Source organism: Anabrus simplex, chromosome 1 (genome assembly GCF_040414725.1).
Source record: "Anabrus simplex isolate iqAnaSimp1 chromosome 1, ASM4041472v1, whole genome shotgun sequence".
Lineage (NCBI taxonomy): Eukaryota > Metazoa > Arthropoda > Insecta > Orthoptera > Tettigoniidae > Anabrus > Anabrus simplex.
In genome coordinates this window covers 1,216,603,180-1,216,747,358 of record NC_090265.1, presented here as the reverse complement: position 1 = coordinate 1,216,747,358, position 144,179 = coordinate 1,216,603,180, and the positions used below count along the sequence as shown (strand labels likewise).

The following is a 144,179-nucleotide window of genomic DNA, read 5'->3' as shown; positions in this document are numbered from 1 at the left end:
TACATTTTTGTTAAAAAAAGGTTTCGTCTCAAATTCACTCAGCATATGATTTAAATCATATTGTGGGGTTTAGTTCTCTCTGTATAACTTAACGCCTAATACGTGAGAAACACAGCAGACTTACAAATCATGGTGATGTTGATTATGTTGATGACGCATACAGATACTTTAAATATGATTCAACAGAAAACATAAGAATATAGTTATCTCAGTTGTATGCATAAAGCCTGATTATTCTTCTCCTGGTTGTATCTTGTTTGTATGAGGCCGAAGCATCGTGAACTTTCTCCACATTTTTAGGTAGAAGCGGCAAGTTTCTTCGTTTCTCGGACGTAATGTTTTGTTTCATTCTGCATACATCACTACTCAGCAAACCACCCGCAATTTTTCTAGGAACTGCCAGTATTTCCTTCTTTACCATCTTCTTCATTTTGTACGGCTATGAGACCTGGACCGTGAATGCTAAAGACAAAAAGCGCATTGATGCCTTTGAGATGTGGTGTTGGCGGAGAATGCTACGTGTATCCTGGACAGAAAAAAGAACTAATGTTTCCATTCTGGACGAACTCTGCATCAAGAAACGCCTATCTTCCCGTGTGAGTGAACGATACCTCCAGTTCCTTGGCCACATTTTAAGACGAGATGGAGAGAATTTGGAAAAGGTAATTTTACAAGGCAAAATTGAAGGCAGTAGACCACGAGGAAGAACAGCAAGCAGATGGATAGATCAGGCGAAGAAGATCACTGGGCTACCACTTCAGGTCATATTAACGAAATGTGAAAACCGCTCGGGATGGAGACATCTTGTCAAGGTTGCAACAAGGAAATGATGGAGTTATGAGGTCACGACGCTCAGTAATGAGCAAAAGGACTAATGATGATGACCATCTTCGAAGTAACTTCGCAGATTTTGTCGCACGCTTTCCTCTTTACACTGTTAGAAATAAATGATCTGTAGATCGTGGCTCTAGGATCATGCTTATGAGTTATGGGACTTAGATAACACAACGTTAATCTCACAGCTAAGAACAAGTTTTATTTGTTCACCTCTACTTTTCACATAGTGCACCAAATAATTATAAGGCAGGCTTAAAAATTCTCACTGAAATCTTTTCCATCATATTTGACTGATAACAGGATCCAACCAGTGAAAGCGTCTTGCATGAGGATTCGGGCCTAAATTATTTCCTGATTTCAATCATGAAAAACTCACTACAGTCTGTTGTGGAAATCACACATCATCCTTCAGTGTCTTTCGTATTGTACACACTCGTTTCGTTGAGGCAAGATGAATGCAATATCTATTAACTATTAATAAAAGTAAAGAGGAACTAAGAATATATTCCAGAAAAAATAAACGCTAGGAAAATACTTTGATTGAACACGGATATGAAAGGAAACAGTGAAGAAGAAATTCGCTGGACCTATTGATATGAAACAATTATTTTTAAATTGGCCTCCTCCAGCATCTCCTGGACATAATCAATCGAATTAATGTTTTTTTTTTTTTGCTAGGGGCTTTACGTCGCACCGACACAGATAGGTCTTATGGCGACGATGGGATAGGAAAGGCCTAGGAGTTGGAAGGAAGCGGCCGTGGCCTTAATTAAGGTACAGCCCCAGCATTTGCCTGGTGTGAAAATGGGAAACCACGGAAAACCATCTTCAGGGCTGCCGATAGTGGGATTCGAACCTACTATCTCCCGGATGCAAGCTCACAGCTGCGCGCCTCTACGCGCACGGCCAACTCGCCCGGTCGAATTAATGTTTAGTGACTATTCAGAGGAATCCATGCAGACGATGTAATAGAGTTTGAGATACTTCTTAATCACGAGTGCACAATGCGTCCTAACAGTGATGTAGCGGCATCTGCTGTCGCCTGGTACGTAAACAATATTTTGTCTCATATGAGAATTAATAACGTACGATGGTCTAACATTATCCCAGACCAATATACCTCTGCTCTTCAGAGTACGCCTGTCCCTTGCACAGAGGTGAATTTATAATGTATTCCCATTAGGCATGTACCCACACGTGACAGAGGTGGGGGAGCGTTACATTTTGGCTAACACAGTTTTTCGTTAATACCTGAAATCATCTTTAATTTAGAAATCAAGAAGTTATATGCCTTTGTACCGCTGTTTATGTTTAGAACAGCACAACAACGGTGTGGTCTTACTGCCAAAACACATAAGTTATATTTAATACCTGTCATTCTCAACCCTCTTCAATACGATAGTTTTGTTTCTCGAAATATTGCTACTATCAAAGGGTACGTCCGATTCACCTTCCCTGCTAACGATAATATTCAAAGAGGAGTGGATTTTCTGATATATACTAATTGAGCAATTTTCTCGGAAAGTTCGAAACCTTGGCTCTGACAAAAACATTGATCGTGTATATGTCCTAACCCCTGCATTGTTTGACTGGCAACTGAGGGCTACCACACTAACGCCAAAGTGCATGGCAAGTTAGTTTGTCAGTTGGTTTTGGTTTGGGTACTTCATTTTAAACGCTTAGGCATTTGCGTACTGTGTATTTACAAATATTTCTTTATAATGTGATCTAATGGTGAATTTTCTTTCCAATAATAAAGTAAGTAGGGCCTATGCAATATGTGCGACAAAAAGCACTAAAACTTAAGTGGGGTGGCATTTTTAAAACTAACAAACTCTAAATGTACAACTATAATTACTATCGACGAGTTCGCTGCCGCCAGAGTGAGACGAAAACTTCTATGATTGGTGAGTTTATTTTAATATCTCACATTCATCAGGTTCTCGACACACCGGGTTTGCGCAACCATAAATATTACTTGTAAGGTGTACCATATTCTGTAGTTATTTTCAGCTCTTGAATGTTGTTCGTTTTTGGTGGGTGTATGCTTTAATTGTGCCTTGAGACGCATAAATGTTCATCTGCCATTGCTCCTTCACATACCTGTTCTCTCGCCACACTTTCATGTCTTTTATCGGTGCATAATTCCATTCTGCTATCAGAACTACTTCTGTAGTGCAATTTGTTGATTGTAAGATATGCTTCCATGAACAGAGATGAACTACTGTATGTACTATCGCTTACGTACAGTCTGATCTGAAGTGGTAATTTAAAATATTTAACAGAGGTTACGTGCCAGATCTTCGGTCGAGCTATGTCGACACCTCCGTGCTGAGATCTGCACGTGACGACTGGAGTCCTCAAACGATGTGCCTCTGTGATATTTCCCAATCTCTTGATACATTACTTTGAATACAGCATCTACTTGTGCAATACTTGGTTTTTAACAAAGTCACTGGTTCTTTACGGTCAAATTCTACCATCACTCCATACGATATGTTATCAAGTAGCTAACACCCACTGACATACTGACCGTACCTCTCAATCTGAATTAATTTCTCCTGCTCTTGAATTCAAAGTATGTGACGTGATTTGAATATATGCATGGGCACGTCTTCGAGAATGTCGGGTCTTCAGTAACATTTCACCTGTTTCACATAACTGTTGTTGTTCTGATCAGCAGTTGGCGTCCCACAGCTGGGAAAAGGCCCCTTCGAAATGCTTCCACTAAACTGTGTGTCGGTCTGTCATTGGCCATTATGATCCCGTGTGGATCTTCAGCTCGTCACGCCGTATTCTTCTCTGCCTTCTTATTCATCTCAGTTTGTCTAGATGTATTCATTCCGTGACTATCTTGCTCCACCTGTCATCTGGGTTTCACATGATATGACCTGCCCATTTCCATTTCAGGGAATTCGCTTGAATCAAGGCGTCTTTCACACCAATTCTGCTACATAAGTCTGTACTACATATTCGATCTGTCCAACTTAATTTTCAGCACATATCTTCCATCGCTCTCTGTGCCAACCTAATTTGATTTTCTTGATTTTGCGCTATTAATGCATGAGTTTAAAATTTTCATTCTCAGACGAAGAAGTAAGCCACCTTACAGATAGTTTCCGAAACTCCAGTACTTTTTCCACCTGTTTTATCTTCATGTTCTTTTTTCCTAAATGCTGACTGTTATGGAATGATAGCATCTGTACAAAGTATGCAAACTGGTTGCTTGTATTCCAGCGTTCCACCATTTAATGTTAGATGTGGTTGTTCAGGGTTATTTGTTATGAGCTTGTTATGAGCTTTAATTTAAATAAATTGATGTACAAGTCAGCGAATCATTTATTTCCCTCAGTTCTCCCAACATTTTCTCCAATTACTTAGAACTTTTTGCGAAATAATACAATGCCATCTGCTAATATTAAATGGCTTAATTCTTCCTTGATATGATTAGTCATGTTTAATCTCTGTCCAGGTTTCTGAATAAGTGTTTCAAAGTCGATATAAATATTTTGGCTAGATTGGATCGCCTTGTTTAACCCCTGTTCAAATTTTGATTTTTTCTTCTAATTTGTCCATTTTAATTGAGCTGTACTATTCTTGTGAATACTTATTTTATATGCATTGATGCTACTTTGTAAACCAAAGATGCATTCTAAAGAAGTAAGTGTAGGATGCTCACATGAAATTTGCTGATCTGTGCACCAAGAAGAAAAAAGAAAGGCATCAATCAGTGCCATGATAAAGAAAACATCGGTACTTGTAGTAGCCCTACTCGTCAACTGATAATGTGCTTGACACCTCTGTGACGTAATATACTTTCCTAGAACAAATCTGAATCAGCATGTTTCGTGAAGTATTTTTAAATGAACTAAACACTAACTCATACCGGCCCCGTGGTGTAGGGATAGCGTTGTCTGCATCTTATCCTGAGGCCCCGGGTTCGATTCCCGGCCAGGTCAGGGATTTTTACCTAGACCTGAGGGCTGGTTCGAGGTCCACTCAGCCTACATGATTAGAATTGAGAAGCTATCTGACGATGAGATACAGGCTCCGGTCTAGAAAGCCAAAAATAACGGTCGAGAGGATTAGTCGTGCTGACCACACGACACCTCGTAATCTGCAGGCCTTCGAGCTGAGCAGCGGTCGCTTTGTAGGCCAAGGCACTTCAAGGGCTGTAGTGCCATGGGGTTAAACACAAACTCATAGGTATGGTACTGAACGTGTTTAATCTTTGTATTTCCTAACTCAGTTGTTTTCTTGCGGTTGTGAAAATTTCTTCCCATTGTTCAGATGCAGCAGAAGACCATGTGATCCAAAGATGAAATTCGCTTTAAGGCTTCAAATAGCGTTTTGTGGTACTATGAGTCGAATGATTTTGTATAATCGATGAAAGTTACACAGAGTGTAATGTTGTACTCATTTTATTTTTGTAGTATTTGGTTCGTGGCATGTAGTGACTCCTTGACTTAATGGTAAGCGTTGAGGCTTTATGTTCAGAGGGACCCGGGTTCGATTCCCAACCGGGTCGGAAATTTTAATCACAATTGATTTATTCGTGCTTGCTTGTTGTTTTAAGGGGCCTAACATCGAAGGTCATCGGCCCTGATTTATTCGTCTTGCCTGGGGTGTGGGTGTTTGTAGTTATCCCAACACCTTCCTCTTCATATTCAGACAACACTAGCAGCCAACACAGAAAAAAGCAATAGTCAATACATCCCTCCACAAAGGGTTGTCATCAAGAAGGGCATCCGACCATGAAATAAAGCCAAATCTACAAGTGTGACACAGTTCACACCCGTGACCCTACAGACAGGGGGAAAAATAATAGAAAAAGAAGAAGATGGTATGTAGTGATCAGTTATTGTGAATCCCTTCCAGAATCTATCTTTTGGACTGTTGGTTTCTGAATTTTTCTAATAGAGTTTGTAATCCTGCGAGATCAGACTGATGGGACGGTAGTTATTGATATCCGATTTTCTTCCTCCTTTGTGGACAAGTCAAGTAACTGTAGTATATAAGGGATACAGTATTTTCTCAGAGATTTGTGCCATAATGCAAATCATTTGCTGAAGAGTACAGTACGACACACAGTATTGAGAATCATGGAAATTACAAGCAACAATATATATGTAGCACAGTTTTGAATGGGTACTAAAGAGATTTGGAAACGACAATATTACATACACACTAGATATGCTGAAATGTGCTGAATACTTGCAAAACTAAAAGTTGAAACATGACAGCTTAGGCTTTCACGGCCATTGTCTCTATGAATATTGAGTAAATTTTCCAGACTTGTTAAATCAGAGTCCTAATGGGCTCATCGGTGACTACATCCGGCATTTTTAAGGGTCTACTCCCTCAGAAGACCTCTTAGTCCATATTAATCCAAACTGAAATGTAAGATTGAAAGAAATAGAACTTTAAAGCGTGACCAAGTAACTAATATTGAATGAGAAGAAAGGGACTGTTTTATATTTGCCATGTAGTAGCAATGATTTGCTTGTAGAAATTATCTCTTTTACTTAGTCCGTCCCTTGACTACAGGACAATGAGTACTCTTTATACTTCGAGAAGAGTTTTACTTATTATTATTAGTCTTCTACTACAAATTTTTCCACATATGTTGGATTGCGGGTGCGAACTTTGCCGCACATGTGAATTTGGCCCTGTTTTACGGCCGGATGCCCTTCCTGACGCCAACCCTATATGGAGGGATGCGATCACTATTGCGTGTTTCTGTGGTTGTTCGTAGTGCAGTGCTTTGTCTGAATATTTATAGGTAAGTGTTGAGACAAACACAAACGCCCAGTCTTAGGGCCAGGAGAAGTAAGACGTGATTAAAATTCCCGACCTGGCCGAAAATAGAACCCGGGATCCTCTGAACCTAATCTCTCAACACTAACCATTCGGCTAATGAGTCGGTTTCGAGAACAGTTTTACTTAGCTGTCTGAATGCATTCTAAAGAAGTATAGGATGCTGACATGAAATTTGCCGATCTGTGCACCAAGAAGATAAGAGAAATGCATCAATCAGTGTCAAGACAAACAACACAACAGTACTTGTAGTAGCCCCACCCATCAAATGATAATGTGATTAACTCTTCTGTGACGCAATATACTTTCCTAGATCACATCTGGATTAGCATGCTTCGTGAAGTACTTTTAAGTGACTCAAAAGCAAACTCATACATAGGGCACTGAACGTGTTTAATCGTCGGCAGCCCTGAAGATGGTTTTCCGTGGTTTCCCATTTTCACACCCAGGCAAATGCTGGGGCTGTACCTTAATTGAGGCCACGTTCGCTTTTTTCCCATTTTCCCAATCCTAGGCCTTTCGTGTCCCATCGTCGGTGTTACGTAAAACCAATATCCTCCGTGGCTAAGGTGGCAGCGCGCCGGCCTCTCGCCGCTGGATTCCGTGGTTCAAATCCCGGTCACTCCATATGAGATTTGTGCTGGACAAAGCGGAGGCGGGACACATTTTTCTCCGAGTAATCCGGTTTTCCCTGTCATCTTTCATTCTAGCAACAATCTTCAATATCATTTCATTTCATCTGGCAGTCATTATTCATTGCCCAAGAGGAGTGCGACATGCTTCGGCTGCCGGCACGATTCCTATCCTCGCCGCTAGAGAGGGGCTTCATTCACTTCATTCTTGACCCGGTCAGATGACTGGAAACAGGCTGTGGACTTTCATTTTCATTGAACATGGCCGTCGAGTTCAGACTTGCAATTTTTGTCTTTATTATGGATGGTTTCGCTTTATTATTCTATTGTCACTAAGTTGTTACCAATTTATATTGATTCAACTAAATTTCCTCACCTTAATGATAAACATTGAGTGCATCAAGCATCTCCTAGTCTACTCTTCTTTCTTCGCATGACAACAGCTTTAATCCTCCACAATCCTATGTATGATTTAGAAACCAAATTTCAGTGTTGATCCCAGCCTTAATCAACAATCAGTCAGAGGTAAGATTAAAATACTATCAGTAGCATACTTATGCTCTTCGAATATCAGCAGCGCTGACTTGAACTACAAGACGAAATAATATTTTTGAATGTGGTTTCTGAGCAGTAGGATGATTTAACGATTCAAATTACAGACGAATAGGATTGCGCGTGAGGCTGGTCTTACATAAACCCGAATATGCAAAGCATGTCTTTGTATCAATGAATTGAAGCTCTTAGTATCAAACATATGCTCTTTTTTTTCGTTGTAGAGTAAATGGAAAGTCCCAGGGCGAAAACTATGACCTTTTACTCGTCTTTTTTCCGAGAATGACTGATGAGTTGGAAAATATATGTTTTCTTACACTATCGGGGCAGAAAGCGACCTGATTTACAGGAGATATGATCAAACATATGCTTCTGACATCTTAGGTATTTATTTCACGACTTGGGGTATGCTTCTTAATGGCACTTGCCTGTTACTAATACTCGCGCCAATGCACGGGCCAAGTGATAGGCCACAAACAGAGTAAGCAGATGGGGATGAATATTGTATCTAGCTGCTAAACGAAATAACAACCAAAATCACATAATTAGTGTAGTTCAACAGCGTCCTACCGGAACAAGTACACAGCTACTTCAACCTTCACCCGCCCAAAAGGAACAAATAATGTACACACTCAGAAACTGAATAATCCACATTTCAGATCCATATAATTAAATACAACTCTGCTGTAGACTGGGTTTGCAAAGAAACAGATCACGAGAGCCTTCCAAACCTAAATGAAACGACTGAAGAACCGCAGTTCGCAGGGGAGCAATCGACTATTTAACAACACAATAACAAAAATAAAGCACCTTCCCCTCCTCGAAAATCAAATGATCATAAATATCTCTCTCGGCCATGGCCATCTATCAATGGCTGTTAATTCCAGATGACTGCCACCCATAAAAAATAGCCTGAGCGGTTGCTAGGAAACGTTGCCTGGTCACCCATCCATACCTTACAGAACAGCCTGCGCGGTTGCTAGGTAACGTTGCCTGGTCACCCATCCATACCTTACAGCACAGCCTGCGCGGTTGCTAGGTAACGTAGCCTGGCCACCCATCCATACCTTACAGCACAGCCTGCGCGGTTGCTAGGTAACGTTGCCTGGTCACCCATCCATACCTTACAGCACAGCCTGTGCGGTTGCTAGGTAACGTTGCCTGGCCACCCATCCATACCTTACAGCACAGCCTGCGCGGTTGCTACGTAACGTTGCCTGGCCACCTATCCATACCTTACAGCATAGCCTGCGCGGTTTCTAGGGCTACACTTCCGTTACACATTTTGCGTCGCTAACTTCCGTAATGCAAGTTTCCAGATGACCCTCAGCCATAAAACAAATTTGTCAAAAGGGTTAATATACCATATCCAAGCATAAACGAAAAAATTAGCGCCAGAAGAGGAGAATAGAAAAGTAAGGAGTGAAGAAGTTTTCCGTTGCTTTCCTCGCTGGGTCAGAAGGTGTTAACACATATCAGTCTGCTAAGCCCAAACTCGCCTGGTGGCCATGATCGTTAAGGCTTCATGTTTACCTTGTCTGATACCGTGGTTAGCTGGTTCGAGTCCCGTTGGTCAAAAAGGTTCCACCATCAGAATATTGGCTGGCAGAAAAGTTATATTTCTAATCACTAGATTGCATGACAAATTCCTGGATTCAATTCCAAACTTCTCCGCAGTGTCCGTATGGAATGAGGTTATACGACGCTGTTGATGATGACGATTCGTCCGTCAGATGGAGACATTAAGCCTAGGGCAGATCTTTTTAGGCTATGTGCCGAAACCGGATTTCAACCTTTTCCTTCCTACTATCAGATATCACGGCATTGTCCAGCTTCATGGCTAAATGTGTAGCGTGCTGGCCTTTGGTCACAGGGGTACCGGGTTCGATTTCTGGCAGGTTCGGAATTTTAAACATAATTGGTTAATTCCCCTGGCATGGGGACTGGGTGTATGTGCCGTCTTCATCTTCAATTCATCCTCATCAAGACGCGCAGGTCACCTACGGGAGTCAAAACAAAAGACCTGCACCAGGCCTCTCCGGAGCCACACGCCAAAAAAATCACGTCATTAATATCTCAATAACTCCTCTGATAAGGTTGACGTTGGGAAGGGCATCTAATCGTAAAAATTCGTTACGGCTTCATCTCACTTCATATCGACAAGGGTTGGACACAAAATCCGCCAAGCCTCTCAAATGTACCTTCTAGCCGACTCTATGAGCAACACTCTCACACCATTCCTCACAGGGACTGGCTACAAAAGGAATTATGTTACGAAATTTTTTCGTACCTGAATAATAATAGGAAGAAGAATAGTACGGCCACAGACCGTGTACAAACATTTTAATTTGACGCCATCTGGCTGCTTGCTCTTCAAGTTTGAAGTTCCGTTTTACTCCAGGCCTCCTGGATGGCGCAGTAAACTTAATCTCTTTTGGGCGTCTATGGTTGAGTTTTACATGCCGACATCGTATGACATGGAGTAAGAATGGATTTTTCCGCCCTTCAAAAATCCGACTTTTACCGCGTTTGAACCATCTACTGTATCTTGGGATCCGGAGGCCGACCCCCTACCACCTCAGAGTCATTTTCATATTGTTAAAGCGAAGGAATAGACTGATATAGATGAATGAAAACAACAAATTTATTCCTGTCCAGACCACTAGACATAGTGTACTGCAAACACTGTATTTTACCAGTAATGTACGTGGACAGATTTGCACAATATTCTATTATAAATACTTACTAATACTTCATAAGTCAGATGTCGATACACTTCAATGTTACTACCTAAAGATTAAAGGAATTAAAATTAACGGACAAGAAATCCACTGTATAAGATTTGCCGGTGACATTACATTAATTATACAGATTCGGATATGGAACTAAGTAAAACTGCGGGTTTTGACACCAGCACTATAGAAATCAAAATTGAAACTGAACACTTCGAAAACAAAATTTTTAGTGTCAAGAAATCAAATGAGGAGATACCAACAAATATTAAGGTGGGTGATGAAACCGTACAAGATGTCAGGCAATTTTGCACTTGGGAAGCATTATCACCCAGGACAATAGGTGCACCACAAAAATCAGGAGGAGGACTACCTTAGCTAAACAAGCCTACAGTAACAAGAAACAACTCCTGACAAGCAGAAACATAAACATTAAAATCAAGAAAGAATTTGTCTAAATGTTGTGTAGAGTGTTTTGTTGTATGGCGAAGAAACATTGGTCTTAACGGAACAGGATATGAAACACCTGGAAACAATGGAAACGTGGATATGGAGGATAATGCTGAAAATGAGCTGGACAGAGAACAGTCAAACGAAAGGGTCCCTGAGGAAGTAGATGAAATAAGGTAGTTTATCGCGACTACAGAAAAGAGGAAAACCAAATTCTTTGGCCATACATTACGTCATAATAAATTCCTCACGACCCTTTTGGAAGGAAAAGTTCTGGGGAAGAAGGGAAGAGGAAGAACGAGGAATAAATATGGATTCCGTGACGGATAGGCTGAATTTCAAGAAATATGCTGACTTGAAATGCTCAGCAGAGGAGAGACAAATGTGGTTGCAGCGACAAGACCTTGGCTTTAGGATACCAATAAATAATAATCACTACAAAGCCCTACACGCACGCTTTATGACTCGTTTGCCTGATGCTTATGAATGAATCACGCTAGTTTTAATCTTGGAGTACAAATGCTTGCAATGAAACTGTTGAAGGTATATAAAAATGGCCTTGTCCCACTCTCTTTGAATGCCATGCCATGTACGTTAAAGCCGCGTGTGTCTTGCGATGCGCAGTATTTGATCTCGGGGAGTCAAACGTAGAGACTGTCCGCGCTGCTTCAGGAAGTGACCTGTAGACGTGAACTTTCCAGCAGCTATCAATAGAATGCAATAACTTTTTGATGTTACACAACATACAGTTGTAAGCGACAAAGTATATCATAGTAAAGTCATTTCATCTCTTAAGTACAAATAACATTTTTTTTTTTTTTTACTCTATGTCAATGCCGAAAGCTATGATCTACAAATTATAGCATTGTTGTATTGAAGCTATTAAATTTGAAAGAGCAAGTGGCTGTCCAGTTTGGGTCACGTAGCTTATCACCTTGCATTCGGGAGATGGTGGGTTTGAGCCACACTGTCGACAGTCCTGAAGATGTTTAACCGACCACGGTAGGCTCCTTCCCACTCCTAGCCCTTTCCTTTCCCATCGTTGCCATAAGACCTATCTCTGTCTGTGCGACGTAAAGCAGACAGCATAAAAAATGTTATTGAATATGTAGTAACATTTAGTGCCTATAGTCTATAGTTGTGTATACTGTCTATAGTCTACTGTCTATAGTTGTGCGGTATCCGGGAGATAGTGGGCTCGAACCCCATTGTCGGTAGCCCTGAAGATGGTTTTCCGTGGTTTCCCATTTTCACACCAGGCAAATGCTGGGGCTGTACCTTAATTAAAGCCACGGCCACTTCCTTCCCACTCCTTTCGCTTTCCTATCCCATCGTCGCCATAAGATTTATCTGTGTCGGTGCGACGTAAAGCAACTAGCAAAAAAAAAGTTGTGCGGTTATCAGCCTGAGATCAGCCTCCACACAGGATATAGTTGGGGACAAAACATGACGGCCTCAGTTCTTGGAAGCGAGCTGGAAGCCAGTAGTCAATCATACCTTGCACCCTGCTGAGTTAACGAGTTCTAAGTGATCCTTGTTTGTTTTGGAGAGGCTGCCAAACCACTTTCTTCCTCACTCTCTGTAGTACTTACCCTTTATTCGTGTAGAGTGCAGGAGCCGATTTGGCAACTCTGGCTGCAGTAGAGGTAGAAAATCCTATAAGTCGCTAATAGACACCGAGCTGCCGCTGGGAGTAGTGGTGTAAGGCGAGGTCGTCATGATTTGTCCCCAACTATACATAATATGCTTAGTGTCTTTTCTTTTATACTGTAAATAATGTTGAGCTATTGCTATACTTTTTTAGAACGTGAGTGATTTCCTTAACAGTATCAAATAAGATTTTCTGCCCTTATTTCTATATTTATAATGACTTTGTGTCAGTTCTCTTGACAGGATTATTTTCTTAGCCAATTGGCGTATGAATTTTCTAGCCCTTACGTCTGTTATTATGTTTTTGTGACAGCTATTCTTCGCTGAAGCCTTCTTGGCTGAATGATCAGCGTAATGTCCTTCGGTTCAGAGGACTCTGGGTTTCTATTTCAGGCTGGGTCGAAATTTTAACTGCGTACGATTAATTCCTGTGGCTCGGTGCCTGGGTGTTTGTGATAGTTTTAATGAGATTCTCTTCATATACATACAACACAGCACACTACGAATCACCACACAAACATAAGCCGGGCTGAGTATCTCAGGCGATATAGCACTGGACTTCTGAGCCTAACTTGGCCGGTTCGATCCTGGCTCAGTCCGGTGGTATTTGAAGGTGCTGAAATACGTCAGCCTTGCGTCCGTAGATTTATTGGCACGTAAATGAAATCTTGCGGGACAACATTCCGGCACCTCGGGGTCTCCGAAAACCATAATAATGTTATAACATTATTATTATTATTATTATTATTATTATTATTATTATTATTATTATTATTATTACAAAGACACAATAGTGAATGCATTTCTCTCCACACGAGGTTGGCGTCAGGGAGGACGTCTGGCAGTAAAACAGGGCAAAATCCATGTCAAGTACAGACCCCAAAAGACTGGGATATGGCCAGCAAGAAGAATAAAAATAAAAATGACAGTCTATAAAATTGTGATGGATGACGGCATGAAGGGCAAAACAAAGTGTTTACTAAAGTAGAAGAATGAACATAAAATCGTTCGTTCATAAAATTGTAATTTGAGAAAAGAATATTGACAAGTCTGTACAGCCTGATAGAGTTAAAGGGGAGTTGGAAGATTGGATTTTTTATATTTTTTTGATGTTTGCTTTACGTCACACCGACACGGATAGGTCTTATGGCGACGATGGGACAGGAAAGGCCTAGGAATGGGAAGGAAGCGGCCGTGGCCTTAATTAAGGTACAACCCCAGCATTTGCCTGGTGTGAAAATGGGAAACTGCGGTAAACCATCTTCAGGGCTGCCGATAGTGGGGTTCAAACCCACTATCTCCCGGATGCAAGCTGATAGCTACGTGACCGAAACAGCACAGCTACTTGCTCTGTCGAATTTAATAGCTTGAATACAACATAGGCTAATGCTGTAATTTGTTGATCATAGCTTTCGGCATTGACATAGAGAATTGACATTGGAGAATTAGTGCGGAGAAAAGGAAAGCAAACGTGGTAATAATAATAATAATAATAATAATAATAATAATAATAATAATAATAATAATAATAATAATAATAATAATATTGACATTTTCATTTGATGCCATATGGGCTGCCTCGCATCAATGTTGATGTTCAATTTTACTCCACCAGTTGACTCCGCCAACTGAATCTCTCTGGGCAATCTATGGCTGAGATTTAATTAAGTTTTGCGAAATAGTGGATTCGAACCCCACTGTCGCTAGCCCTGAAGATGATTTTCCGTGGTTTCCCATTTCCACACCAGGGAAATGCTGAAGCTGTATCTTAAGTAAGGCCACGGCCTCTTCCTTCCCACTATTAGCCCTTTCCTATCCCATCGTCACCATGAGACTTATCTGTGTCGGTGCGACGTAAAGCAACTTGTAATAATAGTAATTATAATAACTGATACGGGTTTTCCGTGATTTACAGAGACAAAAGATACTCCTGGGGTGAATGGGTGGACGAGGAAATAACTAGAGCATAAGTTAACACGTCCGCCTCTGTGGTGTAGTGGTTAGCGTGATTAGCTGCCACCCCGGGAGGCCCGGGTTCGATTCCCGGCTCTGCCACGAAATTTGAAATGTGGTATGAGGGCTGGAACGGGGTCCACTCAGCCTCGGGAGGTCAACTGAGTAGAGGTGGGTTCGATTCCCACCTCAGCCATCCTGGAAGTGGTTTTCCGTGGTTTCCCACTTCTCTTCCAGGCGAATGCCGGGATGGTACCTAACTTCAGGCCACGGCCGCTTCCTTCCCTCTTCCTTGCCTATCCCTTCCAATCTTCCCCATCCCTCCACAAGGCCCCTGTTCAGCATAGCAGGTGAGGCCGCCTGGGCGGGGTACTGGTCATTCTCCCCAGTTGTATCCCTGACCAAGAGTCTGAAGCTCCGGGACACTGCCCTTGAGGCGGTAGAGGTGGGATCTCTCGCTGTGTCCGAGAGAAAAGCCGACCCTGGAGGGTAAACAGATGATGATGATGATGATAAGTTAACACAATAAATTTTGAAATAATGTCTTTAATTTTTTTTTCTGAATTTAAAATTCGATAAATTGAAGAGCTGAATAAACCTTATAATGAGCTTGTCAGCTCCAACAGCGTGGTGGACTTAGAAGTCCGAATATCTGGTACAAAACTTGAGAGAATGACAAATGATAAGTTACACAGAAAAGAGCTGAATTGCTTTTGGCAAGTACCAAATTTACAAGAGCACGACTTGCTCCTATATTTCACACTTCAGGGGAGTTTGCGCTCCAATTGTATCATAGTCCAGCCTCGCAGAGGCATCAATATTATTATGGCGCCCTGACAATCTAACGGTTGTCCTTAATAAAAGTATTTACACATCGTTGGCTTGATGTGGCTCATTTATCGCTCAACACTGTTCCAGAAACAATTACCGAATAAGCAGGGGCAATGAGTGCCCATACTACATGACCTTAATGTAAAAATAAAAGAAAATGTTGAACATGACTGGCCATAATAAAAAATGCCACCAACATTAGAAATTTACATGAACTAAAAGAGATTGAAACCTTCCTCTCAAGCTATCCGCAGGAGCTATTACATTTTATGAAAATTCTGCCATTAACTTACTTTGCTGGGCCTTCAGAACGCCGCCCGAGGCCTCTGCCTCCGTTACGACACGCCGCACACAATTAACTGAAGCAAATGAAGAAGATAATACGGCCCTAAAGCGCCCAGCTTTTATAGTGTTTTTGGGAGGAACTTTCCATAACCCTTTACTGATAGACTGGATTCCTGTACACATCCTCGATTTTAATTGGCTACCGAAAATATTTACAAAATTATGATAGGTTGATAACTATTGAAGAAGGAACCAGCAGAAGTGTTGACAACTTTGATACATGAACAAAACAATCTTCAAAACCTCAGGTTTCGCAAGTGTAAAAATAAAGTTTCCTTTAAGGGTTAATTATCGTTGATCCCCACAGACGGAGCACTTAAACCGATAATAGAGATATCTAACGCACAACAACAACAATAATAATAATAATAATAATAATAATAATAATAATAATAATAATAATAATAATGTTTGTACAGTAAACACCAAATGGGTCACCATATATATTTTACGGACCGAAATCACACGACATGGAGTCTCAAATGAACGTTTCCACGCACTTCAAAATTCTGACTACTTCTGCAGGCTAAGGTTAAGTTATAAGGAGATTCCCACCTTCCAATACTTGTCAATTTCTATTTAATGGTTTTATTAATTACATGATATAATCTAGCTTAATCTCTAGGACATGTTTCGTTCCGATTATGGAACATCTTCAGCTAAAAGTTTTGACAAAATGGCAAGACAATTAAAACACATGTGATAATTATGATGATAAAATAAAATGTTCATTCATGCTGGGTTAAAATTTCCAACAAGTCAGTGTCCAAGTGACGAAGTAAAATCGGCGTAAGGGCTATTCTTTATTTTGTCAAAACTTTTAGCTGATTTCATCATAATCCCGATGTGAGATTTGTGCTGGACAAAGCGGAGGCAGGACAGATTTTTTCTCCGGATACTCTGGTTTTCCCTGTCAGCTTTCATTCCAGCGACACTCTCCGCTCTCATTTAATTTCATCTGTCAGACATTAATCATTGCCCCAGAGGGGTGCGACATGCTTCGGCAGCCGGCACAATTCCAATCCTCGCCCCAAGATGGGGGCTTCATTCATTCCATCCCTGACCTGGTCATTGACTGGAAGACAGGTTGTAGGTTTTAATTTTTATTCGAATGTCCTATTACATTTGATGGCTAATGAGTCTGAATCCAGTAAACTGTAAGATCTGTAACACTGTCCCGTATAATGTTACTTGATTTACGTCCCACTAACTACTTTTTTACGGTTTTCGGAGACGCACACTGTTCCGTGGTCGGCGCCTTGTATTCCTTTCAAGTTATTCCATTATTCTTTTATAGACTATCCGTCAGTTAGTATCCAGTTCATGCAAAAGATTCGACCGAAAAGACGAAATGATTTGCCAAATAAAACCTGTCGCATCTACCATTATCATCATCATCATCATCATCATTATGATTCCATAATTCAGCTATCACTGTTCCTGAAGACCAACCGATTCCTTACGAAGTTGCCTCCATTTCCTCCTAATTAGTAATTAGTGCCTGTCTTTTCCAAATTCCCGTAACGCTCAACCGGTTTAAGTTTCTGTCCAGTTCATTCGACCACCACAGCTTTGGACTGGCAAGGGGATGAGATTTTTGGTTTATAATATGCCATTCATTACAGCTCTGAGCATTGTCTTTCCAGACAGCCTTGTCATATGACCAGCCCACATGTATGAAGAGAGAGAATTGTTAGCACAATATTGTAGAAGGAGACGAGAATCTAATTGTGAAGGTAGAATGGAATGCAATGGTGGGCCAAGGAAGAGATTTCTAACATGAATGAGTTCAAGGAAAGAAACAAAAAATACTCTTTGTCTAGAGATGTAATTCATACCGTTCTATTCTAGGAGATATCGGACTGGGTCGAAGGAGGTATACAGGAATTCGACCAGCTGAATTCTGCACTGATCATAATTTAGTACTTGCAAATAGTTTGTTCAAACAACACAAACGACGACTGCATACGTGGACAAGATCTGGAGACACAGGAAGGTATCAAATAAGCTTCAAGAGATTCAAAAAACCAGGTGGTGGATTGCAAGACGTCGCTAGGAGCAGACGTGGACAGGTGAACTCCGACCACAACTTGGTAATCATGAAATGTCATCTGAAGTTGAAGAAATTGGAGAAAGGACGGCAAGAAGATGGGACCTAGATAATCTGAAAGAAAAGAGTGTGAGGGATTGTTTTAAGGTACATGTTGCACAAGGACTAAATGAAAAGGCTGAAGGAAACATAATAGATGAAGAGTAGACAGTCGTGAAGAAGGAGATCAGCAGAGCTGCTGAAGGAAAGTTAGGAAGAAAGGTAAGATCAAGTAAGAACCAGTGGATAACACGGGAGATATTAGACCTGACTGATGAGCGTCGAAAATACAAGAATGCAAAAAAAAAAATGAGGAGGGCAGAAAAAATTACAGGCTATTAAAGAATGAAATAGAAAATGCAGGTCAGGTAAGGATGACTGGCTGAAACAGAAGTGTAAGTATGTTGAAGGTTGTATAGCAGTGCAAAGGTATGTGCTGCATACAGGAAAATCAAGGATGCCTTTGGAGAAAGGAAAACGAGGTGTATGAATACGAGAAGCTCAGATTGAAAAACAACTTCTAAGGAAAGACGACGAGACAGAAAGATGGCAGTAACATATTAAACAATTATGGTATCTAGGAAAAGAAGTAGATGATAAGGTTCTTGAACAAGAAGAGGCTGTTGATGCTGATGAAATGGGAGATCCAGTTTTGAGGTCAAAATCCTATAGAGCTTTGAGAAACCCGAACTAGGAATAAGACACCTGGAGATGGTGACGTACTCTAGGAATTACTGACTGCATTAGGAGAATCTGGCATGACGAGGTGATTCTATTTACTGTGTAAGCTGTACAATACAGGAGAAGCGCCTTCTGATTTTAGACAGAATGTTGTTATACCTATTCCCTAGAAAGCAGGTGCTGACAAGCATCATTAGATCTCACCTTTCCAAATTTTAACACGTGTTATTTACAGAAGGATGAAAATACAATTTGAAGCTGAGTTGGAATATTAGTTTGGTTTCAGAAGAAATGTAGAAACACATGAAGCAATCCTGACTTCACGTGTGATCTTCGAGGATCAAATTAGGAAGGACAAACCTTCGCACATGGCGTTCGTAGATCTAGAAAAGGCATTTGATAATGTTGACTGGACCATGGTATTTGAGATTATGAAGGTGGTCGGGATGGGATAACGAGAAAGAAGTAACTATAATCTGTACAAAAATCAGTCTGCAGTCATGAGAATCAAGGGCTATAAAAAAAATTAAAAGCAGCAATCCAGAAAGGAGTGAGACAAAACTGCTGTTTGTCCCCTCTCCTTCAAATGTTTATATAGAGCAGGCGGTAAAGGAAATCAACGGGGAATTTGGAAAGGGAATCACAATCGAACGAGAGGAAATCAAAACCCTTCGCTAGTGGTTTAACGTCGCTCTAACCATCGAAGATGTTTCAGCGACGCAAAGGCGGGAACGGGATGGGATAGGGAAGGGATGGGCCTTGGCCTTAATTAAGGTACAGCTCCAGCATTCGCGTACGGAAATGGGAAACCATGGAAAATCCTCTTCAGGGCTGCCGATGGTGGGATTTTAACTCTGAGATTTGAAGATGATATTGTTATTTCATCTGAGTCTGCAGAAAATCTGAATAAATTGCTTAATGGCACTAACACTGTCTTGAAAAAGAAGTGCAAGATGAAAATAAATAAATTCAAAACAAAAATAATGCGGTGCAGTCGAACGAACTCAGGTGATGCAGGGAAAAATTAGATAAGGAAATTATGTCTTAAAGGAAGTAGATGGATAACTAACGATGTTAGAAGTAAAGAGGACATGCAATGCAGACTAGCACAATCAGGCAAGGACTTTCTTAACAAAATAAATTTGCTCACTTCGAACATTGATATATTAATTAGAAAGTTGGTTTTGAATACTTTCGTCTGGAGCGTGGTATTGTATGGAAGGGGAGCATGGACAATAACTAACTCAGAAGGAAAGAGAATATAAGCTTTTGAAATGTGGTGTTACAGAATAATGCTGAAGGTGAGATGAGTAGATCTAATCACGAATTGGAGATATCAGTCTGTGGGCTGATGACTCAAACAGCAACTACCCGCACGTGAATTCTTGAAACTCACTCGGTGATTTATTGAAGTGGAACCTAGTGATATATACATTGCTGCTTGAACCACCTACCAAATTGCATTTTTTTCCTTTTATGTAAACAGACCCAAGTTCTAGTATTTTTCTTCTTAATATTTTCCCACACCTGTGGGGTCACGGGTGCGAACTGCGTCGCACGTGTGGATTTGGCCCTTTTTACGGCCGGGTGCCCTTCTTGACGAAAACACTATATGGAGGGATGTAATCACTATCGCGTGTTTCTGTGGTGGTTGATAGTGTAGTATGTTGTCTGAATATGAAGAGGAGAGTGTTGGGACGGACACACATACCCAGTCCCCGAGCCAGAAGAATTAATCAGAAGCGATTAAAATCTCCGACCCGGCCGGGAATCGAACCTGGGACCCTCGTTTATGTGAAAAACATATTGTTGCGATATGCAGGTTTGTGTTGCTAAGGTGTCCGATAGGGTATCAGGAGGTAGATACATGGTGAAATTGGTGGTGTGCAGTATAATGAACAATGATCAAGAGGGAAATAAAGAAATAGTTCTCAGTTATCACCAGGAAATGAATAATTATTGTTATTGAAAATCCACATCCTGTTTCCAGTAATTCGGCCGGGTCAGGGATGGAATGAATGAAGCCCCCATTACATAAGGAAAGATATCTCCTAATAGGCTGTGAAGGTCCTTGACGGAGTGGAACGTAAAATCTGAAACTACCCGTACTATGTCGGATGTTAACCCCATACCCGGCCGCCTTCAGTCCTAAGAATGAACGTCGTATTAATTTTTGCTGTAGACTGAGTGAAATTTAAGGCCATTTTCCGCAACAGAAGTAGACATCTCGTTTCTAAATATCATACTTCCAAACAGGAAATCGAACCAATATTCTTCCGTGAGACGCCTTTAAAATCTCGACAAGGTAGTCCTTTTATTAGTTCGATGCTTGTACGGCATGTATTTTAAAATATATCATAATTGCTTGGGATTTGACCGTGTCGAGGAAACAATGAGTAGAAATTCTTCAGTTTCGCGGAAACTTTGCTCCCCGTCTTTAGAAAGAAAAGCCGTCTGTCCACCAACGGTGAAATATTTTCAATTTTCGGCCGGGTAGTTAGATGCAGAGTGGGTCTCGGCCCATAAGTGGCAAAGGCTGGTCCGTGGTCCAACAGCTCTGCACTCTGACTGGCCAACCGAGCAGAGGATGGGTGCCCACGGCTCTACCGTGGCTCTACCGTGGCTCTACTCCTCTGCATTCGGGAGACCTCACGGCTGTCGACAACCGTCGGCTGTCCTGAGAATGGTTTACCGTGGTTTTCCATTCTCCTGCACTAAGGCGAATGCCGGGACAGTTCCTAGTATAGGCCACGGCCGCCAACCCCCTCATATTCTCCGAGTATCTCCTTCAAATCTTCCGGCCTGAGAGACGGTGTCACTGTCTAAGGGGCCCGCCTCCCCCTTCAGGGGAGGAATGAAAATATTTTAGTAGTAGTGGTAGTAGCAGTAGTAGTTCCGGCCATCATTGTCAATCGGCATTTGGTACAACGCAAGCACCAGCGTCGTTCGCTGTCTGGGCATTGCCAAAATCTAAGGCAAAGTAATGGCAAACTTGTGCACCTCGGATAGAATCAAGTGGTCCAGGGACCTGTATATTGAACCCATCACAGGCTATCACCAGTACGTCTAGGCGACTGCGGTGCGGTGCAGCTAGTGCAGTGAACGAGTGAAATGATCTCGACTGTTCACAGATATGATGGCTGGAACTTGAAAATACTTGATCATTGGTGGACCGACGTGTTTCCTTGCTAAAGAGGAGGAGCAAAATCTACGCGAAACGTAATTAATTTCTACTCATTTCTTTGACATGGTAATATCCTTAAAGCTTATCATCTCTGTTATAATAATTAATGGATGAAAAGTGCAACCAGAGAACGAAGTGAAAAAGAAGACTGGAGCAAAGTGGACAGAAGAACGAAAAAGGATCCACGGAGAAAGGATGAGAGCTGTTTGGTAACTCAGAAAACAGAATCGTTAGAGCTTTGCGTGATCCATTGGGTCCATACGCACATAATAATAATAATAATAATAATAATAATAATAATAATAATAATAATAATAATAATAATAATAATAATAATAATAATGATGATAATAATAATTCCAGAAGAAAACAGGATCAATCTTGTAAGAGAGGATTATCGTGATGTTCGATTGAATTTATAAAAAGGAAAGCCATCAAACCTCTGCGTCTTTTGCTGAGACGAATTCAGCATGCATTAATGGAACATTCAACAATGTGTTCATAGCTAGGAAGGCCTCTCATTACGCAAGGATCAAATTCCATTTGGATTCCAAAGTTTCTGTTTCAAAGAATAACTCAACAATCTTGAATTTATATTTCTAGATGTGTTCTTCGGTTCGCTTTCTTATGAGACTTTCATTTACTTGCCATACGATGAGTTTAATCCAAATATAATTTGATGCTGCCAGCTAAGCACTTTTCTGGAGTCTGTCAGGCAGGCAATAGAATTGTCTTCAGTCCCCTAGGGAACAATGGATAATGAACTAGGAGAATAAGAAGACGAAGAAGATGGAAAAGTGAGGGAAAAGCCGTCTACGTCATTCCTGAATATATCAGTCACTACCTCACGTCATATCGGCGTCTATGTGATTCGTTATAAAGATAACTAGTGATGGGTGACAATTATTACACTTTGGATTTTCCGCAGAAACAATTTGCTGTGTGGTGATTGCCTGTCCAGAGTTAAACTACGAGCAAATATCAGATAGGTCAGGTTCTCGGAAACCATATGGCTCTGACCGTGGAGAAGTCTTGAAGGTGCGTCTGATAAGAAATCTTATCAGTAATTAATGGGAAAGATTTCCTGACCCTGAGCCTGGACCAGATCTATAACAGAGAAAATAACTTTAAGGTAAAAGCATTCATTCTTAACTTATAAACAGTAAGTATAATGCATGTTAACATGTTCATAATGGATTTAAATATTAAGTTTTCTCCTCCTTGCCGTAAGTGGAATTGTTCCATATTTCGTATTGTTGTGCAGATATTCGAAAGATGACCTTTTAAGAGCGCTGACATTGGGAACATCTTTAAACTACTGCGTATTTCCATGACGAATAGTTCGACGACTGGTGCTAGTTGATATGTTCCTTCACTACGTGGCACCACCGTTGCTAATTGGGGAACAACTGACCGCGAAAATGTGGTCTACATTGAGATAAAAAGTGATTCAATTAGGAAATTCGCGTTTAAATAAACTACATAAGACAGTGTATTAATTCATGTGGTGTTTCAGGATTGTGTTTTCTATTTGCTGACCCATTTTTGTGAAAATTTACGATTATTATTATTATTATTATTATTATTATTATTATTATTATTATTATTATTATTATTATTATTATTATTATTGTTACGGAGTTTTCCGTGGTAGTTAGAGGTGAAAGAAGGTGCGGGGGGTGAACAGGTCTCAGGCTACGAAATTAAAGTGAATTTAAAATTTAACAAGGTTATATTTTCTTAACAAAAAAACAAGAAATAACAATGATGGCAGGTACAGAGTAGCAAAACCACTAATCGAGAATGTACAATTACAGGATTTGGGCTCCGAGAGCCAGACACACAATTCTTGAGCAATCAGCCCAACTTTATGATATACAGAATTCAACAAAGGGGCAGAAGACCCCAATCAAGCCCAGGAGCACTTGCTCCCAATTACATCATAAAGCCTCCTCGAGGCGCGCAGAAACAAACTTCAAAAGAGCGATCTGCTCTCAAAGGTTAAGCCTATCAAAGGCCACACCAAACTCCACCTTCAAGTTGTCCTCTAAGGACATAAACACAGGGGTAAAGATACCCAACCTACTGAGGCCTATTAAGTGAGAAAATTTAATTACATGGCCTCTAAAATACCAATTTGAGAGGAGGCGAACTTGCGCTCCTAATACACTTTGTTTAAAACCTACTTGGCACTAGGCCGTTAACGCAAGGGCTAATCCCATACTAAAGAGGTGACTTTAGAAGGAAACAATTTACATTACGTTAAGGAAGAAACGGTTGTGAAAATAAGTTCACCTCAATGCAATATGAGAGGGAGATCGAGAGGGTTAAGCACTCTCTATCCCAATATGAAGCTTAAAAGATAGAATAAATACAAAGATTCTTTACATTTTAGGGAAAGTTACATGGTGGAAAAGCTTCGGACCCGCCCCGAGAGTTAAACTGCTGAGCTAGCAAGAAAAGAAGTTATTAATCGGCCATTACCTTGTTGTTGAACTGCTGCCCGAAGGAAGAGGCGCTTCCCGCCCCCTGCTATGTACTTTACACACTGAAAGATGTTACTGAAGTGGCGCAGAGACCCTAAAATCAGCAGTTTATATACTCTCGCAGAAAGTTCGAGGCGTTTCAGGAAGGAAAACACCCGCCCACAATCATTTTATTGGTGGATAAAGAAAACCCCTACACAAGATGAAGAAGAAACACATTATTGGTGGAAAATTAATTAAAGAAATTCGGGATTGGCTAAATTCAAAACAAGGGGAAAGAAAGGGTAAATATTGCCAACTTAAACAATGACTGAAAGAAATTTAGCAAAGAACAAACTTTTGAAATTAAATTTTCTCCAAAAAAAAAAAAAAAAAAAACCAGTTCTTTCACTTCGCACTAGGGTGCACCGTTGTAGTTCTTCAGTAGTGTCCTCTAGAAGAGAATGTTCACACTTCTTACTACAAGCAAAACAAAAATACGTCGAAAACAACACAGTTCAGAAACTTCAAAATTTCCAAGTAGTGACATCTTCAGGATAACTTGAAAATTAACACATAAGACAAAGTTCAGACTTATTCCAGTAGGGGAGTTTCAACTGGCGCAAGGTTGAATTAGCGGCGTGGAGGTGTACCGCCCGGTACAATTATTATTATTATTATTATTATTATTATTATTATTATTATTATTATTATTATTATTATTATTATTATTATTATTATTATTCTCGTATCAGAAACAAACATGTTGTACACAGTTATAATTACTATATTACATTTGCCCAAAACTTGGCCACTTCCAATGCATTTTTTGATGCTTGATATAGTTCATCTTCTGTGCAGGAGGCTGGACATAGTCGACACTGGAGCATATGTTGGACGGTCTGGTCTTATCCGCAGTCACATTGGATTTTTTCTTGATCTATGTAGCCCCATCTTGCCAAATTACCCTTGGATCTGCCAACTCCAGATCTCAGTCTATTCAGGGACTTCCAGGTCATCCATTCTTCGTCGTAGCCAGGAGGCAGAGTTTCAGAAAATCTTATCCAGCCAGGATGAATTTAGGATGTAGCCCTCCATAATTGCAACCTGGCTTTTTCAGTAGTGGTTCTGAGTTCCTTTGAGGTTCTGAGAAAACTCTTCCTTGACTTTAAACGTTGCAGATGCGGTTCATGCCCATATAGAGGATGGGTCCTTTCCTGTTCCACTGTCTTTCTTTCCTTGTTCGCAGCTATTTCTCTTCGAACAGAAGGAGGTGCTATTCCTGCAAGGTGGTAGAGCCATTCAGCTGGAGTGGATTTCAAACAACCTGTTATAATTCTGCAAGTTTCATTGAGAGCTATATCCACCTGTTTGGCATGTGTTGAATTAGACCAAACAGGACACGCATACTCTGCCGCAGAATAGCATAGTGCCATTGCAGAAGTTCGGATGGTTTCAGGTTGGCTACCCCACTGTGATCCGACCAGTTTCCGTAAAGGATTGTTCCTGGTGGAGACTTTCGATTTGCAGTTCATGCAGTGTTTGTTAAAAACTGAGGTTCAGTCTACTTGTTTCGGAAGAAATAGGTGGAAAGTGCATAGGAAGTATTTTACAATTAGTAATGACTTTACGCAATTACTTCCGAAATTGGTTCGTCAGTAATTTTATAAATATTTCAAACGTTTATGTGTCTAGTTAAACTAAGCAATCGGTCAGTAATTCATTTCCAAACTAACTGCATATGAAACTCAGTTCTAATGATTAGTTAGGATCTAAAAGGAAGATGCTAACCGCCACATGATTGTTACGAAGTCATACACATGTAATTTCTACATAACTACTTCATTCATGTGCTAATATTCTCAGATTTATCGTGAATCTCACCGGTACTTCTACCCAGCAGTCAGTTAACAGAGATATTTTTCGAGTATGTTTTGCGGTCGTATAAACATGAGGTTCTTTATTAAGAAATATAACCGTCATCTTACGTAATAGACATTTTTGAACATAGTACTTAGTATGTTCACTATTTAAAGGCAGTTATTGTCGTGGAATAACTTTAAACCACTTGGAGAATGGAGTTGTATATTTCAGTAGTAAAGAGAAATGTGGTTTATCATTCGAATATCGTAACTCACTTGCAGCCCTGGACGTAACAAGTTGTAGGCATATTCACATAGTTATTTGAAACTGCACATGATATGCCGAAGTATACGTCCTACTTCTCTTTTGGAAGATTATAATTTTCTTAATACTTTTCATTTTCCAAGTCACAGAAAGATAACATCAGATGATTCACGTACGGCATTTACTATTACCGAAAGGGATCAGAGCAGGCACATTGCCGCTTTAAACAGACAAAACGTGCGCCACCATTACTTCGAAGCAACAGCAGCGCTACAGATGGCGGAGAAAATTCACAGCGTGCCTATTAACACGTGATTCAGTGAGAGCCGTCGCAGTGGTTATGATATTTCTCACAATGAATTCCACACCTCTTACACTTCTCTCAGTTTTAGGTTAGGGTCTAATAGTTTACCTACTAAGGAGACGTGAATCATATTATTTTTCTCCATTTACCAGAACCACCTACATGGCTGATCTGTCGAAGACAGTTGCGATAGCTAGTTTGCAATACGGGCTTATAGAAGAATATTCGAATATCTTGGGTTTACCAGGTTTCAAATAATAAAGTTCTGCTACGACCTAATTTAAGGCATGAAGTTTAAATAACAATAAGTTGCCAGAAAATATCTCATCTTGGACACTTACTGGGAGAGGAAAAATGTCAGTTGCTGCAAATCATACTCCAGGATCGAGTAGATGGGCAAGTACTTGGAAAGAGGAGAACCTTATGGATGTAAACATCAGCAAGTGGACAGGAGTTCAATCAGATGAAAAGATTGGCTTGATAAGCTACATAGAAGAAGAATGTGAGTGATAATGATAAATAACTATAGTTTTGACCATAATGGTTTCTAATGGTCCGTATTGACTTAAACCACTATTCTTAATATTATGGATCCAGCTTGTCAATACAATACAAGGCCTAATATAGTTGCTACCGGGCGAGTTGGTAGTGCGCTTAGAGGCTATGATCTTCCATCCGGGAGATAGTGGGTTCGAATCCCACTGTCGGCAGCGATGAAGATGGTTTTCCGTGGTTTCCCCTTTTCACACCAGGTAAATGCTGGGGATGTACCTTAATTAAGGCCACGGCCGCTTTCTTCCAACTCCTAGGCCTTTCCTATCCCATCGTCGCCATAAGACCTATCTGTGTCGGTGCGACGTAATTCCACTAGCAAACAAATAGTATAGTTGCTAATGCATCAGATACATAAAGATGTATAAGTACATACAGACAGAAGTACATCAGTATATAATTGTATTGCAAATTGTTTGTGACCAGTTTTATGTTAGGGGACAATTTATTAAAGGTCCAATACATTTAAGTGGTTTTAACCTGTAAGCTCAAGAAGAGAATATTAATAGATTTCCGAATCATGTAATATATGTTTATGTATCGGATGTACTGACAAATATAACAGGCAATGTATTGTATTGACGAGCTGGATCCTTAAATAATTAATAACAGGGATAATTTATGGCGTGTCAATTAATTTTGTTTTTGCATCGTAGACGTGTTTTACTATTGTAAATCAACCAGGGTCAGAACGGTAAATAACCAATGTCAGTCGTTCGGTATAGTATCAGAATTTCAAGGCCGGCCTATTGATTAACACAGTGACTTCAGGGTTCACTTCAGATACAGTGGCGAACAAACCTCGCCACCGGATGTGTTAACAACCGTAATGCCGCTATATTCAATCTGTGCTGGATAATGACAACGTCTACACAATGGCTGCAATTTCCTGTCTCTAGATTTGTTTGTTTAGTGCGAACGAATTCAACAGTTAATGCACTTTGTTTTCATGTGTATTTCATACCAAATGTGCTCGAATATAATAGGCACCTCGAAGGAAAGAAAATTTCAAGCACCGGGCGAGTTGACCGTGCGGTTAGGGGCGCGCAGCTGTGAGCTTGCATCCGGGAGATAGTGATTGCGAATCCCACTGTCGGCAGCCCTGAAGATGGTTTTCCGTGGTTTCCCATTTTCACACCAGGCAAATGCTGGGGCTATACCTTAATTCATGCCACGGCCGCTTCCTTTCCATTCTTATTCCATCGTCGCCATAAGACCTATTTGTGTCGGTGCGACGTAAAGCAAATAGCGAAAATGTCATGTATGGCGGGAGAGCGAAACAACTGAGCTTGCATTACCAAATCAAGTCAGCTGATACGATACGCTGATCCATCACTCGAAAATATTTTAATTTGTGTCTTGTTTCAATTTGAAAAAATGTAATCTCACTCCAAGCTATCTAAATGTGCTGGAATGCAGAACTATACAATCAAGGCAAGTTGATTTCGCTAGGGTATTCAGTCAGTACACCAGTGGATAAATGACCTACAGTCACTCAACAATGATTTATATTTAAAATCCACTCACCACATCAGCAGGCAGGTAGGTTAAATACCCCATCGCTTTTCCATAATTACGATCATCAAAGAACAGCGCAGATCGAAACAGCCGCTAACACAGTTAACACTCAAACGATCACTTTACAGCACAAACAAACAAACCCCATGGCACTACAACCCTTGAAGGGTCTTGGCCTACCAAGCGACCGCTGCTCAGCCCGAAAGCCTGCAGATTACGAGGTGCCGTGTGGTCAGCACGACGAATCCTCTCGGCCGTTATTCTTGGCTTTCTAGACCGGGGCCGGTATATCACCGTCAGATAGCTCCTCAATTCTAATCATGTAAGCTGAGTGGACCTCGAACCAACCCTCAGGTCCAGGTAAAAATCCCTGACCTGGCCGGGAATCGAACCCGGAGCTTCCAGGTAAGAGGCGGGTGCGCTACCCCTACAGCACGGGGCCGGCACCACTTTACGGTACCTTGTAACTTATTTGATCAGTTCTTTATAGTTCTTCGTAGAACATGCGATATCTATTGGGTAATTCTGTCTTTGTACAGAACAGACCATTTAATAAAGTTATATTTGCCATTTTAGAGGTAAGCATTAGAACAATGTTGAAACCTACAACTCGGAAAGTAGAAATGTTAGAACACTGTGGCAAGAATCGGTAAACGTTTCAAACCTTCCTTACAATGCATGGGAGATATTAATCTTTAAAAGGATATGTTGTACTGACAGACCACTGCCACACGAAGATCACTCACGCGTATGGATCTACAAGCAACCAACGTTGCATAATTATAACAATAATATATATTAACGAATAATTGTGTCCGCCTCTGTGGTGTAGTGGTTAGCGTGATTAGGCTGCCACCCCCGGAGGTCCGAGTTCGATTCCCGGCTCTGCCACGAAATTTGAAAAGTGGTACGAGGGCTGGAACGGGGTCCACTCAGCCTCGGGAGATCAACTGAGTAGAGGTGGGTTCGATTCCCAGGTCAGCCATTCTGGAAGTTGTTTTCCGTGGTTTCCCACTTCTCCTCCAGGCGAATGCCGGGATGGTACCTAACTTAAGGCCACGGCCGCTTCCTTCCCTCTTCCTTGCCTGTCCCATACAATCTTCCCATCCCTCCACAAGGCCCCTGTTCAGCATAGCAGGTGAGGCCGCCTGGGCGAGGTACTGGTCATACTCCCCAGTTGTATCCCCGACCCAGAGTCTGAAGCTCCAGGACACTGCCCTTGAGACGGTAGAGGTGGGATCCCTTGCTGAGTCCGAGGGAAAAACCGACCCTGGAGGGAAAACAGATTAAGAAGAAGAAGAACAACGAATAATTGTAAGAAGTATTACAAACAACAGGCATACACATCAGCAACAACCAGTGTACTTAAAACAAGAAGGATGAAATGAAAGCTCACGACAAAGAACTATTTTTTTAAAAGTTGTTTAGGTTTTATGTCGACGATGTGATAGAAAAAGGCCTAGGAATGAGAAGGAAGCGGCCGTGAACTTAATTAAGATATAGCCCCAGTATTTACCTGGCCTGAAAATGGGAAACCACAGAGGCCTGCTGACAGTGGGGTTCGAACCCACTATCTCTAGAATGCTAGCTTATAGCTACGTGACCAAAACCGCACAACCAGTCGCTCGGTCGGCAAAGAACTATTGGACTTTCCTTCTACGCAGACAAATAGTTACATAGATACTTATTTCAATACTAACATCGTAACTACAAAGTCATCGTATGATACGAGAACGCACAGGTAATTCTGTTCCTTAACAACCAAGTGAACGACCGTTTTATTACCTCCCATCAAATCGGTCACGATCTTTCTAACGGATATCAGATGATAATAGCGAATGCCTTAGGCGAGCTAAAACACTGGATCTCGTGATATCTAAAGATGATCAACATTGAACTTGGTAGCCATTTGGATGGACAGCCTACGCACTGTTGACTAGAGGAGGAGCGGAAAGAAACTGACTGTTAATTCAAGCTGAATGTGTATGATCAGTAGCTACCTGGCCTAGCTACCAGTCACCAGCGCAGCGTCCAGATTTGGATGATACATTAGATCTGCTCTTATCGTACTTATAATTTTTTCACTCTACATTACGGTATTTATTCTCGGTCACGTAAACGAAGCAATATGGAGGATGAAGTTGTCAATCTGACTACATGGCACTCAAATATTTGTACACCATTCGTCTAGGATACAATCTTTGTGGTAAACCAAGGTCCTTAATGAACTCTGTGTTTTCCTTCTTCTATTACAAGCTTTCGGATTTGCTCGCCCATGTTCAGCAACTGTTGTGAAATAACATTACCGCCATGCACATTAGCGGTGATTTGTTCACATTACGGCGATAACAAGTAAGAAATAAAATACTTACCATACAAACTTGCTCAATGAACGTGGCGTTTCAAGAAATGAAGCAGTAACCAACAAGAAATACAGCTTGGAATATCAGTTGACACCAGTCTATGCGTGCGAAGCTTCTCGACAGCGAATAATCGCCAGAAAGCTACGCTTATAATTAAAGTGACTATTATGTCCGTCTTTCCAATTCGGTGGTCCGATGATCCCTTTTGCGTAAAAGTCTTAAGAATGCACTCCATTTTGCAATGTTTTATACGAGCTCGAGGATGATCACCATCAGAAGTGATATGTGAGCGTTCATTGAAGATATTTTTCAAACAGTATTCATTTTATCGCTTTTACGTAAAGGTACTTTCTGATTGTAGGAAAGCAGGTAAAAAGCTTTAAAATGTCCAGTTCTATTTCGTTACACATACTTTTGTAAGCAACCATTTTCGATACTTTGTTCTCCGAAGAAAATACATATTTACTTCCATTTCGATCCTGATTTAAGATTAAAAGTAGGGCATAGAGAACTGGATGTTGAAGGAATTGATCGGAAAAGGATACATAATGAAAACTGTGTCATCGAAATTGAATTTACTCACATACGGCGTAGATTATTTTCATGAAGTGTTCAAGTTTTCGCAATGACCATGCGATCATTTATTGTGTATACGGTAAAGACTTGACTTAATTCCTCTCATTCCCACTGGAACATAGGGAATCTGTGAAACGTCTCCATCGACTTTCCAATGCTTCCATCCGATTTCGTTTCACTTCAGTTTCTTTAATAAGTGGATTTAAGATGTGCGAGTTATTATCCCACAGCACCCGAGCGTGGTGGTGGGGCTGCCACCTGAGCCTCCAAGCCTGCCTCCCTTAGCCTTTGAAGATCCCTCTTCACCACAAGGCAGTAATTTCTCCCATTTCTTCAACCCCGAGGGAAAAGGGTTGCCTCGTCTGCCAGATTTGCCGTTCCAAAGGTCTCCTTCGCCGCATCTGCCATTGAGGACTTCACCAGAGCCCCGTTAGCCGTCACTTTTCAGGGTTCCTGAAGGGCCTTCACAGTTACCGTAGCAGTCCTGGGGCACACACAGTCCCCGCTGTATATCACCCCTGCAGACAATCCCCTACTTCAAGCCGTTGCTAACCTCCCACGACGTGGACGAGGGGTTGGACTCATGGGAGGCATACGGTAAAGACGGAAAGCATAAACACGTTTATTGTGCGTCATCTCCTGGATATATACCTTTTTATAGATATAGCTAAGATGTAAAAAGCACTTCATTCTTTCTTGATCTGCGATATTGTTCGGAAGTATCAGAACTTTTGAGGGTGAAGGTAAAGCGATTTCTGCCGAATACTTCTACATTTCATTTTTCTATACGCGCCTCTTTTGAGTAATCTTTCAATTACACAGCCTCGTATTTAAAACACATAATCGTACACCAAAATTCGTCAAAATATTTCCAGCCTGTTACGAGTTACGGTGAAACAAACCCACAGACTAACATCAGTCCATTTACAAAACTTAGCCGATGGATATTTTTGAGTACCCAAGGACTTTGCAGACCGGCGGGTTTGTTAACACCGTTGACTATTTTTTAAGTACCCACTATAGGTTTCGTGATGTTGAACCTAATAACATTATTTATTTATCGAAGTAACTTTCCGATTGTAGAAAATCAGGTCCATACCCCAGGATCTCAATAGTGTTTCTTCTTCCGTATGTTTTTCGCATTTTACTAATTGAAACTTGACTCCACTCAGTCTTTATTAGCTCGCCATATAACTGGTTTGAATTAGATCGGGAGAAAACCGAACCAGTGAAAATGCTATGTTCGGTGTGAAATTAAGATGTGGTCCGAAATAGCCTCGTTTAATGTAATTGGAGTAAATAAGAACAGGTGAAGTAGACAATATAATATCATTAGAGACAAGATCTTACATAGGGAGCGATAAGAAGTGAGTTATCTCTACTGTACATGCCATTGGATACTTAGAATTTTTTAGCAATGTCTTATTTTAATCGACAAATTATTTAGCTGTATTTATTTAGTTCATTTAGGTTTGTGTTGTATAACTTCAGTTCCACACTTACTACCAATCATCACGTACAGTTTAAATAAGGACTCGTTTAATTTTTGAGTTCAGAACTTTAGATGTTCTATTAATTCTTTATGGCAGCAGTGGTTTAGCGAGGTTCCATGACGTATTAGAGCACTTCCTTCTCTTAGTCTCGGTATATCATGGCTGGTAAGCGATATACAGCTCTCCGTCTTCTTCAAGAATTAAAAGTAACAAGTAATATTGCGGTCTCATTCATTGCCAGTTATCATCAATATTAATATACAGTACTATATTGAACCATTCTGTTCATTGGAACAATTGTATTAATTTGAGTATTGGATATTGGAATCACACAAGACCACCCACGAAGCCGATGTCGTACAGTATATGTCATAAAGGGGTCCAGAAGAAGCGTTCTTATGTGAAGTGAGCGCGAGCGTCATTATGAGAAATCTCCAGAACTCATTAAAAGGAGTTATGTCCCAAGCCAAGCCTCTTGATGAAGATTGGGGACGCTTTCCAGTTCCCGGCTAAACTTATTATAGGAGGGAAGAATGAAATAAATTAATATCTTTGGTTATGGAAGAGTTGCATTGGATTTGAGACAAGAATTGCAACCTGTATTATTTCTGCTTTATTTTGATAGGCATTAGGGCTGCATTCATTAATGCATTCGCTAATTTGAGCTCATGATATAATTAATGCGGGAAATTTTCCCGGGCGCGCTAAGATTGCACGCAGTCAAGCGGCGTGATGACGCTACCCGGAATTATAAATTAAGGCCGCCAGGGCATATCAGAGTCATTCTTGGACCGAAAGGCTGCGTGAACGAATTGTCATACTGCGTGTTGGTACTGAGAACAACGCTTTGTCTTCGAGCTACGCCGACTACCCGTACTGCTATTTCTGCAAGGAAGTAAGTACTCAACTTGAATATTCAGATGAATTTAAGATTTTACCTGTGAGAATCTGCTATGGGGAGATGAGGTACTGCTTATAAGAGACTAATGAACTATTAGCTTCATATTTCTGTGAGGTCAAGGTATTACGGACGAACTGCTAGAATTAATATTGGTTCAGGTTAGGGATTCTGAAACTATATGTTGTCCGTGTGATAGGGTGATAGAACAGTGACTGAGAGTAGTGAAGAAACTATTGTGTACCAGGTTAAAACTCTGAACGAGACTTGGTCAGTGTGACGTGTGAGACACGCTAGTAGTGGAGACAGGCATCGAGTTTGGACAGTCTGTAATATATGAATTTATTTTCAGTTACCCCAGCATCAAGTCAGAACGAGTGTTTGACAGCATCATTGCAAAGAAGCCACAACCAGGAGCTGAAGCCAACACAACAACGGGCATCGATCCAGGAACGTTGGGAGCACCTGATCAGCACAACATCGAAGGGGACACCTTCCGACTACAGAGGGAGCTGTACGAAGACGCCACACAAGCAAGAATGTCTCCAAGTGGTCAACAGTATCTGATGCCAGCTCTGCAGTCTATCAGAATGTGGTAGATCCAGTGGTCCACAGGGATGGCCGCTCCGCTATGTCCCCGATAAATTAAGGTCAGAGCTTTCCAATTCTGTTTCAAGCATGTCATTTAAATTTAGATAGGAATATGGGGGCCGTCAGTCAACAGATTTGTGGTAGTAGGAAAAGTTCCCTTGTAATTTAGAGCTAGGCCTCAAACTCGAACCCCGTACTTTAAGGTAGATGTTATTTGTAGAGTCCTTGTTAGCGAAGTTATAGTTCATTTTGATTGCGTTATTTTAACGTACGCGTTTTTGTAAGGGTCTGATCGAACTCATTTAGGGATGGAGGTTAGTCTACAGATAGGTACTTTGATTAGATCGCATTTAGGCATTTGTTTCTGCAGACGTAGAAGTGTATAGTTATGACCAAGTCGTGACCAAGCAGTGACCAGTAATTCACCCAGATTCACTGATAGAGCGAGCGAGTCCAAATATTTAAGAGATTTGAGCCCATGAGAGGCAGAAGTAAAATTTGCAGTTGGCATGAGAGAGCCCAACTATTGAAAGTTTATTGAATATATTTTGGAAATGCCTAGTATGGCCATGTGACGATCGCTTAATGATTAGTGTTTTGTAGCACCAGGATTTAGCCCATGAGAGGCATAAGTAAGATGAGCGAGATTGCTGGAGGTATTGAGAAGAGGGCAGATAGCCCAGGTATATTTAAATGAGGGCTTTAGCAGCTGACTACGTGAAGTGTTCTTTTGAAAGGCAAGACTTTAGCCTGTCACCCCGTTTGAGCTCATAAATTAGGGGGCTGCCGCAAGTGGAGTGGTGAGGGTGGAGGTCATTGAGCTTGACGTCACAGGCTTGTGTGTGTTGGTCGTCTGCAGTATGTCAAGTATGCCGGGAGGGGAAGAAACGACCTTCATGTTTTGAAAGCAGAGAGAGAGATTTGTTTTATGTCCTATTTGTTTTACGTAATATTTTAACACTGGCCCGTTTTATCCTGACACCCATGTATGTGTTGATTGGGTCCTTTTATATTGTTTGCATAGGTATCTTGGACGCCTTACTCGTCATGGGACTAGGGTTCGTGACCGAGTCAGGTCATTGTAAATTTTGTGGTGATTTTTGTTTGCACCGGGGTTCGACGGCGCGAGGCATTGTAAATTTTTATGGGAATCATTGTTTTTGTGTAATTAAGCAGATATCCATCTTTCTAAACTTCGTTACTTACACTATTGTAACATGCTTGTTGCAGCTCACGTGTTTTCGTGAAGGCAGTGAACTGATAGTCATCGGCTCAGCGTCATTTTACCATCTCATATTGAAAAGCTCTTTCATTTGTAGATAATTCAATTTTATGTAATAAATCCCTATTTGTTTAACTTTGAATGCAGCGGTGTTTTCTGTTAGATATTTTATTTTTATTTTTAATTTAGTCGAATTCTTACCTGAGTAGGCACATGTCCTAGTGTTTTATCTTTATGTTGCCCCGTTATACCCATGTTATCCCTGAGAAGAGCGCTCTCCCGGCTGATTGAAGAGGACTATGTTCAGGTAAGACTATGTGCACCAGCTCACGTCTGTGAGAGTTCGTTCACTACTGTACTCTGGGTTCGAGACCGGCCTTCGCCTGGACGGAAATTTAAAGTGCGGTAGGGCACAATATATTCTCTATGTATTTTGAATGTCATTATTGCTTCTAGCCAATTGGCCGAAAAATATTTAGCAAGGAGTTCCAGTTTCCTCCTCATTTTTTGGACTGTTCAGAACGCCTAATTTTGAACATGTAGGTACGATACCTGACTAGTTGACCACTGATGTTCCTTGCAATGTCACCGATTTCTTCTCATGAGAAAACTTTCCATACCTCCAAGCTAGTTTCACAACCCATATTGAACTATCTTACAGCTGATACAACAGCGTTCCTTGACACACATTTTAGGGCATTTTGACCACAAAATTCTGTGAAGACTCTTATTAGCATTCCTAATCCCACCACTAACACACATTGCAAGCAGTTCCTTTGCTGCCAAACTTTGGTATATAGGCATTATTTTTACTACCATTACAGGCTGTAGCTTGGTTTTCATGTCTTGGTGGCTTGATTGCCCTTCTTTCTTCGCAGTTCCCCTATTGTAGAAGCACTATGAGCAAATCCTTTTTTTTTTTGCTATGGGCTTTACGTCGCACCGACCCAGATAGGTCTTATGGCGACGATGGGATTGGAAAGGCCTAGGAGTTGGAAGGAAGCGGCGGTGGCCTTAATTAAGGTACAGCCCCAGCATTTGCCTGGTGTGAAAATGGGAAACCACGGAAAACCATCTTCAGGGCTGCCGATAGTGGGATTCGAACCTACTATCTTCCGGATGCAAGCTCACAGCCGCGCGCCTCTACGCTCACGGCCAACTCGCCCGGTGAGCAAATCCTTACGGGGCACTTCACATGATAAGGACTGTCATCAGTGCTCATGCAGATTTCGTTTCCTGCGCATTTAGAATGTTACTTGTAAGGACATTCTTGTAGTATGATGTCAGTTTACTTATGATAAGAGCGATCTAACTGCAAGAGTGTCCTTTTATTGCCTTCCACTCAGCTACTTTATTCCTTAGGACTGTCTCTAAACGTTTTGTCACATGATTGAGATATTCTTTTTTCACAATTTCAACATGATAAGTATTCAGTGTTTTTAAATTTAAAAACAGTCTTAGAATCACCAACAGACAACATCAAAATGTACCTGAAGTTGCAGAATTCAACATACCTCTTCCAGACTGTCTCAGCTGCTATCGTTTCCATTGCATTGAGGATCCAGCGAAGTTTCTTTGACAGCCCTTTATATGGTCTTTATACCATTTATTATATTCTATACTTCCTCTCTTCATTTTTCTCTCTATCATAATGCACTTGATGCAAATTTTTTATTAAAACTCTTAATCAAGCACCAGACCTGTCAAAACATCAACAATTAACCCTATACCATAAAAAGATGTGTCATCTTGCTTAGCCCACACGTATCATATGACACAGATATATCTAGCACTTCCTTGTCTTTCACTCTGCTACACACATCCACATATACCTGACGTACTTCCCTGTGAGAAATCGAAAAACTACATTTTAGACGGCATCCATCCTGCACCAGCAAACTTAGGTGGTACAGATAGCTAGACTTACTCAGAACTCATGCCTAGTGTCTGTGAAACTGTCCAAATCCAAGAAAAGAATCTACCATTTTCTTGTTCATACAAAAGCAGGTTGCTTGGATGAATTAGATTGTATTCTTGGACCACTGTAAGTCTTGTTCAGCAATTAATCACATTCATTACACTTACAATTAAAACAAATTACCTTTATTGCCGTAACTTGTCCTTCAGAGCTTGATTTACCACATTCACTGAATTGTACAATCCTAACAAGTTAACTAAGAATGTGATCAATAACGTACTCACTGGAATCTGGAAATGATGGCCTGTTTGTTGTGATGCTAGGGGAGGCACTAAATCACTTCAGCTATTCCTAACTTGCAGAGGGGTTTCAACACCACCAGAAGGACTTGCTTTGGGCCGATTTCCTTGTAAGGGGGTTTCAAGCTGTTGAGAACGATCTAGTTAAGGAACTGGATCATCTGAGGCTTAAAATCATTTTGTCCTTCACCTACCTCAGATCCCAGAGTGAGGTTAGGATCTCTCTTCCATCTCTTATCCAGTGGCGGCGCGTTCTATATGTTCAGTGGTTCAGTGAACCCCCTAGAAATATATAACTCTTAGTAAAATGGTTAATCAAGTGGATATTTATTTAATTGCGTCTGTAAATTTGCGCTCGGAGCGATAATTTTGACATCAACACCCGGTTGCTCTCAGGAACCAGGGGAAAGGTTCAATTTCTGGACTGCTGGTGCGGGGTGGTAGGACGTAAGGAGGGTGAGCACGGCGCGGGACGTGTGAGGCAAGGGGGGTAAGCCGAGAACAAAGCTAAACTATCGCTGGTGACAGGACCAGCTCTTGGAAGCGCTCGACGCGATCTACATCGCACAAGCCCGGAGTTAGCCGACGTACTGTCTCAAAGCGCGCGGTTAAAATTTGCTGTATATGGTACGTTTTGAAACGATTTTGCGTTTTAGATGTAATTAACAGCAATGAATCAAAATATTTTGTTAACTAGGATTTGTATAACATAAATAGGCATACGTAGCCTATGTGTGTGTAATTATCGTTAGTTTTTAATTTCGAAAGTAGGGACTATATTGACAACATCGTTGTGGAGGAAAATGTACAAAAAGGCAACAGAGGGAAAAGAAGATGAGAAAATAGGTACTACTCGAGGAACATTGCGGCAAAGGAGGTATGTGACGTGATTATAAATCACAGCAAAGAGAGGTTCAACTTCTCCAACCACTTACTGGCTTCCAGCTTCTTTGATCACCAATTCTCCCCATCCTTCCAAAATAATTGTCCAGAGGAGAATCTTACGTATATTATACAATCCTATCCTTTTCTTGACAAACATAAACTGAAAACCGAACTGCAAGTGATTTACTCAAGAAGTGATTTTAAAGAAATGAACAATGCAACTGTTAATTATTACTGTCCCCAGGACTACTTCTGAAGCAGAAAGCTGTTTTTCCACTTTAAAGCGGATTAAGACATTCCTAAGGAGTACAATGGATGAAGAAAGACTGTCTGCTCTCGCTATGTTGTCCATCGAGAAGAAGATGACCCATAAATTAGTCGATTTTAATGAGAAGGTAACGGACTTATTTGCCGCCAGGAAGGAAAGGAGGATGGCTTTCCTGTACACGCAGACGACAGCTGTTATACCAACGCCAGCAACGTCTTCAACATTAGACGAAACTGGATCAACTTAAGTTAATTACACTTTATATTCTCTGTCTTTCATTACTCGTAGTTCTGGTAACTTCTTCGAGCTGCAGCCGTGTGCATTCGAAGGAAAGTCACCTTTCTAGTCAAACAATGTCACTACTTTACATCTGTATAAATATCAAGTAACATTAAATTTGGACAGGTTATTTCTCAAAGTAGTGAACCCCCAGATGTTTAATCCACGCGCCGCCACTGCTCTTATCCCAAACTTTACTCAATATTATGGCTAGTTTAGTCCGCCGTTTCCTTGACTGTTGAGTCATATTATTGTTGTTCTATAGCACTGCAATATAAACAGCTTCACATCTACTTTCGAAGAACAAACAGAGCAAGTCACTGATAAACTGTGTGGAGGCACCAAGCAAGGAACATACATGAAGCACATAGCACAATGACCTATACTATAAGACCAGTTACTGTTAAGAGGGAATGGATGTCCAGTTGTACTTCCTCTTACATCAATAATCACCATCACCACCAATGCAAGTCCACGTTTAGACAAACTTTGTTCTTAAAAGCCTACAGAATTAAATACGTTGCTTTCCTTTCCTTTCCTTTACATAGAAAAATTATTCACAGGTTACTTAAATATTATTCATTTCAATACTTTTATAATGATTAGCTACAAACCTACAATTTAAAAAAATATATTTTGTTATTGATCTAATATAGTGGAATTTCGGTATCGTGTACAAAATAAAGAATTTAGGATGGGGATGGGGTGCCAGGTAGTTTTCTGTCTTGCCAGGAAGAGGATGTGAGTGATAGGGGACTGAGGAAGCATGCTTGTAAGACACAGTGATAATCTAAGTAATTTTCTTTTTGTTTTAATGAATGAATAGTATAATGATCATGAAGTTATCCCCATGTTGTTCATGAGAAATTTTCGTAACTAATATCCACCAAGAAAGAGGAATAAGATAGAAACAAAAAATAGTCCACAATATTACCTTAAATATAATTTATTCATAGGTTGGTAGGCCTACATGGTTTCTTGTATGGTTTATTTTGGCAAGAATGAAGAACAAATTTTACGTAATATGTTTATCTATTTTGAGGAGTGCACAAGAACAATAAAATGGAGAATTCTCAATTCATTTACATGCAATATACATTGTCACACTCAAAGACAAAAATACAAAATTAACTACCATGGATTTGGATTCGAATAATGGACTACTCCCAACAGCTTCTGGTTCTTACTGTAATTACTTACGTATTTGACTGGATAACATTCAGGTCTGTACTTATTCATCAGTATTGAAGGTACTCCAATAGAATAATTATAATTGTACACAGTACTTGAGGCTTTTATTAACAGTGAATAGTGTCAATGGAACACTGACTTTAAGGTTCAATATACAGATAAAACAGTTGAAAATTCCTTACATTATAAGCTAGATACACAGTTCTTATGACTTATGTATTTTTTCTAAATAGCATTGTGAATGATAGCAGGACCAATTACAAGATTTGTGAGAAACATACATACGAATCTTAGTGAGTTTCTGAGGTATTATTAGAGTAAAAGCCTCGATCGGAGTTAGTCATCGAGTATGTAACCCTTTAACACATCGAATGAACCAGAATGGTTGGCACTATCTTCAATACTGATGACTTCTTCGTCTTGAGTAAGTAGCGGCGTTCCCGGACTCGTTTCTCTCTAGTACTTGCTAAAGTAGTCAATTAAAACATGAATGGGATGAAAGCTCGAATTTGTAAGAAACGTTACGATGGAGTACGGTATCTAATTTACACACTCCTGACCACAAAGTGTCTCTGTCACTGAAAACTCGGAGAGTCTTGAAATATTCAGGAAACAATCTTCGCTGGAATTTCAAAGCAGAAAGCCGATTTGTTGTTTCCATAAAGTAGATTCCAGTGAACTTGAACTCGTACCTGAAATCATAACAATGTCATTTTTTATTTATTTAATACACCTGTAACAGAGTTGGATTCCGATTTTAACAGCAAATTACATAGAATATTACTTTATCAAAAATTAGAAAGTACGACAAAATTGACAACACATTTAAAAATGATTCTATTTAATGACAGTTAATGACTACTAATTTTCTAACTGTAGATGAGAAGTATGCAAATATTTTTGTGCAGGGAAGGACGTATAGAAATACTGACAGATAAGGTGTGTGACTAATTGTGTATAATAAAGTACCGGAACCAAATTTTACACGCAGTTGATTTTAATCTGGATTACGCCCAAAGTGACTACTTAATATACTATATTTTCCTTTTTTACAAAATGACTTTTTGTAGAGAGATTTCGGTGTATATTCACTGAAGTTAGGTAGTAGACAATTATGAAGTCTGGTAGAGTCATTGAGAAATCCATGTCACGGTTCTTGAATAGCATATTAAATGCAGGGCACATTCTTACAAATGGTGACTTTCTTTGTTTTCAGGCCGGATTGTCTGCACGGGAGTGAAAGCTAGGTGAACTTGGAATATCCAATTCATAAAAAGCTAGAACAGACAAGGTAACGAGAATGGCCACTGGTATGAACAGATGGGAACAATGACAGATGGTACTCGGAATGAGGAGAATAAGCTAACGAGGAGAATAATGGACTCGGCCGTAGGAAGTAAGAGGAGTAGAGGGGGACCAAGGGGACGATGTTTAGACTCAGTTTTTAATGATTTAATGGTAAGAGGTGCGAAGAAGTGTGGATCTAAATGAGGCTCCAGAGCTAGTTACAAATAGGGGATTTTGGTCTTTCTCAGTTAATTTACAGAAGCTTTCGGACTGACTGTTAAATGGTCCTACAGTCTATAGATGCCCCTTCAAACATTATTTCTTCACCTTATTACTATTATTGTTTTTCTTAATCATCGGCGTTGGACCCGTCTAGCAGCAGAGCAGAGTTACGTAGTATGGCTCAGCTGTCTCTATTTCAATCGGTAGCGGGCCATGTTCGAGAGCAGATTTATTCTTTTCATGTTGTGAAGGTCACCTGCTGGTCATTGTTTAGGCCGTCCCTTGGGTCTCTTACGGTCTTACCGGCGACTTCCACCTTGCAATAGTATTCATTTATCTCACAACACATGACAAAATAATGGTTGATACTCTGAAATCTTTGTTCTTCCCACCTACATCTTCAACTTCCACAGTGTGTAGTACGAAATGATAATACATAAGGATTATTAACATCTAATTTTTTACATACCATAGTAAAACATATAAGAATAACTGAAGTTCTTGTTTTTAACTGAATTTCAATGAAAATTTTAGCTTCTGAATTTATCACACATCGAACAATGCACACTAATATGAAACATACCCTTGCAAATTTACTTCTGAAAATGTTATATGATATCGATGGACACGTTTGATACATAGATGAAGTAGAACATTGTTTCTTACGTAACTTTATGTTCATAATGCCCGTTAAAACTCAGCCTTTTGGAGATTACCGCGTTGAAAACCACATAACAGAAGCTTCACTCCTGACACCGTACCTTATTTGATTACTGATTGCATGAAAGAGCTATATCAAATGAATGGAGAGTTTCCATATTAGCCCCTGTGTACAAAGGAAAGGGTGGTAAACTTAAAGCCGATGATGACAGTGATGACTATACCTCGGATTTGTAGGTGCTAATAGGTTAGAATGCAAAGTAATTTGGTTGTAGTAAGTGTCATGCAACCCGTTCTACCATGATGTAGGAAGAGTAGCATAAATTCAAGGAGTTCTATAGGCTGTACCCCTAATTTCTATGCAAATCTCATAGCATAACCGCTGTACAGTGTAGGGTATACTTGTTACTGGCTTAAGTAAGTTTGCAATCTAACCTATCACTACCTAATAATCCGAACTCTAGTGATGACAGAGCAGTCAGCTTATGTGTTGCGTATAAGCAATCTTGAAAGCATTAATTATGATTTCGTTGGATTAGTTTGTGAAATTACTGACTGGTTTGACAGGAGACAGTTCGGGTTGAGGAAAATTGATTCCACTGAGGCTCAACTTGTAGGATTCTGGGAAGATATAGCAGACATTTTCGATTCAGGAGGTCAAATGGACTGCATCGCTAATTGTCTATTGACCTATCAATGCGTTTGATAGAGTAAATCACGGCGGACTAATGACAAAGATGAGGGCTAGACAAAAAAGTGACTGATTGAGTGGCTACATTTCTAGAAAATAAAAACTCAGAAAATTAGAGTAGATGAAGCATTATCTGATCGTGGAAAGATTAATAGGAGAGTGTAAGAGTAAGTACGTAAGACGAGCGAGTTCGAATACCACTGTCACTTGTCTTGACATGTTTTGTTTTGTTTTTAGCTTTCCCATTTTTACTTCCAGACAAATGCCGGGACAGTCCTATGCATGTACTACCGCCGATTACTTCCTTCTCCCACTGTTCATTCAACACTCACTCATCATCATTAGCTCCTCAACTGAGTTTGGAGTCAGCCGTCAGTCGGCATTCAGCCGTAAAATAATGCCAAATAATTTCAGCTCACCTCATTCCCGATCTCGTATTAGAAAACGGGACCAGAGGGTAGACATACACATAAGATTAAATACTTCGTCAAATCGATTTCAAGACTAGTATGTAAACTTCACTCATAGAAGTTTACCTGTAAGCCTCGCATTTAAGGCTTAAATAAGACAATATATATTTTAATAAAATGTGTTCTCGGGATGTCTTAATGTTTCTTCATCATTACTGGTACCTTACTCAATATCAGCTCTTGGTTTGCTTTCCTTCGAATTGTTTTTATTTTCAGAAAGAGAAAATAGTTCATCGTTATTTCTCTCCCCCTCTTTAGGTAGAGGCGAGGAATACATTCATGTATTTTGTCTGTCATTAGAGGTGACACAAATGGGTAAGCCTCAGGTTAGAGATTAGAGAGGATTGTTGCCCAGTTGTACCTCCTCTTAAAACAATATTTACCACCACTACCACCACCAGAAATCTTAATTTTCAAAATTGAGCTATAGAAAGGATAACGGGGTGCATTTATTACAAATTATCCAAGATATTCGCTGTTTTAATGCAACGTGTGGCGTATAAATTCACTAACAGGATGAAGGTCAGAAGGTCTGCTCACAGTAGGAGCAAGGGAAGAATAGGCATTAACTAGGTAAGGCAATTAAATATTATGTCGAACTAATAAACTACTTTACATCTCTCTCGAGACACAGTATTTCACAGTGTTAGCAGTTTCTGAAAACATACCTTGGGATAAATTTCCTGAACAGGGAAGGAGTCCTTGTAGATGTACTCCTCACCAGCTTTCAATGGGCATTCGGATTTGCTACCGTCGGAAGCCTTGAAAATTTTGTTACATACTGAAGTGCCGTCGACTCCGATGAAGGGGAAAGGAATTCCAAACAGCTTGGCATGAACACTGTTGTCCAGTTTTTCGATGTTCTCAGCTGCAACAGAGAGATATTATTCCTCACAGAGCAAAATATTAATACAGCATATTATTACAAGTGTTCCCTGGGTATAACCCTACACAACGCCGCATACAGTATGTACCCATAAAATGGCCACTCCTCAGTTCACTCAGGGTACGTTCGTCTGCCTCGGAGATGTAATGTCCGACGTAAACTAGGAAATACAACATACATACATGCGTCTTCATTATAGACTGTTAAGCCTTTCAGCGTTCAGTCTGCAAACCTCGGCCGCCACAATCCTCTACCTGTAACTAGTTCTGTGGCCTCGTTTAGTTCTATTTCTTTAAATATTTGGAAACTGAGTCTAAAAAACGTCGTCTTGGTCTCCCTATACCTCTCTTACCCTCAACAAGAGAGTCCATTATTTTCCTAGGTAACCTATCCTCCTCCATTCGCCTCACATGACCCCACCACCGGTTTTTGCGTTCTGCTTCGCCCATCGAGTTAGTCTTTATTTCCTCATTCCGAGTACCCTCCTGAGATTGTTTCCATCTCTTTATACCAGCGATCATTCTTCCTTCTTTCATGTCCGTTACTCCTAACTTATGAATAAGATATCCTGAGTCCACCCAGCTTTCACTCCCGTAAAGTGAAGTTGGTCTGAGAACAGACCGATGTAAAGAGTTTAGTCTGGGAGCTGACTTTCTTCTTACAGAATACTGTTGCGAGCTCACTGCATTATTTTTTCGGCACCTTGAATCAACCTCATTTACTATTCTACCATACTGGGAGAATGCACATCCTAAATACTTAAAATTATCTACCTGTTACAGCTTTGTACTCCCAATCTGACATTAAATTCTCTTGGATTTCTTACCTACCGACATCATTTTAATCTTAGAAAGGCTAACTTTCATACCACACTCATTGCATCTATTTTTAAGTTCCAAGATATTAGATTGCAGATCCCTGTAAGCTCATTGAACCAAGAACTAATTCTACCGTCAATTATCACTGCAACCCAATTGTCAACATCAATGCCTTTGACTGATTTTAATAATCTACCCTTAATTCCATAGTCCCCCAGTATGGAGAACATATTTTCCCTCGGTACTCTGTCATGTGCCTTCTCCAGTTGTAAGAAACATAAACATAACTGTCTATTCCTCTCATAGCATTTTTAAATTACCTGCTGCATACTGAAAATCTGATCCTGAAAGCCCGTCTGTGGTCTGAAATCACACTGGTTTTCATCCAACTTCCTCTCAACCACAGATCGCACCCTGCCTTCCAAGATGCCTGTGAACACTTTGCCTGGTATACTGATTAATGAGATACCTCGATAGTTGTTGCAATCCTTCCTGTTCCCTTCTTTACAGATAGGTGCAATCTGACGGTATTTTACTAACACTCCGTGCTAATCTTATTACTCTATGAAGCAATTTTATCCCTGTCTTCCTACTATACTTCACCATTTCAAGTCTAATTTCATCTTTTTCTGCTGCTTTATGACAATGGAATATATTTACCATTCTTTGCACTTCATCGAGTGTAATTTCAACATCATTGTCCTCCTCCCCATGAGCTTGGTTGTTTGCGACATCACAAGGAAGATACTCTTTTACGTTGAGAAGTTTTCCAAAATATTCCTTCCACCTCTCCAGTGATCCCTGGGGTCTATTATGAGTTCACCTGATTTACTCAAAACACTATTCATTTCCTTTTTACAGCCATTTCTATGCTTCTTTATTACTACCCAGAAAGGTTTCCATCCTGCTTGACCTAGCATTTACAAGTTATTACTAAAATATTCCCACGACTTCTTCTTGGATTCAACAGCTACTAGTTTTGCTATGTTTCTTTCCTCTACATACAATTCTCTGTTTGCATTATTCCTTGTTTGGAGCCATTTCTGATACGACTTCTTTTTACGCTTACAAGCTGCTATCACTTTGTCATTCCATCAAGAGGTTCACTTTTCCCATCCTTACACACAGTTGTTCCTAGACATTCCCTTGCTGTTTCTACTACAGCATTCCTGTATGCCACCCACTCCTTCTATGTCCTGAACCTTCTTAATGTCTACTTTTTGTAATTTTTCACTAATCATATCCATGTACGTCTGTCTAATTTCCCTGTTCTGGAGACTTTCTACCCTTATCCGTCTTTCTCTATCTTTCTCTATCCTAGGCCTGGGTATACTTAGTTCACTACATATCATATAGTGGTCTGTATCATAAAAACACCGGGAATATACTCACATTCCTGACAGATGTCCTTAATTCAAAGTCGGTTAGGATATAATCTATTATGGATCTGGTGCCATTACTCTCCCATGTGTAGCGGCGAATAGCATTATTCTTGAAGAATATATTTGTAACTGCTAATCCCATGCTAGTACAAAAGTCCAGCAAACGCTTTCCTATCTTATTAACTTCCATATCTTCCCCACATTTACCAGTCACCCTTTCGTATCCTTCAATTCGATTTCCAACTCTCGCATTGAAATCGCCCATTAGCAATATTCTATCCTTGCTGTTGACCCTGACTACAACGTTACTCAATGCTTCATAAATCTTGTCAACATCCTCATTTGCACCCTCATAGCATAAATACGCTGAGACCATTCTCGTCCTAATTCCTCCAACCACCAAATCTACCCACATCATTCGCTCATTTACGTGCCTAACAGAAACTATGTTGCGTGCAATAGTATTCCTGTTGAACAGTCCTACCCCAAACTCTACCCTTTCCTTTCTAACACCCACCAAGTACACTTTATAACCTCCTAGCTCTTCCTCGTTATCTCCCCTTATCCGAATATTATTAACTCCTAACACATCCAGAAGCATCCTCTTTGTTGACTAAGCCAGTTATACTTTTTATTCCATAGGCCCCATTAATATTGATAGCTCCGCATCGAATTCCATTTCGTTCGTCAAGTTGTTTCCAAGGAGACCCTCGCCTGTCCAAAGGGAGTAGGACTCCGTTACTCTCATAGGTCTGAGGTTTGCTTAAAACGATAATGAGCTCGGTAAATTCATGAAGCAGGGTGCTACCCTACTTACAAATAGTCAAAGTGAGGATCTCTCCTCTAACGGGTTAGGGACCACGTTGTATTGTATAGTCCTAGTCGCCTGAGCACGAGGAGGGCCATGACTCAGAATATGTCCGAGCTGCCCACTCCCGTTCCATAGCAACTGGTATCCCAGCTCTCATGACCACTTACTATGCCACTCAGCCGTTGCCCATGGTTCACGAACTAGGGCGTGACTACAGTAACCCACACCATGAACCACAGGAAAATTAAGCTTTGCCTGAAATATCCTTTCTATTCCTCAGCCTTGATTACCTCAGCCATCTTAGTCACCCGATGTGTTTATTTTCGACCTTAGATTTTCTGAGATCATTAAGAGATAGTTGCGCGTTATTAATTGGCTCTAGAGTAATTTTAACTCCTCTACACTAATTCACTGAGAGTCATAATACTCCTTATAAATCATTAACCCATTAACGTTTACTGAAACACTTCCTTAATCTGAAATCCTATTCGTTTGTCGAAACTTTGCGTCTTACGCGACATCCATGGATTCCACTGCCTGTCGTAGAAATAACTGAAAGTGGACCCTCGAGGGACTCTAAACTTAGCAGTTTGCGTTGGTGACCTTAGGGCCCTAGATGAGTCTATCATTGCCTCTACTTTCCTGGCTCCTAAATTTTATCTTTTCTATCACACCACTTTTGGTCAATTCTCCTCCGTCCCCGACGATATTAGGTTTGCGAGGTCTAGGAAGTCTTTCATTTTCACGCTCGCCATAGCCATTCCCTTTATTTTCAAAATACTTTGCTCTACTTTTTCCTCAGGTCATTCATAATATTTCTGCATTTAGGGCTGTTGCATAGGAGCATATTCCCTATCAATTGTTCACCTAGTCTTCTCTTAAGGGAGCACGGAATGCCCTATGCTTACAATGTTAAAACAAGCTTCACATAAAGAATAATTTCTCAAAATGTACTCCAGCTACATGTTTGAAATTATCACAATTTGTACCTGCATATCTCATCTCGATACTGAAAAAAATATTGAAGATACATTAATTAATTTATGATATTTGAATTTAGATTTGGAAATAAAGAAATTGGGCAGTCTTTGCCCAATGTTTCTTCAAATAAAATCCCTAATGTCTGACCTACAACAATTATGTTATTTCAGTATGTGCACAACAACATTTTGAAAGGATCCCTAAAAGTTTGAGCCCTATGCATTTCTTACCACATGAGACAATGTCTCTTACATATTTAAAAAGCAAATTTAAGAAAATGACCTTGAAAGTCACAAATTTCATTCAAGCCGGCTCAATAGCTTGGATCATCTGCGTCCTCTACCATTTGATCCCCTAACCTTCTCTCAGCAGCTCTCTTGGATTGATTCCCCTTCTGATGTAGGTTTTTAATAGATGTTTCAACATATCTCAAAGTGAAGTCATAGCTTGGCGTCCCCAATGTGAGAGCATATCATATTTGGTGACGTTCCCCTGGCAAAATGATACAACACCATCATGCACACAAAAAATTAAGAGCCCTTATTACCACAAACACAATTTCTGGCAAGCAACCCCGGATAATGGTATTTACACATTCATTTGGATTCCCCGTACGACCCTGGAGATACTTTTTCGGAAGTTTAATTTCCGACAGATCCGTAAAAATATGTTTTATCCATTATAGCATGGCAGAATGTGGGGATGATTTTAAGGTTCTCTTGTCTATATTCCTGTGTTAAAATTACACCAGCTGTCTTGGCAGATATATCACAAATACTGCTTCCATCAGTCTGGAAGTTAAATTACTCATCCAGTGGGAGCAGGGAGCCCATGCATAAAATTAAGAAAAAAAATAAAACTACTTGCCATTTTTACACCACTGGAAGAAAGAAATGAACGCAGGTACAAAATTCAAAATAAAATGGAATTTGTCATCATTTTTGAGTTGCGTGACCTTTTAACGATTTTAAATAACTTGGAAATTTATCGAACATTCCCCTTGCAAAATTATTCAAATTCCTAATTTCTCTTCCTATAAATGATTACTTGTCCCTCCTCTTGAATTCCAATGTTATTATGATCTTTAATACCTTTCAAAACCCTACATAAGCTTATTCGTCTACTAATACCATTACACACCATCTCTCCAATTTATTACAGCTCGGAACATACCGCTTAATCGGGAAGCTCGTCTCCTTCCTCCCTAGTCTTCCCAGCCCAAATTTCGCTACATTTTCGTAACACTACTCTTTTGCTGGAAATCATACAGAACCAATCGTGCTGCTTTCCTGTGGAACTCCTCCAGTTCTCATATCAAGTATTCCTGGTGTGGGTCCCATACTCTGGAACCACAATATAATTAAGGTCTTACGGGACACTTACATCAGCACCAATACAGAATGGTTTTAGATTTGCATTTCCCCTGAAAAAGAGTTAACAATTAATTCTTCATATTACCAGAATAAATAACCGTTAATTTGGTTCTAGAGCACTTCAGTTTTCTGTGACTAAATTGTCATGTAATTTTCTTCCCGAAATGAGAGACCTACAAACTAATGTCTAAATAGATCCTACATAACTATGGCGAGTAAGGCATAATCTATGTGCAACATCTCATATTTGATACGTCTCCATATTAGGTCCCTTGCATAGCTTCGCAGTTGTAGAACTCGGTACTAATTACGTCTTCATACGATCGCTTCTTGTTTCCTTACTTACCCTTCTCTTGCTAAGTCCTGTGTTCTTTATTTCATTATTCTCCGTACTATTCATCTTGTATTTGTGTTGAATGGACTCTTTTCTGCTCTTCAAAAATACGGTTACCTCTAGCAAGTTTGAATTTACAATCTTAGAACCCCGGCCCTGACACTCTCCTACAGATCCATAGAAAGTTACATTTAGGATATGCCTTAATTCTGTCAAAAATGATTCATTTACTAATCTTAATTGTAATACCTAGACTTTTACCATTATTATAGGATGTAAGCACACATACACATTAAGCTTTATTCCAAGATCTCGATGTAACTTACGTGCAGTAAATTTGACTTCCAGGTTCACATCCGTCTTTTTCTTGAGGTTGCAGAGTTTACTATTTTCTGCACAGCTGCTGACGAAGATTTTGTCCGCTTGGCTATGCTTTGTTTTCTCTGAAACATACAATAACGGAGACATTAAACTAGGTGTTCAGTTTCGTTAATAAAGATGTTGGGTAATACTTTCCACCGTGTTAAATATACACATACACACTCACATCCAAGTAATATGTCATTCCATTTAGATTTTCTTATATACTTCCATAATTTTAGTATTAATCAGTATCAGTATTAGATGAATTCCTTGTAATAGTAATTATTTGTCTAATGAAATATCTATAATGCACTCATAAACTGTTGAATGGAATTATGTTTTACTGTGTGGACAAATTGTTCTCCTACAGAATGAATCAACCATTTTTATGTTTAAATTTCTACCTGAGTGTTACTCCTGACAAAACCTCCAGAGCGTGGGGGCGGTAGAATCCACGCCTGTCGTGCGAGATAACTGAGAGGGAGATCACAGGTGCGTTTAACTTAGGGAGTTGGTTGGTGACCAACGGGTCCCTAGCTGAGTACGACATTGCTCCCACTTAATTGTGCCTGAAGTCTCATTTTTACCTTTCTTATCTGACCTCCCTTTGTCAACTCTTGTTCTCTCCTGACCCCGACGATATTACGTTAGAGAGCCTTCCATTACTTTTTGCACTTCGCAGTTCCTCCCTTTCTTTTGCCGATACTTTCATTCTTCGAGGGCTCTGACTTCCCTTCCATTTCTTCCCCTGACTGAAATGTTGCGATGTTTGACCCAAAAATAGAATTTTCATATTTAACCTTAAATATCTCCCAATTATTCCTCTTCGAAATCCCGTTATCAGTTTTTCCCTAACGCTTTTCTTAAAGCTCCAAATGCCGGATTTGAAGGGCAGTCACACGGCGTATAGAGACTAAACAATCGCCCTTTTCTCTCACTTCTTAGACAATATTGGCTTCAAAGTTCTTAAGGACTACCATTTCAATAATCCCCGTGGAGTATATTTACCTGGTAGTCGACCTAGGCTATACATAAGAGGAGACAGAAATCTGTGGGAGTAAGTTACAGTCCAGAGCAGTTGTAAAGCAATTATGTTTCTTAAAACTTTGAATTGTATTTTTGTACCTTAAAATATCATCAGCTCATTGTCACGTATAAAAGGTTCCTCGCGGCACAGTTCTTATCAGATTCACTTGAAATTTTCTCATAAAGTTTCAGTATGTACAGGAATTCAAAATAGTTCTGCGTTTTGTTTGTTTGTTCTAAAACAGCACCAAACTATATTTTTGCCTATTGTATGAATAATGAAAAGTTTAAAGACTCATATCTCCAACAGTTTATACCTGACTGCAAAAGCCAGAGTTACAGTATTATTACGTATATGAGTATTTTGGACACGACTGTCAAATTATAGCTCCAAAATATTGAAAAAATAATATAAAAAATAAATACTATATATTAATGACTTTGCAACAAATTAATCAAATTCAAATTTTGTGTGACGGTCAAAGTGGTAACTTATGGAAGTCCCAAATTTCAGTCAAGACTCCCTTTAGGATAGAACGACTGCCCTATTGTACTTCCCCTTAAAAAATAATCATCACTAATACGGCAACTGCTTTCATTAACTGCATGGCTTCCAAAGTAGCAGCAAAACAGAGGCTTGCACGAATGCATTCTTCTATCGGTGGTCGTGTTTTCACTGCGGAATAACAAACATAGATTTTCAAGAGCAGCATACTGTAAGCCCGCCTCTGTGGTGTAGTGAATTTTTTTTTTTTTTTTTTTTGCTAGTTGCTTTACGTCGCACCGACACAGATAGGTCTTATGGCGACGATGGGACAGGGAAGGGCAGGGAGTGGGAAGGAAGCGGCCGTGGCCTTAATTAAGGTACAGCCCCAGCATTTGCCTGGTGTGAAAATGGGAAACCACGGAAAACCATTTTCAGGGCTGCTGACAGTGGGGTTCGAACCTACTGTCTCCCGAATACTGGATACTGGCCGCACTTAAGCGACTGCAGCTATCGAGCTCGGTGGTGTAGTGATTAGTGTGATTAGCTGCCACCCCCCGGAGGCCCAGGTTCGATTCCCGGCTCTGCCACGAAATTAGGAAAGTAGTACAAGGGCTGGAACGGGGTCCACTCAGCCTCGGGAGGTCATCTGAGTGGAGGTTGGTTCGATTCCCCCCTCATCCATCCTGGAAGTGGTTTTCCGTGGTTTTCTACTTCTCCTCCAGGCAAATGCCGGTATGGTACCTAACTCAAGGCCACGGTCGCTTTCTTCCCTCTTTCTTGCCTATCCTTTCAATCTTCCTATCCCCCACCAAGGCCCCTGTTCAGAATAGCATGTGATGCCGCATGGGCGAGGTACTGGTCATTCTCCCCAGTTGTACTCCCTACCCAATGTCTCACGCTCCAGGACACTGCCCCTGAGGCGGTAGAGGTGGGATCCCTCACTGAGCCCGAGGGAAAAACCGACCCTGGAGGGAAAACAGATTAAGAAGAAAAAGAAAGAACATGGGAAAGCACGGAAAAAAATCTTCAGGTCTGTCGACAGTGGGATTCGAGCCAAACATCTCCCGAATTCAAGCTCACAGTTACGTGACCCTAACCGCACGGCCAACTCACTAGCTAATCACGCTAACCACTACACCACGGATTTCGCATGTTCACATCAGGAAATGCTGAGGCTACACCTTAATTAAGGCCGCGGCCACTATCTTCACCATCGCGTTTTAAATTCGTGTAAGCATTCGACCACATGTTCTTAACGTATCTCGATGTTTCGTAATTCCAAGGCCCTAAAATGTGATTTAAGACGCCGTGAGCTATTTCAAGGGATATTATGGTCCCAGATCTCATTACAACCTTATTTTGAACATGAACATTGTGAGCTTCAATATTTTCCAAAAGAAACTATGCTGCCTGTGTGTCAATTTCAACATTCAATTTTACCCTACCACATGGCAGAGAAACGAATCTCTGTTGGGCGATCCATGGCTGTGCTTTAAGGAAAATACTGAGTAACTTAGGAGTTGCATTGTCAGATAAGTAATAATAATAATGTTATTGTTTTTACGTCAAACTGAATATTTTTTATGGTTTTTGGAGACGCCGGGGTGCCGGAATTTTGTCCCGCAGGAGTTCTTTTACGTGTCAGTAAATCTACTAACACGAGGCTGACGTATTTGAGCACCTTCAAATATCACCGGACTGAGCCAGGATCAAAACTGCGAAGTTGGGGTCAGAGGACCAGCGCCTCAACCTTCTGAGCCACTCAATGCGGCCTGATGCAAATTAAAACAGAGCAATGGCAATGAGTCGATCTTGAATTCGTAAAACTTATCGGCATTATCATTTACATTATGTCAACTCCTTACGTCAGTATATTTGATAAGTGTGCGGCTCGGACATTGCGAACTCTGCTTCCACGAATACCTCGCAACGAGTGGAGTTTCTCTCCCACCGAGAAATCGTATGATATGTTGACCACATGGTTGAGCAACAGTCATCTTAGCAGACTAAAGACCTTTATGAACTGTAAGTGCCAGAGTAGTTTGTTTAATGCTTCTCGAGTAAAGACTCAAAATCTATACAAATAAAATAATGATTTTTGTCTGTATTTAAAAAAAAAAACACCCGTACTTAGTTCTCTTTCTGGCATAAATATAGCCTACAATGGTCGAAACTAGGTTCACTTCAATTTGTGTATTTTTTTTGCTGTTATCTTCGAAGAGTTATGCTTTTGCTGGCAGGATGTAGTGTTTACAGTGCACTATGTCTTCTGGTGTGGGCTAGAGCAATTTTGTTACTTTCATTAATCTGTCTCTGTCTTATCCTTGAAAGTGACTGAGGTATGAGCGATGCTAGTAATGCCATTCCTTCTGCAGCCAGTCCCTGCTATGAATGGTGTGAAAATGTTGCTCATAGGGTGGGTTGCTGCATGCATTTCAGTGGGCTTGGCAGACTGACATTGAATAGCAACTTCTGGCTCGGTGAGGAAAGTCACGGGAAACTACCTCGCTCCTTATATCCCTATTATGCCTCTTCAGTGATGCCTAGGCCATCTATGACAGCTGATGGCAGAGCTGTTGAGGATCCAACCAGCCTTAGGGCTGAAGACTGAACATACATACGTCGAAGAGTTACATTCTTTACGCTAGCAGCAGTACTGCTACATTGCGGAAATGAGTGACAGCAGGACAAATCATACCTCAGTCAATCAGTTTAATGTTACTGAAAAGTAATGATGCTCGCTGCTGATGGATTTGACACAAAATTATAAATTCATGAGTATCTGCATTATTATAGTTAGTAGGATAAAAATGTATCAGGTATAACCACATTTCAAACAAATATTATTCACTCGTTTGCTAGTCCTAACAGTTCCAGAGATATTTGGACCTTTGTGAAAAAAATACAATAATTCCGAATATCTCCCTTATTTCCCTCATAAGGTAAAATCACATGGCACACAAAATATCGTATATTATATTTTGCACACTTTTTGACTTCCTACAATTTTTCGAAAAAGCTGATATAAACGGATAAATTTAACACTTTATTTCGATCCCCTTACTATCACTACGCTACTGTATACTAATGAAGTAATATACAGCCTAGTGCACAACGCGGATATTTAAGAACTTCAGTACAAAGTTTTGTTGAGCCTCCGTGGCTCAGGCGGCAGCGCGCCGGCCTCTCACCGCTGGGTTCCGTGGTTCAAATCGCGGCCAATCGATGTGAGATTTGTGCTGGACAAAGCGGAGGCGGGAGAGGTTTTCCTCCGGGTACTTCAGTATTTCCTGTCATACTTCTTTCCAGAAACACTCTCCAATATAATTTCATTCCGTCTGTCATTCATCAATTATTGCCCCCAGAGGAGTGCGACAGGCTTCGGCAGCCGGCACAATCCCTATCCTCGCCACTAGATGGGGACTTCATTCATTCTATTCCTGACCCGGTCGAATGACTGGAAACAGGCTGTGGATTTTCAATACGAAGTTTTGAGAAATTCTATCAATCCGTTTTCCCGTACACAGATCTACTCACTTCGTAGTCCCCAAGTAGGTTCCTGTACAATATACCACCCCGGCATAACTAAAAACAGTCCGGCTCCATGGCTAAATGGTTAGCGTGCTGAGAGGGTCGGGAATTTTAACCATCATTGGTTAAACTCCCTGGCACGGGGGCCGGGTGTATGTCTTGTCTTTACCATCATTTCATACTCATCACGACGCGCAGGTCGCCTACGGGAGTCAAATCAAAAGACCTGCACGTGGTGAGCCGAACCCGTCCTGGGATCTCCCGACACTAAAAGCCAAACGCCATTTCAACTAAAAGCAGATAAAACAGAACCTGTGAGATCGTACTGAGTCAAGTCTGTCAAGGTAACCCAGTTTACAGTACTAATTATATAAACCTTTGACATATCCACGACAGTCGGCAAAAGTTACAAAATTTAATATCTGCCTGCAGTTACTGCCGAACACTTTCACCAGCGCGTCTTACTACTTTCTTCTGCACTAAATAAGATAATTATGATTATTGTCGCTTGCTGTTCACACGACTGAGACGAGCCCTATGGACTTTGCACTTCTAGGAACCCACTAATGACCATGAAATATAGAAAGTTACTGCCAAGGGAACGAAAACCAAGTTTCCTCGAATTCTGCTGTGTACTCTCAACAACTACCGTCGTATACGTGCGGTAAGACTTGTTTCTATCTTCAACAGCACATTAAGGGGTACAAACGGATGTAATGAAGGTCTCTGCAGAATAGTCTCCATGTTTGCGTGATCGTAAGGTAGCCTGTGCCTGTTAGATGTAAGTTGTAAAAGCAAGGCTAACTCCATACAAGGTATGAAGGCCGCAGGGGCAAGCACTACACTAAGCAGCAGAGACTGCTCAGCTCTATGAACGTATACCTTTGCTCCGCAAGTATTAACCTGGTACTCAACTATGGTACATGCTGAATGCCACGAGCCTCTCAAGATATGGAAGACTCATTCCTAAATATTCCGACTTCCTGGTCTAGAATCGAACCCAAATTCTTCCAGGTGAACCGAGCATGCGTTTGCAGCTTCGCCTCGGCAACACCCAGAATTAATTGTTACAGAAACTTTAAATGCTACTCTTCGTGATCGAAAAGGGGTTTCAGCAGCGTGTGTACTAGTGTTTAATGTACAGTGTGGTAGTATTCGCAAGATTTCGTGGTTGGATGAATTGTCAGCATTAAGCTAAAAAGCATTGAACACTTCCAGTAATCACTAGATAAACACCTACAAAATACCGTATGAGATTTGTAGAAATTCTGTTGTAGTTCGAGATTCTTTCTTCTAAGACATTATTTAAAAAACTGTTAGGTCTATTGTCTAGATTTTTGTTGTATTCTTCTTTATCTTGCGTTTCATATTGTGCCTTATTCATTCTGAAAATTGGATACCTCCATACCGTAATTCATATTATTCTCGGGATTATTATGCCGAAGAGAGTCCACACCATTCGTTTACGTTTTTCAGCTATGGTAGACATCCAGTATCACTCCAAGATCTTTTCCATAACAAGTTCAAGTATTAGATATATCATTCTCAATTACTATATTGAAGTATTCTTCCTGCCTTTCTTTCTTTCTTCCTTTCTTTCTTCCTTTCTTTCTTTCCTTCTTTCATGTTGACACCGATATAAAATAATTCACTGATATACCGATTACTATGCGTCTATTCGACATGTCTAATTGTACAGGAAATCATACATTCGAAACAATTACTTTCACAACAACCTAATTTTATGTGCAGAACTATTCTGAATAAATCTAAGATACGCTCTATTAATGTTAGAACATGAAATTGACTGATATTACACATGTTCATGTCTCATTTGATGACTTCAGGGGCTGAAATTAAGAATAATTCGACCAGTCAATATCAGAACTCGAATATGACCTTAATCATACATCTTTTAATTCGTAGATGGATCAATAATTAATGTTCCCTGTTTTTCTAACAGTATTTGGTTCAACTAATGATAAACTTAAATTCATATTATTGAATGATAAGCCTATTCCTACTTTTATATGTAGTCTCGTAAGCATTTAATATTTTCGTGACACAAGCTTCAAGAAAAAGGACCCTTCGTGGCTCAGGCGGCAGTGCGTCGGCCTCTCATCGCTGGGTTCCGTGGTTCAAATCCCGATCACTTCATGTGAGATTTGTGCTGGACAAAGCGGAGGCGGGACAGGTTTTTCTCCGGGTACTGCAGTTTTCCCTGTCATCATTCATTCCAGCAACACTCTCTAATATCATTTCATTTGTCATTTATTAATCGCTAGTTGCTTTACGTCGCACCGACACAGATAGGTCTTATGGCGACGATGGGATAGGGAAGGCCTAGGAGTGGGAAGGAAGCGGCCGTGGCCTTAATTAAGGTACAGCCCCAGCATTTGCCTGGTGTGAAAATGGGAAACCACGGAAAACCATTTTCAGGGCTGCTGACAGTGGGGTTCGAACCTACTATCTCCCGAATACTGGATACTGGCCGCATTTAAGCGACTGCAGCTATCGAGCTCGGTCATTTATTAATCATTGACCCAGAGGAGTGCGACAGGCTTCGGCAGCCGGCGCAATTCCTGCTCTCGTCGCTAAACGGGGCTTCATTCATTCCATGCCTGACCCGGTGACTGACTGGAAAAAAAAGGTTGTAGGTTTTCAAACTTCAAGAAAGAATCCATCTGGCACATTATGCTGTACACTTAGAATCACTTCGCATCAAGATGCATTTGTAGTTCTCCAAACAAATGCATACATCCACATACATCTTGATTATAGAATTTAGACTGTTATACCCTTTAGCGTTAAGTCTGAAAGTCTCTGTGAATGAATTGCTTTCACAATCCTCAATTTGCAATTAATTTTATGTCCTCATTTAAGTCCACACCTCTTATGAATAACTCATTAATATAACCATGATCACCTTGGTTTCCCTTGACTGCCCACCATGCTTGAGTTTATTGTTCTCATAGTAAACCTGCCCTCCTCCTCCATTCGCCTCACATGACCCCACTACCGTAGTCGGTTTATACGTCCAGCTTCATCCATCGAGTGTATTCCTAAGTTATTCTTTAGCTCCTTATTTCTGGTACAGTACTGTTTATTCCTCCTACCGGTTCCAAGCAAATTAAAAATTCCATTGTAGTCCCTGATGGATTAAGCAGCAATAAATTTCAGTGTCGCTTATAAATAGATGCGAGTATTAAAAAATAACTTTATATTAACCGTTCTCTAATGAAAATATGAAAATTCCTGCGTTGCCTCTGGATATGCCTTTTCCTGCGAACTGTATCATTTAAGGCAGGCCATTCATAGTGGACAATCCTCGCGTTTGGCCGAGGGAGCGAGTGAGTAAGAAATGTTGGGAAGTGACGTGAATGAAGGGCTCATTTTATGAGACATAGAAAGAATTACAAAAATCAGCCTTTAGAAAAGAATACAATAAAATAAAGCCGTCCTTTTATCTGCATTTAGGATGACATTTGACATTTCTTTGAATTAAGTGATTTCAGAGAAAATTGTTTGAGCAGAATGAATACGTAAACCTCCCAGTCTGAAAAAGACAGAGATACCATGAGTCATTTATTGCTAGGAATCAGAGCTGTTCTCCTGTCAAAAATTGTTTTACAATACGTTGAAAATGGTCTCTCACAATTAACATAACTGATCAGGATCCGTAAAACCTCATATTCTGATTTCGGGGAGAATGGATTTCATATCAATAGGAATAGACAGGAACTATCAGCTATCTCCCCATGGTTCAAGATATTCTGATGCTGAAAGTTTTCGTTTTCGTAGTTAGCTTAATTAGATGAGAGACTTCATCATTTCTTAAATCACCTCTGATTATGCTTCTTGTATGAAAGAGGAATTCCACATAATTTCGTTAGAATTACATCACAATTTTGCTTAAAGACAAATAATTGTGCGTTTTGAGCCAAGTTTGTAAACAATCAAAACGTTTTCGCGATTTTACGCTTTGTGAAAAATACGTGCCTCTACTTATCAGTTTTCATTGAAATATGGCTGGAGACTACTCAAAATTTACTGAAAAGGCGTCATATTTCTAATCAGAAGAATTTTTTGCAGTATTTCTAAACCATGTTCGAAATGTTTAAGGGCTTCATAGTAAGTATGAATGTTACAATCGGAGAAGTCACGTGATTATAAATATTTAAAATCTTAAAAATCTTTGTCCTGTAATTATATTTCGAACGTTGACTGTTCCATCATAAGAGCACGAATTCTGTCCCATACAGCACCAATCAACACATTTTTACCTTGCAAAGGAACATTTCAGTCACTCAAACTGCTGGCAATTTGGGATAAAAGTCCAAGGTCAGCAACCCAGTGCGTGCCTTCTTACATCACAACAGTCTCAGTGGCAGAGAGTAGTGAAGGTCAGGTATGGACACACACAGCTGCGCAAGGTCTCCTTCCCTACCTCTCAAACGCAAGAGTTGTAATGGCCTGCCTTAAGGGGACTTAAGGTTCCATAATACCTACTAGATGGAGTAGACCTTGAATATCATACAGCGCACTGACCATGACCTTGTCGGAGAAGAGCACTACTTCGACTATCTTCCTCTGTGGTGCAAGACCACTTAGTTTCAGGGGTGTAAATAGCACATCCGTGCCTTATTGCCAAGTAGATGATTTCTTGGTAATCACCTCCTTCTTCGTGACAGGCGTGTCATAGGAAAAAAGATCATCTTTGCACGGGGTGATAAATATTTTGGCACCCAGTGTCCATGAATATTAAGGAGCTTTTCTTCAATGATGTCGTGAGCAATGATGTGCGAAAAGGGCAATTCCATTCCAATATCTGACATTGTTCGCCCTAGATCCTTTGGAATCACTTATTCAGTTCTATGTGTATTGAAGGCATTGATTGCAGTGAATGATTTGACACTGAGATGGTCTATGTTAACACGAGTCGTGCATTGTTCTTTCACATGTTCCACACTATTTACTCCATCACGATCAACATCCACCACGTGTCCGTGTCTTTTGATGGGAGACACATGTTTAGAATATAAGAATGGAATCGAAGTGCGATTGTCTACATTATAAGTTGTATCATTATTAAAATGCGACGTATTTGCAAATGAACAACCATTCGCTTCAAGGATCTGACTTCCAGAAAGCGATTATTACCTGTTTGCACAAAACCTTAGTTGTGCACTAAATTATAAGGCGTGATCAAAAAGTTTCCATTTGAGGGCGTTGCTGCAGCGGACATGCAACGTAGCGCGACTCCGATGCGGGTATATAGGCACGGACATGTAGACAAAGGGATTACTATGGCAGCCGTGTCGTGCCGAGGTGCGTGCGTTAAATGCGGCCACGTGAACTATGGCGACGTTATTACCAAATGCGTCCAAACAGGACCAACGTGCTGTTATTCTGTTCTTGGTTGCCGAAGGACAAACACTGGTGGACATCCATCGGAGAATGAAGGCTGTGTATGAGGTAGCATGTCTGCCGAAAACTACCGTTGTGGAATGGTGCACCAAGTTCCGTGCGGGTCGCGTTCCGAAACAAGACGCCGGTCGATCTGAGAGGCCATCCTCATCCACAAGCGGGCGGTGGATGAGGCCATTAGGGCGGACCGGTGCTTAACGATTCGTGCGATTATGACGCCTTCGATCCCCTCAAAAAGGCCTTGGAGGGTCGATGCTTCCTATCGGATGAGGATGTGCAGCGGGCGCTTACGGACTTCTTCACTCACCAGGATACGGTATTTTACCACACGGGGTTCTTCAACCTGATGCGTCGGTGTTATGAGTGTCTCAATGCCCACGGCGATTTTGCCTGACTGGCATCCCGATTCAGGACCGTATGGGCGTGGAACGGAGAGTTGTTGATCACCCTTTATAGTTTTGCATACGGACGAGTCAATGTGCCGCAGCGTGAGTGGGAGGGGAGGAATGTTCACTTCGCTAGTTGCTACGGAAGTTTTCAGGGAGTGATTAAGTTGAAGTGCAATTGGGCAACATTCCTCTATATAACAATAACCAGAGGGAAGAAATGGAAGAGATCCAACACTTCGAAAAAATGAAGGTATTGGTCGGTGAAGGACAAGGACCACCGAGGACGTGAAAATGAAAGACTTGCTAGATCACCATATGCAATACCGTCGGGGTCGGGAAAGAACAAGAGTTGACTTTGGGAGATCGGACAGAATATGAGAAAATGAGGAGTCTGGCACAAGTAAATGGAAGCAATTCTATTACTCAGCTAACGAACCCGTGGTCACCAACCCAGATCACAAGTTAAGACCTCTGGCGCCCCTCTTAGTTATCTATTAAAACAGGCAAGGGATACCGTGGGTGCTATTCTATCGCCCCCACCCGCAGGGGGCGAAGTGATCACATCGGCTCCTGTCGCAACCTGAAGTTTGTATGTATACTGTATAGTTAACACATTATTTTTGGAGCTTATTTGAAAGTCCCATCGCGTAATATTCAATAGGAACACTGACTCAGCTTGCTTAACTTACTACTCTTCGCAAAAATGTTCAGTTTACTTTTAACATTAAAACTAGCAGTTTCCCGCTGGCTGCGCCCGCAATGTACAATGTATGGTGTTGTTCGTTACTATCCTCACGGATGCATTTGCAAAGTTCCGACTTAATGAAATAAAGCACATGATCTGCTGCGGTAATAGAATGTAATATTGTGTCAAGAAAACACTTGAAAATACATTACACAAAGAAATTGAATTAAACGTTCTTTGGAACTACACTACACGCCGAACTATTAAAAAGTCCTTCAAAGATCTTCGTCATGGAGACAAATTTACTCATAACTATTCTCATAATCTACCAACGTAAGTAGTTATTACCTCAAAAGAAAGCGCTTGAACCACTGAGCGTTTTTAGACCAAAACGAACTGCGTACCTCAATTAGAACGAAATATATAATTGGTTCAATGAGAAAAAACGTTGAAGAAATGAGACGTCAATTTTAATGTGCACTCATAACTTTGCTCAGAATGAACCAATTTGAATAGTTAAGAGCTGAAATGAAAGAACCTGATCCCCTGAGTGTTCTTAGGCCAAAACGAACTCCGTACCTCAATTAGAACCAAAGATATGATTGCTTCAAAGATACAAAAAATTGAAAAAATGAAATAATTTGAGGAAGGCGGAAGTTAAGTGATTTATAGTACCTGATGACAAATTTGTGCATGAATACCTTTAAGTTAAAACAAAAATGAAGGAAATCGACCGGATAGAATGGCCGGACTGACTTTAGTTTTCATAAAAAAATTAATATATAGATGTAGAAGATTCTAGTCTGTATGTACCTTATATCAGTCGGAAATACTAAACCCATCAGGACCAGTCAGGTTTCCTTATCTTATATATATGTTTACTATTTTTAAAAGCCAAAGGCCAACCTCCTGTATTAACTTGCTGCCAAGAATGACAAGGTAATACGGATCTCATGTGATGGAGACTTTACATAGGAATGAAATAGAATAGGAGATGACTGAAGTGGTAAACCGTAGGAGTTCTCAACTTGTGAGAATGGGATCGCATCCATGGGACCCTACCTGAATCTGGCAAATATTATTCTTTTCCAACCGTGACGTTATTAGGTTTGCAAGGCATGGGGTGTCTTCCATTTTAACGCCATTCGCGCCCTAACATTTCCTTTTGCCAATAAATTCATTTATCTTCCAAATTTCCCCTGATTAGTGTTAAGAAAGAATGTTTTCCCTGTTGCTCTTCCTTTTAAAACAAAAATTCCCACCATCAAATTTCTGGCGAAGATAGCAGAAGGAAAACGTTGAAACTGAGAAAGTAGTGGCTTCAGGTGTAGTAGACGTACAGCCTGGAGTGAAAATGAGAAGCTATAGAAAAAACCATTCTCAGGGCTGCCAACGGTAGGATTCCTTACTACAAGGTCAGAGGAAGATCAAAGTTATTATGAATTTCCGTTTTCTTGACGTAGGCTCTGTATTTGTTGCACTATGTGCGATTTTTCTCATAATCTGTGTTTTTTGTATCTAGTTCTGGACTGTGTATTAATAATTAGAAATTAATTTAGTTATAAAATAATCGAGGTCTTGGGAGTGTCACTAGATAACTATGGGAAAATATAGGGGCTTTACGTCGCACCGACACAGATAGGTCTTATGGCGACGATGGGATGGGAAAGGCCTAGGAGTTGGAAGGAAGCGGCCGTGGCCTTAATTAAGGTACAGCCCCAGCATTTGCCTGGTGTGAAAATGGTTAACCACGGAAAACCATCTTCAGGGCTGCCGATAGTGGGATTCGAACCTACTATCTCCCGGATGCAAGCTCACAGCCGCGCGCCTCTACGCGCACGGCCAACTCGCCCGGTGGTACCAGTTTAACGGTAGGCAGGTTATATATATAAAAGGTCGTTAGGGTTATATCCAACCTTACCAGATATCTCACCACCACCACCGGGCGTATTTTATTGGACCCTCAACACTGTGGACTATCGAAGTTTTATTGAGGGAATATTCGGGAGAGCACAGGCATAGGATTTCTGTCCCATTCCTCTTTGCAAACTTTCCATAGATCATACAGAGTCCGTAGACGACGATATTGGTGACGTCTTTTCAACCGTTGAACTGTGTAGAAATCTATTGGACTTGAATCAGGGCTCTTCAGCGGAATGTATTGAAACGGAATTATTCTAATTTATAATTCCTCTTACATTGTCTGATGAAAACAGAGAAATGTTCCGGAGGTATGACTTGAGGCCTTGGCCATATGGATTCGCACCTGGTTTCTAGTCCGCTGAATTCAGTTATGGAATGTCTGCCCAATAGACAGATGTCATAATGGATTCTTGGAGGTATGTTTAATTCACTTTCAAGTTTTCTTCAACCTTGCATATCATCAAATTTCCCGCATAACTGAATCCTGCAATAACCATAAATCCGCGTGGGAAAACTGTCCCGGCAGTGCTGCGCTCCTTGGCATCGATGTCACGGTATGTAATCACCGTCCGAATATGAGTAGTACCGGTGAGATGGACGTATGCTTCCTCCATTGTGACGACTGTATTCCACTTTGACCCCGCCAAGTGAGTATCACCATGAGTGTGTACGTGAAACGAGCATGGAAGAGTTGGTTTTCGGCACCATTGTTATGACACTCACGGACGACACTCACACGCCTATAAGGTCAGACACAACTCTGTTCACATCAGTTGACCGTAGTTCCAACGCTCACTCTCCAAGTGGCAGTGATTATTATGTAATCTGTCGGATATACACCGAATGACTTTCTTTAGGCCTAGATGAGTGGATAACATCCATGGTCGATTTGTGATTAGCAGCATAATTCAGAGGGAACCTCAAAACAACAAACATTGTGGGAAGCGGTAGATATCAGGATCGTGGAGCCCGATAAAGGCTGGAAGTTTGAGTGACTTCGCGGGAGGAAGAAAGACAGTTGTATGAAAGCTTTTGGATCTGGATATACTAGATAATCTCGAAGGAAGATGCAAGCAATAATAGGTCTCGAGAAAACATGCAGGCGAGGAAAGCAAAGCTCTATGACTGAAGAGAAATAGTTATGAAAGACACCAGGCGTGCAGAAATTTTGTACACCTGCGTGTCATACTATGGCGTAAAAAGATTCTTATTTACGTAACTGGGCCTTCGAATGTCATATACTTTTTATAGCGGTGTTGAACTAGGTAGAAATTATGTTCATGACGCAGCCAGTACATAACTTGTTATTCGCTTTATTGAAGCACCAAAAACACTGCCGTAGTCGTTACTCCACAGCAAACGTCGCTGGATCACGATTCAACAAAAGCCCGCCGTACCAACCATGGCAAGCCTGATTTCTCACCCCTGCAGGTAGGGGTGGTAGAATATATCCACGGTATCTCTTGCTATCGTAAAAGGAGATTAATACGGAGGACTCACAAGAGCTCTGAATTTGGGGATTGGTTGCAACCGCGGGGCGTTGTTCTACTTATGTCAGTTTCCCTCTTCTATATACCCTATCTGGCCCGCTTGGTCCGTGTATCAACAATAGGCCACTGCAACTTCGTCATGTGATTATTCGTCGTATACAGTGAAACCTGTATTAAGCGCCCATTTACTGTTCCACTCAGAAATGGTCTTTTAGAGGGAGGCATTATTCGAAAAACTACTTTTACGATTAGGAAGCAAATATATGTGACTTAAAGCCAGTGGCGGCGCGTGAGTTTCGTCACTGGGGGTTCAACAGAAGGAAATAACCCCCCTCAATATCTCCTCCTCCCCCCCACTGTCTCCTGTGCCATGACTAAGTTCAGAGAATGGGCATAACGTGCACATAATGTGCATGCTTAAAATCTTCCCTGATGAGAACTTGCACCCTGAATGGTGACACCCATTACATTTGCTCCATCGTAACCTTGTGAAATCAACTTATCTCTATTATCCACAACTTCGCTAAAAGAAAATTTTAAACACTCTGCTATTGCCTTAGTATCATGACTAGAGGGTAGAGGAAACCCCAGAATCTTTCAACTGGCTTACCGTTGGGAAGAATGATAACAAATTGTGCTGTAGTTGATATATCGGTGGTCTCATCTGCGATTACCGAAATGAAGTGCGCTGTGGTGATTTTTTTTCTCACGACAGATTTCATACATGCACGAAAGCAAATCATTGTGAATGTCTTTCGAGGTGCCTTTGAAAACAGTAGCTTTGGACAGATGGACTCTTAATGCAACGTCAATTTCAGAATTTAAATTGACGCAGCCTCGAAATATGCCAGGATTCGATGATTTACTTGTTTCGTCTTGCCCGCGCAATGCCATCTCAAACGCGCCACATACTTTACACAGCACATAACGAATATTCCGTACTTGGTCGTTGTCTCTTTCCACAGACAGCCTTGTAAGCACAGTCAAATTACTGATGGTTATCGTGTCTTCCCAGGAGATCGAATTGTAACTGGGCAAGCATATGAGATTTAGAACTTATGTGTTTCTTTATTATTATTATTATTATTTGGACAGATATCCTATATCTACCACTCCGACTTTGGTCCAAGTCCCTTCGCTTTCATCACTCATGAATCATAAAAAAGGAAAACAAATCAACATGTTAGTAATTTCGCACCCACAGATCCACTGGATTATTTTATACGGTATAAATCCAATCTGAATTTACGCACGATTTCATTACTTTTACTTTTAGGATGCCTCGTTATATCAAGATCAGACATTGGGCGTCCGGCATCCTTAATCTTAATCTTAAGTTTACGCTCAAGAGACAGAGACAGAGACAGAGAGAGAGAGAGAGAGAGAGAAGGAAAGGTTGTCTTCTTAAGTATCATATCACTGTTCAAACTCATTATGTAGCTCCTTACCTTTCCCGGGAACAAAAATTATGGACGCAACTACAGTGCACAAAAATACACACGGAGAAAATATTGTAACTTCTTTATGTCCTAAAAATTAAGTTTATGAATGGCACAACAGGGCAGAAAAACACTCACACGCTTGCACAGCGTACAATAATATTACGAATTATGACAACTATTGCAAACTGTTGTATACACTAGCATCACACTTGAAAAACAGAGTAAACTTTAGGGATGTATGTTCGCAATGTTGGTAACTTAATTTTAAGAACTCCTGTGGCTAGGCAATTAGCGTTTTCTTTGGTATTACATTCCCGCTACTCTTTGCATCGGTGATTTTTAAGTTAATTTTCTCTCCAAAAAGTAATTATTCCAAAGAAGGCAAAATTTGGGAAAATACATCAATTGGAATTTGGCAGTTTAATGTGACTGCTGGCAGTAATGATGCTCTTTAACACTAGCACTAATTATGTGCACTATTTTCTGCTACGTAGTTGAATTCCTGAAAGGGCAACAGATGGCAGGCACATACCCCAACACAAGGTCAGTGTACCTTGCCCCAACACCCCCGACAACACGACTAGAGAGAGTGGCATATTGCGCACGCGTAAACCACGGATATCTGTTTCTGCGATATCCTGGTCTTGTCTACGTGCCGGCCGATGTTCCCCCGCACCTCGCCACTCCCTTCGCCCAGGTACGGACGGAGAGAGCGCCTTCGAAGGGGGTTCATTCCAGACAAGTATCCAGCCACGGAACGTGCGCAGTTCACATGAATTGAAACCCAGAACGAGTATATTACGGATAGATGGGCTAAGCAAGAGCTTCGAGATTGACAAGGGAGTTATGAATATTAAGTAGTTGAATAAAATTTCATATAAACTGGAGGTTCATTGCTCCATTGTGCTATACCAGAAACCGCCACTGCTTAAAGCATAGTTTATTGTAGTTTATTTACACTTTTACACTACAGTAGTTTAATTTAATGTAGAGCACAGTCTGAAACTTCACGCCTAATATTTCACTTTCTTTAAAAATGTAACATTTTTAAATTTTTATTTTAATTAATTAATTAATTCATTCATTTTAATTAATTTTAATTAATTGAATAACTGAATAATTGAATAATTTTCCGGATTGTTGTTTCGATATTAAAATGGAACTGATGTGAGTTCTGTTACATTTAAACTTTTCGGTTGATTTCCTTTCTGATAACCCGCTTTCACGGTGGCGGATCATTTTTTCGTGATCTTCTCGCATTCGTAGCCATCTCTACCAGTACGTCACAAGAAATAAACTGTTAAGACGGCACACACTTGCCCCTGTTTTAAAACTGTACTCAAGAGTTCATTTAAACTTCCAACAGACAAATATCGGTGGGCTAACTTCCTAACGGGGAGTGGGAATTGCTGAGTTCATTAGGTAGGCTGTACCCTGTTCGGCTGATTACTCACGTAGATACGAAATCTAGACCTTAAATTTCTCAACGAAATTGTTATACAGTGTCGCTTTTTCTCTTCAAGAACTCGGTAACGACTTGCCAGTCTCTTCGAAATTTGGTTGAGACGTAGTCCTTCGAAAGGGGCCAGACAAAGGAAATGTTTGATCGTTGGTCGAGGAGATAAAACTACATGAGGGTACGAGCATCGTTCGTATTGAAATGGAAATTTACATTTGAACGCAGTGACACGCGGTGTTTTGAAGGAAAAAGATACGTGATCTCAGTTCAGGTGTAATTCTGTTACGAAACGTTTTCTTTTTCAGATAGTTTTAAATGTATTTAGTTGTGCAGGTCTTTTGATTTGACTGCCGTAGGCGACCTGCGCACCGTGATGAGGATGAAATGATGATGAAGACGACACATACACCCAGTCCCCGTGTCAGGGAAATTAACCGATGATGGTTAAAATTCCCGACCCTGTCGGGAATCGAACCCGGAACCCCTGTGTGACCAAAGGCCAGCATGGAGGCATGGAGCAGGACGGTAGACTGAAGAACCTAACAGTTTTAAAAAATCTGTCTCAATCATCAGACTACCGTAACTGTAGGGCTACCCCAAGTGAAGGCGGATATAAAAGAGGGTATACAAATATCGAATCGGCGGGTGACACGAGTTAGCAGTGAAACATTTATGAAATTACCAAAAACTTGGGTTATACGACAAAGTGTGCAGAGGATACACTGCACTAAACCTCGACACTTCGCCGACACATGGAAGTGTTTCCAGCTACCCGTGGAGGGCAGTCACGAAATATTGACGATAGCCTTCAGAGATTCCATTAGGCTCCTGAGGCGCCACATATTTAGCGCATAGTGTCGTTATTGATAAGAGCTCTGAAAATTATATAATTTCTATGTTTATTCCTTTGTACAGTCTCCACCAAATGAGATTTGTAATACTCCGTCATTCATGGCAGCCAGGTAATGCAGGAGATTGGTCTTTTGTTTATAAAAATAATAAACCTATATATATGCATGTACAATATATGATAAGGAAACCTGACTGGTCCTGATGGATTTAGTAGATATTTCTGACTGATATAAAGTACATACAGACTAGAATGATTGTTTTCTATATTTTAATGCTAAAATTAAATATAATTATTGTGAAGAGTAATACGTTAAACAAACTGAGACAGTGTTCCTATTGGATATTGAGACTTTCAAATACGCTCCAAAATAATGTGTTAAGTATACAGCATACAACAAACTTCAGGTATCAATGGTTTCCACTTGTTTCTGCACTGTTGAAGGAAAAGACAAAAGGAACTTATCATCAATATTGTTAGGTGCTCTACTTGAAAAATCACTGTGGCTCGTCTTATAAGAGGACTTTTATTTTAGTATGATATTGTGTATGCTTTTAATGTACCTAATGTGTATCTTTGTAAATAATGTATTGCATTTAAAGCGACCAATCAATTTTGTTGTTAGCTGAAGATGGCTCAAATAAGAGGCAAAAAATGTCCTAGAATTGTTAAATATACTGATAATATAATTATTATGATAAGTATCGAGTAGGTGGATCAGATCATTAAATGATCTTAAAGAATTGAATCTTTTTAACGTTACAAGTCAATATGGAACCAAAATGAAATTCATTAGTTGAACAGAGTTTTGCGAAGGAAGATACCTGTGACGATTTTGACTGTCTGACAAAATAACACTGTGTCGAAATTTTTGTATTTGACAAAATTACAGCGAGAATAAGTCGTAACTTCCCTTGATCAACTCTTGTTCTCGTTCGACCTTGGTGGTATAAGCTTTGGGAGGCCTAAGTTGTCTTTCATGTTCACACCTTTCGTAGTCCTTTTGCCGATACCCTCATTCTTTGAAGTTTCGGACCTCTTTAGTGTTAAGAGAGGATGGTTTCCTGGTTGTACTTCTTCTTTCTAAGCCTACACCCTTAAGACGCACAAAGAATCCCACTTGCAACTAGAAACTGAACACACGTAGGATATACAGAGCAGTCTGCTGCCCAAAACCCGACGTAGTGTTGCGATATCGTATATAATTTTAATTTCTTTCACCTTAACTAACAGTGACTTCAATAACAATTGTCCTTTGATGTACAGTTTGAACTTTTCGCATTTTATCTATATTTTTGAAGTTTACGTAATATTTCCAGTCACTTGATACTAAAACTTTCCACAAGAGTAATAATATGTCTTCAAGCATACTTCAATTTCTCGCTTGGAGGACAGGAATGGTAGATCGTAAACAACATCGCACGGAGGTGAATGACTCCCTTCAAGAAAGTGTGTGTCTATTCCGACCATGCAACGGTATACCTGAGTGAAACTGTCCGGAGACCTCGCGGTCTAACTACTTGACCTACATTGGCCGGCCCCGTTACCTTCTCATCTGCTCTCATTGTGTAAAAAGACTGCCTTAAACGGGCTCAACACTGTCTTCGGATATCTGGGACCTAAAATCATCCGAAATATTAACAGACTCTATTACTTAGTTTCTAAACAAATCATAGTTTCATATTCACTGACGGATCAGGTGGTGTCTGCCCTCGTTTTCATCTTACTAACAAGGCATCGGAATTATTTTGATTCCCTACAGTATGTGTGTATTAAGCCTGCTGTCATTTCTTGATGGATGCAGTACTTTTGCATCCATCTCTTGGCAGGCCAGAGTAAAGTGTAGCTTCCACCGAAGTCCCAGTCAACATCCATCGCTGTGACAATATGGAAGTTGCTGGGGTATGGGTAGTGCTGAGTAATGGCATTCAGAGCACGACTAGTGCATCTGAGTGTTATGAAAGCTGCTGCTCATAGGGTCAGTCGTGCTGCAATAGTACTTTCTGACCCAGTGAGGAACGCAATGGCAAACTACCTCACTCCTCATTTTGGTGCTGCCATTGGTTTTTGGGGTTTCCTTATAACCGCATAACCTTTGGTGGTGCTATTTGAGGATCCAACCAGCCTCTGGGCTGATGACCTAACAGACATGTGTGTATTGGCTAGACTATAATGAAGTATACATGCCACAATATGTACTGTATACCTTCTATGGATAAAAGGCATAATACGTAGCATTTGTGTGTCTCAAGGAAGACTACTGACGCATTGTGAAATTGTATTCATATCATTCAACAAATTCCTGATTCACAAGTAAACAAATTTTAAATTGTTAAAAAAAATGAAATGTAGACATATGACTCATCCGGTTTTAGTTAATTTAAGTGTATCAGACAGAATAAAACGTATCATATAAATACGATTAGCTATTAGCTCATCGTTTGAGTTATTCTGTAAGTTAAACGAAAAATATAATTCTCTGAAAACATACGAAACGGCCGTTTGTGTTCAATGTAGCATTCAAATGTAGAATGAAATGAAATGGCGTATGGCTTTTAGTGCCGGAAGTATCCGAGGACAAGTTCGGCTCGCCAGGTGCAGGTCTTTCAATTTGACTCCCGTAGGCGATCTGCGCGTCGTGATGAGGATGAAGTGATGATGAAGACGACACATACACCCAGCCGCCGTGCCAGCGAAATTAACCAATTATAGTTAAAATTCCCGACCCTGCCGGGAATCGAACCCGGGACCCTTGTGGCCAAAGGCCAGCACGCTAATCATGTAGCCATGGAGCCGGACAACGTAGAATTAAAACATTGGAATTTATGGTTTCAAATTTAAAATGTATACAAATCTAAAGGTGAAAAGAATCATCACTATGTCGTACTTAAACGGCGAAATGTATAATTTAGAGTGATTGTAATAAATTTATATCCCCTTTCATCTTGCTAAGACCAAGGGAGTAGCTGCGTGGTTTGGATCACGTAGCTGTCGGTTTGCCTTCGTGAGATAGTGGGTTCGAATCCCACTGTCGGCAGCCCTGAAGAGGGTTATCCGTCGTCTCCCATTTCCACACCAGGCAAATATACCCCTAGCTGAGTCGGGCATTGCCTACACTTACTTGTGCCAGTCTCCTCAATCTCATATTTCCTATTCAACCTCCCTTGGTCAACACTCCTTTCCTCCCGACCTTGGAAATATTAGGTTTACGTGGTCCAACAAGTCTTTCATTTTCACACTTTTCGAGGGCTTTCCTTTATCGAAGGGTCGGTCCTATTCCATTTGCCCCTCCGATTATGTTAAGAGAAGATGGTTGCTCAGTTGTACTTCCTTCTAACACAACACAATCATCACCAACACCAACACTATCGGATTCAAATGTTCGGATACACGAATTTACGCTTCTACAGGAAACGAATGTTGCATCAATCTCAAACCCAAATACACCAGTTAGAAATTAATTCCTTCTGCGTTTAACAGTGGTATACAACTTTTTTGCCGTGTTTATTTCTGCAGCTGCTGTTAACGGAACGAAAAAATAACGTGTTTTCTTGGTGTTCTACGCACAAACCTGATTTTAAAACTACGTAACTTCAAAGCGCGTCATCCGAACGTATAAATTGTGTATGTGTTAGAGCCTTAAATATTCCAAACAGGATTTCAAATTTAGAAGAGTCTATCTTTATAGCTTAAGAAGCTGTTATCAATTTAATCTGTAATGGGTTTCTCAGTCCTGCGAAGCCGGACAAAGCTGTGGTTACCATCGTTATGAGTACTGCAATTACTGTTTTCATAATCGATATTTATAGAGAACCTACATGTCTCCATAGTAGTATGTTTCTCATTGTTACTCCCTTCGTAGTTCTTTCCTTTCTTTTGCCCATAGTTTCATTCTTCTATTTTGTCCTCTTAATTAATTATAATAGAGGATGATTGCCCATTTTTATTTCCTCTTAAAAAGTATTAGAGTGTCACGTGGTCGTGACTAGATCTGCTGCCTCTCATATCAAAGCTGGCCCCACGAGGTTGAGTGAATCTACGGCAGTCTCTAGTCATGGCCCGGCCCATACTACGTAGTAACTTGGCAGAGGCCGTCAATTAACAAGACACAGCTGGGGATAAAATAAAGACTTCGATACCGGTATTTTTAAATTATGAATTATTTATTTTTACCTACATCAATGTCAACATAGTCTTGTAAACTCAACCTTAATATTAATAAAAACATACTGCACAATATCATTAAATACTTCCTTATTTATAACATATCGCATTAATTTGCCTAATGACCTACGTCGATGATTCTATCTGTAATTTCCCGTTGTTTTTACACGTGTCTAAGAATGATTTCCTGAATGTTTTTGAATACTGTACGTGACCGCTGTCATAGAGAACGAAGTTAATATGCGGCTATTTTCAATTTGAAAGGAATAATTGCTTTGAAACGTTACACGATTCAAATTATTACTGTCAGTTATACAAAAACTATTTCCATTCCATAAAAATGTATATCTCGTAAGACATCTTTACATATTATTGCCAAATCTGACCCTGTAAGTTCCTTAACCGGAATAAGTCTGTGGATCCGTGGTAGAGTGTCGGTCTCCGGATCCCAAGATAGCGGGTTGAAACCCGGCAGAGGTAGTCGGATTTTTTAAGGGCGGAGAAAAGTCCACTCGACACTCCATGTCGTACGATGTCGGCATGTAAAAGATCTCTGGTGATACATTTGGTATTTACCCGACAAAACTCATTAAATCTCAGCCATAGACGCCCAAGAGAGATCCGGTTTACTCTGTCTGGCATGTAGTGGGCCTAGAGTAAAACGGAACGTCGAAATTGACGAGCAGACAGCCAGATGGCGTCAAATCGAAATGTCTGCACACGGTAGGTGAGGCCATAGATTATTATTATTATTATTATTATTATTATTATTATTATTATTATTATTATTATTATTATTATTATTATTATTAGTCTTCTTCTTTCTTTGAAATTTCCAAAGGCAGAAGGAACGAAAACTGCTGCTTTATTTCCGGCAACCCCAAACAAACGTCCAGTTGTATAGTCAACAGCTCCTTTTACATTAATTTCATCAACTTGAATATTCACGGATTTTTCACTCTCAGAAATTTGAACATGCTAAAAGAATTGAGCATTCCCTTTTTCTGATGAAGGAGCTACGTACTTCAAAAGAAATATTGAGGGCACGCCCATGACAAAATATCACTTAATCTCATAGCACTTCGCACTCTGCATATGAAGTAAATATAAAATTGTACAATTTGCTTTACGTCGCACTGACACAGATAGGTCTTATGGCGACAATGGGATAGGAAAGGGCTAGGAGAGGGAAAGTAGCGGCCGAGGCCTGAATTGATGTACAGTCCCAGCATTTGCCTGGTGTGAAAACGGGACACCACAGAAAACCATCTTCAGGGCTGCCGACAGTAGGGTTTGAACCCACTATCTCCTGGGTGCAAGCTCACAGCTGCGCTCCCATAACCGCGCTGCTAACTCGCTCGGTATGAAATTATAACTGTTAACTAACCACACCTCGGTGTTATCATAAATATGGGACCAAACTGATAATGTAAAATGTCTAAATTTCTTAGGAAACTGTCATCATAATTTTCAGTGTCTTCCAATAATAATTTCAGTTTTTGTAAAGAGGCATCAATTTGGGATACAAGGGAAATTCTGTTATTGATATTACCCAGTAAAACACAACTATCGAAAAATATATGAGAGATAAAAGCTGACACCATTCTGCAACTATAGAATGTCTACAGATTAGCAAGCTAGAAGTAAAAGTTGAATCAGGTAAGCAGCGATAATTAAGATGCACTTATACTAACATCACTATTTATTCTAATTCACATAAAATGGGGTGATCGCATTTATGGAAATACTTCTTCCCGTAATATTAATAGATATATTACCAAGATCGATAGCTACAGTCGCCTAAGTGCGGCCAGTATCCAGTAATCGGGAGATAGTGGGTTCGAACCCCACTGTCAGCAGCCCTGAAGATCGTAAAACTAAACGAATCAATTTACTATGAAGATTAGAATGCTTAGGTAATCGAAAACAATATTGCCAGTCACCGTAATAATTAAAGTATCAGTACAAATACAAGCATGGAGAGTGTCTTACGTACAGTCACACGGCTTTCTGGTCAGCTGAATGGACGAGCTGCGGCGTTGCCACACTTATCAAAATCCGGTCATAACCGGAGGCAGCCCTTTCGAATCCCATTCCAGTCCATAATTAATACCATTGAATAGACTTAGAATCAAATCCATGGCCGGCAACTGAGCCGGAATCCACTCATCTTCAAAGAAAAGGAAAAAGAAATCTCCGATTTCACCATTGAGATGGGCATTCCGATGTACTGTACGTTTGTGTGTAAAATAAGTATTATTATTATTATTGTCCGCCAGCAATACGAGGTTAAGGGCAGCAGAAGGCATGGGTCTTCATAGCCCGTAATAAGACTGGCTTTCAAATTTCACTTGTATGACTTACACTCGAATGTGTTTAAATCCCTCTAAATTTAGGATAACATTTTGGTAACACACCACTGTACGTCTCTATTGTGTAGTGGTTAGTGTGATTAGCTGCCACCCCTGGAAGCCCGGGTTCGATATTCGGTTCTGGCAAGAAATGTGAAAAGTGGTACGATGGCTGAAAAGGGGTCCACTCAGACTCGGGAGGTCAACTGAGTAGAGGGGGGTTCAATTCCCACCTCAGCCATTCTCGAAGTGGTTTTCCGTGGTTTCTCACTTCTCCTCCAGGAAAATGCTGGGACGGTACCCAATCAAGGTCACGGCCGCTCCCTTCCCTCTTCCCTGTCAATTCCTTCCAGTCTTCCCATCCCCCACAAGTTCCCTGTTCAGCATAGCAGGTGAGGTCACCTGGGCGAGGTACCGGTACTGGTCCTCCTCCCAAGAACCCCCCTACCCCCGACCTAAATTCTCACGCTCCAGGACACTGCCCCTGAGGAGGTAGAGGTGGGATCTCTTGCTAAATCCGAGGGAAAATCCAACCCTGGATGGTAAACGGATTAAGAAGGAAAGAAAGAACATGCCACTTTTTTCTAATGCACCCCAATAAAGCCATTGCTTTGTATTCCAGATGTGATCCTCGACACTGGAAGTTTGGCCATGACTGCCAAGGATACCTCACTTAATCACTCATTGGGAATATCAATTACCACGGTATACCAACACAGAAATGAACTTCTGGCTGCATGCTTGAAATGTTTTCCGCATACTCAAGTGAATACGACGTTTCACAACTTAGCCGTGACTTCCTGTCCATGACGAGCATTCGACCTCGACCGCAGTTCACGATTTACCCATTTCCTGCAGGAGTTGGAGACATTACATAGACAAGCTGCACGTTTCGTGTCGAAGTGAGATCCTACACCACTGAAATATACAAACTTGTTCTTATCAATGAAATGCACTAATGTGGTACCATTGAGTACTTTTTATGAATATTGTACTTTCGAAATATGTAAATACTGTACTTGCCTCAGGGCAGCAGATGTAAAGTGTCCAGTTCATGAACTCAAGGACGATGGTTCGATCCTGGACAAAATAGTCGGTAACTCAGGAGTGGACAAGCGTTTTAGGGACCTCTGGTGGCTACTTAACATCCATCCTACAAAAGAATTAACTTCTCAGCTTTGGAAATCGGTTTTTTTTTGGTTTTTTTTGCTAGGGGCTTTACGTCGCACCGACACAGATAGGTCTTATGGCGACGATGGGATAGGAATGGCCTAGGAGTTGGAAGGAAGCGGCCGTGGCCTTAATTAGGGTACAGCCCCAGCATTTGCCTGGTGTGAAAATGGGAAACCACGGAAAACCATCTTCAGGGCTGCCGACAGTGGGATTCGAACCCCCTATCTCCCGGATGCAAGCTCAAAGCCGCGCGCCTCTACGCGCAGGAAATCGGTTTTAGCAGACTTCCTGGAGCATAGGTTAATACTTTAAACATTAGTTGTTTTGAAGAAAGTAAAATAAGAAAATGGTAACGCAGCAATATTATTTCTTAATATTACGAAGTTATATGATAATATCGGTGATAATCATGTTTCTTCCACACTGGAAGGATCCAGTTTATCACCAAAATTAAGAATATTGATTATAAATTGACAGTATGAAAACAGCACTATAATACAAAGGATTGAGGGTATAACAAGACACATTAATATTCAGAGGGGCCTCCTTATGAGTGCACCACTTATTCCAACAATTTTTGATATGTGTATCGATTTATTAATTGTTGAAGTACGTGAGAAATCAGTTACGGAGGCCTTTGAATTAACCCTTGTACACGGAACTGACTAACTCTTCATTACTGTATGTGCTCCGCAGATGATATTGCGTCGATAGCAAACGATTATGAATATGTTGAGGAACTGGGACTCAATTGCTTGAAAGTATTGGGTTGGAAGTCAACGAATCCAAGTGTTCCGGCAGGTAAACAGCGATAATTAATATGCACTTACATTAACATCACTATTTAATCTAATTCGCATAAAATGGGGTGATCGCATTTATGCAAATACTTCTTCCCGTCCTATTAATAGATATATTACCGAGCTCGATAGCTGCAGTCGCTTAAGTGCGGCCAGTATCTAGTAATCGGGAGATAGTGGGTTGGAACCCTACTGTCGCGAGACCTGAAGATGGGTTTCCGTGGTTTCCCATTTTCACACCAGGAAAATGCTGGGGCTGTACCTTAATTAATTCGACTGTACATTGTCCTAGTATTATTTTAAAAATTATAAGTAGTAATGGTGTTGCTAAATTTGGAATATATTTAGCGGAATTATCTCCGGTCTTTGATCAACATGATCAGTATATTTTCCCTTTTCTTCTGGCAGCATGGTTCGTAGCTTGCAGGCAATTGTATACACATTTCAAAGTTGACGACCTTTCAAAATTAATACGCATCGATTTTCATTCTCTCTTCCTTCACTTATTTGTATATATAATTTATTATTGTGCATAATTTATTCAATTTTGTAAAATACGACGTAAGTAATCATTCAGATTCAATGGTATCGTTACCCATACCATTGCCCGGCCCCATCACTAAGTGGTTAGCGTGCTGTCCTTTGTTGCAGAGGGTCCCGGGTTTTATTTCCGGCCGGGTCGGGAGTTTTAACCTTCATTGGTTAATTCCAATGGCTCGGGAGCTGGGTGTGTATACCGTCTTCAACATTAGTATTCATCATAGGTAGGGCCCCATCCTCAAGACGCGCGGGTCGCCTATACGGCGTCAACTCGAAAGACGTGCTCCAGGCCTTGATAAAAATTTCACTTATTTTGATTTAAGAGTCGTAGGTATGATTGTGAATTCAAATCCATCCATTTGGCTTTAATTTTGGAAAAGAAGCAAATCTTCACCCCTTCCAGAAAATTCTTTAAAATGTATATATTTGAAATCCTGATGCACCTAACATTAGCCTGGTTTGAAATGTCGATCATTTACGTGTACAGTTTTGAGCGTGAAAGACGAACATGAATAGTATAAGTACTTCTGTTTTATGCACACGCTAATTATTTTCTTCTGTCGTATTCCTCCCTCTTTCTCGCAGACTCTCCCAACACTCGATAGATAAGCACCTTTTTATGGATGCAGCCAGTATGTACAAAATAAAAGTTTACGTGCACTGCTGGATCATAAAACGTCACCTTCATTCATAATATTTATGATCCATTGTTAGCTTAGATATCAGTGTGGGTGTTATATGCATCCATGAGCAGAACTTCGTTAACTTCAGAATTTCAGGGCTGATCATGATAGCTGAGTAACATTATCGTCAACTCCTCACCACGGCTACAAGTTGTACATTCTTGACAATGTGAGTGAGATCTTCGAAATCAAAGTCATACCTCAGTGGTTCATATTTCACGTAAGACTGTAGGTATTGCGTCTTATGACTGTGCTTTGTAAACGAATAGGCTGGTAATGGCTCTACGCTTGCTTTGTCAGAACGTTTTCGGTTCACTTTTAGTTGCAAATGATAGATTTTAGTTGCAAAGGATAGACATTTTTAGGCGTCTGATAAATTAAATATAACGTGCCCGTGATAATTTTCGATAGCTTCTCAGAAGTTTTAACATTTCATCCGTGTTGAAGAGTTTGATATCCGAGTTTTTCTTAACATTGTTAAAATTACCGCATGGTTCTCTATTGAAAGAATTCTTGAGAGGTTTAATAAGTAACAGCAGTGTGGTGCAACATCTATCAAAATAGAAAGTATGCTACCTACTTCCTTCAGATAATCAAAGACAAGTAAAGTAACTCGTTGTCTTCGTGTTTTCTTCTCCGATTTTCCAATTAATTCTGCTGACAATACGAGTATGGGTATAAATTTCCCAGCTAAGTGTGTGTGTGTTTGTTTCATATGATCATTGGAAACAATATATCTAAAATCCCAGAAGACGCAAAGTATAACCTTCCTTGGTTGAATATTTCACAAGTATTTTCCAGACCATTGACTTATTTGCAAAAATTTCATATTTTTCATTCCTTTAGGAGACTAGGAAGCGAGAAAATGAACTGACACGAGAACTGGATAAAATACAAAGGAAGGCTGCTCAATTTGTTCTTGGTGATTTTCGACACAAGAATAGTGTCACGACAATGGTGCAAATTATGAGCTGGGAAGACTTGGGAGTAAGGAGGCGAACTGTTCAACTAAGAAGTATGTTCCGACCTGTCAGTGGAGATATGTCATAAAATGACATTAGTACACGAATAAGATTGAGTGGGGCTTTTAAAAGTAGGAAAGATTATAATATGAATATAAATTTGAAATTCAAGAAGACACACTGGGGCAAATATTCATTTCTAAGACGAGGAGTAACGGATTTAAAAAGAAATACTAAATTGCGCATTTAAGGGTAAGACAATGAGGCAAACAATTGACAAAGAATCTGCCACCTGGACGACAGCCCTAATACAGATCATTGATGACTGATGATTCACTGATGGAAGCTTTAATCAACCTGTGCCAAAACTCATTAAGTACATTCAGGTTACACTGAGAACGACCGATGACAGACACAGTCAAACGTCACTATGTAGGTGGTTACAACATACAGTACGACGTGCTTTCAAATATTAAGACTGAAAAAGGATCCATAAAACTGAAATCTGTCTAATGCAATAAGACATTTGCACGCAATATATCGTTTCCAAATTGAACTGCACATGTATTATTCTAGCTCGGTTGTCTTATTTGCTAATACTGTCATGAAATATTTTAAATATAGCATTTTCCCCCAAAAATAGTTAAGTCTTGATCAAATATCATGTAGGCCATATATAAAACCATAAAATAGACCAGTCAATAGAAATCTTCTTCTTTGGATCAGTGGTGGAGTTTCAGCCTCTGGATCCCAAGACTGCGAGCTTCAACCGGGAAATAGTTATCGGATTTTTGAAAGACGAATAGGATTCCCTTCGGCTCTTTGTCATATGAAGCCGGCATGCAAAAGATCTATGGTGACACATTTGATGTTAACTCGAATTTTTTTTAACCAAACATCAGCAATAGGTCGCTAAATACAGCCACAGATTCTCTGATATCTGGAAGAATAAAAAAGAAAAAATCATCGAAATTGCTGTTTGTTCTACGCCACACCGGACACAAACAGATAGGACAGGAAGGAAGCATCCTTGGACTACATTTAGACATAGCCACAGCTTTGTCTTGTGTGAAAATGGAGAAGCATGGAAATCAATTTTGAGGAGTGCCCACAGGGGGTTCGAACCCACGGATCTCCCGAATGCAAACTAACAAGCTACACGGAGCAGCCAACTCGTTCGGTCACAGCATCTTAATTGTAAGCTGTGAAGTGCAAGAGATCTTGCCTCAGTTTCTCAGAGGTGATTGTGAATTTCGCCACATGCAGCTAGACTCTAACTGACTCCAACTTAAATGTCTAAGAGAAAAACTTGTGTGTGAGGTTTCAGTTTTTTGTCATTAAACATTTATTCTAGCCTTTGTCTGCATAAGACGAGGAGAAAGTACTTCGTGAAAGTTCCTCTCTGTTACATAACCTGAGGAAATATGCTTCAGTAGACATGCCATTATACTACAACTCCCACGGGTTCTTGCTGATGAAGTTCTTGTTCTGCTAATACATCCATAATCTCTTAACTTCCGACGTAAAGGTCAGTCTCCTGTCAAATCTCTCGAGCACGGCTCGAATAAATGGTTGAGTCTTTCACTGTTGCTGTACACATACACGAATGTACTTCATACAAAAGCGAATCAGTGGCTGAGTGCTGGCTTCCGGATTCCGCGATCACTTGTTCAAACCAGGCAGAGGTAATCACGGTTTTGAAAGGCGGAAAAAATTCCTCTCCCTTTAAGTGGAGGTGGTAGATACATCCACGGTATCCCCTGCCTGTCGTAAAAGGTGACTGAAAGCAGACCCCTAATGGTCTCAACTCTGGAACGTGGGTTGGCAACCATGGGGATTCATACTGAGTTTGACGTTGCTTCCACTTGTATCAAGCTCCTCATGTTTTCCTTTTGTAACTGACTACATTGGTCAACTCTTGCTCCCTTCATATTGCGAATGTATTAGGACTGCGAGGCTTAGGGAGCCTCTCATTTTCACACCTGCCTTGGTCTTCCCTTTCTTTTCCCGATAACTCATTTCTTCGAAGGGTCGAACCTCTTCCAATTTTCCTCTGTTTAGTTGCCCACTTTTACTTCCTCTTAAAATAATAATCACCACCACGACCACGAAAATCAGTCACTTCTCAGGCAGCCTAAATGGTGTCAGATCAAAATACCAACACACCATAGCGACCATACGATTATCTTAACTTCAAAAGAGAGGAGTATGCTATGCGACTGACAAGGTCACACTCTTCTCAACCAGGTGGCCAGGGCATATCGAATAAGAAAAATCTATATTTAGATGGATAATATTTTATAATTTAAAATTATCTTTAGCATCCCGAATACCTCGCGGTTGATGGGGTGTTAATCACACATTAGCATTGCTGTTGCCAATAACAGCGCACTATATAGTATTGCGCAATGCTAGAATGACATCGTAACTGGAAGAATGTAAATCACCTTCAAAACCTAAAGCAACAGCGGAGTCCTAGTTCAAATACGGCCAAGGGCACGGAATTTTGCAATGCTTGTGAAAGGCAAACGAAGCTAACATTTGTCTTTCTGTAGAGAATTTGATGTTTCTAAATATTTTAACACGGAGAGACAGGCTAAATTGAAAACTACGGAAACGCACAAGTATGTTAAATCACTATCTATCGTTAACTACACAAACATTTAAACGGAGTGAAGACTTTCGCTTTTTAGACCAGGTGCAAGTCAACAAAAAGAGAATGGTCAAATGTCTACATTTTACAAATCAAATTCCATAGTGATGTTTAGAAGGTACATTTGGAGGTAAATGTTACACTTCCCCTATATTAAATTTATCTATTTCGTTCATAGCTGTTCCTAAATAACTGTAACTGTATCTGTACGCCTGTCGGTTTACAGACCAATTTTATTGCACGGGAGTGGGAGCTGGGTGGACTAAGGCATCTTATTCCTAAGTTGGAAGTTTCAGACCTGAAAGTAGCGAAAATGATCGCTGATACAAGCATATGGGAAAATGTTAGGAGGGTACTCGGAATGAGTAGATAAAGGCTAGATAACGCGGTAGGCATAAACCGGCTTCCGTGGTAGGTCATATGAAGCGAATGGAGGAGGATAGGTAAGAGGAACAGAGGGAGATCAAGACGATGATTGATAGACTAAGTTTCTAATGATTTAAAGATAAGAGGTGTGGAAGGAAACGAGGCCACGAAGCTAGTTATAAGTAATGAATCGTGGATGCGTTTAGTTAATTTACAGAGGCTTGAAGACCAAAGCTGAAAGCCACAGCAGTCTCTAATGAAAAGCATGTATGATATTATTATTGTTGTTGTTGTCCGGCACCATGGCTAAATAGCACGCTGGTATTTGGTCCAAGGGGTCCTGAGTTTGATTCCCGGCCGTGTCAGGGAATTTTAACTTTCATTGATTAATTCCTCAGGCATGGCCCCCATTTTCATAGGCATGCAGGTAGTACGTATATAGGGTGTTCATTCGAAAGACCTGCACCACGCCTGCACGCAGGCCACATGCCATTAATAAATAATAATAATAATAATAATAATAATAATAATAATAATAATAATAATAATAATAATAATAATAATTTTTAATTGTCTCACTTGCAGGAAAGTTAAGAGTGGCGTAAACACCCAGTCTCTGAGCAAAAGGTATGAGCTATTCACAATAAAATTCCTATATCCCGTCTGGAAATTGAACCAAAAGAATCCGAATTCTGAAAAGTAAGACGCTGGCCAATCAGTGAATGAGCAGGTGATGATTGTGGGGTCATCATTAATCGTTCCCTCTTAATACTAACGAGAGGAAAAGTGGAAGAGGTCCTCGGAAGAATGAGGGTCTCGGCAAAAGGAAATGCCACAAAGGTCGTGAAAATGATACTCACTGGTCCTTGCAAACCTAATACCGTCTGGATCGGAAGTGAAGAGTTGATCAAGGGAGGTCAGACAGGAGAAAATGGAAGCGAGGAGACTGGTAGGAGTAAGCGGAAGCAATATACTGTACATTGAACCCTTTGCTCCACCAAAGGTCATGGGTTCAATATCTACCGCCCTCATCAACAGGGGAAAAAACCATCGATCTTGTGTCAAGGGTGGGACAGGAAAGGGTTAGGAGTGGGAAGGAGGTGACCGTGGCTTTATTAAAGTACAGGCGCAACATTTGCCTGGTGCGAAAATGAGAAACCACGGATAACCATCTTCAAGGCTGCCGACAGTGGGGTTCTAACCCAGTATCTCCCTAATGCAAGCTGATAGCTTCGCGATCCAAACCGTGCACTCACTTGTTCGGTGCAAAGAGATCTAATTATGCAGTTCAGATAATTCAGGATGAGCAAATTCAGTTTCTTCACATCTCACGAGGTTGTAGTGTCAGCTTTACTGGAAACCTGTTTGTGGCCTGCTTGCGTGAAACGTCTTACGTAAAGTACCTGTTCTTTTATATCTCTGCAATAAGACAGATGCTTCTCTGTTACGAAACAGTGTATAATCAACTTCTTGTCGTTCAGGTTGCTGCATTACTCTCCTCCTCTATTACCGATGTAATAAATGTGCAAGTTAGGCTCTCCAATAGTCTACGTCAGCATTTTTTGGATTGTATTTTGTTATTGGTTTCACGTCGCATCGCCACAGACGATTGGAGAAGGCAGGGCTAGGAGTGGAAAGGAAATTACTGTGGCCTTGATTAAGATACAGACCGAGCACTTATCTAGCGTCAAAATGGGAAATCTCCCACTAAGCGTGGAGGCGATTATTTATTTATTTATTTATTTATTTATTTATTTATTTATTTATTTAGTGCTTGGCTTTCAGTGCCGGGAGTGACCGGGCATTTATCCGGTGTGAAAATGGCAAGTCTCTCAATGAGCGTGGAGAAGATTATTATTTATTTATTTATTTATTTATTTATTTATTTATTTATTTATTTATTTATTTATTTATTTATTTATTTATTTATTTATTTATTTATTTAGCTCACGGATTTTAGTACCAGCTGTGTCTGAGGAATGTTCAGCTCGCCATATGACATCCATGGGCGACGTGCGCGTCTGGATATGAGATGGCGATGCTATTGAAGTAATGGAGATGGTGAACCGGGTGACGCCACATAGACAACTCCTGTTGAATAACACCAAGGGGTGCCCTAAAGGCTTAACGTGTGGTCCTAGCAGAATACATGAACGTTATCTCCTGATTGTCGTAGGAGACGACTGAAAAGGGAACTCCTAGGACTCTAGACTTGGAAGCGTGGGCTGTAAATTACAGGGTGCCTAGCTGAGTCTGGAATTCCTTCCACTTACTTTCGCCAGGCTCCTCAATTCAATCTACCCCCTGTGGATTGGAGATTTAGAATACATCCTATCGTAAGAGGCGACTTAAAAGGGGGACCAGGAGGGTGGGTTGATAACCACAGTTCCCCTAGTTGAGTCTGGAATTCCTGCCATTTACTTGTGCTAGGCTCTTTATTTTCAGCTTTCCCATCCGACCTCTCTTGGTCACCGCTTGTTTTCTTCCAGCCCCGATTGTATTCTCATGTCTACATGCCCATTCCCTTCCATAGCCAATAGCTTCATTCTTCGAAGTGTCGGACCTCTTCCATTTTTCCTTCTGATTTGTGCTAATTAGCACAACAACTTGGACAACTCTTGCTCCATTCCACCAAAACTGCATTTGTTTTGTGAGGCCTTGGGAATCCTTCGTGGCGTTTCCTTTACTGATATATTCATTTTCGAAGGAATGGACCTCTTGCTTATTCTCTTCTGTTTAATGTTAAGAGCGGATAGTTGCTCAGTTGTAGTTCCTCTCAGTAATAATCATCAATCAATCCCAAATTAATCAACCCTGACCTGCAATTAGGGTTGCCGCCCAAGTGCCAGACTCCCTATCAGTTGTTTGTCTAGTCCCTTTCTAAATTATTTCAGAGATGTTGGAAATCTATCGAACACGTCCCTAATTATTCTTCTTGTAAAACGAAAATTTGCCTAATTTTTCCTCTCAAATTAGTCTTTTTACGATCTTTCCCACTTTTAAAATCTCCATTCAAGCTAATATCTCCGCCTCATCACCTCTTCACCTCCGTCCCATCACCATCACAAAAATGGGGAAACCACGCAAAACCATCTTCAGGGCTGATGACAGTGGACTCGAACAAACTATCTCCCGAATGCGAGGTAACAGATATATTACCCAAACCGCGCAGTCAATTCGCTCGGCAGACTGTAAAAATTCAACATATGTGTTAGATTTTGCTTCAAAAGTTTGTTTATAAAGTTCTAGTTTTCAAATAGACATATTATTCGAGTCCTTAAACAGAAGGATGGTTGAACCTCGACATATTCACTATCGGAATATCATGTGTTGGTTCCACACAAAGCTGACGGAGTTACAGCCATGCTATTTTAAGAGCTTAGGAATTTTCACTTACTTCAAATTGTTTTTTCTATCTGCTTTTCGTCGTATCGATACTGATAGACCTTATGGTAACGATGGGATAGGAAAAGGCTAGGAGAGGGAAGAACGTGGGCGTGGCCTTAGCCTGGTGTGAAAATGGGAAACCATGGAAAACCACCTTCAGGGCTGCCAACAGCTCATAGCTACGCGACCCTAGTGCACGGCCAACTCGCTCGGTTTGGTTTCACTTTTTGTTAAGGGTGTTATTTTCCACTCATCCTTTCAACGTTTACATAGAATCGACGAAACACCCCAGATGAGTTCAGGACTTGGCCATAGTATAGGGATTTGAACCATGGGCACTCGGGGCAGGAGCTGAGTGGCAGAAAATTTTGGTAATGCAGCCCCCATTATTAAAATGTCAGGGTTTTCCCTAAATTAGAATTTAGTCATTCCTAGTTTGGGAGATACGGATACATTATGAACCATTACCATGTTGTTGTTTTTTTTTTTTTTTTTTTTTTTTTTTGCTAGTTGCTTTACGTCGCACCGGCTCAGATAGGTCTTATGGCGACGGTGGGACAGGGAAGGGCTAGGAGTGGGAAGGAAGCGGCCGTGGCCTTAATTAAGGTACATTTGCCTGGTGTGAAAATGGGAAACCACGGAAAACCATTTTCAGGGCTGCCGACAGTGGGGTTCGAACCTACTATCTTCCGAATACTGGATACTGGCCGCACTTAAGCGACTGTTACCATGTTTAAATTATGGGCAAGAAATGTTTTTCTTCTTAGACGGTTATGTCTCAAAACTCACGAGTTTCAAAACTCACGGGCTAAAATTAGTTACAAATAGTATCAAAGCTCACAGTCCGCCTCTGTGGTGTAGTGGTTAGCGTGATTAGCTGCCACCCCCGGAGGTCCGGGTTCGATTCCCGGCTCTGCCACGAAATTTGAAAAGTGGTACGAGGGCTGGAGCGGGGTCCACTCAGCCTCGGGAGGTCAACTGAGTAGAGGTGGGTTCGATTCCCACCTCAGTTTTCCGTGGTTTCCCACTTCTCCTCCAGGCAAATGCCGGGATGGTACCTCACTTATGGCCACGGCCGCTTCCTTCCCTCTTCCTTGCCTATCCCTTCCAATCTTCCCATCCCTCCACAAGGCCCCTGTTCAGCATAGCAGGTGAGGCCGCCTGGGCGAGGTAGTGGTCATTCTCCCCAGTTGTATCCCTCGACCCAATGTATCACGCTCGAGGACACTGCCCTTGAGGCGGTAGAGGTGGGATCCCTCGCCGAGTCCGAGGGAAAAGCCAACCCTGGAGGGTAAACAGATTAAGATAAGAAGATCAAAACTCACGACTACAAACTGGTGGCTAAAGTACACATTCTAATGAGTCTCAAAATTCACGACTCCGGACAGCAGGTGCTTGCGATGACCGCAGGAGGGATGAGGTGCGCGGTGACTCACACTTTCCCTACGACAGGCAGGGTATACTGTGGAAGTTATTCTGCCATCCCGACTCACAGGGGAAGGAATTGACTAATGAAAGTTAAAATTTCTGACCCGACCAGAAACAGAACCCGGGACCCCCGTGACCCCATGGACCAAAAGCCAGCACGCTAACCATTTATGCATGCAGCCGGACGACACAAAATTAAGGTAGGTATACAGTATTGCCCGCTGCAAGTTAAAAGAAACGGACAGTTGATAGTACTGCGACTTAGTTCCATTATGCGGCCAGAATGCGACAATTACTTGAATAAGGAATTTCATTTAGAGATATTTAAGATCAAGACAGTTAATTCACTCATTTAGTTTCAATACTTGGAGATTCACTTGGAAAAGAAACGTATTTCTATTTTTCGTTAGAGTTCATCTATTCGCTTATTTCAATAGATCATCTACCCGACACACGTAACCGAAAAATATTATTCACGACGCATACGATTATTCTGCGCGGAATAACTGAATGATATTTGAAACTCATTCGATTATTTAAATTGATTATTCACTCGATTATTTAAATAATTGGATGGACGTTTTTCGATTATTAAAAGTATTCCATTATCCCATCACTAATAGGGTGGACATTTATCCATTCAAAGAAGAACTCGCCTTGCTCGTGAGTTTTGAGACTGGCCCAGGTAGAGAAACCTGTTCTTACTAATCCTCTTCCTGGAATTCGTGAGTTTTGGGACTCGTGAGTTTTGAGACGACACGTCTTCGACTGCCGAGCATTAAGGACGAGCTGACTGCCGTAGTGAAAGGACATACGTGCCTCTCGCTGCGCTCTCTCTCCCCTTGCCAGGCGCTCTGTACTTTTCAAGTATCAGCCAGGCACTTGTACTTATTAGTACATTTTCGAAGGAGCATTGTCTGAGCTGTAGCACTTCTCAGTGCTCGCTCTTTCTTCTGTTTCAGGTTATCTTACAGGAGGACCAAGATGGAGAAGCCGACCCTACCAGTGAGACTGGTCGACTACGACTACCAGGGAGCCGTCGAGAAGCTGCTGGACGCGCTCGACACGGCGGATGTCCCCAGCTATGAACGCCCGGGACTGGTGGTGTTCAACCGGGCGGGGGAAAGCGACTACCAGGGGACGCTGAGCGTCTTCGACCACCTGAATGCGACTGCGGAGTTCATCGGAGAGCCACTCCTGCCGATCATCGGCATTATTTCTGCTTCCTGGGCGATCATCATCCGCCCTAACGACGCAGCCAGCTTCAGGGTCTACGAGGAGCGCGCGTCCCAGCAGTTCCAGGTTGCCCGGCTACCAGGACTCAGGGAGCACCTGGACGTCTCGGGCTGCCAGGAGGCAGCCTCGCAGACGGAGCCAACGACCGAGGACAACGGCGGCGCGACTCCAGTTGGAAAGCTGTACTCTACGAAGTACACGCAGACCAACAAGGCGACAACCAGGACGAAGTGGTCGCAGACGCAGGCCTACCAGGAAGGGCCTGTTACCCGGGCGCAAACCAGGAACGCGCCCGTGTTGGTGGAGAGCAGCACAGCGGTGGAGAAGGACGCCCCCTGGCGTACTGATACTGCTGCCCAGGTCCAGCCTACCTGCACGTCTGTCGAGTTGCAGACCTCGATGTGCGCCCCCCAGGACAGGGAACGCAGTCGAGTGTTAGCACCGACCGACGCCACCGCCGCCGCCAGCCAGAAGAAAGAAGAAGATGGCGACGCAGAGGAGCCGGCAACTACCCCGGGGTCACCAGGCCGGGAGGAGGGCCACCAGGGCGAGGCCTCTTCCCCAGCCGAGAAGCAACCCTTGGGACCAACCGACGCCGACGCCGCCGCCAGCCAGGGGAAAGAAGAAGATGGCGACGCAGCGGAGCCACCAACTACCCCGGGGTCACCAGGCCGGGAAGAGGGCCACCAGGACGAGGCCTCTTCCCCCGCCGAGAAGCAACCCCCGGGAGGAAGAAGAAGAAGACGACGCCGCACCAGGAAGCAGAAGGCGACGCTGGCTCACCAGGAGAGGACCGCCAAGCCGCAACCCAGGACTGCTCCCAGGACAGCAGTCAACCGAGGAGCCAATCAGGAGAGGACCTCAGCGGGTAGCGGCAGTCAGGTGAGAGTGAAACGTCCCCCTCAGCAGCTCTTGCAGTGTTTCCGCTGTCTGAGGTGGGGCCACCGTCAGGTCAGCTGTGGGCTCGAGGTGAGGTGCAACCGCTGTGGTGGTGATCACTACTACACGGCCTGCGCAACACTTAGAGACGCGCCGGTGTGCGCCAACTGCTCGGGGGGCCACCTGGCCTCCCATCGCAGTTGCCCTGTCTACCGGGCCATGGCGCGGGCAGAGAGGAAGGAGGCCCGGCGCCATGACCCACCCCTTTCCAGGAGGCCCCCACCTCGGCGGGCTTGGCCTCATTCTCCGGGATCGGAGACTGGGTACGAGGTACCCCAAGGAGGTGGAGTCGTGCGACAGGCCCTAGTGGTACTTGACGCATGGCTCCGCAGCCGGCAAGGACCGCGCTAGTCACAGCAGTGCCCAGACGGACTGATCCCCAGGTGATGGAACGGCAAGGAATTGGTTTATGTTTTGTGCATGTTACCTGTTCCTAACTAACATAACCTCTGGTCTTTTTCCAGCCCACATCCTTGCATGTGCTATCAAAAGATGTCAGGTTTTACATGTAGGCTCTTTCTTCTTTCTGCCTATGTGGTTTTTCCCTGACCCTTCAATACCATACTTCAACACCATATACCTAATACAATCTCGCCTGGTAGCGTGTCTGACATGGAAACAGGCAGATACTCCTTGTATCACTTCCCACTCTTCCCTGCTATCTCTTTCTTCTTCTTAGAAATAATAGCATGTCGGAGGCCATGTAGATTGAGTCGTTGGTCACGCGGGGGGAGCGGGCTTCGGGGGCCCCCCCGAAAAAAAAAAAAAGAAGACTGCCGAGCACATATTCAGTTGAGGTACGGTTCAGGCAACATCTTCAAAGCAAAAAATATCTTTACCTTTCATTCAAAGCGCGGCAACAGACAATTACAAGCTAATGTTTCTATGGAGTTTAATTTTGTGTAGAGTGATAACTTTTACTCCACAGCGCTTAGTCAGTCTGTGCCTTTTGTACTCACTTGTTAGTCATAAAATACCGGAAATGACAAGGAGAAGATAGGATAATTTAATTGGTTACTTAGTTTTCTTCATAACAATAACGAACAATGGGGAAGATCTCCTCTGAACTGCGTGAAGGAGTCTCAACATTATTTTCCGCTCTTTAGAGTTACATGATTCACACCATTAATGGTTCTTTCTGCATGCATTACCAAGTACAGTAGAGACAATACGCGACACTCTACGAGATACCGAGGGACAGCGATTAGAGCTCTGTCTAGCGGAGTGACCTGAGAGTTACTGATTCTGTCATAAGAGCATGTGTATTTGTCTGTGAAGTTTTTGGGGTTATTTATGCGTTTGCCTTAAGTTGACATAAGTAAATAGTAGCGTGTGGCATTCCCTTATATCTCCTGTCAATATGAGTGGAAAGATATGTGCTGCGTTTGGCTGCAATAACTATGAAGTGCAGATGGATTCGCGGTCTTTTTTCCGTGATAAGAAAATGTAAATACTGTGTTTGCGTATATATTCTTCCATTTACAAAGATATTTTTATAGAAGACCTACTTCCTAAACTTCTGACCTGCGCAAACCATATTTTAACTGGCTTAAAAAATAATAAATTTATTTTATTGTATTAGTGCAACAGTTAACATTCAATACCGATGTGTTGTTGTAGGTGTGATCTGTGGGTTTTGACTTAATTCAGGAAAATGCATATGCATATGTGTGTGGCTGTTTGTGTTCCTAGTTACCCCATTTGGAATGCCGTAATGCGCTGTCAAGCACTGTAGAAAATATGGGTGATTTAAGAAATGCGATGAGGCAAATTTGCTTTACCCTAGTGTAATGGCAAGTATTTCTTATAGGGAAATTTTGAATGTTTTTGGGGCTAAATTTATAGATTTTTCTTTCTGTTAGTAGGCTTCAAGTTAAAAGGAAAATTGTCCAGCTCTTAAATGTAAATTCATTGAATCATGTGTGTAAGGAATGTGCCGATATTTTTATTGACAAGTGTCCTAATGTGATGTACAATGCTTTTAAATGAGAAAAAATGACAAATATAGCCGTGAAAGTTCAGGCAGATAAGCTAAAGCTAAAAAAGTAATGCATAAATGAAAGATCAAGCCCTTTCACAGCAGTCCACTTTACATTTTGATTATATGTCTAATTTTAGTCTAAATAATAACCTGTTAAATAATTCTTCATTCATGTATCCAGAATTGCTTTAGCAACTTTGAAGTTAATATTTTAGCAACACTTTCTTTCTAGACGTAATTTATTTATCTATTTCCGTATATACATTTCCATTGATATTTGAATTTAGCGCGAATTTTCAGGTCACGCCACTAGGAGCGCCTCTTGCGAATTGTCTCCCATTTTAACAAGGCTAAATCGGGAAGTGTCGCACATTGTGTCAACTGTATTTGGCATTACTGAGTTGATATGAAGAGAAGTAAAAAATGTACGTAATAGAATCAACTTGGATATGGATGTGAAGTAACCACTTAGAGTACGAACTAAAACTTTTCTTCCTGGATGGTCAATAATATGGACCTGTCGTTAACCTTAGTGGATACAGACACTCAGTGGTCCAAATCCAAGGTGCATCAATTTTCGTCATACCATTAACCATAGCTATATAGATGCTGAGTGGTTCCAATTCATGGCAACTTTTAGGCTGTCATTAAGTTAAGTGATATACACTGAATGGTTTAAACCGAACTCATAACCATTTTTGATATGTCATTAACTTTAGTGATGAAGTCATGAAAGCTTTTGACTGCCATTAAAAGTGGTGATATCAATTCTAAGTAGAAACAACGTTCGCACTGCCATTAATATTAGTGATACGCTGTAGATACCGAAGGGGTCAAATCCGAGCCATAACACTTTTGATCTGTTATTAACCTGAGTGATGAACTCACGAGAATATTTGAGGCACCATTAAGCTTAGTGACGTTAACAGTGAGTGGTTAAAATACAGACCATAACAATTGTTCAGTTTCCTTAGTGATATATTGTCCCATGTAGACTCTTCAGTTGTTCAAATATAAACCGTAATAATTTTCGAGCTGCTGTTAACCTTCCACTGAGTGGAACAAATGTAGGTCAAAGCCACTCTTTAGAGCTGTCTTTATTCTCAGTAAAATACTAAGAGGTTCAGATGAAGGTGTGGATATGCTCACTTTTAAAACAGACTAAACCCGAAGTATTGAGAAGTTATACAAAATGTCTACGTACGAGGGAAAATAATGCAAATTATCGACTTTACTGTTTTCACTTTCACTCTGAATTATTCATAATTATATTTCAAATCAAAGAAAATGCCATAGAGATAACAGTCTCTTGGGCCACTGGCCTAATCTCCTTAGTTTGGGCATGTTGGTTATGTTGTATTGTACAGATTTAACTCAATACACCAGTTTGTCCAGCCTAACTTTCTGGGTGCCCCGCACCGCCTGAATCATATTTCACGATATCAAGTGCCAAGAAAACAGGCTCTAGTCAGTCAGTGTAAAAATATAACTGCCGACCTCAGTCAGCTTATCCATGAGGTTATAGCAGTCACTGAAGTAAACAACCTTCGAACCTTCTTTCTAGTAAACCTTCAATCAGGACAGCTACAGACCTGGAGGATGCTAATTTCCACATCAATCTTCTCTGCAACCAAGAACGGGTTATTAGCTCTTCTCCTTTGCTGTGTAGGTTTCTCAGAGGCAGTATGAAATGTGATCCTATGAATTTTGTCTCGCAAAACATGGTCGATACCAAACAAGATCGTATCTGCTGTACAAGTGGCGGAAACTGCTGAGTTCAAGATCCAGTATTTCCCAGACAAACAAACATACTGCCCAGAAATGTTCTCTGTCATCCCACTTAGGAAATTTTCTGGATTTCTTTAATGCAAATCCAGAGGATCTACATTTTTTGAAGTAATCTTTAATTTTTAACTTTCTTCCTACCGTCACGATCTACGGGTAGCGAGTCTGTTTCTCACACGGAAGCCCGGGTTCGACTCCCAGCCAGCGATATTTACCCGGATCTGATGGCTGGTTTGAGGTTCACTTGTCCTACGTGAAAACTAGGGCTAGGATTTTGATGAAATTTCATCTTTTATCTGGTAATACAGAAACAGCTGGTTAAGCATTTGCATGCCATAGCCTACGATAAATTAGTGTATTTTAAGACATACTTGTTTAAGCAATTTTTTTGCAAATTTCTTTTTCCTTTTTGAGACATTTTAGAATAATTTTGTTAAAAAACCCTCAATGTCTTGATTTTGTTTCTCTTCATCATTTTCATTCATATTTCCTCTACCGGGCGAGTTGGCCGTGCGCGTAGAGGCGCGCGGGTGTGAGCTTGCATCCGGGAGATAGTAGGTTCGAATCCCACTATCGGCAGCCCTGAAAATGGTTTTCCGTTGTTTCCCATTTTCACACCAGGCAAATGCTGCGGCTGTACCTTAATTAAGGCCACGGCCGCTTCCTTCCAACTCCTAGGCCTTTCCTATCCCATCGTCGCCATAAGACCTATCTGTGTCGGTGCGACGTAAAGCCCGTAGCAAAAAAAAATATTTCCTCTATACATTTTGTCATTGATGCCCAAATTTTGTACATATTTTAATCCTTTTTCTTCCTTCATATTCAATATTTACGTTTTAACGTCCATATCAATGTAATGAACCAGTTCAGTACCCCGTTAATGAATTGCCATGATGTGTCCCATATCCGAGGGCATGAATTATTTATACAGCGTATGCCGTTACAAAGGTTACTAACATACAACATAAGGAAGGAAGAATACATTCATATCATTTCAATCCTGATGACCTATGGTCTACCAAGCGCCCGCTGCTCAGCTCGAAGGCCTGCAGATTAGTAGGTAACGCGTGGTCAGCTCGACGATCCCTCTCGGTCGTTATTTTTGGTTTTCTATACCGTGGTCTCTATCTCATCTCACATGTTCTCACTAGGGCTAGGATCCTGAATAACTATATACAGTGAAACCTCGATATATCCAATCATCGCGAGAGCTAAATTTTATTTCGAGTTAATGAATATTGAATTTTCACGACCGCATTGTAATCGAAACCGACTTTCAACCTATTAGGTCGTGTTACGTACATTTAGTACGTATTGAAGAGATGTTAAGTACAGAACAAAAATGGCCAACCAGACACCAGTGGGATCCGAACCCACAACCTCCCGATTTCGCGTCGGTTGCTTTACCAATTGAGCTATGGTGGCCTAGGCCATCTTTGTTCTGTTGGAAAGGATCTGAGCTACAGGTCTGGGCCTACTACCATCACACTGTAGAGTGCGTTTAAGTTTCCCATTAAGGGCCAAGTCAATGAATATTGAATTTTAACGACTGCATTGTAATCGAAACCGACTTTCAACCTATTAGGTCGTGTTACGTACATTTAGTACGTATTGAAGAGATGTTAAGTACAGAACAAAAATTGCCAACCAGACACCAGTGGGATCCGAACCCACAACCTCCCGATTTCGCGTCGGTTGCTCTACCAAATGAGCTGTAGAGTGCGTGTAGTGAAACGTTAACACCGTTGTAAAAAAATCTGTTTGTCTCTTATGTTTGTTACGGTTAACCTTTCTTCCTTTCACGTTGGAACTTCTCGTCAATACCACGCACCCAATATTCGTAAATGGAGCTTGTCATCCGCGACTTCGGGGATTGCTTTCATACGTGACCGGTAATTAATTCACTCCCGAGAAACAGCAAGGCTTCGTCAATTTTCCGATCACTAAAAGTTTTCGTTTTCGGTTCCCGTCATATTAACTCCCAGCATCACTGTACGCCTTTCTTTACTTGTTAACCGTTCCTCACAGACCACAAATGCCGTTTTGCACAGTTAGGATGTTGCACAAACTTCGAGTTACAGAGTATTCTTTGCTTCAAGGGAGGAAATGTTTGCTTCGAGAAATCGAGAAATTCAAATAACCGAATTTCGAGTAATAGAGACATAAATACACGTGAAGAATCGGACAAACGGCCGGGAAATTTATTTATTTCGATATACTAAAATTCGAGTAATGGAGGTCCGAGATATCGAGGTTCGACTGCCGGGCTGAGTGGCTCAGAAGGTTGAGGCGCTGGCCTTCTGGCCCCAACTTGGCAGGTTCGATCCTGGCTCAGTCCGGTGGTATTTGAAGGTGCTCAAATACGTCAGCCTCGTGTCGGTAGATTTACTGGCACGTAAAAGAACTCCTGCGGGACTAAATTCCGGCACATCGGCGTCTTCGAAAACCGTCAAAGAAGTTAGTGGGACGTAAAACAAATAACATTATTATTACGAGGTTCGACTGTATTTTCAAAAATGCCTCACAAATAAGACACTTACGTTCTAAAAAACGTTCAAAAATGCCCTAAAGTTACAAATAATTTTTTTATATTCTAAATTTACTTAATAGGAAAAGTGGTTTTAAACACTTCATTATTTATACTAGTAATTAATAACTGTTATACTCATAATTGAATTCAAGTACTAAAGTAGAAAAATGTAGGCTATACGACATAATTTATGACGCTACTCAGCTTGCACTCCCGTAAAGCAAAGTTGGTCTGAACACGGACCGATGTAAAAATACTGTAGTTTCGTCCGGGAGCTGACTTCCACATAATAAAATATTGTTGAACGCAACTGCGAACTCACTGGATTAGCTTTGCTGCGCCTTAATTCACTCTCACTTGACATTTAATTCTCTTGGATTCCTTACCTAGTAATAGCACTTTACCATACTCATTGCACCTATTTTTAAATTAGGAGATACCGGGCGAGTTGGCCGTGCGCGTAGAGGCGCGCGGCTGTGAGCTTGCATCCGGGAGATAGTAGGTTCGAATCCCACTATCGGCAGCCCTGAAGATGGTTTTCCGTGGTTTCCCATTTTCACATCAGGCAAATGCTGGGGCTGTACCTTAATTAAGGCCACGGCCGCTTCCTTCCAACTCCTAGGCCTTTCCTATCCCATCGTCGCCATAAGACCTATCTGTGTCGGTGCGACGTAAAGCCCCTAGCAAAAAAAAAAAAATAAAAAAAAATTAGGAGATATTAGACTGTAGGCTTCCAGTACAATCTGCAATTAAGACCAAGTCGTCCGCATAGGCCAAACTGTTTACTACATTTTCACCTAACTGATTCCCTCCCTGCCACTTAATTAACCTTTCAGTAAATGATCTATGTTAACTGTGAACAAGAAACGTGAAAGATCACAACCTTGTCTAAACCCCGTAAGTAAATTTTACATATTTTTAAAAAATAAATGGATGCGCAACAATCATTTTAAATGCATTTTCCAGCAAGTCGTTTCCAGCTGCCACTTAGAATTATTATCAGAGTATAAATCATCTCCCATGTAGATGCAAACCCCGTGGATATCCACAACACTCATCTATAGGTCCAGTTGTTTGTGAAGAAAGGTACGTGCGAGAAACTTACCTAAAATATTATGCGCTCATTCTTATTTTGAATGACTGTACACAACTTAAATAATCAAGTATACTATTAGCCTAATGCATTTATGGAAACGACTCTTGAGACTTTTGCGGGTCTACCCCCTGATAATTTACAGGTTTAATTTAGGCATGATATAGGCTTTTTGGTTTATGCTGTGTCAAGAAAATAAGGCGAAATTCATTACGTTTCACAGAGAACATTAGTCCGCGTCTTCAGAAGAAAAACTAAGCTATATCTAAACTAGATCTTGAAAAGGCAATGACTGACTGCCAAGTGAAGCTAATTTTTAAATTGGCCTACTTTATTGATAAAAGTGGTTATTGAAAGAGTTAATTGTTTGCCATTATTGATTTTTCAAATAGTACTTTATGTTCTGTATTATTAAAAGTTTCTTTGTGCGCAAAATCGTACCGTGTTTTCGGTTATCCGTGTGAATTTGTCAGGTGATTAGCCCGGATAACAGAGAGTTTGCTGTACAATAAAAGAAAGAAGGATTTCTTAACGATATTATTTATAATGTTTCCGTGAACTTTGTTATGCTAACTAGCTGCTACTAATTATCCAGTATGTAGGTAAGGAATTCGAGAAAATAATGCAATGGTAGCAATAACAACAGTTCAGTCGTAAGAAATGTCCAAGCGCCATCACTAAGTGCAAAATTATAATGCGAGAGTTTGAGGCTTGGATCGCTTCCAAGTTAATTTCGTAAGCTCCAGTACATTAAGTAAAAGCAAGCAAGCAAGCTTGTGGTATTACGAGATTGTTCATATCGTCTTATAGCCACTGGATGTCGAGTTTTATGTGGAAAGCAAACCACAAGAGGTGCCAATTCATTTTTAAAATCTCGCATACATTGGCCGAGATTCGAAACTTGACCGCCTTGATGAAAAGCCAGAGCACGCCTACTTTTTCCAGTAACTGCTATTAGTGTGAGACACTAGAATACTGGAACTTAGTACTGAAACCTTTTCCCTAACGTATGAGCGAATTTAGTAGCCTACTAATATGCTTCTACCGTGTTGATACGTCCTTGACTGCCATCCGAAAGTACAAAAATACGATCCCAGAACCTTAAACAAACGAAGCGCTTGTCTAACCAGCCACATCACACAACTGACCAGGTCCTGAGAAGATTTCATTTAAATTTCTATATATCAACCTTTTGCTGTTCACGTATGAATATCTTTTTAAAATTTGTTTTACGACGCATCGACACAGAGAGGTCTTATGGCAACGATGGGATAGGAAAGGCTTAGGAATGGGAAGGAAGCGGCCGTGGCCCTAATGAAAGTACAGCCCCAGCATTTCCCTGGTATGAAGTGGGAAACCATGCAAAACCATCTTCAGTGCTGCCGACAGTGGGGTTCGAACCCACTATCCCTCAGGCGCAAGTTCACAGCTGCGCGTCCCTAACCGCACGGCCAACTCGCCCGGTCGTGTGAATATCACTAGGCCTATACACTTTGAACGTGACTATATGCCAGAGTATCATGTAGCTTCCACGGAGGTCTTACTCCATTTGTCTGTAACAGTACGGAAGCTGACCAGGTGTGAGTGGTGGTGAGTAATAACATTCCGAGCACAACTTGTGCACCCGGATGTTATGAAAGGTGCTACTCATAGGACCAGTCATGCTGCAATAGTAATTTCTGGCCAAGTGAGGAATGCAATGGCAAACTACCTCACTTCTCATCATGCCTTTTATGCCTCACGACGCTGCCAATGGCTTAGCTTTTGCGGTTAACCTGCGACCACATAAAACTTTGGTGGTGCTATTTTGAGGATCCAACCAGCCTACGGGCTCATGACATACATATAGACAAACGTGTGCATAAATAAGGATGCCTCGCACGAATAAAGATTATAGGTTTAGATACAGCCGCCTCTTCGTTTCAGTTCTGGTTTTTCTTTCTTTCTTTCTTTCTTTCTTTCTTTCTTTCTTTCTTTCTTTCTTTCTTTCTTTTCCCTAGTGGTTTAACATCGCACTAACACATACAGGGTGGGGCGTGGAAACTTTCCGTTTCGAAAATGCAATAAAACACACTACATGTTTTATTCAACTTTATTGTTATTTTCCGCCTACCACACAACATTGGAAATTTAAATTGACACAGTTTTAAATGTCGCACTCCATTGTCAATACACTGATTCAGTCGACTTGGAAAACTATGAGTCACCTTTGCAAACATATAGACCGGAATATTGTCAGTTTCGGCTCGGATGTTGTTCCAGTGGTCTTCCAGGGTGTTGGGACGATCTTTGTAAACTGGAGACTTGAGACAATCCCATAGGAAGTAATCAGGAGGGGCTAAATCAGGCGAGCGCGCAGGTCAGTTTACGTTCCCTCGCAGGGAGATCAGTCGTTCGGGTAAGATTGCTCTCCAAACACCCATGGAAACCATAGATGTGTGTTCTGTGGCCCCGTCTTATTGAAACCACACGTTGCCAAGGTTCATTTCTTGCAGATCTGGTCAGAAGAAGTGTTGGATCATTGTCACATAATGGTCTCAACTGACGATAACAGCATGACCGTTTTCTTTGTAAAAGTATGGACCAATGTTCCGTACTCTTGACATGGCACACCATACCGTGACACGATCCGAATGAAGGAGCCTCTCATAAAGTTCTTTGGGATTTGTTGCCCTCCAATACCGCATGTTCTGTTTATTCACACAGCCAATGAGGTGAAAATGTGCCTTGTCAGAGAAGAACACTTCTGCGTCATTCGACAAGGTGTCACACAGCTGCTCACATGATATTTGTAAGGCAAGGTAAGGGTGTATTCTGCCGTAAGGCAGGTCCGAACCTCCGCAGAGGTGTGCCTGAGCCGGAGTTTACGTACGGTAGGGTGGCCAGTTCCTTTCCGCTCCTTCATTCCCTTACCCCTACCAACATCGCGTGGCAACCCATCCAAATCTTGACCACGCCCAATGTTGCTTAACTTCGGAGATCTCACGGGATCCTGTGCTTCAACATGGCTACGGCCGTTGGCCATGATGGTTGTCGGATTACATAATCCTGCTCCGAAGTTGTTGGATCCCAGTCATTTTGTACGGGTGAAAGTGGAGCTCATAGTGAATAATTCTACGAAGAGAACGGGACGACATCCCAAGGGCAACTGTATGTTTACGCGCAGAACGCTTGGCTGACCGCAGAATAGGTGTTCAAACGGTCCTCGGTCTCCTTTTTGTGGAGATACTCCCCGTTTCTCTGAAGGCATCCACCCACATAAAAACACATTTCTGAACAGGAGCACGACTTCACGGAGGAATATCGAAGTGACCACGAAAGGTACGCTGCACTGCAATCACTGATAGACCGTTTAGAGAAATACGCCTCCAGGGCAAAAGCTCGCTGCTGCTTCGACCAAAGCATGTTTGCGACTGAGACGGGCGGGAACGCAAATATCTCACTCCACCCCTTCCACTGAACACTTCCCCACGACCTTCACTGCAACATGTTCAAAACGGGAAGTTTCCACGCAAGGATGGGAAAGTGCTAGGATTGTGAAGGTACTGGCCGTGGACTTAACTAAGGTACACAGCATTTTTTTGGTGTGAAAATTAGAAACCATCTTCAGGGCTGTCGACGGTGGGATTCGAACCCATCATCACTTGAATACAATCTCACAGCTACGTGACCCAAACCTCACGGCCAACTTGCTCTGTGTCCGTATTGTTAATCCGACGTTTGCTAAAGTGCTGAACTTTCAATCTAGTCATGAATAAGGTCTTGAACACAGACTTAGGGCAAAACGAGGGCATCATCACCAGTGGCCGACCTTGGCCCGCTGAAATTATGCCTCGACTGACAACGAGAAATCAACACGCGAAAGGGTATCTATTGCAGTGCCTTCCAAACTTGGTGTCGCCTGAAGGTTTATAGGGTATCGCGAAATACTTGGACTCAGAAAGTGAAAGAGATGAGCTATAAAATATTCCCAAATACATTACATCTTACTGTGGTTTGAAATAAAATATTTAATTACAATTCTCTGGTATTACCCAGAGTTTAACTCAAAGCTGCTTTCCTGGTCTGTAAACAAATGCTTATGGATGGATAAGAGCACTTTCCTTGGTAGAAGAAAAAAAAATTGGCAGAGCTTAAAATTATAGGAACTCGAAGTTAAAACGCCAAGGAGATGATCTTAAATTCTGGATTCTTTTTCAAGATGATTTACCGCATATGGCTAAACAGCTCTTGGGATTTTGTTGCCCTCTTCGATCACATATTGTATTTTTCGAAGCAGGATTTTTCTGTGATGACCGATATAAATACAGTCAAACGTAGCAATTTAATGATGCAGGTTGAAGAAATGCGAGTGAATCAGTAACACTCGCCAAGTACCACAAAAATATTCTTCTTCTTTTTTATCTGTTTACCCTCCTGGGTCGGTTTTTCCCTCGCACTTAGCGAGGGATCCTACCTCCACCGCCACAAGGGCAGTGTCCTAGAGCTTCAGACTCCGGATCGGGAGATACAACTGGGGCAGATGACCAGTACCTCGCCCAGGCGAACAGGGGCCTTGACGGGGGATGGGAAGATTGGAAAGGATAGAGAAGGAAGAGGGAAGGAAGTGGCCGTGGCCTTAAGTTAGGTATAATTCCGGCATTATAGTGAGGCCACCTGGGCGAGGTACTGGTCATACTCCCCAGTTGTATCCCCGACCCAGAGTCTGAAGCTCCAGGACACTGCCTTTGAGGCGGTAGTGGTGGGATACCTCGCTGAGTCCGAGGGAAAAACCGACCCTGGAGGGTAAACAGATAAAGAAGAAGAAGACTGTTTCTATGTACAATAATAATAACAATAGTAATAACAAACATCATCATCATCATCATTATCATCATCGTATGTCTCAGCTATCGTGTGCAAGCATTTTCATTTGACGCCATCTGGCTGCTTCCTGGTCAATTTCGACTTTCCGTTTTACTCTACGCCTACTAGATGGCAGAGTGAACTTAATCGCTCTTGGGCGCCTATTGATGGTTTCAACGAATTTTGTCGGGTAAACCACAATGCCAACATCGTACGACATGGAGTGTCGAATGGACATTCTCCAGCCCTTCAAACATCCGTTTATCTCTGCTGGGTAACCCGCCCTCTTAGGATCCGGAGCCCAACAGTAGCATACTAGTATAATTAATTTAATTCGAGATTTGTTATTAAAAGAACTTGGAGCATTTCAATGGATGTTGCTAAGTGAAGTGAAGAGGATTCGAATATAGTCTTGTGTTTTCAACAGAGCTGCGGGCAGTTCGTTCCTCTCCACTGAGCCGTAACTTGCTAATTAGCAGAAGTAACTGTGTGGAAAGTATATTTTATATCACGAGTTAAAAGCAATGGTATGGGACGAACTATAGTGATTTTCAGCAGTCGTTAATATTCGATAGAAATAACTATTATGTTCTATACCCCTCCGTTATCAATTAAAAGGTGATTATGTACAAAAAATTACACGTGGCTGTGAATAAAATGAAGTTCACTACTAATACTACTATACATTAATGTTGATATCACAGCTGTCTTCAAGGTCGCAGGAACATCATGTCCTGTGTAGATCATTTCATAATAAATCACTATTTCTTTCAATACCTTTCAGTCTAGAGTTTATTTTAACCCTGAAGTACTGACGGCTGGTTCCATGGATCTCGGTGAACCTGTTGCAGTCAGCACCGAGGAAAAATATACTGCTTCGATTGTTTTGCATCGTACAAGCGCGACTCTAGCAGACACAACCCATGGAGATGGGATATGCTTTTGAGAGTAGGACAGTGGCTGTGCTGCACATGAAAAGTGGAATGCGGACAATGGTATTGTGAAACTACTTGTGTATATGTTCCATGAGCGAACACTTCACAATATTTCTCGTTTTGTAACTGGAAACAAATGTATATTTTCTTAATAATAATAATAATAATAATAATAATAATAATAATAATAGATGCCTCTGTGATGTAGTGGTTAGTGTGATTAGCTGCCACCCCTGGAGGCCCAGGTTCGATTCCCAACTCTGCCACGAAATTTGAAAACTAGTACTAGGGCTGGAACAGGGTCCACTAAGCCTCGTGAGGTCCAACGAGTAGAGGAGGGCTCGATTCCCCCCTCAGCCATCCTCGAAGTGGTTTTGCGTGTTTCCCCACTTCTTCTTCAGGCAAACGCCTGGATGGTATCTAACTTAAGGCCACGTCCATTTCCTTCCCTCTTCCTTGCTTATTCCTTCCGACCTTCCCATACCCCCGCAAGGCGCCAGTTAAGCATAGCAGATGAGACCGCATGGGCGAGGTAGGCCTACTGGTCCTCCTTCCCCAGTTGTATACCCCGACCGATATTTTCACGCTTCAGGACACTGCACTTGAGGCGGTAGAGGTGGGATCCCTCGCTGAGTCTGAGAGATAAAACCAACCTTGGATGATAAACGGATTAATAATAATAATAATAATAATAATAATAATAATAATAATAATAATAATAATAATAATAATAATAATAATAATAATAATAATAATAATAATTGAGCCTCGGGTACCGTGCGCACGCGTTTTAATGTGACGTGATTTAGGCGACTGGTCACAGAGACTTAACCTTCTACTCTTCTACAGTGAGAGAAAGTATGCAAGGAGATGACTGCAACTCAGCCCGATGAAATAATTGAAGGAAATCGTATTTTAAGAAATAAATCTGCCACAAGAAATTCTTTTCTCCTGGACATGTCAACGAATTCACAATTTTGTGTAAGAATGATTCAAAATGCCTCAAAATATATTTGAAAATGTAATTTACCACACCGACTGAGTTGCTTTCGGGCGGCCCTGGATTTCCACGATTTCCCATTTCCACACCAGGCAAATGATGTACCTTAATTAAGGCCACGGTCACTTTATTATATTTTCAAGCCCTGTTCTACCCCATTCTCGCCATAAGACCTGTCTGAGTCGACGTGGCGTAAAATCAATAGCCAAAAGAGAAAGCAATTTACCATAAAATCGATAATAATTAGAAAAGAAAATACCGCAACAAAGGTGCTCAGTTTACTTCGTTTTCTTCTGAATTATGCTTAGGATTAACTGAACAAAACATGGTTGGATTCAAAATCCCTGTTCGGGCCACAAATCATAGCCGAGTAAATTGCACATATCAGTCCAGAAGCAGGCATCATGTAGAAGTCAGCTTTTTGCGCTATGTAAACAACTTAACGTCTTAAGTACACCAATAATAAGTCAATTCTGGAGATTTCCTAACAAGGAAGTGGTAAATAGGAATTCCAAGAGAGATACAATTCGAAGACAATATGAGCCGTAATTAAGTTGCTGGTGCTTTTCCATGTGCTTTCCAAGGTCACAATGTCACGCGAGTGAGTAAGAATGTTATTTGCAGCTACTTTTAAAACTGAAGTAATGTCCCATAAGCAAACACAACTCACACGTGAGTTCAGAGAGGATAGTGTATGTATGTGACCATCGAAATCTAAAATCGCGTCCCTCTCCTTCGGATTCCGCAGATAAGAAAGGATGTCGCATGGCTGCAGTCATGATATTCGTTTGCTTTATCATATTAATTAAAAAAACGGGATAATAATAATAATAATAATAATAATAATAATAATAATAATAATAATAATAATAATAATAATAATAATAATAATGTGCAACTAGTAGATATATAAGAGGTATAGCACTAAATGAGGCCACAGCACTAGTTGCAAATAGAGGATTGTGGCGACGTTTAGTAAATTCACAGAGGCTTGCAGACTGATCGCTGAAAGGGATAAGAGTCTGTAATGACAATGTATGTATAATAATATATGCCTACTGCATAGACCCGTTTTCCTGATAGAGGGTCGGATATGAGGTGACATGAAATTATATGACATGTTTTACGGCGGATGCCCTTCCTGACGCCAACCTCAGTTGAAGACCTATAGAAGATGGAACGAATGATGGTGAATGAAATTGGGCGAGGAGATGATTGAATCGTTTTTAGGCCTTTGAATAAGAACTATTCCGGCATTTGCTCAGAAATGAAAATGGGAAACTACAGAAACCATTCTCAGGACAGCCGAGGTGGGGTTCAAACCACTGCTTCCCGAATGCAGAGCACATAAAAATAATTGACGTATGTAACTTCTTATTGTGTTTTCATGTGTATAGTTGTTATGGTTTGAATTTTGTGCTATTTTAAAGTAAGCTTTGCCGCTAGAATATCTCTCAAACACAATGCATTTGTTAATAATAATAATAATAATAATAATAATAATAATAATAATAATAATAATAATATTGTGCAACTAGGAGGTATCCCGGTGTCAATGCTTATTTACAGTACTATGGTAACGAAATAAAACTAAAACATTAATTACATAACCAAAAACACAACAAAAAATTCCTTGAAAACCGCATTTTGCAAAAAAATTTACTATTAAAAAAACAAGAAGGAGGTACATTAAGATAAGAAACAAAAAAATCTGACAAATAATAAGAATAAGAATAATAAAAATTAACGGTGATTGGCCTCCGACGAGGCCTGGTGTAGGTCTTTAATTTGACGCTATGTAGACGACCTGTGTGTCTGTGAGGAAGAACCCCCTATCTACGATGAATTCTAATGCTGAGAAACGCACAAAAATCCAGTCCCCGAGCCATCGAAATTAACAATTACGGTTAAAACCCCAATCATGGCCGAGAATCGAACCCGAGACGCATTGGACTAAAGGCCAGCACGTTAACTATTTAGCTATGGAGCCAGACAACATATCAGCTGAAAATGACATACGAGTAGTGTGAGAAAATAACTAAAAATAATCAAAAGAAATGAATACGAGATTCGTGAAAAATAACCTGAAATATTCCCTTACAAGAAGCGTAACATAATGTATAAATCAACCACTTATAAATTCATCAAAAAATTACAAAATATTCAATTACGCTTAGTATAACATAATTACGTCCGCCTCTGTGGTGTAGTGGTTAGCGTGATTAGCTGCCACCCCCGGAGGCCCGGGTTCGATTCCCGGCTCTGCCACGAAATTTGAAAAGTGGTACGAGGGCTGGAACGGGGTCCACTCAGCCTCGGGAGGTCAACTGAGTAGAGGTGGGTTCGATTCCCACCTCAGCCATCCTGGAAGTGATTTTCCGTGGTTTCCCACTTCTCCTCCAGGCGAATGCCGGGATGGTACCTAACTTAAGGCCACGGCCGCTTCCTTCCCTCTTCCTTGCCTATCCCTTCCAATCTTCCCATCCCTCCACAAGGCCCCTGTTCAGCATAGCAGGTGAGGCTGCCTGGGCGAGGTACTGGTCATACTCCCCAGTTGTATCCCCCGACCAAGAGTCTGAAGCTCCAGGACACTGCCCTTGAGGCGGTAGAGGTGGGATCCCTCGCTAAGTCCGAGGGAAAAACCGAACCTGGAGGGTAAACAGATGATGATGATGATGATAACATAATTACAATGCAAGCACTTAGAAATTTACCAGAAAATTGCAATATATTCAATTAGAAGTAGCGTTCCACAGTAATAATTTTAAAAAGTCATCTCCGTACAGGCCATGAAGGCCCTTGGATGAGTGAAATGTAAGACTTCCACTATCCGTAACCTCAGCACCAAGTGGGATAGAGTGGTCAGTTCTACGCCCGGCCGTCCTTGCTGCGAGGAATTAACATGGTTTTGGTGTAGGCTGCGTGAACCTCAGGTCCAGGTGCACTTCCGGAAATGGAAACCTCATTTAATTAATTTTTCGACTTCCTGGTGGGGAATCGAACCCACGTCCTTCCGGATGAAGCGAGTTAGTCTTTACCGCCTCAGCCAGGCAGCCCATACCACAATAATAATATGAACTTAAATATTTCCAGTGCAGTAACACCATGACATAACGTAGATTAGCGTACCAGCGGGAGAAGTCTCGCATGTGGAAACCTGAACCCCACCTCGATTTCACCCAAGATCCGTATTAAATTAAGGTAAAAGATGTTAGCAGAACGTGCTTATTTGTATTTAAAAATATATAAACCTTACTTGCAATTTCTTTCTTTCTTTCTTAATCTGTTTACCCTCCAGGGTCGGTTTTCCCTCGGACTCAGCGAGGTATCCCACCTCTACCGCCTCAAGGGCGGTGTCCTGGAGCGTAAAACAATGGGTCGAGGGATACAACTGGGGAGAATGACCAGTACCTCGCCCATGCGGCCTCACCTGCTATGATGAACAGGGGCCTTGACGGGGGATGGGAAGATTGGAAAGGATAGACAAGGACGAGGGAAGGAAACGGCCGTGGCCTTAGGTACGATCTTGGCATTTGCCTGGAGGAGAAGTGGAAAACCACGGAAAAGCACTTCCAGGAAGGCTGAGGTGGGAATCGAACCCAAATCTACTCAGTTGACCTTCCGAGGCTGAGTGGACCCCGTTCCAGCTTTCGTACCACTTTCCAAATTTCGTGACAGAGCCGGGAATCGATCCTGGGCCTCCGGGGAATGGCAGCTAATCACACTAGCCACTACACCACAGAGGCGGACACTTGCAATTTACTTATCGAATATAGGCTAATATGTTTTTATTATTTTCTGTTATTGTTATTATTTTTATGAATTATTATTATTATTATTATTATTTACAGTTTGCTTCGTCGCACCGACACGGATAGGTCTTATGGCGAAGATGGGATAGGAAAGGACTAGGAGTGGGAAGGAAGCGGCCGTGGCCTATTTAAGGTACATTCCCAGGATTTGCCTGGTGTGAAAGTGGGAAACCACGGAAAACCATCTTTAGGGCTGCCGACAGTGGGGTTCGAACCCACTATGTACCAAAAGCAAAATCAAATTAAATAAATTTGTTATTTAGCAATGATTTCCTTTCCACAAAAAATTAAAAAAAAATAAAAAAATTATAACTTACTTGAAACAATTTTTCACAAACGATTTTTGAATGTTGTTTACAATATTTCTGGGAAATAATAGTTCACAATACTTCCTTAGTCCAACATTGGAAGTAATAATGCAGTCCTCCTTAACAGTTTTTTTTTTTTTCCTTAACAGATACAAAAATTTTAGAAAAATAGTTTACTCCAAAGAGAAGGCTATGCAAGTTTGCCCATGCGAGAATACGGGTTTGGGCAACAACAAACCTGCAATGTGCAGTGTTTGACCTTGTTATGTATTAATAGTCACAGCATAGGCAATTTTAATGGGACGAAAATCACGCGAATAACGATTTAAGATGGGAAAAATTTGATACTACAAGAAGGCCAAGAATGTGTTTTTTACGACAAATCAACGATAAGTTAGAAATTGTTCCACTGAAAGAAAGTGCTGGGCTAAGTGGCTCAGTCGTTTGAGGCACTGGCCTTCTGACCCCAACTTGGCAGATTCGATCCTGGCTCAGTCCAACGATATTTGAAGGTCCTCAAATACGTCAGCCTCGTATCGGAAGATATGCTGGCTCATAAAAGAACTCCTACGGGACCAAATCCCGGCACCTCAGCGTCTCCGACAACCGTAAAGTAGTTAGTGGGACGTAGACATTATTATTATTATTATTATTATTATTATTATTATTATTATTATTATTATTAAAAGACTTTGAGACAACGGCTCATTTAGTTTCGTGACCACTTCACGACTTCTCATATCAAACTGCCTCACTTTTCTCTTTCCGTAACATCGCTGTAGACAACCTTGAGAGAGTTTTAGTTTTTTTCCAGGTCTGAACATCAGACCCTTGAACATTAGAATAGCAATGCTAACCAATCGACCATGGTGAGGACATCGTTTAGTTTTAGAAAGACCGGGCGAGTTGGCCGTGCGCGTAGAGGCGCGCGGCTGTGAGCTTGCATCCGGGAGATAGTCGGTTCGAATCCCGCTATCGGCAGCCCTGAAGATGGTTTTCCGTGGTTTCCCATTTTCACACCAGGTAAATGCTGGGGCTGTACCTTAATTAAGGCCACGGCCGCTTCCTTCCAACTCCTAGGCCTTTCCTATCCCATCGTCGCCATAAGACCTATCTGTGTCGGTGCGACGTAAAGCCCCTAGAAAAAAAAGTTTTAGAAAGTTTACGACAGATTCATAACATGAACAGAAAGAAATTGCAGGAATGACTTTTACATTAACTGTGTTCACAAACCCAACGTGCGTGCAACTTAACTTCCTGTGTTTCAAGAAAATTATAGTATTATGTGGAAAAGAACGCATATAACTTATTATGATTAGTAACCTGTCCATTTGTATGACTTACAGATTACACAATAGTCTTAAGAATTCACTGAAAAATTACTGCATTTTATATTATCTGGGATTAATTTCTAACATCCTCAACAAATTAATCTGTTCACATCATTTGTGATTGTTAGATTTTTTAACTTTCTTTGACCTGTCTCGTCAATGGCTTTAACAATATAGAAATGACTGAGGTATGGGCGATGCTGGTAATGCTGTTCTTAAGCAGCCAGTCTGTGTTATGAATGGTGTGAAAATGTCACTCATGGGGTCAGTCACTGTGTACATTTCAGTGAGCTTGGTGACTAATACATCGCAGATAGTACCTTCTGGCGTGGTGGGAAAACCAACGGAAAACTATCTCACTCCTTATTTCCTTAATACGTATCTTCAATAGCCTTTAGGCTGTTTATGAAAGATGATGATGATGATGCGGCTATTAGGGATCCAGCCAGTCTTCGGGCTGAGAACTCAACAAACAAACAAACAAACAAACAAACAAACAAACAAACAAACAAACACAAACAGTTATACATACATATTTTACATAAAACTCTTTTATCTCCAACAAACCTAGAGGATCCACAAAAGTACTGGGATTTTTTTTTTTTTTTTGCTAGTTGCTTTACGTCGCACCGACACAGATAGGTCTTATGGCGACGATGGGACGGGAAAGAGCTAGGAGTTGGAAGGAAGCGGCCGTGGCCTTAATTAAGGTACAGCCCCAGCATTTGCCTGGTGTGAAAATGGGAATCCATGGAAAACCATTTTCAGGGCTGCCGACAGTGGGGTTCGAACCTACTATCTACCGAATACTGGATACTGGCCGCACTTAAGCGACTGCAGCTATCGAGCTCGGAAGTAGTGGGATTTGAAAATTAGAAAGGCATGCATATTGTGAGTTTGTATCAGTATTGGGGAAAAATGAGGTGGCATCAGAGCTTATTTATCGCTTGCGTACTTCAAGTATTATAGAGGATCGTCAACAAGCCCTCGTGCCCACCCCCTCTTCAGCTGCAACAAACTATACAGCGTGAAGCGTAATTCGCGCACTCGGGCGTCGCAGCGCGACTCCCCACATGCCAGCAATAAAAAAAATGTCTCTTACAAAATTTCATCTTGCGAGTATATCCGGCAGAAAAACGACGTTGAAGATTAGCAATCTGGCAACACTGTAACCATATGTAGGGTAACTACCTCTGTTAGCAGTGGTTACTCGTATTGTACAGTTGGTGCAATGGGTAGAGTTTTGGGTTAGCATGCGAAGGTCGAGTGGTCGATCCTGGGTTGAGGCGTATGTTTTTTATTTCGTAAATGTAGTCCAGCTGGCATCTTAATCGTCAACAGCAATTGCAGCGGGTCATCTAGAAACCATTTGCACTTACATACTACGATCCTAGAAATGGACGAACAATCGTTTTCATTGGTCAGCTTTGAAAGACGCCCTTTCCACGTCGTGGGCGTGAATTTATTCGCACCACTTCATCTACTAGATGTGAAACCTGCTTTCATTGTACCCTCCTCCAATGGTCATCATCATCATCATCATCATCATCTGTTTACCCTCCAGGGTCGGCTTTTCCCTCGGACACAGCGAGGGATCCCACCTCTACCGCCTCAAGGGCAGTGTCCTGGAGCTTCAGACTCTTGGTCGGGGATACAACTGGGGAGAATGACCAGTACCTCGCCCAGGCGGCCTCACCTGCTATGCTGAACAGGGGCCTTGTGGAGGGATGGGAAGATTGGAAGAGATAGGCAAGGAAGAGGGAAGGAAGCGGCCGTGGCCTTATGTTAGGTACCATCCCGGCATTTGCCTGGAGGAGAAGTGGGAAACCACGGAAAACCACTTCCAGGATGGCTGAGGTGGGAATCGAACCCACCTCTACTCAGTTGACCTCCCGAGGGTGAGTGGACCCCGTTCCAGCCCTCATACCACTTTTCAATCGAACCCGGGCCTCCGGGGGTGGCAGCTAATCACGCTAACCACTACACTACAGAGGCGGACCCCATAGATTAGTACCAACTATTATTCTTGCCTCGATTAGGTCCATTACATTTCGTTAGGGCCTTACGTTACCAGTAGGCCTAGCAACGTGCTCTGCGAATCATGTCCAAACTCGGTTACAATTTGTATGTGTTATCACCATGGTCCCAATAATTCTGCCTTTCAACATTGCGTGTTGCGTCTGGTAACCGCATGCTGTTTAGTACGTATCTCAATGTATTATTATTATTATTATTATGTTGTAAATGTAGGATACATGTGACCTCAGAAACGATGTCTTACTGTATTACAGTAGGTAATTTCAGATGGAAATTATCAAATAAAGAATGCGCCTCAACCCAGGATCGAACCATCGACCTCCTGCATGCCAAATAAAAACTCTACCCACTGCACCAACTGTACAACACGACGACGACGTGCTGACAGTGGTAGTTACCCTACATATGGTTACAGTGTTGCCAGATTGCTACTCTTTAACGTCCGTTTTCTACCGGATATACTCGCAAGACGAAATTTTGTAAGATACATTTTTTTATTGCTGGCATGTGAGGAGTCGCGCTGCGACGCCCGATTGTGCGAATTACGCTTCACCCTGTATAAGCCCGTAAGTCCAATGCCTCAGAATCCTGACCTAAGCTGGTGAGCAGATTAAAGGTCAATGAAAGCAATGTTATTTCTAACATCAGCCTTCATCTGACAATCGCTATTTCAACGTCAGCTCTGGTGACATTAACGACCGTCCTTTCACCTGTCCTGTTTATGTAAACTACACTCTACTACGTATTGTCTTTAGTGAAAGTGTAGAACTGATACCAAGCTTTACACCAACCGTGTCCGTATGGCTGTATTCACGTTCAACACTATACTGTTCTGGGAAGAATTTCAACGTGACATGTACACAAATGACATATTGTTAGTACAGAGTAACATCAGCCAATAAATATAGACTAATAATGATGATAATAATAATAATAATACCTTTCTCTTTTTCTGGATCCGTTACTTGGTGTCAGCACATCTGGATTAAATCAAGTTTTATGGCCGGATGTCCTTCCTAAGGGGAAGGTTGCGTTGACTATTCGTGTTTCTTTTGTGGGTAGTAGCCTAGTATGTAAATAAAGAACTGTTTATCAAGACAAACAGAAATAGGTAGCCTCCGAACCGGCAAATATTAAACCAGACGGAGCTAATATTTCCGAATCAGCTACTACGTTGACCATTCGACCAGCTACTAGGTTTTTAGTAGGTAAACTATGATGATAATAATAATAATAATAGTAATAATAATGGGTTTCGTAGCTATCAGCTTGCATTACTATCACATCGTCGCCACAAAATCTTACGGACATGACTCATGTGAACAAGAATGTCGTTATTGTTGTATTTTTTTTCTATTTGTTTTACGTCGCACTGACACAGACAGGTCTTATGGCGACGATGGGATAGGAAAGGCCTAGGAATGGGAAGGCAGCGGCCGTGGCCTTAAATGTTGTAATTAAAAGACCCCTAGCTCTGCATTCAACATTTATCCAACGGAAAATAATCACAGCCTTGGAAATCCCGCAGAGGTCTGTTTGCGTACTAGACTAGAAGGCGGTGAAATTGGAACACCTAAATTGGTACACAAGCCACAGAATGACGTTATTATTATTATTATTATTATTATTATTATTATTATTATTATTATTATTATTATTATTATTATTATTAACTTTACCCGGCACTTTGGATGAATGGTCAGCCTCACAGACTTCCTTTCAAAGGGTCCTGAGCCCGGTCGGGTCGAGGATTTTATCTGCGCCTGGTTAATTCTTTTGACTTAAGGAGTGGGTATTTTTGTCTCACTACGCACTTCTTCAAATACGCGATATAACCCACCATGCTACCTACCACCACAGAAACACACGCGGCATTCTTTGTGGATCTGTGTGACTAAGTCGGAAGGTGACCTCTCATGAGGTGCAATCTTGCGGACAAGATTCATGTGAACAAGGAAGGATGTCGTTAATGTTGTTGGGTTCAGATCATAGGGTTGGGATCACTACGAGCATCGGGCTGTAAATCAGGACCATGTTCACAGCTGTAAAAACGTTCTCAGCCATGAATACATGGCCCCTGCCAGGCCTGTCCAGATTCTGCGCTCTCGATGCATTAATCCGCGCCAACAAGCACTGCAGCGCTTTCAATCACCTGATACCAAAGACAGAACCGTACAGAGGAGGACGACCTCGTAGAGCGGCATTTCAACACATTTTACGAGTCTCATAATATACATTTCCTTTCTTCACTTTTACGAGTATTGTCCTAAATATTCGAGTTTTACATTACACATGCTGAAGGGAATATTACGAAGAAGAAACAAATTACCTTTAGATAAGAGTTTTTTTTTTTTTTTTACTGGCTGCTTATATTTACACACGCGCTAGTGCAGTGGTTTCCAACGTGTCGTAAGAGGCTCTTAACTTGGCAGAGTAAGTTGGTGAACACGGGGCCCTTAGCTGAGTCCTGACATTGCTTCCACTTACTTGTACCAGGCTCCTCATTTTCATCCAAGCTATCCTTGGTAATTTCTTATTCTTTTCCGACCCGGACGGTATTAGAGAATTCGAGACCTAGGGAGTCTTTTATGTTCACGCCCTTGCCTTCTTTTGACCGATACCTTCATTTTTCGAAGTGCCGAACCCGTTCAATTTTTCCCTCTGATTAGTTTTACTGCAGGATGGTTGCCTAGTTGCACTTCCTCTTAAAACAATAATCACCACCACCACTTCCCAAATTGTGCGCCGTGGCTCTCAGCGGCGTCGAGGATATTGTCACGTGGTTAGAAATAAAATGACCATATCCGCATGGGCTTAATACTTTTATTAGGCCTATATAAAATACCTTCTGCGGGATAGTGTTAATTCTGCTGATTTTTTTATCGTCTCATAATTCCTACCAGGAAGCGCAGTAAGTTAATTAATTAATTAATTAATGTAAGCTTTTCCACATTCGATGCTTTGATTCCGTTTACTATGCCTCGCCTTTGTGAATCTGGGTTTTCTCCAATAACTGTAAAATAAGTGACATATAGAGCTAAACGCCAGATGGAAAAAGGAGCACATGTTGCAATATCTAAACTGAAGTAATTAAGGATAAACAGGCTCATTCTCATAAAGAAAGCAAAGTCATCTCCACACAGGCCATGAAGGCCCAGGAAGGGGTTGAAGGTAAAAGCTTCCACTATCCGAAACATCGTAACGAGGAAGTGAACCCACGCCCTTTCGGGTGAACTGATCACTCCTTCGCCACCTAGGCCAGGCAGCCCTGTCTGGCCCTTATTACGAGGGTGAAATGGAATTAAAAAAATCCCAAACGTTTGTAACGGTAAAACGAAACTACGCTTTGTCAAATAATTAGATCACGTCTTTTATAACGCACACGATTGCATTGTCTGTATAAGTGAAATGATTGACCGTAAGTTCGTAAAGGACTGTATGCTGCTTCAAACAACTCTTATATTTGTTACTGAACTTCATCGTCGGCGGTTGCAGAATAGGTCTCGGACTACAATTGGCCACGGCTGGTTCATGGTCTGACAGCTCTATACTCCGACTGACCAACCGAGCAGAGGAGGGACGGTCACTGCTCTAGCGTGGTTCTACACCTCTGTACTCGGGAGATGGAGAGAGAGGCTGGTCCCCACAGTCAGCTGTCCTGAGAATAGATTTCTGCGGTTTTCCATTCTCCTGCACACAGTTCCTAGTATAGGCCACGGCCACCAACCCTCTCATATCCACCACAAATCTCCTTCTCCAACACAAATCTCCTGGCATGAGAGACGGAGTCACCGTCTGAGAGGCCCGCGCCCTCATTCAGGGCAGGAATGAAAACATTGAGTAGTAGTAGTAGTAGTAGTAGTAGTAGTAGTAGTGGTGGTGGTGGTAAACTTCCATTTATCTACCTCGAGCAACAGAGAAAGGGAGTCGCGAGAGTCAAAAGTTTGGGAACCGCTGCACTAGTGTGTTTCATACAATAATATACTGTCGATTTTCTGTTTGAAATCTTTCTATATCGGAAAAGTGTTCTGCGATACGCTTCGAAAAGAGTTTCTATGAACCAAAAGACTCATGCCTGTGCGAGCTATGCGGTCAGAAATGTGGTAGATATCACATGGAGATACGTAAAAATAGGACGCTCTTTGCATGTGAATACGCAAAGTTGAACTAATTTGCACATTGTGCGCGATTCCTTCTTTATTAAAAGTGTCCTTGAAACCTGTGAGACATCCTCGCAACGTGGACTTAAACACAAAGTAAAATAAATAAAATAAAAACATAACTAATCCCGTGAGATCTCCGAAGTTAAGCAACATTGGGCGTGGTCAAAATTTGGATGGGTTGCCACGCGCTGTTGGTGGGGGTAAGGGAATGGAGGAGCGTAAAGGAACTGGCCATACTACCGTACGTAAACTCCGGCTCAGGCACACCTCTGCGGAGGTTCGGACCTGCCTTCGGGCAGAATACATCCTTACCTAACTAATGAGGATTTTCGCCACGTACTTGAGGAGTCTCGGATATTCTTATTGAAGGAATTTGCCGACCACAGGACCTAAAGTATCCTTGTGTTTTCGATTATAATAGTGTTTAAGTTTCAAGTAACAAGGTGACACAAAAGATTTTTAGCGTCTCCGCTGTGTGGAAACGTTTAGCTTTATAGCAAACTCTGAAAAACGCGAGATAAGGAAGTGAGAGAGTTGGACTGGCCTCAGGAACTCCAGTGCGGCGGTAAGCACTGCCTGGACGGCTCTGATGATGATGATGATGATGCTTGTTGTTTAAAGGGGCCTAACATTGAGGTCATCGGCCCCTAATGGTACGAAATAAAATGACAAAGTAAAAGTTCACAATCATCCACTGACCAAAATAAAAATGTCATGAATGAATGGATGGACATGCATTGAAAACAATGGATCCGACTCAAAAAAATTATCATAAATAATAGTTTTACTGACCAAAGGACCACTTCTAAAGCACAATCCTGAATCGAGGATGCTTGGTGTCTAAAGGAGTCCAAAATCCAGGTCAAAGGCCCCACAGAATGGTACGTATCGCTAGTAAAGTAGAACCATGGTATGTGTCATGTTGGGGTACTAATCAAAAGGAGCGAAGACTCACGGTGTTCCACACATAATGGTACTACTCATAAGTATTGGACGTCGTACAGGTAATGCAGTCCTATGGTGTTCCTCACATAATGGCGCCTCACTTAAGCAACGCAAACCGATGGTGTTCCTCACCTAGGTGTACTAATCACGCGCGAGGGTAATCCCGTAGTTGTTCCTTACATAGTGGGTACTAAACGCAGGCAACGCAAATCCACGGTGCCGCTCATATAGTGGTACTAATCACAGGCAACGCCCAGACCCGTGGTGTTGCTCACAAGGGTACGACTCACGGGTACTGGAAACCTACAGTGACCCACTCTCTGCTGCTACTAATCACAAACCTATTTCGTACCTAATATAGTGGTACTACTCGCAAGTACAGACAACCCATGGTGTTCCCCGCGTGATGGTACTAATCAAAAGTAGTTTCATGGTTCTAATTTAATCAATTCCTGGTGGCCCCTTTTAGTCGCCTCTTACGACAGGCAGGAGATACCATGGGTGTATTCTTCGTCTGCGTCCCCCACCCACAGGGGGTACATAAAGGGAAAAAGAAGAAAAAGTAGTGAGCCGTCACTTCGAAAAGTGAAGTAACGGACAAAGAAAGGCAAGGGCCACGAAGGGCGTGAAAATGAAAGACTCCCTAGGCCTCGACTGCTCTAATACCGTCGGGGTCGGAAAAGAACAAGAGTTGACCAAGGGAGGTCGGACAGGATAGATGAAAGTGAGGAGCCTGGCAAAAGTAAGTGGAAGCAAAGCCAGGACTCAGCTAAGGGCCCCGTGGTCGCCAACCCACGCTCCCAAGTCGAGAGCACTTGGGGCCCCTTTTAGTCGCCTCTTACGACAGACAGGGGATACCGTGGGTGTATTTTTCGCCTGCGTCCCCCACCCACAGGGGGGGGGGGGCGGGCGGCTCTGAACTAAGCGATTCAGGTCGCATAGCTGCAACTTTACTTTCGACTGGAATTCGATCACCACCGTTGGCAGCTCGAAAGATGGTTTACCACAGTTATACATTCACTACAGACAAACGGTGGCACTCTATCTTTTAAAAAAATCAGCCGTTATTTTCAAAGAATGTTGTCGACAACAATTGTGTGTGTTTAGGATGACAAACACGCAATAACAAAGGTTAGTCCTCACAACGTTACAATTTTGATGTTCGGCGGAATATAGGACTCTAGGATTCGTAGTTTGAATCTCCTATTTCCAAAAATGTAGTCCTTTATTTTTGTCATTCGTATGATGCTACTTCTAATCACGTCAAATATTGCGCAATACAAATATTTTGTCTTGATCTCTCTGAAGCAACCATGTAATATCAATAGCTACAAAAACATTGATTTCCTTCATTAGTTGACCGGCCAGAGACAAAACACATTAGCTCGAAAAGGAAAATTTATCTACTTCTTCGCTAACGTCCTCATTATCCCTGTTATTGGGAGGAAATCGAACAAATACATCGAAGTTCTCCGTTAATCTGAGACCCGTTTAAGAGGAATTTTTGCTCCGTAACAGGACATTGGGATAACAATGTTTGTTAATTGTAAATAAAATAGGCGACGATTGGTAAGAAAGCAAGGAATGCTGGGGTTTGTGACTGTTCATACCACAATTTCAACCTCGATATTTCCATTGTAACGTTGAATTTGAACCAGAAAAAATATTTTTTTACATTAAAAAATAGGTAGGCCTACTTCGAGACATCGTCTTATTTATGAAGCCGTGATAATATCACTCGAATATTACGCCTATCTTTGCGAGGCAAGTGCGCGTGGTTACATTTCACGTACGTTTCATTCGTCGAATAGAAATGACACGGAAATTCACGTTTTAGCTGACCAAGAGGGACATTTAAAGTGTTAAGTTCGTTCCGAGATTGTCCTATCCATTTTCGCCCCTCAAACTAGTCTTAAAAGTTGTAGCAATGCCTGCAATCAAACGAGGGCCAATCACGTGGTAAATCTAATCCATTAGGACAGCATTTATGAAAATTGCACATTAGCATTGCTGTCATACCCACATGTTTTGAATATTATTAGCAGCACTTATTCCCATATTTGTCCGACTCGTTGGCTGAATGGTCAGCGTACTGGCCTTCGGTTCAGAGGGTCTCGGGTTCGATTCCCGGCCGGGTCGGGGATTTTAACCTTAATTGGTTAATTCCAATGGCCCGGGGGCTGGGCGTTTGTGCTTCCCAACATCCCTGCAACTCACACACCACACATAACACTATCTACCAAAATAACACATGGCAGATGCCGCCCACCCTCATCGGAGAGTCTGCCTTACAAGGGCTGCACTCGGCTAGAAATAGCCACACGAAATTATTATATTCCCATATTTTATTGGTTTATTGAGATGGTTTAATTGTTTGGTTTAACGTCGCACTAACACATCGAAGGTTTTCGGCGACAAAAGAATGGAAAAGGTAGCGGCCGTGACGTTAATTAATGTACTTTGCCAGCATTTTCGAAAATATAAAACAACGGAAAACCATATTCAGGACTGCCAAGAGTGGGATTCGAGCCCACCATCTTCCGTATGCAAGCTCACAGCTTTTATTGACTTGAAATTATGCTTGGTTCTCACCAAGACAATCATAGTTTCAGGTGCATTTCGAGTAGGCCTAAGTGAAAAACTTCAAATTATGATCAAATATTTTAAGGCCGTTCATTTTTTTCTACATGTTAAACATCGTACTAACACATGATAGGTTGTCTGTGCAGCTGTGTTAAGAAAGGGCTAAAAATGGGAAGGTAGCTTCCACGGTCTTTATCACCATACAGCTTCGATATCTGTCTTGTATGGTAATGGTAAAATACAGAACACTACTTTCAGAGTTACTGACGGGAATTTTTGAACCCACTATCTCCCGAAAGCAAACCTAGATATACAAGATCCGTAGCTCGTAACCAACCACTCGGCTTCAAGCATGTTAGCATAAAAGAAAAAGGAAACCATGCAATGGTCGATTTAGCGAGACTGGCTTTCAATTTTACTGCTTGAGTAGCTTTGACAGGCAAACATGGCATGAAATGAAAGTGAAAAAATTATAAACCGTGGAAACTTTCCACAGTTACCCTGAGTGTGATTTGTTAACAGTGTTTCGAAATGGACTTCGCAAAATGATTTGGATAACATCTTACTTCAAGGAGTTGATGACTTAATTGCAATCCAAGATTCAAATTATTTTCGGAATTACAATCACCGCTAGAATGAGATAATTATGTATGAAGTGAAGAAACTCCCTTAGAGAAAAGTCTTGGCATCTCTTCTTGAGACATCCATATTTCAATAGGAAACAAGAAGAACTAGATTCCAGTAAAATGTGATATTCCGCTCCTGATGGACCAAAGGGTTGTCGTCACAACCACATATTACAGTTTACATTCGACGCCTCAACATTCCGTTGAGCTCACGCGAGTCAGAGACGAGCCTAGGATGAGTCAGGGAACAGCAAATCTTATTTTCTCAGTCGAGTGAGAAAACACGAAACATATATCATTTATACAAAACGCACATTTTGTTTTACACTTATTGCACTTAAAGGATGCACTTGAGGCGTCAAGTTCTGTAATAACACACCATATTAATACACAGAGTGACAGAAATGAATAAAATGATAAGTGTATATTGAAATCGGGAAATTAATATTAAGCACAAGAAAATTACTTGAATTTACAGTTTTTTAAAATAGCCTCTAGCTTCCTTATATTTTAATAATAAAGATAGGCTAATATAATGGGGCCGATGACATTCATCATCATCATAGGGAGAATATCAAACAGGCTTCCGGAAAGGTAGATCATGCGCGAAACAAATCTTCAATCTAAAGAGCATCATAAAATATAAGATGCTGGGGCAGAACAAATATGTACCAGTTTTTGTAGATTTCAGGAAGGCATATGATTCCATTGGCAGGAAAACCCTAATGAGAGTTCTAGAAGAGTTTGGAGTAGACAACAAGACAAGAAATTTAATCAGGCAGACAATCAGCAACACGTACTCCAAAGTAAGTTAAAAGGGGAGATCTCTGGGTCCTTCGAAATCAGAACTGGCGTAAGACAAGGAGACGAACTCTCACCAATCATGTTCAACTGCGTTCTGGAAAAAGTTGTTAGGGAATGGAAGAAGGAAATTCCTAACAAAGAGACTTTCAAGACTGGGAGAGGTGAGGAGAGTATAAATTCGCTGACGACTTAGTGATACTCTCCACCAATATAGCAACACTTATAACAAAAATGTTTTATCTTATGGGGCTAAATTGAGGCATCTTGACACCGTTGTAAAACCTGAGTAGTATCTGCATGCAGTGGAAACATTGGACATGATTGGAAAAGGTGGATTTGAAGATATCTGGAAGAGAGAAATTCCGGCACCTTAAATGGTTAATTTCCTTGGCTCGGGGACTGGGTATTTGTGCTTTCTCCAACATCCCTAAAACTCACATACCACACACAACACTGTCCACCACAATAACACATCGCAGATGCCGTTCACGCTCATCGGAGGGTCTGCCTTACAAGGGCTGCACTCGGATAGAAATAGCCACACAAAATTAATTTTTTAGTAACAGACAGGCATTCTTCAGGAAGAGGAAGACAGATCTAAAATGGTTTCGAGAAGTGAGGTTGGACGTGAGCATGATAAGGGTTCAGAAAGGTTATATCTTGGACAGAAATCAATTTAGACAACTCGTCAAAAGTTCCGTGGTTTCCAGGAGAGTGGTCACACACTAGTGAGAAAATGGAGGTCCTATAGTTCTATACGGAAGAGCAGAAGAAGGAATTTAGAGAAAAGATGAAACGATACTGGCAGAGAGTGGAAAGCAAAGAAGGCTAAACATACTGCAAAGACTGTCAAACGTGGTCCATAGACGGCCGAAACGAAAATTAAATAATACTAATAATAATAATAATAATTGCTTTACGACTGAATAACATTCGGTCAAACCACCATCTTGAGCTCAGAAGCAAGTATGTAGATTGTAGACCGTTTGGTTTGAGCCACTCACTCCCACTTCATTTTCCCAACCTCAAATTATCAAAGAGGAAGTTTCCGGTCTGAGTGGCTCAGGCGGTTGGCGTGCTGAAGGTTCTGATCCCAACTTGGCAGGTTCGATTCTGGCTCAGTACGGTAAAATTTGAAGGTGCTCAAATACATCAGCCTCGTGTCGGTAGATTTAATGGCATATAAAAGAACTCCTGCGAGACAACTTTCCGGCACCTCGGTGTCTCCGAAAACTGTCGAAAGTAGTTAGTGGGACGTAAGCAGGAGTAACATTATTACTATTGAAGAGGAAGTTAGTATGTATACTGAAACGTTTGGTGATTTACTGTATATAAATATTTTCCACCATAACGGGTTTTTCCAGTTATTAAGTCCGGCTCCATGGCTAAATGGTTAGAGTGCTGGTCTTTGGTCACAGGGGTCCCGGGTTCGATTCCCGGCAGGGTCAGGAATTTTAACCATCATTGGTTAATTTCGCTGGCATGGGGGCTGGGTGTATGTGTCATCATCATCATTTCATCACGACGCGCAGGTCGCCTACGGACATCAAATCAAAATACCTGCGCCTGGCGAGCCGAACTTGTCTTCGGACACTCCCGGCACTAAAAGCCATACGCCTCTTCTTTTTCTCAGAATTTAAGGCAGATGTCCAGTCTAGTATTATAACAACATTCTTGACCGCGTACAGTTATTTAATTCTCGATAAGAGGATTTAGTGAATTTATACATTAATATAGAAGATGACGTATTACATAAATTTCCGTCTTCGAAATGCCAGGTATTTCAAGTAACGCATTACAGGTAGTAAGCATATATCGTGAGTATACTCTTTTAATTAATTCCTTTTTTAAAAGTATGGAACTACATATAGGTGTAGGCTACATATATAACGTAAATTTAACTAAAAATATTTAAAAAGCACTTGTTTAAAAATAACTTGCAAATGGAAATGTCCTGCAGCACTTATTTGAGCTTTGATGAAGTCAAAACGTTATAAAACGACATTATCCATGTTTTATTCTTCACTACATCCACAGAGTAGAGACACAAATAAACCACCAGATATTGAAATTTGTCCTTGATCTTCTATTACCGTAACGGAAACTACTCGGTGCTTTCAAGGTCATCCGTTTTTTTCCGGTCTTAAGGGCAGATGTCCAGTGGTGTTGGTGTTTAATTCTAGACTGTCGATATTCTGTACGCTTTCCATGTGGCTTCCTGTGAAATGAAGAGGGCTTCCTTTTCATTTGATCCTTGTGTTGGCTGCTAAATATCCTTATAACATATGTGCCACCGAATTAGTTGCCTCAGATTTTACACGTGTAGCCGCCGGTTATCGTTTGATATCTGGCAGCGGGATACGAGCTAGACGGTCAACTTTTTCAAGTGGTAAGGATGTTAAATGGGCTGTAAAGAAATACGAGATAGGATTTCTACGAAATGCCACTTAGTAACTCGGGTCAATAGCGTACGTTATCATTGGAAGAAACTGTACCCTCCAGGTAGTGCGAAAGATATATGTACAATGTTATTCCCTTGGTGGTATCTTTATCTTCCTTTTGGTGTTTGTAAAATATGTTCTGAAAGCGAGGGCTCGATCACGAGTACTTAAATAAATATTGACCTTGGGGAGTGTTTTAGTTGGAGTTCCTCCCAAGTCGCTTGTATTTTTCACAGTCGGAAGATACAGACTGTGTTTTCCTAGGATTGAACGTCTTTGTTTACCCGTCAAAATTAATCTCACCCGTATATCTGGGAAAAGCAACGGGAATCTACCTAATTCCTCATTTCCCTAGTATACGTCTTCAGTGATACATGCGCGATCTATGACAGCTGATGGTGGAACTGTTGAGAATCAAACCAGCCTTCAGGCTGAATACTCAACATATATTCCCGTAGATCGCCCACTAGAGTTCCCGTTTCTCTGCCCTCTGGTGGAGTAAAATGGAACGTAGGAATTGACAAGCAGGCAGTGTAAATGGAGTCAAGTCAAATTGTCTGCAACGCGGTAGCTGAGGCCATATATCATTACTACTCCCCTTGGGAATAAAAACCTTGATTTAGTCTTCGTGTAGAGCTTCACTTTTGAATTGAAAATTCAAGGAACCGATTACTCCGAATATCGGCACTTTCCTTTTACAATTTGCTTTAGGTCGCACCGACACAGATATGTCTTGTGGTGACGATGGGACAGGAAAGGGCTAGGAGTGAGAAGGAAGCGGCCGTGGCCTTCGTTAAGGTACAGCACCAGCATTTGCCTGATGTGAAAATGGGTAACCACTGAACAGCTTATTCAGGGCTGCATACAATGGAGTTCGAACCCACTATCTCCCGAATGCAAACTCACAGCTGCTTGAACCTAACCGCATGGTCAACTCACTCGGTATCAGCTTCTTGAAAAGTATTATTAAAGGTTGTCCACAAGAAAATATTATCAGGCCTTATCACCAGAAATTCATAATTGTTCCCGTACGAAGACGGAGTGGGTCGCCAGATAAAAAATATTTATTAAAGTAATTTAAATCCACCCTTCAACACTGATTTAGTGTTTTCATTTCACCGAGGAGGGGCTTCCGATTGTGAATGGGTAACTCACGCCTGCTACAAAACTTAAGGGCACAGCTATGATGTAACACAATGCATATCTAAATAATATCTCCTCGTTTCTAATTAGTTCTTCCTTACTAACTGTGTTGTAATAATATTCAAGGTCATTTCCCTGTTGCAGAGACGTTATCGGAACGGATGGTAAAGATCAGGTCTTGCAATTAATTTTCTTGAGCCCACCCCTATGTGGAGGGTATTCACTCTTGCGTCCTTTTGTGGTAATTGTTAGTGTAATGTGTTGTGTGTAGATATAGATGTGTATCAAGACGTGCACCGACTCCTCGACACCGAGCTAAAAGAACTAACCAGACGCGGATACCCCTGGCCCACCCGGAAATCAAACCCGGAGCCCCCTTAACCGAAGACCAGTATGCTGAATACAAGGAGATGAACAAAGTCTTGCAATTGGAGAGCTATTATAAGCACTCTGCATTGGTTGTAACTGTTAACTAGTTAATATAAAGTGATGTAATAAGAAAACTTCATCACCCACAAAAGTACTTTAAATCCATTATTTCACCAATATTTATGTAGCTATTATAACATGTAACGGGTATAAGCAGCCCTAAACACTGAGTACCGCTATTGGGAACCACTTTCGATATAACATCAACTCTGACTGCAAAAATATCCGAAACATTTTCAATATAATTTAATAATAATAATAACAATAATGATAGTAATAATGATAATAATAGTCTTCTGCTCACCCTCGAAGAATATGAGTACAGTGCCTTGTCACAAGGATTTTAAAAATTGGAAATGAGTCTTCTACTTTTGGAAATGCATATGCCCGTTTCAGTCACCCTGCAACACACGTACCCAAGAAATTCCTAGGAACAAGGGGGGCCACACGTACTGTAAAGCTAACTATTTGCTAGCAGTTCGGCATCATCAAAGCAAACTGAGGAAGTTATTACAAGGGAACGGATTTATAGAAACTAAAAATTCATAATATATACAGGGAATCTTATACTGTAAATAAGTTTGTAGGTTCGCTACATTTTGATATATTTATCCGTTTTATATCAACTCAAGATCATATCAGTAGTTTTAAGCTTTCTGTCCGTCTGTTTTTCTGTTTATTTGTTCCACCATCACGGGTAAAGGATGAATAGATCTCGACCGAACTTCATATTTAGAGTCTACTTATCCAGAAGCAGGTTTCTATATGCATAACATTTTAATATCACTGAATAGACTGGACTCCTGTTACAGATCCTTCAAATAACTGTGTTATTATTGTATGCCTCTGTGGGGTAGAGGTTAGTGTGATTAGCTGCCAATCCCGGACGCCCGGGTTCGATTCCTGGATCTGCCACGAAATTTGGAAAGCTGTACAAGTGCTGGAACGGGGTTCACTCATCCTCGGGAGGTGAAGTGAGTAGAGTGGGGGTTCGATTCCCACCTCAGTCATCCTTGAAGTGATTTTCCGTGGTTTCCCACTATCCTTTCTCTCCCACTCTCCTTGCATATATGTTCCTGATTTAAGACTTCTTTTTAAAACCCTTTTTACACACCCTTGTGCTGTTGCACATGTGGATATGGCCCTGTTTTACAGCCGAATGCCCTTCCTAACGTCAACCAAACCCTATGTATATAAACGGTTGTATTAAACATTGTGTGTTTCTGTGGTGATTGGTAGTGTGGTAAACTCTGTGTCGGTGTGTGTTTGTCTGTGTGTGTGTATGTATGTGTGTGTGTGAGAGAGAGAGAGAGAGAGAGAGAGAGAGAGAGAGAAGCGGAGAGTATTGAGACAAACATAAACACCCAGTCGCCAAACCAGAGGAATAAACCATATGCAATTACAATAACCGACCTGCCAGAAATCAAACCTGTATTCTCGGTACCGAAGGCCTCTGCGCTGACCCATTCAGCCAATGAGTTGAACAAATTTCCTTACTTAAGTAAAATTTCATAATTAATTTCAAATAGGATATGACGTATATAAATTATTCAGCAGAATAATGAGAACAGACTGGATGAGAAATGCAGTTTGCTAGGCGATCGTCTACTTTGCTCGAGGATGAAACATCGAAATTCACCGCAGACGGTTGGCATTTAACACAGCTTAAATGTGAAAGAGCCGTGTCAGTTGTTTTGCTAGCATGTTAAGGAACTGTTTCTGAGAACTGAATTCAGACCTGCAAGTGTCTCTGAAAACCTGAAATAATAATAATAATAATAATAATCGGCATGATGAGTTAGCGAAAGTTGTGTACATAGAGCTGGGAATCAAGTCGGGAATTATGAATTAGAAAATCCCATATGATGAGTGCAGACCATCTGATGTGTTCGAGAACGAAAGGTTCAATAATAATGTTATTTGCTTTACGTCCCCCTAACTACTTTTACGGTTTTCGGAGACGCCGAGGTGCCGGAATTTAGTCCCGCAGGAGTTTTTTAGGTGCCAGTAAATCTACCGACACGAGGCTGACGTATTTGAACACCTTCAAATACCACCGGACCGAGCCAGGATCGAACCTGCCAAGCTGGGGTCAGAAGGCCAGCGCCTTAACCGTCTGAGCTACTCAGTCCGGCAACGAAAGGTTCAAGCCTTAGTGGAACCGATCTCAGCTGGCAGACAGGGCCATAAGATTGTCGTTATTGACAAACATCTCAGAAAGCCCGATCTGCTGGATGTGATAGTCCCTTCAAATTACAATTTTCACCAGGCTTTTGTCCAGAAGATTGAAACGTACACTGACCTCGCAGCAGAAGTTCAAAAATGTGGGAAGTGGACCTGGCAACAGCGAGGCCTGTAGTCATCTTCACCACCGGATTTGTGCACAATAAGTTGCAGTAATACCAGCAGAACGTGGACATCGCTTATGCACTGTCATTTTCATCAACAGCCGCATGACAAGAACCTTCATATCAAAGCAGTAGAGGTCGGGAGAACTGGACAACATTCCGTCTGCTGATCGGCGAATAGCTACGGCGCGTGAAATGTGAGTAATAATAATAATAATAATAATAATAATAATAATAATAATAATAATAATAATAATAATAATAATAATACCGTTGGTTGAAAGTCCCACTACAAATTTTTAAAATGTTGGAGTCTCTGGAGTGCCGTAAATCTATTAACGGGGCTGACGTATTTAAGCACCTTCCAATTCACCGGACTGCGTGGGAAACGATCCATCAACATGGGCTCAGAAGACCACCGCTTCTACCGTCCGAGTAACTCTGCTTGCTTCATTGAAGTCAATAGCGGTTGAATGGACGTCAGAAATATATATATTTTTTTTTAAATTATAATTTAGGTTGTCAGTTGGTTTATGTTTCAGGATTATCAAGAGAAACTGCTGCAAGTGAAGGCAACGGATCTGATATCGTGTTCGGGATGAAGGACATTGAAGACTGTTTAAACGATGACATGCTAGACAGTAAAGACCAATAAAAACCCGTGGCCTGGGCCTGCCAAGGAACACCTGCTAGAGGAAGAGAAAACATGAAGGACAAGTATCCTCGCACATCAAACGGAAGAAACCAATGCATAAATAAGGAAATATTTCGTTATCAATTTAATTTAAAAAGTTTTAAATGTGACAGGGTTACTGAATCAAACATTTTAAATCACACCGACGCAATTTCGTAGCCAGACCTCTTTTTTTTTTTTTTTTGCTATTTGACTTACGTCCCACCGCACATATAGGTATTATGGTGACGATGGGATAGAAAAGGCCTGGGAGTGGGAAGGAAGTGGAGCATTTGCCTGGTGTGAAAATCGGAAACCATGGAAAAGCATCTTGAGGGCTGCCGACGGTGGGATTCGAGCCCACTATCTCCCGGATGCAAGCTCACAGCTGCGTGCCCCTAACTGCACGGCCAACTCGCCCGGTAGACCTAACTCTGGTAAGGTGGGAAGGAAGATGCACAGTGTCGATGCCCGGTTTACATCATCTCATATCCTTGGTGCACTGTATGTCGGTACGCAGTTTGCAACATCTTGGAGAAGGCAGCCAAAGGTGAAGGTGGCCCAGTTTACTGACTCCGATGTTGTTCGACTTTAATGACTCGTTATGTACTCAGCTACTCAGTTAACCTCACAAATGTAAGTGAACTCTCTGCTCAGACCAGGATTTAAATCCTTAGACTAACCTAAAATCGAACCCACGAATTCTGGGTACGACGAGCCTGGTACCTATAACTTAATAATAATGTTGTTATTTTAACGTCCCAGTGGACACTTTTGACGGTTTATGGAGACGCCGAGGTGCCGGAATTTCGTTCCACAGGAGTTCTTTTACATGCCAGACTGAGCCAGGATCGAATCTGCCAAGATGGTGTCAGAAGGCCAAAGCCTCAACCCTCTGAGCCACTCAGCCTGGCAAAGCCTTGTACTCTATGTTTCAAATATCCTAAAACAAACGAGTTCTCAGAAGAACAAGAGTTGGGATATAATTGTGTTAGGTAGAAATAATGAATTTTAATCATGAGTTCTGGTTGTCTTCCAGAGAGCTTGAAATCAACTTAGTGAGTGATTAAAGTAAAATACGCGGTACGGGTCATGTAGATAGATGCAGGCTTCAATTCGGGATGTATGAGATCCGCCGTCGACAACCCTGCCAAAACTTTCACATGATTTTCCATTTTCATACAATGTGAATATCAGGGCTATCTTATTGAAGCCACTACAACAAAGCCGTAAAATTAAAGTGATAATAATAACAATACTATTAATAATAATATTAGTAATAATAATAGAGCAGGAGAATGAAAACCACGGAAAGCCATTCTCAGAACAGCCGACAGTGGGGACCAGCCCTTCTCCGTCTCCCGAATACAGAGGTGAAGAGCCACAACAGATCCGTGGCTACCCCTTCTCTGCTCGGTTGGTCGGTCGTAGTGCAGAGCTGTCGTACTACGCACCAGTCGTGACCACTTGTGGGGCGAAACCTATTCTGCATCCACCGACCTCCCTGTCGACGAATACTTCCCTACGGTATGTTAAACTGATATATACATGGTGTTTGGGAGATAAGTACAAATAAACTTATGCAAGGTAGGGATGAATGTCAGCAATTCGTAAGATTTTTATTCAATTTAGCGAATTGTTTGTCCAAGGAAGGAGCTTGATATAGAGTGAGATTTGTGTGAGGTACAGTAAGTACTAGCTTCCCTTACCCCTCGGCTTATACCACCCATCGTACGATGTTTCAGGCAGTATGAATGCGTAATGCGTAAGAAGCAGTTCTAAGTACATTACTGCTCTGCAGTTGTGCACATCACGTCACAGCGACTTCAGAACGTATTCTGCATGCGTAATGTCTCAGAAACAATTTTATTGTACACCACTACACTACAGCTTTAGGAAGTATGCATGCGTAAGTAGTATGAAACCGTTTCTACGTACAAGGAGCGAACATTTTCATGCCGGAAAATATTGTAATATATGTAAGCAAAGCCCTCAGCCGTCCATCATTAAATACTAGCTGAGTTACAAACATAAAAATTTCAACTTTATTATTATTATTATTATTATTATTATTATTATTATCGTCTTTCCTCAAACGGAATTTAGGCTACTTGTGCATCACTTTACGTTCCGATTTACACTACCAAATGACAGGGAAACTGGAACTGCTGGGAGTCCTGTGACTGTGTTTTTAATCATTAATTTCTGCTAAGCACCAAATGTATCACCAGAGATCTCTCACATGGCGACTTGTTACGACTAGGAGTGTCGAACGGACTTTATTCACCTCCTTCAGATATCAGACTGCCTCTGCTGGGTTCCAGAGGGTGACACTCTACCACTCATCCACAGAGAGGGCTATAACTTGAAGTAATCAAGTAACGACCATACCGCAATCGTTTCTATACATTCAGGTTTCCAATAATTATCCAAGAACCACAAAAGTACTTAAACGTCATATTAACGGACAAAACTTAGGCCCATGTATATAAAAAAATACTCTAAGTATGACGTAACAATTGGTTATGTATGTTGATTCCCTTCACTTTTAAGCAAGCGAATATGTCCTGAACATAGTTTTCAGTAAAATGTATTGTTAAATTTGTCGATAAGAATTGGATATAGGCTAATTAACGACTGACTTACCTTCTGAACACTCCAGTATGTCCACTGCGGCTATAGCGGACACGCCGACGATGGCCAACACTAGGACGAACTTAAGCATATCGGAACTTGTCTGGACCTGGGCCGCAAGGAGACTGACTCCAGCCAACGCGTGCCTTGGCTTCCTGTCACCTGGGTCACTGGTTGTTGGCGCTGTGCTCACTGCGGGGCCACCAAATCAAAGTAGCCCTAATTCATTTCCTACCTATTGTTCATCATTAATGACAGAAGGACAGTTTTCAGGCAGTTGATGCTCCCATAGAAATAGTTACATTAGTAACCTCATATAAATAAACAATGGAGTAGATTTCTGAACACATTCACATCCATCGTCACGCACAGACAGAATTCTGTCACTTTTACTATACGTATACAGATTACAGTATCCTTAGGACATAACTCTCCCTCATAAACAAAAACAAACAAAGCAAGGTTATCATAGCCACAGTTTAACGTGACATTCAAACCAATGCGACGTGATTTTTCATTACAAAAATTCCACTTATATCCTTAAACAAATATTCAGAGTCAGGAACACAAAACCGTCAACTATTGAACAAAGTTTTCCCCTTCCTCTAAATATTACCAAAGGCACTGTTCATTGAGTCAATGTCCGGCTCCATGGCTAAATGTTTAGCGTGCTGGCCTTTGGTCACAGGGGTCTCGGGTTCGATTCCTGGCAGAGTCGGGAATTTTAACCATGATTTGTTAATTTCCCGGGCACGGGGGGTAGGGTGGATATGTTGTCTTCATCATCACTGCATCCTCATCACGACTTGCAGATCGCCTACGGGCGTCAAATCAAAAGACCTGCATCTGGCAACACGAACCCGTCCTGGGATCTCCCGGCACTGAAAGCCATACGCCATTTCATTGAGCCAATAGTGTTGTAATTCCACATTTTAGCTTAGTAAGGAAAACAATAATTAGGTACCGGTACCTCACTCTTCTCCATGCCTTGTTGATGCCAACACAGTTTTTTCTCTTTCTTTTTTTTTCTATAACCGTATAAACTTTGGAGTTGCTTCTCTGGATCCAGCAAGCATCCAGGCTGGGTAATAAACAGATAGGCACACATACAGTATGTACCCTGCGTAGTCAGTGTAGCATGTGAAGAACTTGACCAAATTAATAGCTCAACATACAAATCTTCCATTTTCTAAAGAATTCTAATTCACATAGTGAAGAATATAACGCGTTTGCTCACATGCATAAGTAGGATTCGTTTAACCTACACATTCCGCATTCCTGGGTTGCCTATCAGCTAAGGTACGCTTGTCCAATTGTTAGTTTAAAATGTTAAATTTTCAGTGTTTATGATGTTTTTCTTTCTTTTCTTTGTTTTCTTTTCAGTAGCAGTAATTTCTGAAGACGGAGGTTGATGATCCTTTCAAAGTAAACATTGCGATCTTCCTTGAGAGAGACGTCAGTTATATTTGTGAAGGACATAAGCTTTTTAAAGGTAGCAGACCTAATATTTTGTCAGGTAACCTTTAGCTTTTCATGACTGCTTAAACTCTGTGAGATAAACGTTCCATAGATAATGTAATGAGGCATCAGCGAATACGATTTCAATGTTTTGATGTGTCCAACGGTTTAACGTCACACTAACACATCGAAGGTTTTCGGCGACGTAAGTGTATGAAAGAGCTAGGATTGGGAAGGTAGTGGCCATGATCTTAACACAGGCACATCCCCAGCATTTGCCTGGTGTAAAAGTGGGCTGCTGATAGTGGGATTCGAACAGACCATCTCCCGAATGCAAGCTCGCAACTATGCTGTCCGAACCGTGTTGTCAACTTGCCCGGTTCGATTCCATTGACAACTTAGGCTATCGTCTTATTTAGCAGGAGGTATTTTACCGCTTTTCTCTTCCCCACATGTTCAGATGAGTTTCAGTCAGTCTGAAACATTATATTTCTATCATTCGTTCCTAAACTGTAGTTTGTGAACTAGACGAAACTTTCCAAGAGCTTCAAAGTAAGTAAGTAAGTAAGTAAGTAAGTAAGTAAGTAAGTAAGTAAGTACGTTTTTTTTTTTTTTTTTTTTGACAATTTGCTTTATATCGTACCGACACAGATAGGTCCTATGGCGACGGTGGGATAGGAAAGGGCTGGGAGTGGGAAGAAAGCAGCCGTTGTATTAATTAAGGCACATCTCGAGCATTTGCCTGGTGTGAAAATGAGAAACCACGGAAAACCATCTTCAGGGCTGCCGACAGTGGGTTTCGAACCCACTATCTTTCGGATTCATTTTCACAGCAGCGCGCCCCTAACCGGATGGCCAGCTCACCCGGTAAGTAAGTAAGTAAGTAAGTAAGTAAGTAAGTAAGTAAGTAAGTAAGTAAGTAAGTAAGTAAGTAAGTAAGTAAGTAAGTAAGTAAGTAAGTTTGTAGTGACTGCTGATATCGTCATAATAGCCACAGGACTTCAAGTTTTACGTGGAATTCCAGACACCGAGGCGTGACTTCTCATTCCACAAATTACACCTGCATTGATCGTGATTCGAATCATGACCACCTTAGTGAGAAGTTAGTGACTATACCTCTCGGCTACCACACCTCCAGAAAGATGTAGTAGAAATTAATCAGTTAATGGGAGATTATTATTATTATTATTATTATTATTATTATTATTATTATTATTATTATTATTATTATTATTATTATTATTTTATGTTCAGACCAGGACTAAGATGTGTGGTTGCCAAGTAAGTAATTGTAGTAACATATTAATTTAAAAGAATCATTAGAACTTGGAACTTCGCCGTAACATAAACCCAATTCAGATTTTATGATTAGGGAATATATTCCTTTAACGCCATTTCTTTTACGCCAGCGTATATTGAAAAGAAGTTAAATAAGGCTATACTGTGATCTTTAAGTGAACAGATTATCACAAACGTACTATTCCGTTTTTTTCTTTTCCGGTATTACGAAACGGGACTGATTCGAAGGTAGACACTGGAAGATGGAACTTCTACATCATAAATTTCATTGAGTTACTATATTTCTGATCGTCTGTTCTAATGTCTATACTTTTAAGGAATAATAATAATAATAATAATAATAATAATAATAATAATAATAATAATAATAATAATAATAATAATAATAATAATAATAATAATACCGGGCGAGTCAGTCGTGCGGTTAGAAGCGCGCAGCTGTGAGCTTGCATCCGGGAGATAGTGGATTCGAATCCCACTGTCGGCAGCCCTGAAGTTGGTCTTCCGTGGTTTCCCATTTTCACACTAGGCCAATGCTAGGGCTGTACATTAATTAAGGCCACAGCCGCTTTCTTCCGATTCCTAGGCCTTTCCTATCCCATCGTCGCCATAAGACCTATCTGTGTTGATGCGACGTAAAGCAAAATAGTAAAAAATAAATAATAATAATTGCATGGCATCAGCTGTCGTATGGAGGCATTTGAATCCGATGTCACTTAGGCTGCTTCCGATGCCACTTAGGCTGCTTACGCATCATTTTCGACGTTAAATGTTATTCTGCCTCTTGACAGATTAAACAGAATCTCTCTGGTGGCTGGCAAGTAGTTTTGCAAACCTCCTATGTAGGACAATGCAGTGAGAGTGCATTAGGGGATAATACACTATGCACCACCACTTGTATAAATGCCTACCTTTGGTTTTTATATTCAGAATCTCACGATTCAAAATGTATAAATTGAATACCACTGAGTTTTTAATTAATTTTTTGTCGCGTAACCACAAATATGCCACCAAAATTCATTCACATAGTAACGTATAGGGCAGGGCCTCTTAAACGCCCAAAATCTCAGCGTGAAAACCGAGGTGCAGAGGTCCTGTGCACAGTGCATCGGTCCTACTAGGCTCGGCTCAACTCGGCTCGGATTTGGAGTGTACTGAGCAAGTGAGGAAGACGGAGACAGGCGGAGAGAGCGAGACAGGCGTGGGGAAAGAGAGAGACAGTGCTTGCTACAAATAGAGGAGTGGGGTTCTGCACTCTGGTCAACCAAGCGAAGTCGTCTTTTGCACCGTGCACCGCGCAATGCACTGGTGCATGCACTTTGAGAGGCCCTGGTATAGGGTGTCGAATAGACTGTTCTTCCTTTCTTCAGAAAATCCGATCTCCTATGCCGGCTCTGAATCCGTGGTCTTGGGATCTCGAGGCCGACATACTACCTTTGACCCTGGCAGGGACACTTTTACCGAATCTATTGATTGGAATGAATGACTGGATAGTGAACTACTGAGACTAGCGCTCATTTAAATTTCGGGAAACGTTCTCGATTAGCTTTATTAGTAAGTGTTTAGGTCGAACAGTTATGGACAAGACCTGTAATATGAAACTTGCGATATGTCAAAAACATTATTTCCATTATCAAATGTTTAGTTCTCTAAAGGGAACTTTAACTTTATTTCACCGATTACGAACATTATTCAATTTAGACATTTTAGATTTAGATTCTGGATATAAAAGCCAAAGGCAGGCATTTATACCAGTGGAGGTGCATACTGTATAATCCCCTAATGCACTGTCACTGCATCGGCCTACATAGGAGGCTTGCATAACGGCTTGCCAGCCACCAGCATCTTGGAAAGGTATGTCAATACGATTGAAGAGCCCAGTGCCACAATGGGGTCAAACACGGGTAATCTCACTATTGAAATGATTTAAAGAACTATTCGTTCGTTCGTTCGTAAACAGTTTATCCACCAGGGTCGGTTTTTCCCTCGGACTCAGCGAGGGATCCCACCTCTACCGCCTCAAGGGCAGTGTCCTGGAGCTTCAGACTCTGGGTCTGGGGATAGAACTGAGGAGGATGACCAGTACCTCGCCCAGGCGGCCTCACCTGCTATGCTGAACAGGGGCCTTGGTGTGGGATGGGAAGTTTGGAAGGGATAGACAAGGAAGTGGGAAGGAAGTGGCCGTGGCCTTAAGTTAGGTACCATCCCGGCATTTGCTTTTAGGAGAAGTGGAAAACCACTTCCAGGATGGATGAGGAGGGAATCGAACCCCTTTCTACTCAGTTGACCTCCCGAGGCTGAGTGGACCCAGTTCTAGCCCTCGTACCACTTTTCAAATTTCGTGGCAGAGCCGGGAATGGAACCCGGGCCTCTTGGGGTGGCAGCTAATCACACTAACCACTACACCACAGAGGCGGACTTAATGAACTATAATATGTTATTTCCATTGTTACATCTCGGTCGCATATTAGTGTAGGAACACTCGTTTGACTACATTATTTATAGTGAAAAACAGAATCGCATTATGCAAGCGATTCATTTGACGAGCTGCGGAATGAAGTGAGGAGGAATACTTCCATCCTCCTCCCACCGTAAATTTGAACTCTGAAATAATGTGAACGAGGACTAAGGAAATAATTTACAATTATGTAGTTGAGTGTAACAATATGGCCAGCTATTATACGTGGTCAATCTGGTGATGGAGGAGGTGGTGATTACCACTTAAAGAGGAAATACAACCTGGCAATCATTCTCTATTAATACTAATCAGAAATAAAATGGAAGAGGTCCGACACTTCGAAGAATAAAAATATCGGCATTAATAATAATAATATTAATAATAATAATAATAATAATAATAATAATAATAATAATAATAATAATAATAATAATAATAATGCCATTGGCTTTACGTTTCACTAACTACTTTTAGGATTTTCGGAAACGCGGAGGTGCCGGAATTTAATCCCGCAGGAGTTCTTTTACGTGCCAGTAAATTTACCCACACGAGGCTGACGTATTTGAGCACCTTAAAATACCACCGAACTGAGCTTGGATCAAATCTGCCAAGTTCGGGTCAGAAGGTCAGCGCCTCGAACGTCTGAACCACTCACCCCAGCCCGGCAAAAGAAAGGGAAGGGGATGAAAATGAAACGCTTCCTAGGCCTTGCAAACTTAACGCCATCTGGGTTAGAAGAGAACGAGATTTTACAGTGTAAATCGTAGGAGTGAGGAGCCTCACACAAGTAAGCGGAAATAATGCCAGACTCAGCTAGGGGATCAGTGGACGCCAAATCATCCTCCCAAGATCCCCTTTTAGTCTTATATTATCAGCTACTGTACACTATGTCTTCCCATTGAATAACCTCTTGTATTTCATTCACCTGCTAGAACAAGCATGATATAAATTTCCGACTACTTTCAGCGGATACAAAGCTATTCCAAGTCCTCTCAGAAATCTCTTCCATGAAGCAAGGTCAGCAAGAAAAGTAGAGTTATGTAAGGTAGTGCTGGGCAAAACAGTTGCGCGGAGACAACGGTGGTCGCCGCAACCGTTGCGCGCTGACAACCGTTGTGTAAAACGGTTGCAAAATAACGTACTACTACCGAACAAATGAGGGAGTGCGCGGCAACGCCTCACGTCTTTCCTTGTACCGGCCAGTCAGTGATGTATATCATCATATACAATATAAATACAAACTGATATAAAGGAACTGAATTCATTTACGTATTTCACAGTCATACAGCATAACCATTGGATATATACAGATTACAATACGACCAAGAATGCAGTTTTCCAACCAACCTGAGCCGAGAAAAAGTTGTCTTACAAAATTGATAATAGCTTACATTACATTGCATATTGTGTTAAAATTTGGATTCGATCTGATGACGTGTTTTGAGAAAAAATTTCTTAAACGTGACGTATGGTTGAAACACGTTTAAAAACGGGCACTTCCTGTGTTCCATTTGCCATAACAAATATTGAAGTACAAATTTAAAATTCCAAACATTCGTGACTGACGTGAAATAAAATGAGGAAAATTATGGTGTAATTGGATTTTTATAGGCATATTGGTTATATCATGAACAACCTCCAGACTCGAATGCACATAATAGTTTGGTCGACAGTAGTAATATAGAACTTTTTTCTAACTCTCTTCTAACCTACTCTACATTGTTACCTATTCAGACTACTGGAATACCGGGCGAGTTGGCCGTGCGGTTAGGATCACGCAGCTGTGAGCTTGCATCGGGGAGATAGTGGGTTCGAAGCCCACTGTCGGCAGCCCTGAAGATGTTTTCCCATAGATTCCCATTTTCACACCAGGCAAATGCTGGGGCTGTACCTTAATTAAGGCTACGGCCGCTTCCTTCCTACGCCTAGGCCTTTCCTGTCCCATCGTCGCCAAAGACCTATCTGTGTCGGTGCGACGTAAAGCAAATAGCAAAAACAAAAAAAAACAAAAACAAAAAAAGACTACTGGAAATGTGGGTTAGAGGAATTTAAAATTACCGTGTGTTTGAATCGTACCTACTTGCCGATGGAAAGTCTTAAAAATCTACTACCGTACATAGAAATTACACATTTATATCTGAATCATCATCATCATCAGTTTTCCACTCCAGTTGCCCGGGTGTGGTTTACGAGCTCTCTCCACTTCTGTCTGTCCATGTACCACTCTTCTCTCAAGATTACATCCCAGCTGACTCCTATTGTTCCTATGTCCTCTTTCACTTTGTCCAGCCATCTCTTCCTAGGTCTTCCTACCGGTCGTTTTCCGGCCACGACTGTGTGTAGCCATTGTTTTGCTGTCCTTCTATCATCCATTCGTTTGACATGGCCAAATCATTTCAAACGGGCCCTTGTCACCTTTTCATTCAGGGATGGGTACACACTAGCTTCCTCCCTTATTCTTTCATTCCTTACCCTGTCCCTTTTTATCTTCTGTACCATAGTTCGTATATCTCAATATCAACATAATTTACAAATCTATAACGAAATAATCTTAAATTACTGTACTTTCTGCGACCTAGAAGTGGAATAATGCTCGTAGTTTTCTTCCTTCTTTAAACTGGGGCAGTATTAAGCCTTGATTAATACTTATGTTTTTAGTTGTTCTCAAAAGGTGATTCACAGCTCACAATCGCCTTTGTGAGTGTGCCTGTCATTACAGTGTCGGATTTGAAGTAATGTTATGTTTTCGTATTAGTTTTAAATGTTAAATGTCACGGCATCTAAAGATCCACTAGTTGTGTATTTCCTGACTGAACGGAGGCTAATTAGAATAACTTACAATATTAACTATAAAAATACTCGACTAACTGCACCTTACAACACTCAAGCCATTGAATCTGAGGTAGCACTGTCTATTGTAGCTCTCGGTGACGTCAGGTGCTTCATTCAATAGCAGGGCAGCTCTCCAGAACGGCCTATCTGACCTGTGAGTTACACTGGAAAACCCCAGTGTCAAGAAACGCAACGATTGCGGCAGGAAGTTTTGTATACGTACCGGTTGTGAAACTTGAAACTCCACTTGACCGGTGCTGGCGAAGAACGCAACAGCAGAGCGTCACTGCAACCGCAACTGTTATTTTCTCGCAACGGTTTCATTCGACAACGGTTGTGTTCCGGAAACTGTTGCGATAAAACGGTTGCGTTGTATCTGTCCCAGCCCTAATGTAAGGATAATTTACTCTGGGAATGCACTTCGCCAAGGTAGATGCAGTATTTTTGCAGTTGTTCCATGGAACAGGCTAGAGAAATACGGCTTTCACAGATACCTCGGTATAATGTATAGTTGTCATATGGGTCGTGAGGAATAATGATATTTAGGACAAGGCTAGTATACGACATTATTCATACAGTCATTTGTAATATTACTTTCTGTTTCAGTGAATCCAACAAAACTCTACCTCACTTTGTCTAGTATACCATGCAATAGCACTGCTTTGGTGTTTAAGAGTTCCTCTATAACACTGTTGGTGGGGGGCTAGAGATCTCGCTGTTGCAAGAGAAGGCTGAAAGCGGAAAGCCGTGCGGTTAGAGTCGCGCAGCTGTGAGCTTGCATCAGGGAGATAGTGGGTTCGAATCCCACTGTCGGCAGCCCAGAAGATGGTTTTCCGTGGTTTCCCATTTTCACACCAGCCAAATGCTGGGGCTGTACCTTAATTAAGGCCACGGCCGCTTCCTTCCCACTCCTAGGCCTTCTCTATCCCATCGTCGCCGTAAGACCTATCTGTGTCGGTGCGACGTAAAGCAAATAGGAAAAAAAAAAGGAAAAAAGAAAAAAGGGGGAATTCCTAAAGACTCCAGTCTTATAGGTCGTGAGTTGGCGATCACGGGGTCCACTAATTGAGTCCGGTATGGCTTGCATTTACTTGTGCCACTCTCCTCACTTTCATCTTTTCTGCCAAATCTTCTTGGATCAACTCATTTTCCCTTTCGATTTAGACGAGGTTAGATTAGTGTGGATTAGAGTGTCTTTCCTTTTCGATGCCTTTCTTTGCCGATACCCTCGTTCTTCGAAGGATCGGTCATGATGGACCACCTAGAGAGTAACACCCACTTTCTGGCCAGGCGATTTGGGCGGGTGAAGGAGAATTGATGGATATGAGATACTGTAGATAGAGGTGAGGAAATGTAGGGATTGATGATTTTGGCCTCTTGGCTAAGTGCTTTATTTAAATTCATTAATTAGTACTTGTATGTGATACAGATATACAGTGATATGTAGACATGTTTCACAAGACATAACAGTAGACTTCGTTAATGCTAAGAGAACAGAAAACGTAATATTAGATTGCGACAACTCACAATTTTTCCTAACTACGTTAGCGGATTTACATATAGACTCTAATTTATTTTTTTATTTTTTGACACTTGGCTTTACGTCCCACCGACATAGATAGGTCTTATGGCGACAAAGGACTAAGAGAGGAAAGGAAGCGGCCGTGGCCTTCACCTAAGGTTCACCCCCAGCATTTTCCTAGTGAGAAAATGGGAAACCACGGAAAACCACCTTGAGGGCTGCCGAAAGTGAGGTTCGAACCCACTATCTCCTGACAGCTCACAGCTGCGGATCCCTAACCGCACGGCCAGCTTGCTCAGTATTTCTTTTGTTGATATAGTAATACACTGAATATATTATATTCGTAATTTCAGCAAAAACCGAGCGAATTGGCCACGAGGTTAGAGTCGTGTAGTTGTGAGTTTGTATTCGGGAGATGACGGATTCGAATTACACCGCCGGCAGCCCTGAATATGGTTACCCGTAGTTTCCCAGTTTACGCCACGCTGTACCTTAATTAAGGCCATGGCCGCTACCTTCCCAATCCTATCCCTTTCCCAAACTTGTGTTACGGAAAACCTCCGATGTATAACTGCGACGTCAAATCACTAGCAGAAAAAAAAAATGCAGGCACAAGTGGGCTAGTGTCCTGCTCTATGACCGACCACTTACTATTCCCCTAGAAATTAACATGGCACTCATTTCTATTGTACACTGAATGGACCTTAGTTCCATTTCTTTCGCATCTTGCTTTAACCAGGTAAACTACAAAACTATTCTAGTTCTACTCAGAATTCTCTCTCATTCAGAAGTGTCAGCTTGAAAACGGAGTGTCATAAGGATAATTGGATATGATACTTCACTGGAAATAATGCAGTAATACAGTAGGACATCATGGAAAAGATGAAATTCAAAATTTATAGGTCATGAATAAAGCTATGATCAGTTTTAAAACACACTTTAGAAGGCAAGAATTCTGAGAAGAACTGAGAAAGGAAGGCCAAGGAAGAACACCTAGAAGATATTAAGAGCTGGATCGATTTTTGAAGTTACGCAAGGTTGAAGAAGGGCGTAGAAGCAGCGCCATGGAGTAGCCTTTAGGGCTTGTTTGAGATCATGTACTCGGTGTCACTTTTCTCTAATTTTCTTTCACTTACTGGTCTTCCTGTCAAAGCCATGATAGGACACATTACGAGAATATGCTGGGATAAGCTTCTCTACTTACATGTAATTGGCCGATATGAATTTACTAGCTAAAACCGGCCACCATGACTTCCTCCTCCTCATAGACCTAGTAGAGTATGATCTCCTCTTCATAGATCCAGTAGAGTATGACATCCTTTTTTACCCTCAGACTCAGCGAGGGATCCCACCTCTACCACCTCAAGGGCAGTGACCTGGAGCGTGAGATTTTGGGTCGGGGGATACATCTGGGGGGAGGACCAGTACCTCGCCCAGGTGCCCTCACCTGCTATGCTGAACACGGATCTCGTGGGGGTTGGGAAGATTGGAAGGGATAGACAAGGAAAGGGGGGGGGGGTAGAAACGGCCGTGGCTCTAAGGTAGGTACCATACCGACATTTGCCTGGAGGGGAAGTAGGAAACCACGGAAAACCACTTCCATAATGGCTGAGGTGGGAATCGAATCCCCCCCTCTACTCAGTTGACCTCTCGAGGTTGAGAGGACCCCGTTCCAGCCCTTGTATTACCTTTCAAATTTCGTGGCAGAGAGGGAATCGAACCGGAGTCTCTGGGGTAGCAGCTAATCACACTACGCCACAGAGATGGACATTATTATTACGCCAGTAAGAGTAAGGCGACTATTACTACTAGTATTGATAACAATAATAATAATAATAATAATAATAATAATAATAATAATAATAATAATAATAATAATAATAATAATAATAATAAGGGTCCAGATACCATGTTGAAGATATGTTGATATTATGCCATTTAGGCTGCCTGTGTGTCAATTTCTCACTGCATTTTACTCTACCAGATGGCAGAGAAATTGAAACTCTGTTGGGTGACCTGTGGTTAATGACTATGGTTAATCTGGTCGAGAATACATGAAAAATGTCACCAACAAACTATCACATGTCGATATCGTATGGCAATGGAGTGCCGAGTGTACTTTGAACAACCCCTGAAATATCCATCTACCTCTGTCGGGTTTCTATCCGCGATTTTGCGTCTGGGAGGTGACACTACCAGTGATCGAGATAAGGAGCTAGCCATGAGCTATCAACGCCGTTCGAATATTGCTGTTACTACTATGGTTTCAAACGTGAAATCATTTATTGAAGTCGTATACAGGAGTCTAATCACAATGACAAGATAGCTTTCCTGGAGGCCAGTTAATAAATTACCTCATAATTCACGGAAGAACGATATCAAGTCCAGGCATCTCGTTGGATTTCCTGTGTGCCACTATTTTCTGGGTTATTTATTTTCTTGCTGTGTCCCTGATCTAATCATTACGCAAGGACGAAGGGAGGAAAGAAGTACTCTCTTCTTACGAGATCTACTGCGAACTCATGTCGAAGGTCATTCCTATGCAATGTTGCGTCTTTCTTAGAAAAGAGATAAGTTTCTCCTACCGAGAGAAAGGTGCTGCCTTAAAAGCTGTCTTTATAATTCTACCCGTCTGCTGTTTAATATTCTGGGAGCAAATCATTTGAGACACTAGTTTAAAGGACAGTTACTTTTCAAAAAGCTCCCTTGTATGAAATAAAATAATGAGCCAAAAATATTAACACTTTCAGGACTCGAAACAAATCTTCTAGTCAAAACCATTGTCAGTTAACGGGAAAGGCCATTGTTTAAGAGGATAATATTACAGTTGAGGTGCTTAGGTTTTTAGTCAATAGTAGCCACACCCTGAGCAATACTGAGATTTGTATATTTTCCATATCTGTTAGAGGACGGCAAGCCATTTGCGAAGTAGTGTTTGAAGAAACCAAGGCATGACAAGCACATAATCTGTTGCCATGTATTCCACCAAGACAAAACACCTGATTTATGGACATTTTTTGACCTTCAGATGTGTTTCCTGTAAAATTTACTAAATGTGACTTGCCATTATTTTCCCCGAAGCGCCTCAATTTATGATTTACATTGGTCAGAAGAATATATCCACGGTATATCTTGACTGTCTTAAGAAACGACAAAAACGGGAACCCCAGAGGTCTGTGATCCTGGGAACGTTGGTTGGTGAACACAGCAGCACTAGGCGAGTCTGACATTGTTCCCATTTATTTACGCTAGGTTCCTCAAAGTAGTTTTTCCTATGCGGTCTTCTTGGTCAACTCTTGTTAAGTTTCCTTGTTAGGTTTGCGAGGCCTAGAGGGTCTTTCATTTTCACCCCTTTCATACGACCCTTCTTTTTGCCGATCTTTGAAAGATCCTTTTTTAATTTTCCCCCGGTTTGTTTAAAAGGAGATGGTTACCAAATTGCGCTTCCCGTTAAAACTATAAATCACCAACACCATCCTCACTACCGCTATAGACCATTTCCTTTCTAACTGACGGACAGCGCTATGGCAATCCCATTATTCCGTGTAGAGTCCGTAGCTGGTAAAGCGTAGTATACACAGGATTTCTATTATGAACTGAGACAGTCGACAAACTTGACCATATCGGTCCTTAATTGGTCCGTATTGACTCGTAATAACAATAACGTACAACGGGTGATTGTTTGGTCCGCCCTGTCAGTATATTTTAATATTTGAATAATTTATACGTACATGTTTCGGGAGCCTTAACTCCCTTCGTCAGCGTATTTACATCAAAATCTACCTTACCTAAT

The 144,179-nt window shown here is 41.3% G+C and overlaps 1 protein-coding gene across 1 annotated transcript; it reads right to left on the bottom strand.

Annotated features, from left to right (window-relative positions):
* Positions 1 to 40,441: 40,441 nt before the first annotated feature.
* On the bottom strand, positions 40,442 to 130,973 carry Npc2b (Niemann-Pick type C-2b). Its single transcript, XM_067151704.2, has 4 exons — positions 130,830 to 130,973; positions 50,944 to 51,060; positions 44,701 to 44,900; positions 40,442 to 41,394 (listed from the first exon to the last, which is right to left on the bottom strand). The coding sequence occupies exons 1-4, from the start codon at positions 130,906 to 130,908 to the stop codon at positions 41,308 to 41,310; spliced, it is 483 nt and encodes a 160-aa protein (XP_067007805.1). The 5' UTR covers positions 130,909 to 130,973; the 3' UTR covers positions 40,442 to 41,307.
* Between the last annotated feature and the right edge of the window lie 13,206 nt (positions 130,974 to 144,179).

Coding starts and splice junctions, on each gene's coding strand:
- Npc2b (XM_067151704.2), bottom strand. CDS start 130,908: ATGCTTAAGTTCGTCCTAGTGTTGGCCATCGTCGGCGTGTCCGCTATA. Junction 51,061..130,829: donor CATACTGGAGTGTTCAGAAG/GTAAGTCAGTCG, acceptor TGTATGTTTCAG/AGAAAACAAAGCATAGCCAA. Junction 41,395..44,700: donor TTCAGGAAATTTATCCCAAG/GTATGTTTTCAG, acceptor TTATGATTTCAG/GTACGAGTTCAAGTTCACTG.